We start from the raw sequence: 144,179 nt of genomic DNA, 5'->3' as shown, positions 1-144,179 counted from the left end.
CTGGAAAGTTGTAGGAATCTATAAACCGATATTTTGTGTCTCTACAATAGTACACTGCGGTTTATTTAATGAATGTGTTATATTTTCCCATGGTCTCCGAAGTCACAGGAAAATGATATGGATTTATTTCAGTCGTGCCTTCCATTCATTTGGAACTATCCATGCTTATAAAATGTCCATCATAATTCGAAAGTTTGTGATACACAGCGGATACCGTAAAACTACACCTATCATGTGCAGCACCGCAAAGGCTCCAGAGTAAATGGAAGTTGTCTCTCTGCTTTGCATCAGTCAGCATGAAGCGTTCTTCACAGATGCGGAAAATTTATGCTGTTGGAAACGCCCTTTCGTCTTTGTAATTAACAATAATCTGGTCATTTGGCAACAATTAATTTTTATGCGCTCACCTATCAGGTAAGGCTGTTTGCTTAATTATTACTTGCACTCTGCACCTGATAACAGCTGAAACTTTGATTGTTCATCACTGTAGCTGCAGTGCACGTTGCAAGCTATACTATACGATTTGTGTAAATGAATTTGGTTGCTACCGGCTAGTTGCAGCAAGAATTTTATATTTTTGTAGCTGCATGAATGATGATTAGCAGCTTCAATCTCTTGTTAAACAGCTCAAATTTAATGAACTAATTCTTCGCAATGGGCATGATACTTCTGACAGGTTTCAATGTAAACAGTAATTTCCACCAACCGTCAGTCTCCATTGACCATCATTTTTTACACTGGCCATCATTTTCCCTGTGGGGAATAGTAGCCACCATATTCTGGGGAAAGTTGATACAGTTTTGGCGGGCAAGTTGATGTTGTTTTTGGGTTAAGATGATACAGTTTCGTGGGTATGTTGATATAGTTCTGGGACAAGCTGATACAGTTTGAAGGCAGGTTGATACAGAATTGGGGGGGGGGGGGGGGGGCGGTGGAATTTGATACAGTTTTTGGGGGAAGATCATACCATTTCGGGGCAAATTGGTTTGTCTGGTTTCTGCGAAGTCACAGGTGTCCATACCTGACAGCCTTCGTCAATCATACATATTACACGGAAATATTGAATATTGCAAGTTGACACCATCTTTACACATCGTTTTAAAAATAAGATGATTAAATACAGATGTTGGTGTGTGTGTATGCAAATATCTTTGACTTTCAAGGAAATAATGTATATCTTTGAATGTGGCACATATTCAAGTGTAAATTATGCAATTTTTACTGCTCTGTCTTTGAACTTGGCGCAGGTTTTATGTACCTCACTGCCTCATTTTCAAAACTAAACTGTAACTGGTTTTGAGTGGGTGAGGGATGGGGTACAAAGCACAACTGGCATAGGTCCAACATTTTGAATATTTTTCTTCGCACTAGCTTACTGGGATATCTGCCGTCTTAAATTTTGATGGAGAGGTGAGGGGCAAGGAGGCGTCGGCTGATGATATCACGGATAAAACTGATGATGTGACCGATAAGATTGATGTCACTGAGGAGGAGGCCATGTCTTGTGACATCATTGGCGCTGCATGTAGGCAACCCGTGGGGTTTGTCTCGTGCACTAGTTACAAGGGAAATGTTCAAGACTCCTCATTGCTTTCTCCACCACTGTATTCACTACTGTTCATACAAAAATGCACTTGAGACTGTCATTTTCTACAGTTAATAACTGTGCCATTCTAAAGCACATACACGAGCAAATCACCAATGCAGTTACTGTATACGACTTTTACTCCGAAATATGGTAGACTTAAACAGAATAATGCTACTCCGTTGTGGTTTCGAGGTTACGACTATGTGCAACTGAATAAACTCAGTTTATATCTTCTGATACGCATTTTGCGTATATTTAATAGTAAATGAGCTTAAGTGTCCTAAAATATAGATATAAACATGTACTCTTAGAAACAGCACATTTCACTTATTCATTGTGACGCTGTATTTTCAGGATTTAAATATTTCTGGCACTTTGTGCCTTAATGTGTATTTCATTACTTGCAGGGATGGTTGCCGTTGCACTATATCTACTAATGAGGCATTCATTCTCTTTATAGAATAACAAGCACTTTTCAGCTCGGCAAATAACAGTGACCTTTTTTCTATTGTGCTTATATGAATTTTTGTCTAGCACGGCCAATTTGTCATCATCATCTTGGACAGTTTCCAGCCTCTGGCCGGGTCTGTATGGAACATAGGCCTCTCCATCGTCTTCTGTCTTGCCACCATCTCTCCGTTCTCACCTTGGTCCACTCTTCTCCTTTGTTCTGAACGCATTCCTCTACTCCTTTCAGCCATCTGTTTCTCGGTCTTCCTCTAGGTCTCTTTCCTTCCAGTTTCATCTCATGTATCCTTTAGGGTATCCTCTTCTCCTCCATTCTCTTAACGTGTCCATACTGTCTCAGCCTTGATTTCTGTATCTCCTCCTGTAATGGTTCCACCTTCATTAATTCTCTCATCCTCTCATTTCTTAACCTGTCTATCTATTTCATCTCACTAGCTTGTACTTTGCTTTTCTCTCTTCCTTACATACCCCAGGTTACTGATGGATATGTCAGTATTGGGACATAGTATGACTGTTATATAACATTTTTACTGATTTGGAGTAAATTGTTGCTGCATATCAGGCTTCTGACACTCTTCCGAAATGCTTCTGCTTTTCTCCCCCGCTCGTTTATTTCTCTGTCGTTTTTTCCATCGTCCTGTATCAGACTTCCTAGGTACTTGAAACTCTCCAATCTCCTCAATCGTTCCCCACCAATTGTTATTCCAATTGTTCCTCTTCCCTTCTTTCTTGTTGTGATACTCATCTCACGCTTACTTATATTCTTGTATTCGTCGTTTCCATACGTCCAACTGATTTTGTACTTCCTCCTCCTTATTCCCCCAAATCATCAGATCATCTGTACGCGCCATAGCCTTCATCTTCCTTTCACCAAATACTTGTGCTACTGTACTCATTATATCATCCATGACAACGATGAAGAGTAATGGTGAAAGTGCACTTCCCTGTCTTAAGCCATTCTTCTGTTTAATCCAAGCTGATCTCACTCCTCCCACCTTCACACAGATGACGCTTCCATGGTACACTTCCCGTATCCTCCAAATAATCTGTTTTGCTTCTCCCCTGTTCTCCAGGGCTTTCCACACTTTGCTTCTAGACAAACATCATATGCTTTTTCAGTGTCCAGGGAAGTCCTTAGTAGATGTATTTCATATTCACAGTGCTGTTCCTGCAGTTGTCTTACTAGATCCACCGTGGACCTTCCTGTTCTGAAGCCATGTTCCTCTTCTCTTATTCTACCTTCTAATTTTACCCACAAATCCAACCCCTCGTCGAAGTCGTGGGAGACCGGAAACGACATGAAGTAGGGGATAGCTGTGGGAGCGAGGTGCAGTGGGGACTGTGTGTGCCCGGGACCGCAACGGTACCTGTGAAAGTCCTTTAGGAACCATGAAAAGTGACGACTGAAGTGGCTCTGGTGAAGCTACGATAGGCCCAGCATGCCAGAGGTGTATTATGATTTCTGCTTTCAAAAACAGAACGGGCCTCGGAAAGGACGGATTTAATCCACGACGAACTGCCTATAAACAAGGTCTAAGATTTGGAACATTAAATATTCAAACATTGACTGGAAAAGTTGGGGGGATGATAGACATGATGGAAAGAAGGTTCAAAATGGTTCAAATGGCTCTGAGCACTATGCGACTTAACTTCTGAGGTCATCAGTCGCCTAGAACTTAGAACTAATTAAACCTGACTAACCTAAGGACATCACACACATCCATGCCCGAGGCAGGATTCGAACGTGCGACCGTGGAAAGAAGGAAGTTAGACCTATTGGGGTTAGCTGAAACAAGATGGAAAGAAGGAAGGAGAGAACTGAGGGAAGGCTATCGACTGTACTGGAGTGGAAATGAGGAGGGAAGGAGAAATGGAGTCGGAATAGTAGTAAAAGATGGACTAAAAGAGAAAGTGAAGAGAATAAGTGATAGGATGATGAAGACCAAAATATCACTCAAGGGGACGACCGTAGAGGTAATATAAGTGTATTTGCCGCAGGTGGGTTGCACTTCTGGGGAGAAGCAAGAGTTTGAAGAAGAAAAGCAGAACCAAATGGGAGGGAAATATGATAGTAGTGGGGGATATAAACGCACACGTTGGAAGAGAAAGACAAGGCTTGTGAAAGTGTACTTGGACAAGAGGGTTGGGGCTTCCGAAATGTGGAAAGTGAAAGACTATTGGAGTTCTGTCAAAGTAATGGCTTGCTAGTTGGAAACTCTTGGTCCAGGAAAAGAGAGAGCCCCAAGATTACCTGGTACAGTCAAGACTTAAACTGAAAGTCGATAGTTGACTTCTTCCTGTACGACAGTGAGATAAATTGGGACATTAGATAGCGACAACCGTTTGCTGGTAATGAACCTGAGAGGGTGCTAAGGATAATAAAAGGACAGAAAATCAGGAAAGACGTGTAAGGGTACGGAAGTTGAAGGAGGAAGAAAGCAGGCTACAGTACCTACAAGTAGTATGGGAAAGTACCCAAAAAGATGAACAAAAACGGTTGAAGAGGAATGGGGTAGATTCAAGGGAACATTAGTATGTGCTGCGGAAGCAATATGTGGGAGGACAAGCAACAAAAGACATGGAAAGAAACACCTTGGTGGAATGATAAAACAAAGGGTATAGTACTGAAGAAGAACAGAGTCTTTAGCATATGGTTCCAGAAGTGAACGGTAGAGACAAGAGAAGAGTAGCAGGCAAGAAGGAAAGAAGCAAAAAGAGTGATGGCGGAGTAAAGAAGAAAGTGGATGGAAAAGTGGACCAGAATGATGGAGGAGGATAGTGAAGGTTCAAAAAAGGTCTTATATGGGATGATTAAAAGTAAAAGGAAGTACGGTACGACAGATTATGCTCGAATGGTGAACAAAACGGGACAAGATGTAGAAAATAAGGAGGAACTGAAGAATATGTGGGAGGAGTATTTTGAAGAACTCCTGAATCCGAATGGAGACCTGGATGAGCAGGAACAAGCCGAGGAGGAACAGAAAATAGGAAAAGACGTTACACGGGAAGAAGTGGAAGTGGCACTGGGCAAGATGAAGGGAGGGAAGTCACCAGGTCTGGATGAGCTAAGTGTAGAGATGGTGGGAGCAGCAGGAGAGGTAGGGATACAAAGGCTATATCGAGGAATTAAAATTGTGTGGAGACAGAAGATGATCCAAGAAGAATGTAAGAAGGGAATAGTTGTCCCGATCTTTAAGAAGGGAAATTGGAAAGAGTGCAAGAACTATCGGGGGACAACACTGATGAGTCATTGTGCAAAGATTTTTGAGAAAATTTTTGAAGCACAGCTAACTAATGAATCAATTTACGTAATTTCCATGTACAATGCGTATGTGTGCTTGCGCGCGCGCGCCTGTGTGTGTGTGTGTGTGTGTGTGTGTGTGTGTGAGAGAGAGAGAGAGAGAGAGAGAGAGAGAGAGAGAGAGGGAGAGAGCGAGCGAGCAAAGTTTTTTCAGAAACGCGTGCCTGTTGTAATCGTTTATTCCCATAATTTTCATATTTTGAGAGAGAGAGAGCAAAGAGTTTTTTCAGAAACGCCATGCCTGTTGTAATCGTCTATTCCCATGATTTTCACATTTTGTTCTGTGTTTTCGGGGTAAATATCAGGCACTGTGGAATGATTACTTTTATACATACTAATGGATGATTTCTGTACTTTTCAGCAACGAATCTCTAAGACATTTGCTCTTTTGCAGAAAGCTGTGTGAATCTGTATTCTAGTGAAAGTTGATGATGATGATTCTACCGCTGCGGTAACGTGCTATAACTGCCTATTCTGCAAGCAAAAATTTGTCTCTGTGCCACCAAACATTGTCACATTCATTTAGTTGTATGTGAAACGTGTGTCACGAATATTCATACAAGAGTCGTGAAAAGTAATAGGAGAGACCATTAGATAATACGCAAATCTACATTTAACATTATTATAATATATCGAATAACTGTAAACCAATTCAATGTCACCAGTAACTTCAGTAATACTGTGCCTTCAAACTAAAGGCAAAACTAGCCACAACCTGAAAGTTGGCAAATAAAATTATAAATGTCTCACGTTGTTGCCTAAGATGTCCCAAGGGATGGGATCGGCCACCTCTCGGAAAGTATTTTCTTTCTCCTCGCGGACAGTACGTGTATTTGTAGCGAGTTTAAACATTGCAACGCCTTATCGAGCATGGTCCTAATGAAGGTGATACACATCTTCCTTCTCCTGAAATTTGATCGACATCCTCTGCCATTGTTAACAGAAACTCCAGCCCTACGTATTTATGAAAGACAAAATAAGATCCAGCCTGGTATTTTCCACGTTACTTAATAAGAGGGAAAAGAAACGAAGAGTGACGGAGAAGATCGCACAATCAGGGAAACCGAAAGCGAATTTTCGTTTTTTAACAAGTTTGTTAGTGTAACCACTTTGGATTTGTAGACTCACTGTTATCCTCATAATATTTTATTGTACTTTTATTATTTTTATGAATTCCAGAAGTTACAGAAGATGAAAGTGGCAGAGGAACTACAGAGGAATGCTGTCAAGACACTTGGCTTCGTAATCTAACACGGAACCAGTTTTTTGTGTTTTATTTGTAGATATTGTATTTTAAATTCCCCTCATAGCCTTTCCATTCTCTCGGCAATGATAATCTTCGTCGGCCTTGTTTCCCTACCATTCATTGTATTATATCAATTCTCTTTTTTCCTATCTTCAGCTAGCAGTTATACACTGATGGGCCAAAACATTATGGGCATTACCCATCGCGAGGCTGAAAGTCTCCTCGAGGTGTTGCGGGCACGTGATACGGTAAGAAAGGAATGTAAGCGGAATGGGCAGTCATTATAGCGAAGATTCGGGCCGTAAATGAGGAAATCCCTATTACAAGCTTTTGTGACATAGCCCGCGTTGTTGTGGCGCTGCAGCTAGAAATGAGAATCTCTGAAACGACGAAGCTGGACGGCTGTTTGCGTACTACTGTCGTGGGCATGTATGGAAAGTGGTTGAAAGGTGATGGAATAGCGCCTATGGCACTGGACATCCACCTCTCAAAGCAGAACGGAGATGTTGGAGGATCCCCCACTGTGTAATCCAGGATAGGCAACGATCTGGGACAGATCCGACGTTGGTTAAGACACAAGTGTTTCGGAACACAGCGTTCAGGCCACAGTCGAACATAGAGCTCCACATCACACGACCCCTATGCGTCCTTGTGTTACCCATCGACATCGTCAGTTACAACTGCCGTGGGCATAGCATCACTGCGTTATCACCGTGCATTAATAGAAATGCGTCACCTGTCGAATTAATCCCGTTTCTTTTTACACCAGCTGGCTACCTGTGTTTTTACACGCCATCATCAAGGTGAATGGTTGCTCGAAACATGGACCGCGCCTCAGATGCACGCGGATGAGAGCAGAATTATGCTATGGCGTACTTTGAGATGGGCTTCTATTGGACCTATAGTAGTACTCGAAGTCACCATGACAGCCGTGAACTACGTGAACATTATTGCGTACCGCCTGCGTCCCATCACGAGTGAAGTCTCCGCTGTTGGTGATGACATCTTCCGGAAGGAAAGTTCTCCGTGACACAAGGCCAGAGTCGTGCTGCAGTCGTTTGAGGAGCATGATAGTAAACTCATACTGGTATCTTAGCTAGCACATGCCCCTGATCCGTATCCAATTGAACACATATCGGGCGCCAACTGAGTGCCCAAGAACCAACGTCCCCTAATTTGCGAGAAGTGAGTAGACATCTGGAGTCACATACTTCTGGAAACCTGTCAAGGACTTGTAGAATCCATGCCAAGCAGAATCGCTACTGTACTGTGTTCGAAAAGTGGACCAACACGCTATTAAAATGATAGTCATACGTTTTGGCTCATCGGTATATTGTACAGATGACGAGTTCATTGAATTGAGTACTTTTTATTTATTTGTTTCCTAGTAGCGTTTCCTACAGTCTCAGTTCATCGTTACTTAAACTTGAGAAATCATACACAATTAAAGATTTAAATATAAATTTACAAGTTAGTGAATATCTCGTTTCTGATTCGGAAAGGTATTGAATTCAATATGTCGAATGAAAATAGGCACTAGCTGCGGTAGGTAGTAGTCAAAAGCTCTTGGAACTGTGTTTCAATTCATACAAATGAACCTCCTCCAAAAGACTTATTACGTTTTACATGCTGACCATTATGTGCCGCCAATAGGCTTAGTCACAATTAAATTGTCATTTATAATTGTGACTAAGGTAATTGGCGGCACATCACGGTCAGCATGTAAAACGTAACAAAACTTCTGATGGTCAAATTATATCGGTTGAAACCTAGGTTAAGAGCTTTTGACAACTTCCTTCAGCAACTGGTAGTTTCTTTCGTTCCATTTATTACGTTTGCACAGTTACTGCTGCAGTCACACCTAAGATTCTATACTGAGTTCAGTACGCTTCTTCCTGGTCTTGGAATAATGTAGTGTTAATATTTCGTGAAGCAAAGGATTTGAACCCTCACACTGAGCCACCAAGTGAGACGACTATTCCTAGAAAATTGTTAAAGAAAACACTTGCTCTCGTAAACACATTTATGAGCGAAAACACTATGATTCATGTATAAAACGCTTACCTACATCTGCAATGCAGCAACTCTGCATGATATGCGTTCGGCATGTCGTTGGCTGATTTCCAGGTAATGCGGCTCACGTACATTATCGGCTGGTGGTTTGCGGGCTCGGAGCTGCCGGTGCCCGATAGCGTCCCACGTATGTCCCACTGGGTTCAGATCAATCGAGTTTTGTGACCAAGACAAGAAGCTGATTTCAGCATTACGTACTTCAAACCACTGCAGCACAATTACGACCTTGTGACATGGACAGTCATCGTGCTGGAAGATGCCACCACTTCAGATGAAAATATCAAGCACTGAGGTTCATGTAGTCCGCAGCTGTCTGATGTCTTTCGTTACCACCATAGGTCTCATAGAAGCCCAAGTGAATTTTGGCATCACACTGTCTCCAATCAGCCTGCATGTGGGCTTCGTGTTTAGTGCAACCATTAACCTGTATGACGGCGTATACAGAGAGGACCGTCATGATCCGTTCTGTAATACTTACGTTAAATGGATTTAGCAAAGTGGTTCGGTACTGTACAAGGTCAGTCTCTGATAAACACTACGCTCTGATGAAATAGAGCTTCAGGTACGACAGTTTGCTGAGGTGGCATGGAATCACCCGCCTGAGATCAATGTCCTCGCTAGCTATTGGCTGAAAGCAGCAGAAATATAAGAAAAATCAAGGTCCCTGATTGGCCGAACAATTTGTGGTCAGGAATAACATTAGCACCTTTTTTGGAATATCGCAGGGTGAGACCGAGCAAACGGACGTGTGTAGGTCACCGTCTCATGAAGAGCTACATAACGTTTTAATTATATTTATTAAACATGAATAAACGCCAGAGGGTTGAAAATCGTAGTAATTGAACCAGATATAATGTGATGGCCCAGAATCACTGCATGCTATAAAGTGTGACTATGCACTCTTGGATTAATTTGGTGCGTGACATCAGATACTGTTAATTGTTTTGCTACTATACTGTGGCTAAAGTTGCAGACAGTAATGAAAGCTGGCATCCTAAAATTTACTTGATGTGTTCATTACTGAAGACAATTCCCTCTCTTTCCTACAATCTTCACTTAACAGAATTACGACATCTCTACGACTTCACGATCTGGAGCTATCAACCGTTGAGAAACGGACATCGTCTGTAGGAGTACTAGCTAGGACACCTTTACAGACACTCTTGCAAGTGTGACGGTTCTAAACATCTCCAAACACAAATCTCACTTGAATTGGTGGCTTAGTACACCTAGGCACCAGGGAACGTACATACTAACGTAACGGGAGAGATGTAATACAACCAGGCGACACATTCCAGTTGTCTACTGTCCAGTGTCGATGATCCTGTGACCATTGCAGTCGTAATTGACAATGTAGTTGGGTAAAATTGGAAACATGTAGCGGCCGACTGCTGCCGAGGTATTTTTTCAACAGTATGTGCTGAAGAATACTTGTTCTTTCGCCAGAATTGTACTCTGCCATTAGATCTTCCACGAAACACAGTCTATCCTACTTTACAGAGCTAGGAAACGTCCACCCTTCACGTTCGGTGCTGAGGGGCGTTCACGTTTAAAACCTTGCCACCTACTCGTTGTTTCACCATCCTTCAACCGCTTTCGATGGATATTCATGACTGTAGCTCGCGAATACCCAGCAACCTTCGCCGTTACCGACATACCACTTCCCAGGCGCCGGGCAACAGCAGTCTGCCCTTCGTCAAAGTTGTTCATGTCAGTACAATCCTGTGACAGGTCATGAGCCTGCGCTTTGCACGTAAACAGATGGCGCTAGTATCATATACACAAGATATAAAAGGGTAATGCATTGGCGGAGCTGTCATTTGTAATCAGGTGAATCACGTGAAAATTTTTCCTACGTAATTACGACCTTACGGCAGGAATTAACAGACTTTAAATGCAGAGTGGTAGTTGGAGTTAGACACAAGAGGCACTCCATTTCGGAAATCGTTAGGAAATTAAGTATTCCGAGATCCACACTGCCAAGAATAACAAATTTCAGACATTACCTGCCGCCAGTGGCAATGCAGGGACCGACAGCCCTCACTTGACGACCAAGAGCTGCGGCGTTTGCGTGGGGTTGTCGGTGCTAACATACAAGCAACACTGGAATAACAATAGAAATCAATGCGAGACATACGACAGTCTTATCCGTTAGGAGAGTGTGCCGAAATTTGACTTTAATGGGCTCAGCAGCAGACGACCGACGCCAGCGCCGTTGCGAACTGCACGAGATCGCCTGTAGCGCCTCCCCTGTGCTCATGACCATATCGGTTGGACCCTAGACGTCTGAAAAACAACGATCTGCTCAGATGAGCCCTATTTCAGAAGGTAAGAGCTGATGGTAGGGTTCGAATGTAGCGCAGGCCCCACGTAGCCTTGAACCCAAGTTGTCAACAAGGCACTGTACAAGCTGGTGGTGGCTCCATAGTGATATGGACTGCATTTACAGGGAAGGAAGGACTAGGTCCTCTGCTGGAAATGGTTATGTTCGGCTGCTTGAAGACATTCATGCACTTCACGTTCCCAAAAAACAATGCAATTTTTATAGATGACAATGCGCCATATCAGTGGACCACAACTGTTCCCTATTTGTTTGAAGAACATTCTGGACAATTTGAGCGAATAATTTGGCAACGCAGATCCCCCCAGATGAATCCCAACGAGCATTTATGGGGCATAAAATCCTGCGCTGACAACACTTTCGCAGCTATGGACGTTTATAGGGGCAGCATAGCACAATATTTCTACAGGCTACTTCCAACGACTTGTTGAGTTCATGCCCTACGCCGGGAAAAAGGAGGTCCGACACAATATTCAGAGGTATTCCATCACTGTTGTCACCGCAGTGTGGATTCCACGATTTGAGACCCGTACCGTCACTAGAAGGAATCCCCATTTGTCTCTTCTCTGATACTATATCTTACACTTAACGTGCCACGTGCTCGTAGTGTCACTACACAACATTCTGTCATGCAGTGGGCAGTGGACGTAATGCTGTGGCTGGTCAGTGTACGGCCGCGTACGCAAGATTCACAGTTATACGATTGCAGTGAGGCGCAGTACAATGATGCTGGCCAATCAATGGAGCCACAAGAACAGCTGGAAGCGCTGGGCCAATCACGGTGACATGGCTGATTGCAGAGGGTCTGAGAGCACTGTCCGTACCAAGATGTGCGGTCTGTCATTTGGTTGGCCCCTGCACTGGCACTGTTAGTCATGCTGATACGTGCAGTGTCGACCGCTGATCGCGCAGCTGCTTCATTAACCGGTGCACTCTCCATCCGCGATCCACAATCGATACGTAATTATCGGTGAGCAGCGCAATCCTACCCGAAAAACGATAAAAGCGCGCTACAACGCGCTCCCACTCTCCTTTCCCACCCCCACCTTCCTCCTACCACCACGCAACACCGGTACGTATTCGCCTCCCTCCCCCCCCCCCCCCCCCAACCCCTTACCGCGGATGCCGAATGGATCGTGAACAAACAGGTCATAATTGAAACTAATTGAAAACTTTCGGAACGTCCATACACGGCACCCGTTAGATTTAATATCTTACCAGCCTAATCTGCTAATGGGAGATCAAAAAACACGCCGTTGTAGTGTTGCTGCGGAGTGCTCCATAGTGTTTGGGGAATTATACTGATGGAAACGATATTGTTTATTAAAACGTATGCAACCATTCCTGAGCACTGTTTCATATTGTTACATCGCGACCCCGAATGTGTGCAGCTCATTTTGAAAAGCAGTTACGTTTTTATCACTATATGGATTTGTAATTCTAAAGAATATGGAGGGTGTTCAGAAATCCCTCTCAGAAAGTTACAGAGTGCAGGATGGACTGTAATCTGAACAGGAACACATGCTGAGAAGCACTTCGCTTTAGTTGTACCGCATAAAGCGAGTTTGTCACACTGAAAGTGTTTCATGTGATTTTTATAGGTTTGTACCCAATCCTACAGCCGAGATAAATGACGAATACCTGCAGGCCGGCGTTCAATTTTCACGTAACCGATTCCTAGCATCGAAAAGGAATTTCACGATCATAATTTGATCGGTGGAGGGAGGAGAGCCGGTAGCGTTCTCTTCCCGAACGCCACACCGTACACTTCAGTTCTGCATAAAACTCCAAATCTCTCCACGGTGTATCGTGCAGTGAGGGCGATCTGTTCGTCACGCGAGACTCATTACCTCACCGTCATGTTCACACACACACACACACACACACACACACACACACTTCACTCACTTGTGCGAGACATCTGAAATAGAAGCGACGCAATCGGTGTAACTACGAGAAGCAGGTAAGGAATGAGGACGTTCTGCGCAGACTCGGAGAGGAAAGGAATATGTGGAAGACACTGATAAAGAGAAAGGACAGGATGATAGGCCATGTGTTAAAACATGAGGGAATGACTTCCTTGGTACTAGAGGAGTTGTAGAGGGCAAAAACTGTAGAGGAAGGCAGAGATTGAAATACATCCAGCAAATAATTGAGGACGTAGGTTGCAAGTGCTACTCTGAGACGAAGAGGTTAGCACAGGAGAGGAATTCGTGACGGGCCGCACCAAATCAGTCAGAAGTTGACGAAGGGGAAAAAAAAGACTTACGTAAGGACCCACAATCCCGCGAGTTGGATCCCATTATTGTGAGTCATTAAATTTTCAAATTTTATGAACAAAGTACTTATGTAATATCTGCGTACTATGACGATGGTAAAAATAAAAATAAAAGAAAGTAAATGAAAGGATCTTCTGTTTTTATATGATACGCACATTTCACACGGTATATCAAAATTAGCCGAAAAGGTATATCACACGAATGCCACAAATAACGATGTTACAAAATCAAAAAGATGTTTTCTTCATTTCTGTTTCATCAGTTACACTGGCCTCCTTCCAACAACTGTCGCATTCTATTGTCTTTCAGTTGAAGAATAAAAGTAAAGTGCATCATACCCTAATGCTAAGGTTCGCAGGAGAACTAGCGCTTCTGACTTGACGTGAGCCGGCCGGTGTGGCCGAGCGGTTCTAGGCGCTTCAGTCTGAAACCGTGCGACCGCTACGGTCGCAGGTTCGAATCCTGCCTCGGGCATGGATGTGTGTGATGTCCTTAGGTTGGTTAGGTTTAAGTAGTTCTAAGTTCTAGGGGACTGATGACCTCAGATGTTAAGTCCTATAGTGCTCAGAACCATTTGAACCGTTTGAACTTGACGCGTGAAGTACTAGGAAGTCCTGTTGAATGGAGTTAACGTCGTACTGAGAGCGGTATGTGGTTTAAAGTTTAAAAAAACTAATATGAATGTAATTAAGAGTAGTAGAAAGGAGCATGACTAAAGTGACAACAAAGATGGGACCGAAACAATAGTGAAAGAAATGAAAAAATTCTCCTATTTGGAAAACAAGTTTAGATGGGACGGCTGAACCAAGGAAAATACCAGATGTAGATTGAGAGAGCCAAGCAAAATTTCTTGAATAAAATATCTCTGATGGTAATTGATACTGATATGGAACTGAGAAAGATGTTCCTGAAAAAGTACCTCTGGAGCACCGCATTGTTCGTAGGTGAAATTGCAAATATCAGGAAATAAGAACAAAAAGCATATGCAATGTGGTGTTATCGACAAAGGTTAGGAGCAAAGTTTACAGATAAAGTGCGAACTGAAGATGAATTAAAGGGAAAAATCGAGGAAAGAAGTTTAGGGAAGACTTACATTAGTGACACGGATAAGTCAATGGGATATCTGATACAGCACCCAGGAACAATGAACTTAGCGCTGGAAGACACAGTTTAGGAAAAAACAGCAGTAGTAGATTAAGAGTGTATTGTGTAAAATAGTTCATAGAGATCGTTGGGCGTGCTACTTACATATGGATGAAAAGATGGAGAACAGCATCACACCAGTTGGAAGTCTGAGGACAAAATACAAGAGTGAGTTGCACTCAAAAAATGCATTTCGCTTCAGTCGTATTCATCTGTTAACTCACGCTAGAGATCTGAAACAATGGTATCTCGTAATTATTGTCCGGAATTTACAGTAAAAGAGCAATCCAGAGACGAGTGATATACGTGGCAATGTAAGAACACATAGTGTGCCATAAACAGTCAATGTGATAGGGGTCTTGAGAATAATACTTCTTTAAGTGTTGTGTCAAAGTGACACACAGTACTTTCTCCATAGGTAAGTGGAATGGAGGGAACATTCAACAGCATTTTGGCCAAGGTTAACCACGTTGTACACCACAGCTCTGGAACGACTAACTTTCCTGCAATGCCCAAATAAGTAACGTCAGCACAGCACCTAATGTGGTTACATACCTTTCACTTGCCTCTTCCACTATGAGAGGATACGGGTACAGTGCATGTGTGTCCGTTCCTCAAATGAGTCTCTGTTCGCTCTGGAATGGGTTTCTTGCTGTCAGTTTGTTTACCACTTCAATGTAACACAATACAATAACGTCAGAATCGTGGGAAGGAACCAACGGAAAGTCACCTAGTTCGGGACTCGTGCGCATATTTTTCTTGTGGTACATTGACAGTTGTCTACATGGATGAAATCCTGAACGACTGTTATTCGGTGAGTTTGTTTATAAATAACATTCTGCTACCAGTCTTGCTTTCCTTTTACCTATGTTTTACACGACGCATTTCAGGAAATGATTTCCTTTTTCAACTGTGTCTTCCTTCGTACTACGTTATTTTTTCGTAATGTTTTCGATGTGTGAGGTTCTACTTTGTTTTTTTGACTTTACTGCAATACATAAAAAACGCGCAATTTATAGTTTGTTATCGATTTTTGTATGTAGTTAGTGGCGAAATTTGTAAGAACTTGTACGTACAGTTTTCTTAAGGTTCATTTGTGTAGAGTCTCACATATGTTAAACGTCATTCATAAAGGAAAAGTTCCAGTAATGCTTTTAGATGTAGCTGACAGAGATAATGTCACAGGTCCTCCATAGATATGCCTTTGTGCAGCAGGTTCTTATCTCAACAATATAAATCTGCTTACACCTCTTTTACAACAGAGGTTATTTCTGTGTGTTACTACGTTTATTGTGTATATATCTCCAGTTCTTGTAACAAATCCATTTCGTGCCCATTGTTTAGTCGATAGAATTTTAGGCAATACTGCTGTGCTTCATGAAATTAACTCATATTTGGAGCAACTTAACTCTTGACATGACATGCTTGACGATATTATTGTCACCGGAGAGAGCAAAATTGTCTTATTGCATAAATTATGAACGGTTTTACAAGGTGGAGTGACCTCAACGAGTCTAGTTTCGTTCATAATTGACATTGATCCTAGAGAGTAACACCTCGCATGGGTTGCCACCCAACGACAAGCTTTTTTGGATAAAGTAAAGTGCACTAAATTTATGCAGCAGGTTGCCGACAATACCCATCCATTCAATAAAATCTGCTTCAAAGGTGTGCCAATGTTGGATCTGATGACTGTGAATGTGCTTTTCAGATGATAAAGCTCTAATTGCGTTTGGAATCTTGTTTTGAGGTTTTCACTCAAATGGCTCGGAGCAATATGGGACTTAACTGCTGAGGTCATCAGGCCCCTAGAACTTAGAACTACTTAAACCTAACTAACCTAAGGACGTCACACACATCCATGCCCGAGGCAGGATTCGAACCTGCGACCGTATCGGTCGCGCAGTTCCAGACTGTAGCGCCTAGAACCGCACGGCCACCCAGGCCGGCGAGATTTTTACTCTGTGTGTCAGTCACAATGCGCCCTTTGCTGTGCACGATATTTTAATTGCAAGTGGGTCAAAAACCGAAGAAAGCTTATACTGAAAAACAGAATATTGCGCGTGTTCTGCCCTAAGTGCTTTTCACTTACAATTACAGTCTGACCCTGAGGTCTACATACACCTTAAAAATAACGCTTGAAGTCGAAATCAGTCATGAAAATACTATGCATTCACTTTCTGTGACATAAACAGACATGTTAGGAACTGAAAAACAACATATACACTACGTAACTAATAATAATTCCATATGCTGACGTCTTGAGTACACAAGTGAGACAGCGGTCAGGTACAAAATTAATCATACACTGTGATGTTCTTCACTTTCAAGCCCAATTTAGCAGTCTTTACTGTTACTGTCTGCTTCGATCACAGCTTCCAAATGTCGAGGCATAGATTTCACCAAATTTTTGTGTATGCATGTGTAAAGTTGTTCCACTTTTTCACTAAGGCTGCTTTTAAATCATATTTGCTTTTGATGCATTTTTTTATCCTATGCTTTAGTTCTCCCAAAGATGTTCAACTGGGCTAATGTCTGGTGACTGAGCAGGCGAATGCAACTATTTTGGTAGATTGTAAAGTAGCCATTCTTTTATGACAATGGCCGTATGCTTGGGGTCATTGTCTCGTTGAAACACCCCATCTGTTGTTAGTCCCGGTATCTCCGCAGATTGCTTCAGCTTCTCCTTTAAGATGGTGAGATACTTCCATTTATCCATAATACCTTCGATAAATACCAATTCGTAACTTCAGCTCCAGACATGCAACCCCACACAAGAATATTTCCACCACCATACTTCACTGATGCAACCAGATTTCTCTTCTTCCAACTTTCATTCCTTTTTCGCCACACCTTTTGCTGTCCATCACACTGGAAGATGTTAAACTTACTCTCATCCGTGAAAAGTAGTGTACTGCTAAATGTGGAATCTTTATTTCGGTGGAGAGTTGCAAATTGTAGGTGCTTGTGTTCAAATGGCTCAAATGGCTCTGAGCACTATGCGACTTACCATCTGTGGTCATCAGTCCCCTAGAACTTAGAACTACTTAAACCTAACTAACCTAAGGACATCACACACATCCATGCCTGAGACAGGATTCGAACCTGCGACCGTAGCGGTCACTCGGCTCCAGACCGTAGCGCCTAGAACCGCACGGCCACTCCGGCCGGCGCTTGTGTTCAGTTACCCTGCTTATGAACGGTTTCTTCCTTTCTGTTCTACTTTCAATTCCATGATTGTGCGGCAGTCTTCGTACTGTTATGGGATGAACGTTATTTCCACTAGTATTGGCGACATCTAATGCCAACTCCATAGCTGTAATTCTGGGATCCGCATTCACTTTTCTAATGATGTGTCAGCGCTCCCTGTTAGATAATTTTGGTGGTCGTCCACATCTAGCTTTGTTTTCTACACTTCCTCGATCCCCGTAATTTCTTATTACGGTTTGGACACTTGCATGGCTCCTTCTAACAATGTTCCCAATTTTACGCACTGAAAAGTCCTTTTTACTGAGCTCAATAATATTTTTCCTAACCTCCACTGGTATTTGGCTTCTTTTTGAATCCATGTTACGCTATCGAATTATGTATTGCAATACACGTCTATTATATCAACAAACCACACCATTTGCACATTGTTCACTGCAACGTCTCTCTTGCAACTAACGACAGATTGGAAGTGGATGTTGACTCCTGTACCGCAGTAAACAAACACTGTTGCATGTATCACGCATGAAGTGCACGATAGCGGTCTGAAGACCTTGGTTTATGTTATTGTGGACATGGACGCAGGCACAGAGTAGCACGTCTACCTCTGTGCAACCAGGCTGTACGCAACATACTACAAAATGGGGTGTATGTACACTTTAGTGTCCGACTGCATGTTGTCTTATCAAGAAGTTACGGAAGAAACAGTTAGCAAGGAAAAATTTTTCTAAATGACAATAATGTGCCGCAAAGGCCGTCGTGATTTAGATCAGAATATCCTTCTTCTCTGTGTTCGCCATACTCAAAGTTTCGGCTGTGTAGAAATTTTTAAGCATTTGAAATGCATATTAGTGTAGCATCATTAGATTAGAAACACAAATGACAATTGACAGAACAAAATTAAAATAAAGTGTAAACACTTTTTCACAGAATCTCCCTTCAGCTAATAATATTTGAACTACAGTGAAAAATGTCGTAGGTCATACGTTGATAAAATGCAGTTAGTGACCTAATATACAATAAAATACATGTGTAATTATAGTACGATCAGCATCCAATAGGTGATGACATCATAAAATATGTAACAGCATTACCGACTTTAAAATAAAGAACACGACACCAAGTGTTTCTTGAACAGCCGCGACGGAAAATACCACTTGCAAGTATACAAGTGTTCTCAGCCAAGTACAGCGATACCTCGTGGTCATCTGATACGAGATAAAACTGGGCGGAGGGATACGCTGTATTTGTTGTTCAAATTTAAGCAGTGGATGTCCATCTACGAAAGTGCCATGGTACATAAATCACTGACAGGAAGGAAACCAGGGTTAGAGTGACAGCAGTTCGCATGAAGATTAAATGACAATTATAATTCAATGTGATATTTTATCGTTAGGTATTGTTTTACATGACAAGCTGCAACTGAAACAGATTTAAATACAGCATTCCTCGTTAACAGTATGACTAGCTGCCGAGGAGTTCCTGGCTTTATCTGGAAAGAAAAAAGGCTAGACTATTGAAATCGTCCGTCTATTCAGTGTATTCTCCCCTGTCACTGACACAGTTAGTACATCGTTGATGTTCCTTTTCTAGTCCGTGAAAATAAGTCATGTGGCCGGTCGAGACACCAACTCTCCGAAGCCTCTTTGACATCGTCAGTGTCCTGAATACGGTTGCCCTTTAGGTGTTTCTTCAAGTTCGGAAACAGATAATAGTTCGAGGAGCTAGGTTTGACGACTAGAGAGAATGGTTGACTAGTTGGAAGGCAAGGGGCGGCAATTTGGAAACCTAAATGTTGAACATGTGCGCAGGTGCGCTGTCGTACAATAAAGGAAGCTCTTTTGTCAGCTTTGCTCGGCCTTTGCTCTTAATTGCTTCCTTCAACTGGTCCAGCAGGTTAGTATAATATAGTCCGATTATAGTAGATCTCCGAGTTTAACAGCCCACCTACAGAATGCCACCAAGCTTCATCCTTAGTCACTAATCTCGCGTTAAAGGTCCTGGGCGATGTCCAGCGTCCTGGAAGATGTCCAGTATCTCTGCTATCTTTTATTTATTCAAAGATGAAGAAACAGGTAGGGGCAGCAGCGGATGTTGCAGTGCCTGTTGCGATTTGGGGGCGTCCAATGTGGGGCTCTACTTCAACAGTGAAATGGCCAGATTTCAAACTTGATATTCAAGTTTTCACAGTGCCGTAGGAATCACACTTCTCTCCCAATATTTGTGACATATCAGTGCGAATGTCCTCCTTGGGCTTTCCATCGAGAAACGAAAACATCGTGACAGACCGTAATCCCAATAACAGAAACGTGCTTGTGACTCTGCCATCTACGCTATCACGTGCTAGAGGAAAAACTTTACGAATAGTGTACACCTGATATTTACACACAGTTATGTCCTAGCCAGTAATGCCAACCGAGCCCGCTGCCAAAAGGTTGGCAGCATCGAAGTCCGGACGCCGTCCGCATAAGCAGCGCCAGCGATACAGGAAATCGCCGCAAGACTGCGCGCGCCACCGCTGGCTTCTAGCTTCTTAAGCGCTGGAGTCGCGAGCGCTAGGACAGTTCTGTATTCGCCGCTCAGTTGTATACTCGCCACCGAATTGTGTACTTGCTAGTCAGTTGTGTGTTCATCGCAGCAGAGTTGTTGTTTGTCGTCAGCCGACGCTGACCTAGCCGCTCCGACTCGAACTAGACAGATTTCTGTAGACACCGAGTTCACTACTGTGTTTCTGTATCTTCATGAATAAAGATAAGTACCGACTTATTTAATCAGAGTGTTTGGGGTTTCATCTTTCTGTTTACTGTTCCAGCGGACCGGTCGGCCCGCTATTAAAAGTGTGGCGGTGACTTCGTAAGCCATTTCTACAGCCAAGTGTTTGTCGCTACGAACACCGCCACAAAAATAAATAGTTTAGAAAAGGAGACAATAGAAGCTTTCGAAATGTGGTGCTACAGAAGAACGCTGAAGATTAGGTGGGTAGATCACATAACAAATGATGAGGTATTGAATAGAATTGGGGAGAAGAGGAGTTTGTGGCACAACTTGACTAGAAGAAGGGATCGGTTGGTAGGACATGTTCTGAGGCATCAAGGGACCACCAATTTAGTATTGGAGGGCAGTGTGGAGGGTAAAAATCGTAGAGGGAGACCAAGAGATGAATACACTAAACAAATTCAGAAGGATGTAGGTTGCAGTAGGTACTGGCAGATGAAGCAGCTTGTACACGATAGAGTAGCATGGAGAGCTGCACCAAACCAGACTCAGGACTGAAGACCACAACAATAACAACATATAAAGATTTCAAACTTTCAAATGAGCACCCAGTTTTTTTTTCTGCTATAAGGCAACAACGCCAGGAACTTTTCACCATCTCCTCCTAGTACCCCTGACTGAACTTCTGGATAAAACAAAAAGAAGAGAGAATGAAGACTCGGGTTGCGTATTATACTGTTTCGCGAACCGCTAAGATCCTTTAACGTAAAGATATGGTGAACTGAATTATGAAACACTCTTACAATAAAGAATGTGAACTATGAGTGAAAATGTAGTCTTTCGACAAAGATACTGCATTCTGGGCTGTACACGAAGAGGAGGGCGCAACCTGTTGACTACAGAGTACCTCCACTTCCTTTCACTCTTAAATGAGTGTATAGAGAAAATGTTTGAAGTTGATTAAAGGCAGCACGAAACGAATTCCAATTTCATTTAATTACTGCAGACTCCCGCTACCTTCGTCTTTGATCTCCCGGTGAAATCACAATTTTAGCTTTAGATTACTTTCACATTAGAACACAAAATAAACCTTAAAAGGAAAACAAATTAAGAAAAAGATAGGAAACAGAAGGCTTCCAATACGTGACTCTGAAAGGAATGTCTGATAGTCAATAACAGTCTGCGGAAATAAACGGGGACATTATAGAGGTTTCTGTACCAACAACCGATACACTTACATTCCTGGGGAGTCCCGATGTTAAACAGCAATTATTTGCTTTGTATAGCAATAATTTCATTAATAGCACATTATGGGTATTTCAATAAAGAATGATAATCAATGCAAGACAAGCTTAAGAAACGCAGAAGGGTGTTTCGCATATTGCAGAAAATTAAAATTGAATTAAAATATTATTTTGTAAACCACGTCAGGGTGTGGACATGTCTATCATACGCCACGGAAGATATTTTTAATAACAGTGACTATTCAAAAGTAAGAAATGGGAGAAGAGATCATGCCTCCAGACTGCGGGGTATTGGTACGATATGTATGGCACGTTTTAAGGAGACACGCGTTCCACATGATTAATTGCTCAATATTGTTCAGATTACCTCAAAAATCGAGCATCATTTTTGTTTGCCCCTCCTTCTTAGTGAATTTATAGTTCCTGTCCCTGTAAGATGAATCTCAGATGCTTAAAAACAGGAAGGTGATTCTAGAAAAACATTTGAATATTGTATCCACAGAAAGATAAATCACAAGAACAAAACAAAGGCATGAGTATCCTGTGTCCAATATCCGTAGTGTCAAACGCAAAAATCGGAGGACGGATTTGAAGTGAAGTGAACAAACGCTTATACGTAAATGTTTATAACTGAGTTATGAATATATGCTTATATCAATGGTTTTTAAACTTTTAGGTTCCATTACTCCCTTGACGCGAATACAAGCTGTTGCGACTTCTTTCGCACTCTTCGTTAACATTCTCATTCCCTGTTGACATAACGCATTTTAATCAACTACTAATCTTCTTTTTGTTAGCGTTTGAACATCAGATTTAAAAAGTATCTTTCTTAATATCTGTTCTACTACACACTCCATGTATTGCTGTTTACAAACAAATAGAAACGAATAAGTTTTTGATACATGTCACAACTATAAATTACACATAAATGATTATACCATAATACTAACAAACAAGAAAACATAACTTCATACATAAAACCTTCACATCACGAACACAGTTTCTCTAGATTGTTATGTCACACATATTTAAGTGGTTGATCTTTGCAATGAATTTTAGTGCATCTTTTCTGCACTTTTCGGTGGAAAACAAGCGGAATTCGTGAGGTCGATTAAGTGATAAAAAAACTCAGACTTCAGTTCTTCACCAAACTGAAAGTCGTTGGACTTCCAAAATACTGTGGAGAGCTGGGGAAACGTAATGAAAAACTCTGACATCAGATTTTTCATCCACTGTAGCCATTTCAGAACTCAATTTTTTATGGAGGAAGAGAACTTTTATTACAAGCTATAGTGCTCTTAGATAGTTTTTCTAATAATTTTAGGTGCAAGGTTATGCAAAAACAAGTACCGATTTTCAAAATATAGTTTGTACACTTCACTTCGTTTTATTGACTAAAATATCTAATTTTTCAATATTCATTGATTTAATAAATAAACTGGTCATTCAATAATTACTATGCAATATAGCTATAATAATAATGTTCATATAAAGTACATAGTGTAATATAAGCAACTTACACTTCCGCATATTCTGGCGGTCACAAGCTGCTGCGTACTGTTACTTTGAAGGGATGGTAGTTTCTTCCTGAAGGCTGAAATTTCGTCTGACAGTTGCAGAATGTTGGTCTCATTAACTTGAAGGGAAACATGCAACGAAACGAGTTTTTCAAACATAAAACAAAGTTAAGCCAGCTTATGGCTCTGAGCACTATGGGACTTAACATCTGAGGTCATCAGTCCCCTAGAACTTAGAACTACTTAAACCTAACTAACATAAGGACATCAGACATCCATGCCCCAGGCAGGATTCGAACGTGCGACTGTAGCGGTGGCGCGGTTCCGGACTTAAGCGCCTAGAACCGCATGGCCACACCGGCCAGCTAAGCCAGCTTAAAAACATTGACTGTCTACGAACTTCTGGGAGACGAAATGTTTCTCCTGTACAGGGTAAGAGTGAAGTTCATTTCTAAATTCATACACCCTTTTCAAGATATTTCCAAGTGAAAGACAGGGAGAGTTACTGTAATAAATTAGGGAAATGTGCTGACCTCCATATCTACGGGCATTTGTTAAAAATATTGCCTCTTGAGTTGTTGATTATTAATGAAGTTTGCCATAAATTGAAGATCCTCATGAAGGCCATGGCTTATGTGTTTTTATACCAACGATTCCCGGTGAATAAGTGTGACCAAATAAATATTCGCAGTTAGTATTCCTTTCTTCCATAAAAGTGTGTTGTAGTTTTTCGAAGAGGTCTGTTACTTTCCTGCCGAGGGATATTTTTCAGCAAAAAAGATCCGCCTTAAATTTCTTGTCACGTATCATCCGCATGTGTTTGTGGTTTTCTGTTGCTTTATCCAGCTGAATAGCATAATCACAATCACCGTTGAGTTTTCACACCAGCTGATCATTAATGACATCAGCCATATGTAGAATTCGATGATTAGTAGTGTTTCCTGACAAAAGCACATTTTCCAGTAGCTTGGCAGCTGGCTTAGGTATCATAATATATACCATGTGCAGAGTAACTAGTGATGTAACGTCTTCCGCTATGATGTGATCTTTGTTGCTCTTTGCTACTCGGTAGGCAGCTTTGTATGGTGAAAGGGAAGCTTTTTTTAAATCGTAAACTGTTTATTTCTGTTGTTTGTAGGACATCGTCTATACGCCAGTGACTGTTATAAGTTTTTATTACACTATTGCAATTTCGGCCCTAGGTCATTATCAAGTGCTGATATTATGGCATTAAGCCATGTCAACGTGATGAAGCTGACACATTTGTATGTCGTTGTCAATATTGTTAAATACACTCGTGACGTTGTTACACAGTACGGGCACACGTATTCAAACATCGTATAACAGCATAATCTGTAAGTGCACATGTACGTTAAACCACCGCTAGTCACAAATGCATTAGACCACATTATCTTTAATGAAAGTTTTCTTTTGTTCTGTGATTTATTTTAATTTATGTGAATTCCTTTCGTTTGTTTGCTAGACAACGGTGATTCCGCGACTTCTTTCAGTTTATGCGAAAAGTATTCTTGTGGTTTGTTTACCAGACTACCGTGATATGATTCATACTTTCAGTAGCTAAGACTTAGAGACAAATGACTCACTATAGTCGTTATTCATTTCCAACCCGAAGTTAAAGTAACTGACGTCACACTTCTGGATTTTCGTGTAACTGCACGATAAACTGGAAATGATACTTTTTAGGCTTCGTACCTTAGTAGATAAAAAACGGAACTCTTGTAGGATCAATTTGTTGTCCGGCTGTGTGTTTGACAGTTAAAAATCCTCTTCCTCAAGAACAGGTTGATGTTTCAAGTTGAAATTAGTGTCACCTGCTTAGATATATGGTCCTTTCGCCATGTAAATGAAGGCTTCTGTGTCAATGCACTCAAGAGATACGGCAACTTCCATTATATATCAATACTCGAAAAATCGCTAACAGGCAAAAACTGTCGAGTATCTCGAACTGTCTTAACACATAATTAAGTTTGTATGGAACCTTAGGCCGCGAGACCTGTTCGCAGTTATCCGGATTATTTGTACTAACATTTAATAGTTTGTTCATGTTGACAGAGAACCACAAATCACAGAGAACAAACAACATATAAAACGAATCACAGGAGCAAAACTTAACTTCCATCTGATTGTGACTGAATAAAAGAAACGTGACACAGTACGACTCGACTGCCACCTACCCCGCAGCCATAGCAACAACACTAACTTCCCTGCCCTGCCCTGCTTGATAGCGCTACAAGCGCGCACGTTGATACTTCATTCATAACGCAAATAAACCGAATTATTATTTTTATGAAACCACCGCGACACCGCTACTTAATGGCAGTGGCGCCCCTGGGAGCCGCGACGAACCGTTCGAAAACTTTTCACTTAGATGTTTAACTATTGCATATAATTGTTCCACATCAACTTACCGATGGTGTATGTGTTCTGTGACAGGATTGTGGAAGGGCTATCTTACACACATAAGGAAAAAAAATAGTGAGGAGATAGCGTATAGTAGCTACAGAATACTGAATAGTGTAAGTTGCTTTAAGATGCAGGACAAGCGAAATCTCTTTCCAAGAGAGCCATAAAAGACTAAGATGGACACACATAGCAATAAACAATTTTGTCGTGGACATTGATCTTGTGAAACACAGCTCTCGCTATTCGTCCACGAGACCCAGAGGGCCATTGACCCGCGTTCCCAGGTAGATGCCGTGTTTTTTGACTTCCGCAAGACGTCTGATACAGTTCCCCACAGTCGTTTATTGAACAAAGTAAGAGCCTATGGACTATCAGACCAATTGTGTGATTGGATTAAAGAGTTCCTAAGTAACAGAACGCAGCATGTCATTCTCAATGGAGAGAAGTTTTCCAAAGTAAGAGTGATTTCAGGTGTGCCACAGGGGAGTGTCGTAGGACCGTTGCTATTCACAATATATATAAATGACCTTGTGGATAACATCGGATGTTCACTGAGGCATTTTACGGATGATGCTATAGTATATCGAGAGGTTGTAGCAATGGAAAATTGTACTGAAATGCAGGAGGATCTGCAACGAATTGACGCATGGTGCAGGGAATGGCAATTTAATCTCAATGTAGACAAGTGTAATGCGTTGCGAATACATAGAGAGAAAGATCCTTTATCATTTAGCTACAATATAGCAGGTCAGCAACTGGAAGCAGTTAATTCCATAAATTATCTGCTAGTAGGCATTAGGAGTGATTTAAAATAGAATGACCGTATAAAATTAATGGTCGGTAAAGCAGATGCCAGACGGAGATTCATTGGAAGAATCCTAAGGAAATGCAATCCAAAAACAAAGGAAGTAGGTTACAGTATAGTTGTTCGCCCACTGCTTGAATACCGCTCACCAGTATGGGATCCGTACCAGATAGGGTTGATAGAAGAGATAGAGAAGATCCAACGGAGAGCAGCGCGTTTCGTTACAGGATCATTTAGTAATCGTGAAAGTGTTACGGAGGTGATAGATAAACTCCAGTGGAAGACTCTGCAAGAGAGACGCGCAGTAGCTCGGTACGGGCTTTTGTTGAAGTTTGGAGAACGTACCTTCACCGAGGAGTCAAGCAGTATATTGCTCCCTCCTACGTATATCTCGCGAAGAGACCATGAGGATAAAATCAGACAGATTAGAGCCCACACAGAGGCATACCGACAATCTTTCTTTCCACGAACGGTACGAGACTGGAATAGAAGGGAGAACCGATAGAGGTACTCGAAGCACCCTCCGCCACACACCGTCACGTGGCTTGCGGAGTATGGATGTAGATGTAGATATAGATCTTAATTTATTCATTTTTATTGTGACATGTTTAATATGTTATGTAAATTGTTTTCTTTCTTTTAAGCTCTCTACATCAATATGATATGCTCAAGATGGTACTGTATTAAGTGGAACTAAAACCCGTTGATGGGGCCCTTCGGTTTGTAGTTTGTCGTTGACGGCTACAGCACGTATGTGCGAAGGACTGTTAACATACGATTGCAAACGTGAATTTGCATGTAATATACCCCTGAAGCAATCAGCTTAATTAGAAATTAAGTAGACTGTTTTATTTGGCATTCATAGCTACTGTTGTCTAGCGGCGAGTGAACAATAACACGGTTATTACAGTCAAATCTGAGTAATTGTTTGTTCAATATGAAAATGAGTCACAGGGAATACTGAACTAAAAATTAAAATACGTGAATTAAATTAAAATTGTTTGTATCGAAACTTTATAAATATTATAATTAAAATAAAATTAGAATTGAAACAACATAAAATTTACAGTAGCGACAAAAGGTAGAATTATTCCAGTGCGTGTTGCTAGTAATATATAACTGTCTATAAGCCATCTTTAAGAAGAACGATTTCAGTTCCTAATGAGAGTGTAATTCACAGTTTTATTATGATCTTACCCTAAAATTTAGATGAGGAAGCCCGGCGTGTTGCATTTTTACCACACTTTTATTCATCTTCCCAGGTTTTGACAATGCTTCCGAAATCAACATTTAGCGTGTCCTTCAGTTTTTTTCAAACATCGAGCCTTACGTAGTTTCTTTAAGAGCAGAGAATTACGAAACGCAGAATACAGCAATCCTTTTTGTGACAAACTAGAAGCACAACGCATATGGGCAAAGCACACCTCTCGAACTTTTGAAAGTATCTTTAACGAAGAGCATGAAAAAGAAGCCAGAAATGTCTGCAGAATTATTGAGCAATACTGTTTCGTTAACAGTCCACACACCTTGAGTTCTCTTAGCCAGATTGTTTTTAATACTTTTACGACAAGTTCTATGAGCGTTTGCTTGCTTTTGTATCAGTCACAGATGGATTTCCAGGTCATTGTCCCATTGTTTACAGAATACCAAAACTCCCTCCGTACAGGCTTCGGAAGACCCAATGGTACTGACCGACCGCAGTGTCATCTTCAGCGTACTGGCTTCCTCGGACGCAAAATACAGAGCGACGTGGGGTCTCAGCAGACCGCTCTCCCGGCCGTTGTCAGTTTTTGTGACCTTTAGCCACTACTACACCGTCTAGTAGTTCCTGAAATTGACATAACGAAGCTGAGTGCACTCCCATAAGTCAATAGCGTATGGCCGCTCCGATGGTCACCCGTCAAGTGCCTACCAAGCCATATGCTGCTTAACTTCGTGATGTGACGTGATCCGGTGTACAAAATATCAAGGAAAACATGAGTTACCCATGAGTTCATTTCACCCTCCTAAGATATTATGTTGTTTTGAGGACATGTGAAAGTGTTGCTAGACTTTAGATGATAACGGTAAAACGAGTTGATCTGCACCGTTAAGGAGATTTGCTTGTCACAGCAAAACAACTGAAACAGACATTAGAGTTTATCTGAATATTGGTAAACACAAGATATTAGGGTCAGTGGAAATCGCCGCAGTTCACAAGGTGTCCCAGCGCCCCCCTTAGTATTTATGAAAGCAGCTGTCACAGACAACTTCTTGTCAAAAGTCCTGTTCGTATATCATCAGAACAATAGTCATATGGAAACGGTAATACAGTACTTATACGCCGTTTAGCATCTTTAGGGTAAAGGGATTTTCTTAAGTTATTTGTTTGCAACCAGTGAAAACATACTATAGTTGTGACAAGGGTTCCTAACTGAGTGGTTCACTTCCGAACTTGGGGTGAAAGTTCAGTACGCTTTCATCCACATAGTGCCCAGCAATGGGGAATACTGTACATCAAAATTAACAACTGCTGTCAGCAGCTTTAAGGTGGATTAAAGTTTCTACACAATCGGGAACAACAACGATAGGCAGATGATACATAATGCATCAAAAAATTTTATATACTAGTTACCTCACGTAAATCTGACACGAACCTGCAGTATTCACAAAATTTTGTGTAATATGTAATTAGAAGACCATTATCTATATTGGCACAGCGAAAGGCGCATCGATTTTGCTCATGAAATCCTTTCTTGGTATATAAAGATATATAAATGCCAATCTATCGAGTTGCTCATCTTTCTGATTGTAGAGGCTGTATTCTAGAATGGCGAACAGTGCATTTCGGCTGCGTCCCTATAATAGTCTGGGGATGAGAATGGTTCCGAACAGGTGTGATCCACATCCCATACGTCGCTCCAACATACTTCATAAACAAAATCCAGTAACTTGGTCCGTCGTGAATGGTTGCTTTTGTATTATTTTCATCCTTTCGCTTCCTTAATTTGTTGTGAAAGCTGTCGTATTTTCCAGCAAAGATAGTGCTCCAGATCAGATTACTATGAATGATTGATTTCGAAGACCATAATACTTGATTCTTCGAATTACGCATTCAACTATCCTTTATTTATCTGATGCAACCGAAAAGTCTACTCGCGCGGAATTTTCTGATCTACGTGCAGCTTCATCCGTGATCCGTCAACGTTCTGTTCGGTGTAATTTTTCGACATATGGAGGCGGTACCATATCACGTTGATTCCTTTTTATATTTATTTGATGCCTCTTAACTTTATTGGTTTTACACCAAAACATCAGGGAAAGTAGGATATTCTATATGCAACTACAATGTCGTTGGTTCTAAAACACGTACAGTGGCAGACTTAAAGCAATACGATATCTAGAGCACACGAGGCAACGACGGTGAAGTACACACTAGCTTTCGGGATGTTAAGATTTATATTCGCGAGATAAGATACACGTTGTAAAACTAGCTGCACCTGAATTACTTACAGTTTCAACTTTCTTTATGAGGAGATTTTATCATTCCGGTTCAGAACACTATCATAGGTTCCAGACTGTAGAAATTCTGAAAGCTGAAAGTAGGTGCTTTCTATGTAGTAAAAACTACTAGTAGCACGAGACTGAAGGTACAAAATTTTTAGTTAAAACCTTTTATATAAGTGATATCGTACAACTCACGTATATAATGGTACAAACGACAGAAAAATGTAAAATATTGGACTAATACCTTTTTCAGCTTAATGATAGGTTGCTGTTGAATTATACCACTTTTGCTTATCCCTATTAAAAAATGTAATGATTTTGTAGCACGAACCACGATCTCGGAATACACAGAGACTAATTTGGACCATGGAAGTTTGCAAAAGTTACTGTTTTCAGAACTGAGAAAATATTACAATTCCCGATGTTATTTATTGACCCCTTTATATCACGTAGCTAGGAGAGAAATTTTGAAGCCGCAATTTAAAACAGTAACATGACACATTTATATCAATAAATGGCTTCCCACCCTTGTGAACAGGGAACGTGAAATATTTTTACTGATATTGTGGTATATGTCCATAATGGAAACACGCTACATGTCTCTCATCCTGAGTGATAACATCCCCTTACATTGTACTAAACAAAAAAACGAAAAATGAAAAACGTTTATTTCGCATATGCAGCTCATATCTTTATGCTCTAGTGATCCGCATATGATTCATAACTCAAGCACTTTATTTTCTCATGATTAGTTTCACTGAACTATTAATTATATAGAAGAACAGTAGTGCTTTATACAGTATAAAAATGAAACTTTATTTTGCCTGTATTCACGATTTGTTTTCTAGTGGACGTTTATTAAAAGCCTAAATTTAGGAAGTCAATATTTTTTAATTATGTAAGCTATAATTTTTTAATAAAAAAGAGCACAGTGTAATATACTTATTTTATGAAGATTAGAGCTACTTATTAAAATTTGATGTTATGAAATTGTACTTTCTATAAGAAAGTAGCAAGTTTACGTGGGATCTGTAGAAAATTTTCAGTGCGTGGGGCATTAAAATCTTTTTGTCTTAGAATACGAGTTTGAAAAATGAGACGATAAGTGTTATGATATCAATATAAGGGAACGTTTTTAGTATTGTTGGGTGACACTACTTACGTAGCAAACGGTAAAACTATACATGAAGGGCATGTCATGTATCAGTTATTTGTTGCATTTGCCCCACGTTCTCCGTTTGAACTTTACAAGTATTGTCATGGCTCTAAAAAATTCATAAGCACACATTATCGGGACAGTATGTATAGGGACAAGAATGAGTACGGGACTTGGATGAAATATTTTACATATTTAGTCCGTTTGAAAATATACTTGCATTCAAATATCTTTTCATTTAAATAATTATCTTAACTGTACTTGATACACAGAAACCACATATTTTGACAGGTGATCTGGTATCCAGGTAGTTGTCGATCACATGCACTCCTCTTCATTTGAATTAAAACTATATGCCTGTCATTTCTCCAAAGGAGGCCACCCGTGAAAGATAATGTAAACAGGAGAAGGGTAAGATGAAAAAGGGTGAAACAGGGTATTTTTTGGACCAAATGAGTTCATTGTAAAAGAAAAAAAATGAGATTACTTCATTTAAAGATATGTATCTCTCAAAAAAGTACCTTGGGAAAATGATGAACTGAGGGATTTGGGGAAAGAAATGTTGCCCCCTATCACCAGATCTGACAAACTGTGACTCGCTCGGTTTACCATCTAAACGTAACAGTATCGTCTATTGACAGTATCGTCTAGTGACGCTGTTGGGGGAGAATGACTCCGCTGTCGGTCAGTTCGAATGGGTCTGTCACTGGGTGGAGGAGCGGTACCTGGAGATATTTTTCGAGTCACGAGACGGAAGTAGAAGTTACAGTTGCCTGAAGTTTTTCATTTTTCTTCGTCACGTCGTCGAGAATAACTTCTCAGAGAAGAAAGAAAATTATCGGACAACTGAAAACACAGTTTTCACTGTGTCCCCCCTTAGGTTCAGTATCATTCTTTTTCTCACCAGCCTGCCTACTACATCCAGCGCCGTTTGAAAATGGTCATGAAAGTTGAAAACCCTGTCTTCTGTAGACCATTGGTTCCCAGCGTTTCTTACGCCGTTAACAATGAGTACAAGCAGACATCAGCTAGCACCCCCGCCCCCTCTCCCTCCTCCCCACCTTTCTGCCATCTGTTGCCTCCCATTCACCACATCAAGAGCAGCGTTAGTACCTAACTAAACTGTAGAGTGAAAGACATTTCTTGGAATACTATTTTTTCAATGGTGGAAGATGAATGATGATTAACGCGCGCGCGCGCGCGGGCGCGTGCGTGTGTGTGTGTGTGTGTGTGTGTGTGTGTGTGTGTGTGTGTGTGTGTGTGTTTTAGAATGAATAATGTAGCAATTTGCAGTGCGTCGCAAATGCTTCCCAAACAGTTAATAAAACGAACTACCCACAGTGAGGATACACACTTCCTGCAAAACATAGTTCCCCTGCAATTCTCCTCTCAATTGCGGCACTAGCTTGACCTGCACACTGCAATACCATATAATATCAAACAAGTTCAGATGCGTGCGTTATACTTTCTGTTTGTGAATCACTTGACTGCTGGACCCCTTACTTTTGAACTGGTGCAAATTGAACGACTTCAGGCTGTTAATTCTTTGTGTCTAACCAGTTTAATAATACTAATAATAGTAACAATAATACTGTGTACAGCCTCATGTAGTTCTGTTGTGTCATGCTGTCAATTAATTCATTTAAATGTTTCGAAGTGAGTAGTGAATTAATATCTGGACGCCTGCAGGTACTATCTACTTCTCGGAGAAGACATGAGACATGTTCTTGAGATATTCAGAATTTGTTACGTATATGTCTCACTTCCATCATCAGCCATGTACGGTACGAAGCACAGTATATATGTGCAGAGGGTGGACTATGTGAGGAACCTGTAATGCCGACCAGAGCAATGCTACTTATTTAAGTAATCATTGATAACTTCTATAAACTATATTAGAAAATTTAATTTTACCCTTCAGGGGGTAATTATCCCCAGGTTAGGAAGTACTGATGTAGATCATTTACTCTAGAGTGGTTTTTTCAGCCTAGCATGTAGATAGTACAATTGCCGTATACATTTCTCGTCAGACAATTTCCACTTACGATGAGTGTTTTGCAAATTGTCCACATGTGACTTACCTAAACAATTTTTTTCCTTCACCTGTCACCTAACAGATATCCTATTTCACTCTTTTTCATGTTACCCTTCTCCTGTTTACATTATCTTTCACGGGTGGCCTCCTTTGGAGAAAATGACAGGCATATAGTTTTAATTCAAATGAAGAGGAGTGCATGTGATCGACAATTACATGGGTACCAGATCACCTGTCAAAATATGTAGTTTTTGTATATCAAGTACAGTTAAGATAATTATTTAAATGAAAAGATATTTGAATGCAAGAAGATTTTCAAACGGACTAAAAAGTATAAAATATTTCATCCAAGTTCCGTACTCATTCTTGACCCTATACAGACAGACCCGAAAATTTGTGCTTATGAATTTTTAATAGCTATGACAATGCTTGTAAAATTCAAACGAAAAACGTGGGGCACATGCAACAGATAACTGATGCATGAGTTGTTGACCTAAGTCACTAACAGTTATATTGCAATGCAAACGACATGAACAGTTATGCGCTTTTAATAGTTATTAAAAAATGACAACCACAGATATTCGTGACTGTCTGTATGGGGTGAGGTATCAGTATTGGGGATGGGAGAAATTACTTCATACATTTTAGTTCGTTTGAAAAACGTGTTATGTTTCAAAGATTTTTATTTAAACTATAATATTCAACTTTTTAGTTTTGTGTGTGTGAAATTTTTCAAGCCATTTCGAACACTTTGATAATATTACAACAGAGGCATATGGTAAATTTCGGGTTAATTCAGTTTCTCTTGATCTGAGTCAATCAGTATTCTCTTTCGCCTACGTATATCTCACGGAAAAGGCATGAAGATAAAAGTCAGAGAGATCAGAGCTTGCACTGAGGCTTACCAGCAGTCATTATTACCGCGAAACATTTGCAATTGGAGCAGGTAAAGGGGAAAATAGCAGTGGTGAACGTAGTATCCTCCGCCAAACACCAGCCACGAAGGCAAGCTAATATAGTCCTGTCACTAATTTCTGAGCTATGCTGAAAGTTTCAAGTCTCTAGTTCACCGGGAAAGTAGTTTAAATTCAGTTGCAAAATTTGAACGGAAAAGGCAAGACGGAAAAACAGTGAACCTCGCCGCTCATCTGAGAAGAGAACGAGATAATATCGCATTGTCATGCACTTCTGAACAGCTGGAAAGTTTCAACTCTCTAACTCATTGAGAAGTTCAGTCTGAAATCAGACACGAAAGCGAGTTAATACTGCATTTACATCCAGTTCAGACCTACAGTGAAAGTTTCAAGTTTACAGATCTCTGGGAAGTTAATTTAATCAACTGTAAAATTTGTACTGAACAGATTGGAAGCCACCCAATTAAAACTTATTAAAAGTTAGCTGAAATTAAATGCAAGCTCAATTTAAAACTCCATATTCTTTGAGTGAAAGCGGACAAACTGTACTCTGAAGTCCATGTCTGCATCGCAAATGAACATTAACTATAGCGCGAATGTGAACTCCTTACTTAGGGCGCTTGACGTGAGTATTCATAGAATGTGGTTGCACCTGTCAAGCGTGGTCCCTTGAGGTTTGACTTCGGAGCAAATGCGTCGATCTCTGGGACGTTTGCCTGTGAACTGTAGAGCACCAGCAGACTAGTTGGGCGGCGACAGGCACACGTTGGGGCGCAAGGGACACAGGGCGGGGTAGCGCAGTGCAGGAAAAGCTGAGCGGTCCGATGTGAGTACGCACCGGAAGGCAGCCCCTTGGCCAGTACGGCGCCGTGTTTCCTCTAAAGCAGTGGCTGAACTCAGGAGATATTAGACCAGACTAAGATTCTGACGAGGATATAGAAGGAAGTAATCATGACAGAAAAAACAAGGGAAACCTCTCGTTGGATTCGCTTTGACGTCTGTCTCCTTTGTAAACAATCATTAACTACTTCCATTTAGATCGGAATTAATTACACGACGATCACGAGCTTCTGAGGAAATTTCTCTCTTCTGAAGGATATGATGGCCAAATTTCAATTAGAAGTAAAGAAAAGATGTCTGTGTATTTGAGCTAAAGTCGAAAGGGACATGTGTCAGCCCCCAGTCTGTCATTTGGAATACGTAGTTGAATTAGTATAGCAGACTTGCCTTGTTTTATTTTTAGTTACTAAATGTCTATACTGCGAGAATGATTGGCTAGTGACACACTCCTATTCATAATTATTTCCATGTTTCACATCAACCACCTGCTTTACATTTTTCGAAATCCCCTCCATGAATAATCTCTGCAATGTGTCGGTAAGTAGTGATCAGGATAGTTATTCTTACTTGTGTTTGTAGAGACTTTATAGCTGCAAGTGAAATCTTAGTCAGATGTGGCCTGTGACGTGATGTGGTCGAGGACAACGGATGTCCCGCCTTATTTAAAATGTCGGCGGCTGGTCTAGCAAGCCAACTGAAAATTTCTTATATATTTACACTCGTGTTCGTAAGTGTTAAGTTAGTGCCTGAAAAAGGTGTAAAACTTATTTTGTTCAGAAATAGGTTTTTAACGGAATTATGTGGAGCTCACGCTACACGATGTCAAATCCATACTAGCCGTACTTCAAACAATTCGTCTGTTAGAAAGCAATAAATTTTCAATGAAATTTACATATGTCATGCAACTGCTAAGCAAAATAACTCAGTTTAAAATGTTAGCCTTTACCTTTAGTCTTGCACACTGCCATTATACCACAACTGTTATTTGTAATTACTGCCGGCCGGGGTGGCCGAGCGGTTCTAGGCGATACAGTCTGGAACCGCGCGACCGCTACGGTCGCAGGTTCGAATCCTGCCTCGGGCATTGATGTCTGTGATGTCCTTAGGTTAGTTAGGTTTAAGTAGTTCTAAGTTCTAGGGGACTGATGATCTCAGATGTTAAGTCCCATAGTGCTCAGAGCCATTTCAACCTTTTCTTTTTTTCTTGTAATTACTCAGGAAATTAACATAAAAATTAACGCATCTATCTTTCTGATAAGACGCTTGAAAATTCACAAGATAGCATTTTACTGCAATATTTTACTGGTATTGAGCCTCTGAACTGATACTAACATTATTTTCACAAATTGGCTCTGACAATCACTGTGCTTAACAGTTGACATGAACTTTGATGGTAATTAATTTTATTGGCCTACCTATGCGCAGAAAATGCCCGTCTGCTCTGCAACTCTTTGCTGCCAGGAATAATAATGTAACTGTGAAAAATAAAGTTGCAATTGCCGTATTTGCGATGTGCAATGCAAGACGGTATCTAACCAATTTTCATAAATGCTTCTCAGTACACAACTCGCGATGTGCAATGCGAGTATGCAAACCGATTCATCGAAGTAAATGGAGATCGGGAACTAACCGTAATGGCTGATAAATGAGAACAAAGGCTTCAAGTTTAAAAGTACTTCAGGAAGCCATAACAGTAATACACCTTTGCATGAATTTTTTATAACTAGACAGGTTAGCAAAATATTTATTAATAACTCTCCTGTGTAAAACTGCCTTCCCTGAGACTTCTTTCAACTATAAGACGAGATCATGTGCTTCGTTACAAAACGTCTACAGCAAACTTCAATGAAGGTACACACCCTACAGATATAAAAACGTGGATTACCTTAAAAGTTGGCTTTTATCAATCTTGATTTAATATAATCTCATTTGCTCAATATTTTCCTCAAAACATATTAAAAAAATCCTGTATAAATAATGTCGCCCCCGCTACACAGCAGGGTAGCTTTTTAAGCCAAGTAAATTGCCAGACTGTTCAACACACACTGCTACTGCTGCTCTCTGACTTAAACTGACAAAACGAAGTTAACCTCTCTGACCAACATCTGTGGCTTCAAACACAGAGTTAGAAAGAACACGATTATTTCGATGTTACAGAGGTTCTGTAACATCCGAAATTCTGAACGTGTTAGGTGTCGCATTGCCCTGCTGGAATTGCCCACCTCTGTCGGAATAAACAATAGACATGAATCGATGCAGGTGATCAGACAGTATGCTCACGTACGTTTCCCCTGTCAGAGTCGTATGTAGACTTACCAGGGGTTTCATATCACTTCAACTGCACACGCCCCACACCGTTACGGAGCCTCCACTAGCTTGAACAGTCCTTTCCTGACATGCAGGGTTCATGGATTCATGAGGTTGCCTTGATAACCGCACACGTCCATCCGCTCGATACAACACGAAATGAGACTCGTCCGACCGGGCAACATGTTTCCAGCCGTCAACTATCCAATGTCGGTGTTTACGGGCTCAGGTGAGGCGTAAAACTTTGTGTGGTGCACTCATCCAGGGTACACGAGTGGGCCTTCGCCTCGATGATGTTTCTTTCAAATCGTTCGCACGCTGACACTTATTAATGGCCCAACAATGAGAGCTGCACCAACTTGGGGAAGGGTTTCACTTCCGTCACGTTGAACGACTCTCTTCGGTCGTCATTGGTCCTGTTCATGCAGAATATTTTCCGGCCGCAGTGATGTCGAAGATTTGATGTTTTACTTGATATCTGACATTCACGGCACAATCTTGAAATTGTCGTAAGGAAAAATCCCCACTTCATCCTAACCTCGGAGCGCTGTGTCCCATCGCTCGTGCGCCGACGTTCAAACTCACTTAAACTTCATAACCTGCCATTGTAGCAGCAGTAAACGATTTAATAACTGCGCCAGACACTTGTTGTCTTAAATAGGCGTTGCCGATCGTAGCGCCGTATTCTGCCTGTTTACATATCTCTGTATTTGAGTATCGATGCCTATACCAGTTTCTTTGGCGCTTCAGTGTATTTTTTGCGGGTTGACTTTGAAGTTATCGTTGACCTGCAGTATGACTATACAACTGTATCCTGCCCAATTTCTTGATCAGAATGAGTACTCACAAGTCAGGTAAGATATTGATAGTTGCGGATTTATTGGAATTATTTGATCTTTAAACAATGTGTTGGACTAATCACCTCTTAATCGTAATACATGCGGCCAAGAAAATCCTTTACAACTTCCTCGTGTTGTTTTGGACTCGTACGAGTGTTACACATTGCTATGATCCCTCAGTATTGCCTTCACAAGAGTATAAACGTCCTTACATCTTTGAGCAACGATCCTTTCCAAATATTAAATGCGAAGAATGTTGTATGGAGATTCCCTCCTGTCACTTAAGGTACCATTTAAATATAATTCTCCTTGGCGTTGAAGCTATGAGTCGAGACGGATGATGTGTCTAGCTGATAAATGCAACATCAGTTTCATCATGTACGGATCCAGAGCCGCATAGAAATGAACCATTTTTAAACCACCGTAGGCAAAGTGTCTTTATTGCACTATGTCTATAATTCACGTTACTGGCTGGATTCAGTCTTTGACCATTTTCAGATATCTGCGAACACAATACGAGAACAGAACAGTCAACGTTTCCACAAATTGGTGAACATCTTTATACTTGCTCATTACAGTTCTTATTCGTGGTCCTTGCTTCCTCATATGTAAACTTACACAAAAATGCGAGAAACATGAATCACGAAAAGGTTATATGTAAACATGCCATTCTGCAGAGAGTCAAAATTTATCGACACAGTGTGCTACAATCATGTGACCACAGCATTCCATACTTTTCGTTAAACGTTAATAAAGTATTACAGATTGGACTTTGAAACTACTTACAGTCTTCAATAGTATAACCACTTACTCGTTATTGTTAAATGGGAGGACATGCTTCTATTACCAACGTATTCTGTAGCATTCGTGAAATCTTTGACGCATATTTTGAGTCGGTTTGTCCACTCGACATCGTTCTGAGATAGATTCAACCTTCCCTTCGTTCCATGATATTCGCAGTAAGCGCTAATGCTCAACAATTAACTCAGAAATCACATTATTTAGGAGGAAATCGAATAAGGGTTGGCCTGTGAGTTTGGCAGTGCATGTTTATTTCATGCGTATCGTTTTAACCGATAGCCTGACAGAAAGTGCCACTCTCTGTGTTGGAAATGTAACCAAGTGACACTACAGTTAAGGTTTTCACCTAAACGTACCTCGTTAACGGTTGCAAGGAAAGGTCATAAAAAATTTTCAGGTTTCCTTCATTAGCGTATTACTTGCTTCCCCTCGTATATAAATAGTTTATTGCCTACAATACAAAACGCAGTCTCCTACAATCTTTATCTTACAACTGCTATTGCCTACTTTGGCCCAAATAAACAGATACTCGTCAGAATGAAGCAGCTTCCTTTTCTTAGTTGAGATGGAAAAGGCTTGACTGGAACCTAAGGTACCATAAGGAATCTTCTGTAGTACTCCAGTACTCTCTGTTATACTCCAAGTCTTCCAAGCCAAAATGTTTGCAGCAGGGAAAGCTTCAGGGTCATCATAGTCTGCATGACTGCCCCACACCACGGCCAAGGTCAACGATGTACTGTCTCCAAACACTGCTCATACATCACGCGTGAACTGCATTTTAAGTCCACGAAAAACACTGGGACCTGCCCAGTAAAGTCAATTTTTATTGCTTTCAATGACCTATACAAAGGAACATACCGCCGAAGGCGTCGACGATAATAGCGTCGACGAGGCATTGCAGCGGTACGTTAACACACAGAGCTTCTTGGTGTTGTAGCTCTAAAGGCACCCTGGGATGCATACGGTGTCTCTGGGTACATCTGGGAGTCTCTGTGACCTTGAACACAGCGTTGGAAACGCGGTTATTTGCTTCTTTATTGGTCGCGCCTATAAGGTGGATCGCGTGCTGGCGGCGAATTTCGGCGCGGGCTCTAATTTTTATGCGCTTACATCAAGCTTTCGAACTGTGAGCCGTCCACTAATGGAATGCAGCCAATCTTTCTCCATATGAGAGAAATATACCCAACAGTTCCTTGTAGCTTCACTCCATGCCGTAATTAGTAAAGAACTGTCTGATGTGTTAATTACCATAGGAGTACTGACGCGATGGTACCCTGTTTAGCACTTAAAACGAAAATCATAAAATATACAAATAATAAATAAATCTGTGGTTTTAATGTAGGGACATCAGTTCAGACGATATGTATTACATTAGTGTAAACTGCATAACTCACAGGCAACCACACATCCGTTTCCCGACGGAGATGGGGAGTTGTGTTGGAGCAGAAACACCCGATTGAATGCTTTCCGTAATGTTTCGTCTTCGCAGCTTGCCATAGATTCGTCAGGAGATTTTGGTAATACATTCTTATGAATATCCCAGAAATACATAACATCTCCTGGACGACTGGTGTTTTCGCGTTTTTCGATGGTGTTGAATCAGAATGTTCCCACTGCTTGATATTCACGTGCTACAAGGAGCCCCCTGAGTGCGAGGTCGCAAAAGGCCAATGATGTTTACGGCACTCGACACCGGACACACTGTCTGTGATGCAACCACAATAGTGGCTACCAATTTTAATAAGGGGCATGATTGGAGGTATCCAATGGTGAGCACAGCATGAGACTACGTAGCGTAGATGGACTGCTTGATCGACGAGTAACGCACAACTGTGCTACAGACTTAGTCGTGTTGATACAAATCAAAGCAATGACACCGACAAATAAAGCTAACATTGCGTTATATCTGCATCAACAGTCGCCGAAGCCAACATTTCGTCAGAAAGGAACTTAAGGAATTTCTCACAGTAAGAAAGAAGTGAGAGGTGAAATATTAGGGTTTCTGCAAGATGCGTCAGTGGAATGTGTGGAATCGCATAGGACCGATTGCGGACAATGTAGATGAGGAGTACAATGCTGACGATACGTGCTAACTCAAAGAAAGTGATATTGGAACACGCGTCGAGTCGCGTAGTTCATTATCCTTGTCGGGCAGAGGAGCCACAAATCCCGTTTCCAGCGACATGTTGTGAAGGGCAAGCGTTCTCCAAGGAGCGGGTACTAAACATAATTACGTACATGGAGGATCGTACACAGCATTGTAAAAAAACAGTTATGAACCGATTTATAGTAACTCTGTAGCAACAATGACCGTATAATGCATAACGAAAACTACGGACATTTACAGGAGGACAAGGCGCACTTGTTACAATATCTGGTGTCTGCGCGTTTGCAGGATGCTCGATACAATTTACAAGATGTGTATGACGTGTATTGCAGTGACCTGCTACGTTATGCTCAACAAACTGCACGCGACATAGATTACAGTAATTTTAATGGAAGCAGCGGGTGATTGCATAGCTTAAAACAGTGCTACAGATGTGGAAGACTTAACATAACGAAATTTCAAACAAAGTGTCAAATGGGTGATGCACATCAAACTGCAGACTCGGCACGAAAATTTCTGGATGACATAAACAAACTTATCCCATCGCTCAGCAAGGAATTTGTTTTAAACTGCAACCAATCGGGATTTGAAGAGGAAATGCATATGAAAGGAACCCTGGAAGCTAGATGTACGAAGACCGCTGTATCAGTATCAAGTAACATCAGTGCTTTGACGTATTCGTAGACAGTTATACCGACTGTTCATGTGGATGGTAAGCTGTGTGGGAAATTATTTATTCTGCTGCGAAAACTGGAGGTTCCCAGCTCGCTATGATTCTTTCTCGTGTGCGAGATATGGCAAGGCATTAGCGAACATTTACGTCACAGCAGGCAAGAGTGGTAAAATGGCGTAAGAGGACTACAACTGTGGTATGGGCAATACTTTTCGACAGTAGCTGATAAAATAACTTAAAATAACTTGCCTTTGCTTGATTCCTGATCTGCGTGTAAAAATCACACTCTTTTAGAGCAAACATCCCTCCTGAAAAGTGTGTAACGTTGTAGTTCACACCACTGGAACCACTATACAAACTCAACCTCTGGACGTTTGTTTTCTCCGTGTCTGTAAAACATATTATCGCACTACCTGCAGCTACGCCTTAAAGGGCAGTCAGTTTCACGACAATTTCCTCAACAGACTGTTTCTCATTCGGTTGCATGTCATCACTTTCTCTCAGTTCTCTTCACTTGTTTACACCAATATGATCCTATAAGCACTCCTTAACAGTGGATACTTAGATGAACGTTCTGCACTGTCTATAACTCGCAGGGGGTTCGCCTTCGATCTTGATGGTGCCAACCTTTGTGACCACTGTGGCGCACTATTTTTCATTCGTCCTCATAGGGCAACTTAATGGTTTGTTTTGAACATTTCTTGAAAGTCAACGACGTCCATTTTGCCAAGTGTAATAAGTATCCCAAAAGAGGTTCATCTGTGCACCTCCAAGACACTCATTTTCTGGTGCTCTCCGGATACACATGGTGAGTCATTAGCAGCTAACATCTTTCTTAACACAGTACTTTCAAATGACCCTTAATAACGATTGAACTTGTTAGTTGGCGCTCAAGGTTTTCCTTGTGAGAGTCACAATGGTACACCTAGCTGTCGTCCACGAGGATCAAGCGTCTAAGGAAGTCATATGAATTGATGTGACACAGCCGCACCAGTTCCGTTGGTGGCAATGTTTTTGAAGGGCTTTAAGCAGTTGCGGAACCTCTACGACAGGCTTGGGTATGTTAAAAATATCGTGCAAAATCTTGAAAACTGATCTAGGGCTGAAAATGTTCTGATACCTTGGACGGTGGAACTTTCGTGCTACAAGCACTTTTCTTTCCATATGTTTGGAGGAAGTAGTATGGACGGAAATAAAAAAGTTTTCTAGTACACATGGTCCCCAAAAATGCATACCTTAAGACCTCTGAGTACTCAGTAGAAGAGATCTGCTTCAACACAGCAAAGATGAACAAGTGCTCATAGCTCTAGAGTTCATGTTTGTTGTACTTCTTGTTTTAACCCATAGTAAAAAATAGAATAAAGCAAAGAGCTTGCACTAGAAGAGTTTCACTGTAAGAGGCATCAGAACAAATTTTCTTATAACTTTCTACTCTGTGGTTTCAGGACCAGGTCCTCTTACGTCATATCGATACAATCACTCTTCCTCACCACCGCTGAAAGTTCGTGATACTGTATCACACGAAAACATCCTGTGTTTCATTACCTGTTCATTTTTGGCCAAGAATTCTGATGTTGGCCGGCCGGTGTGGCCGAGCGGTTCTAGGCACTTCAGTCTGGCACCGCGCGACCGCTACGGTCGCAGTTTCGAATCCTGCCTCGGGCATGGATGTGTGTGATGTCCTTAGGTTATTTAGGTTTAAGTAGTTCTAAGTCAAGGGGACTGGTGACCTCCGATGTTAAGGCCCATAGTGCTCAGAGCCATTTTTTGAATTCTGCTGTTGTGCAGATGTTTTCGAAAGCATTTATCTGCTGTCACTGTTTTCGAGTGGATTTTGTTCTGACAGTAAGCCTGTAATGGCTCACCTCTAGTCTCACAGAGTTTGTACACAGTTTTGGATGTTGCCCTGGTTATTAAATCTACCACTGAAGGGTAATTAATATTGTAGGCAGAAGAATACAATGTACAATTCCTTTGTCCAACAAAGCGGTGAGGAGGAGAACAAATTTGAAGAAAAGTTGGACTGTTTACTTATTCGAAACGAGTTAGGCGTTTAATGGTCTAAATACGTTTACTGTTTAACACAGTCAGTGCGGTAACGTTATTAAAATACGAATTCGTGCCGCTTCCTCATCTCAGAGATTTCGAAGGACGGCGAGCGAGGCACTTGGGCTAACTTGGCTTGATTCCTGCAACGCGAAGTGCCTCCATAATTCCTATTTTCAATTAGTCTGTACTGCGGTTTGCCGCAACCGCGGAACAATATATCGGCAAAGGACGCGTGGCGGGGCACAGGTCTTTAATTTCAGTTCAGATTAAAGCATTATTTCAGTCCCGGCGCGCTGCATTGAACAATAAATCAGTCGCGCGCTGCATACAGCCAGCCCGCGGCTGCGTAATTGTAGGCACGCCAGCCATCCAGCCAGCCAGCGCCGTATAATACAAAGTGCGCCCCGTCACGGCGCGAAACACGGCACAGCGGCGGGCCCAGTACTGGTATTTTACCATCGCGGCGGACGGCCCGCGCCCGTATCAGGGATTAAGGTATTACGGGTCGCCCATCTTCCGAAATAACGTTCCTGTGGATGCAGAGTCACTCCGGCAGTACAGCGTAAGCTGCGGTGGGTGTGACATCATTTCTAATCGTAAAACAGATCGCAACAATCCTGACTGATCGATTATGTCAATACGGAATCGAAGTGTTAGCTTTTCTGCCGGTGACATGGTCTGCGGCAGCAGCTAATTCTTAAAACAAAATCCGAGCCAAATACCTGGTAAACAAGTGAATATTATACAAATAATTACCTCCCATCCTTTCCCCCTCACCTGCCATTCTTGATGAAACAATATCGGTGATTACAAAGCTATTCGATCCGTTCTAATCCAATTATCTGTGAGATATTACATCGTGAGTTCCGCTCGAATAACTTCCAGCATCCTAGCTTTCGAAATAGGGATATGAACCACACCCGGATCGAGCCCGCGCGCCATATTAACTACTGCTCGTCTGGTATACCAGACGGCCATAGCGTGACTCTGAGGCGATTTTCCAGGGTCGTTTAGGTGAATGCTGGGCTGGTACGCAATGTCTACTTCTTAAAATACGTTGCACAAAGAGTTAAAAGAAGATAAAACACACACACGCACCAATGTTTACATGACTCGTGTTAACTAATTGGTTCTTTTGGGCACTAATACGAGGAAGAAGACACTGTGTTTCGTTTATATGATTGGCTATCAGTTGCAAAGAATCTCCGTAAAGTATTTGGAAACATACTCCATGACTGATTTAAAGTGGAACTTCCATATAAAAATTAGTTCTAGGAAAACAGAAAGCAGATTGAGATTAAATGTGGGAAATACAATTCACCCCAAAAGAAGTATATTACGGTTCCAAATTCGTCACTCTTCCATCATTACAGGATAGGATTAATAAAAGAGATAAAAAATAGAAATAAAAGAGGTTTTCATGACATGCTCGTTTGTTAAATGCAAGAGAATTTCATCAAAATCACGTGTCACTAGTTTTTTCATCAATTTATTGATATGATGACTGACGAACGACCGGATCACGTCTCATCATGTACATTTGTTCGACCATTGTTGTACATTTCACTCCAAACTCTGATATTTCTTTGTTACATTATTGTAAACTTCGTTTAACCTCCAAAAATCTATGAAAATTTCAACATCCGAGCGTTAAAGAAACGAGTAACACCTCTAAGCTTACAGTAAGCGGAACTTCGTGTTGTAAACGTCACTTTAAACAATCACAGGATGCTCATTAACAGCTTATTGGGACTGCCATTCACTTTATGCTGACACAAAATTTACAAGCAACTATTCAATACGGTATGGTAGCCTTGTATAAATCTGTGCAGCAGGAATACACACTAAGTCGTTACCTCTGGGATTACTATCGAATTTTAATGATCTTTACTTTACAGTATACTTTTTTTTCCTCCCCCTGTTTCGTTGCCATTAACAAGTGCCAGTAAAGCTCTCAAACGCCATACCCTCTCCTAGTCGACGTGGAGGTCGTAGTCAACGCTTCTACCCAAAGTCTTACAGAACAGTTAAGCTTCCCTGATTTCAGTCGTACTTCATACCCTTTAACAAATCATTATCTTCCTTTCAAACAGTTCAAGTAAAACGAATACGAGGGCGTGCTGACAAGAAATGCCTCCGAATTTCTTACGTGAAAATTCTTAAAGCGCTTTAAACAAAACACATTTTATCAAAATTCTTCATCTTTATTCTGCATGACTACATATATATTTCTAAATGTAGTCATGCTGACGACGAACACATTTTTCCCAAAGAGAGAGACCAGTTTTTTGATATCGGCACTGCAGATTATTTGGCTCTGTTGACGAAGTCACAACCTCGAGTCTGTTTGCACCGCTTCATACTATCAAAGTGAAGTCCTCCAAGATGTTCTTTAAGTTTCCGAAACGGATTAAAATGGGAAAGGGGAAAGTCAGGGCTGTATGGAGGATGATCGGTGACAATGAATCCAAGGCGTCCCATAGTTGCAAATGTCGCAGAGCTCGTGTGTGGTCTGGAATTTTCATGAGTAAGGAGAAGGTGCTCCCCGCGTGGACATACTCTCCGAATCCGAAACTCCATTACAGCACGCTGTTTCTCACGCATCGATATAGATACATTACACACCCCCATATTACACGCTAGTGTTCGAAGCCCTCTAGCGGCAGAGAGCTCCACATAGGTAGACGCGATGTAGAGAGGTGTAGAAAGTTAAGAACGTTTCGCAACACGGATGTAATACGCACGCACAGCAAAGAAACAGTACACATAAATTGGTACGTCGATGAGGTCGTTAGAGACGGATCACAAGTTTAGACGAGACTGAGATAATGGAGGAAATCGAGTGTCCTCTCTCCAGGGAAACAGTAATGGAATTTGCCTTAGTTTATTTAGAGAAGCCAGACAGGGATTAGGAATTCCATTGCCTCAAATTCTAATTCAGAGTCTAAACTGCAACACTTGCTCAATACTAACGAGCAAAGGACTACAGTGGTAAGACGCTGGACACACATTCAGGACCTTCCATCCGTGGCTTACCTGAATCCATTAGGAGGCAAATTTCAACAGTTCTGATACTAGAAACTCAGCTATTTTTTTAATTATCGTTTCATTGGACCAATCTAAACAAATATAATATCTACAACAAAGAAAGAACAGATTGCCTAACTCACTCCTGGTTTCACAGTAAGTGGTCAGTTGTCCTCCAAAACTGTCATCTCTGCTGCTGTTAAAGCATGACAAAACGCTTACTCCGGAATACGTTAAACCCTGAGATTATTAAAATAGGAACGGTATCGTTTTCTATTTTTCATTTACTAATTTTAGACAACCTACACCAATAACTTTCACTGTTACAATACAAATATTTCCTAGTACATTAATTACAGCCACAGTAACACAAATATTCTGACTGTCATACACCATGTGATCAAAAGAATTCGGACACCCCGAAAAATGTACATTTTTCATATTAGGTGCACTGTGCTGCCACTACTGCCAGGTACGCCATATTAGCAACCTCAGTAGTCACTGGACGTAGTGAGAGGGCAGAATCGGGCGCTCCGCGTAACTTACGGACGTCGAACGTGGTCAGGTGATTGGATGTCACTTGTGTCATTAGTCTGTACGTGAGATTTCCACACTCCTAAACATCCCTAGGTCCACTGTATCCGACGTGATAATGAAGTGGAAACGTGAAAGGACACGTAAATCATAAAACCGTACAGGCCGAACTCGTCTGTTGACTGACAAGAGACTGCCGGCAGTTGAAGAGGGTCGTAATGTGTGGTAGGCAGACATCTATCCAGACCATCACACAGGAATTACAAACTGAATCAGGATCCACTGTGAGTTCTATGACAGTTAGGCAGGAGTTGAGAAAACTTGGATTTCATGGTCGAGCGGCTGCTCATAAGCCACACATCAGGCCGGTAAAAGCCAAATGACGCCTCGTTTGGTGTAAAGAGCGTAAACATTGGACGACTGAACAATGAAAAAACGTTGTGTGGAATGCCGAATCACGGTACACAATGTGACAATCGGAAGGCAGGGTGTGAATATGGCGAATACCCGTTGAACGTCATCAGCCAGCGTATGTAGTGTCAACAGTAAAAGTCGTAGGCGGTGGTGTTATGGTGTGATCGTGTTTTTCATGGAGGGGCTAGCACTCCTTGTTGTTTTGCCAGGCACTATCACATCAGAGGCCTACATTGATGTTTTAAGCACCTTCTTGCTCCCCACTGTTGAAGAGCAACTCGGGGATGTCGATTGCATCTTTCAACGCGATCGAGCACCTGTTGATAATGCACGGCCTGTGTCGGAGTGTATACACGACAGTAACATCTGTGTAATGGACTGGCCGGCACAGAGTCCTGACCTGAAACCTATAGAACACCTATGGGATGTTTTGGAACGCCGACTTCGTGCCAGGCCTCACCGACCGATATCGGTACTTCTCCTCAGTGCAGCACTCCGTGAATGATGGGCTGCCGTTCCCCAAGAAACCTTCCAGCAGCTGACTGAACGTATGCCTGCGAGAGTGGAAGCTGTCATCAAGGCTAAGGGTGGGCCAAAATATTAAATTCCAGCATAACCGATGGAGGGTGCCACGAACTTGTAAGTCATTTTCAGCGAGGATCCCGATACTTTTGATCACATAGTGTATGACATGTTTTTGAATCCCTCTAGGACAGTGTTAAACTGTAGCCCACGCACTGCATGCGGATCGAATCAAGTATTCCTGTGGCTGGCGTTTCTCAGCCGTATTTTACAACAATAAGCGTATAGCAATTAACAGCAAAATCGCTTAACATTAAGTGCTTCTTAACAGTACTTAAAGCAACAGCAGTACACTGACGGAAAAAAGTTGCAGTACCAAGAAGATGTGCGACCAAAATGAATGTTGGTAGATGTGTTTCTGCATTTGAAAGATGATGCCAGTCACTCTAGATTGGCGCTAGTAGCTCCGCTATGAGGTTGCAGACCAGGTTTGCTTCAAATACTAGGGTTTCCCAGGAAGTAATGGACCGCATTTATTGTTCTAAGCCGAAAATAATACTACGAATGCGAAAAGTTACGAATATATTATTTGAAGTCTCCTGAGTGAGCGTGCGATATTTCCGCCACTTGCAACAGATAGCGTAGCGGCAGGACAGTTTCAAAATGGCGTCTGTTGGTGATGTACGTTACAAGCGACATGGAGTCATTGAATTTCTCACTGCAGAGAAACAAACCACGGGGAATATTCACAAACGCTTGTGTTAAGTCTATGGAGCATCTGCTGTCAGTAGAAGTACAGTTAGTCGCTGGGCACTGAGGGTGAGGTCATCAAAAGGCGGTTCGGTGGAGCTCCACGATTTGCAGCAGTCGGGGAGACTATCAACGGCTGTCACACCTTCACACCTCATCCAGCCCTCTCGGACTTCCACTTGTTTGGGCCTTTGGAGAATGCCATTCGTGGAAGATATTTTGAGGACGATGAGAAGGTGATTCACACAGTGAAGCACTGATTCCGCCACAAGGAAAAGGACTGGTACCGACTAGCTATAAAAGCCCTTGTTTTGCCCTGGAGGAAGGCCGTATAACGGGATGGCGATTACGTTGAATAATAGAGTGTGTAGATAAAATATCATTCTTTCGTGTGTTTAATTCTCATTATGTTCAATAAATAACTGTTTAAGAAAAAAAAAATACGACACGTTACTGTCTGGGCAAACCTCGTACATGCTGCAAAGGTCGTGAGCATTAGTTAGCTCTTCAGATTGGACGTTGTGAGCTGATGTTAGTGAAGAATGCATTTAAGGCGACCAAGACGCCATTGACAGCGCCCAACTGAGGTCGAACGAGGTCGTGTAATAGGGTTTCGAAGAGCTGGATGTTCCTTCTGCGATACTGCAGAAAGACTTGGCTGTAGTGTAGACACTGTTCGGGATGGCGCGCAGTGGTGGTCATGAGATTGTCCAGTCGTAAGAAGATCGGGCTCCGCACGACCACTTGGAGCTACCGCGAGCGAAGACAATCATGTTTAGCGAAAGGCTGTGGTGCCCGGTACTACACCTGCAGCAGCAATCTGAGCAGGAGTTTTCACCAAGTGACACAACAAATTATTACACATGGGTTACCTCAAGGACAGTTCCGAGCCAGAGGCCCCAAGCGTGCATTCCACTTACCCCGAACCACCGCCACTCCGGACTTCATTGGTGTCAAGCGGAGCTCATTGGAGGACATGATGGAGGTCGTTGTATTTTCTGATGAAAGCTGGTCCAGTCTCGGTGTCAAACATGGACGTCAGTTGGTTAGAGGAAGGCGAGTAGAGGGCCTGCAACTATCCTGTCTGTGTAGTAGACACGGTAGACATACACCTTGAGTTATGGTCTGGGGTGCGATTTTGTATGACAGCAGGAGTACTCTCATGATTATCCCACGCACCCTTATTGCAAATTTCTGCGTCACTCTGGTGAATCGACTTGTTGGATTGCCTTTCATGAGCAGCATTCCAGGGGGTGTTTTTCAACAGTATAATTCTCGCCTACATACCGCTGTTGTAGCCCAACATGCTCTACAGAGTGTCGACATGTTTGCTGGGCGTACTCGATCATCAGATCTGTCTCTGACGGAGCATGTATGAGACATCATCGGACGACAACTTCAGCGTCATCCAAAACCACAATTAAGCGTCCCTCCGTTGATTGACCAGGTCCAACTGGCACGGAACTCCGTCCTAGAAACTAACATCCGGCACCTGTTCAACACAATGTATGCACGTTTTCATGCTTGCGTTCAACATTCTGGCGGCTACACCGGTTATTAAGGTACCAGCATTTAACATTTGCAATGGTTTATCTCGTTCGCACTTACATTAACTTGTGAAATTTCCTTGTTAATCAATTAAATATGGTACTTCGAGAAAAATATTCCCGAAATTTCATTACTGAAAATTTTTTTAATTTTTATGTTGCGACTTTTTTCGGCAGTGTCATTTAAGATGTGTTTGAATTTTAACTGAGTTTGGTGAAGTCAACCGATAATACTAAAAATGTAAGTGTTGTCAAAACGACTCGCGCCATCATTCGGTACCCGTGAAAACATCCCATAATTTCTGGTTGCCTAATCGGCACGAGTCAATTAAAATTTTTTATTCCTTGTATTGGAGCGAAAAAATTTAAAATTTGTGGTAAGGTCTTATGGGACCAAACTACTGCTGCCATCAGTCCCTAAGCTTACGCACTACTTAATCTAACTTGAACTAACTTACGCTAAGGGCTACACATTCACATCCATGCCCGAGGGAGGACTATAACTTCCAACGTAGGGAGCCGCGCGGACCGTGACAGTGCGCCTGAGACCGCGCGGCCACCACGCGCGGCTGTATTGGAGGCTTTTAATGTCATGTACATGACTGATGAACGTCAGAAACCGCACAACGATTTTATTCGACGAAGGATTCACGTACAGTGAATGGTTGCAAATGAAATATTTGTGATTTGCCAATTTCGAATGTACATTTACATTTGTAACAGGAGTTAAAGTTTAATAGCTTCTCAAGAAGATAACTGATGCACATCCGAATCCGGTTAAGAATAAATACTTAACATTTGCAACTGTTCAGGTGTATCTGATTCATTCGACGAATCAAAAATATACTGGAGGAATTATATTAGATGCGTAAGGGCGAAGCTGGGTGAAGAGGCAGTGAGATTCGTCCTTGCAGGGTGATCGGCCGTGGTAGAGGGAATGTTTCATTTTTTGTCGTTTAGTTCGGACAATTCACGCCCGAGTGCTCCTAATAACTGCCACCTGATGGCTATAAATATCAAACTGAAGTAACATGGATTCGTCAACGGGCGTTATAGAGGTGGTCACCTTCAGATGCTGTACAAATCTGTGGCATCGCACCTGAGTGAGTAGGTGCAAAATGCCATTGTATCTTATATTGCATAACGCATTTAAATATAAGTACAGTTACTATAATTAATCTGTTAATCAATCGCTTTCACAGACAACACAGCATCGCTTCTTGAGGCAATTACACTGCCGCAACTTTGGGGTCGCTGAGTGTGGTAGCGGCCTGAAAAAGAGACAGTCGACAAGAAGTGTTCTCATTGGTGCTTGCGATTAATTATCAGTACTTGGGGGCCGACGGCCAATTTGTCGCGACTTTAGTAGAGGTGGTCTATTGGTGGTTCATAACATACTACTTTAAGTGGGTTACCAGTTAATAAGAAGTCGGTACATAACAAGTTCTAGGTGCCGCCCATAATGTCAGTATTGGCTTTTGAGGAGAAAAAGTTGGCAACGGCTGTTCTAGGAAGTATGTTAGAAGAACTGTAACGAGAAATGAAAAGAAAAATTGAGAACGGAGTTCTTCCGTCCTGTGTTAGACTGATAATTGGTCATAATAGGAGTATGAACACAACCTTGCGTGTGTGTGTGTGTGTGTGTGCGCTTGTGAGGGAAATGTATTTCAGTTCTAGAATCGAAAAGAATAAAAATTATTGTAACTCTACCTAACTTAACCTATTACAGTCATTAAAGAATACGCCATATTTCGTACATCTACGATAGTTTTACATTTAAATAATGAACAAATTCATTTAAAGCTGAAGAACAGGCTCTTATGGGAAGACCCTAACTTGGATCCATCTTCTTTTTCATCATTATATAATACCATAAAGTGGTCACTCCACTGTCTGACAACGAAACGCTATAAATGACTTACAATGACTAAGCCAAAAATAATAAAGATTCTCCAACGAAAACTTTAAGGTTGGACGCTCAGTAAATTAATCGAAAATGTTATTTTCCAACTTATCTCTTATTTATTAGCAGAATTAGTAGAAGTTCCCAAAGTTTAGGTATTGGAATCGCATCAGAAGGCCTGAAAATGATTAAATGTGTGGCGCGACGTTCCTCCCACGCCCACACCTTGAAGCAACACTTCAATACCAATTCGGTAAACAATGATTCCACTGATTAATTTCAAGCAATGTTTCAATAGAGAAACTTGAATTCATTGGACAAACCCACACGAGAATGACTTCTGCATTGAGGAAACTTGTCAGAAATATGAAGGACAAGAAGTTGGAAGACGGAAAGCGAATTGGTGACACAAGAGACTCACAAAGAAAATGATAGACACTCTTTAACTGTGTTACGGCAGGGCTATCAGACCGCACCCATCCAGTGTCAGTGACATCAAGAGTGCGTTATTGGTTAAATATTTCAAAATTGTTCAAATGTGTGTGAATTCTTAAGGGACCAAACTGCTGAGGTCATCAGTTCCTGGACTTACACACTACTTAAACTAACAACAACACCACACACAACCGGCCGGAGTGCCCGAGCGGTTCTAGGCGCTACAATCTGGAATCGCGCGACCGTTACGGTCGCAGGTTTGAATCCTGCCTCGGGCATGGATGTGTGTGATGTCCTTAGGTTAGTTAGGTTTAAGTAGTTCTAAGTTCTAGTGGACTGATGACCACAGAAGTTAAGTCCCATAGTGCTCATAGCCATTTAAACCAACAAACAAATACACACACACACACACACACACACACACACACACACACACACACACACACACACACACACACCATGCCCGAGGGAGGACTCGAACCTCCGGCGGGAGGGACCGCGCGATCAGTGACATGATGCCTCTAAGCGCGCGGGCACTCCACGCGGCTTACATATTTCCACATGATGTCAACACATGAACATCCCATTAATCATCCGTGCCACATTATCTCGTATAAATGTCTACAGACTCAGAGGGATAGTAAGCCCTACATTCACAAGAAGAGGTTTTCCACTTGTATCCTGATTGTTGTCAAACCCACTTATAGATTTCTGGTCGGTACTGAACTTCTGAACCAGTGTGTTCAAGGCAAAACACAGAATCCAAATGAGTCTCTAAATCCACTCACATGAAAACGGTGACCTAAAACCACATTTTCATCTACAACGGTTGTCAGAATTGCAATTTGTTATGCAGTTCTTTTATTTAATGGTAAGAATGTAGAGAGGGTGAAGGTATTGGAGAGAATGGATTTGAAGAGAGTAAATTTTACGCAAGACAACTTGAGAAAAATAGATTTACAGAGCCTCTGTCAGGCTGAAAAGTCAGTTGAAGACCTGGTCAAGCAAAGAGCGCAGAAAACAGGAAACCAGAAGAGAAGAGTTGAGGCGTAAGAGGAGTCTGACTACAAATCTGGGGCGTTCTGAAGAGGTGACATACCATAAAAATGGTGGAATTGGTGCATCTTTCAAATTACTTGTGTTTTACATGAACGTGCGCCCTTAATGAGGCCTTGTGGCACTCACGACATGTGATCTAATATAAATAGCATGTATGATATACAAGATACAAGTGGACCAGAGAGGAACGGGGAGGCATTCAGGTAAGGATATGGGCTGACAGAGACTATTAGAAAGGTTACATTATTCTGGCCTAGCGCCGGAAACGAGCATTTCGGAAACGGTGAAGAAAGTTGGCCGCTAGCGTATACTACTATCGTGAACATCTGCGGAAAGTGGTTGAAATAGTGTGAAATCAGGAGCAGACGACTAGGTATTGGACGTCCACATTTCATCACAGGACACCATTTCGCAGATCTGTCGGATGTTTAAATCAACATAAGCGGCGATCTCTGGCTGATTTGAAGACAGAGGGCAGTTACGCAGCCTTTCGGAGCACACCGTTCGGCGAAAATTGCCGAAACATGGGTTCCGTGGGATAAGACCTTTACGTGTTGCCATATTGGCCCGACGACATCGTCAGTTATGACTACAACGAGCACGGGATCGTCAAGATTGGACCGTGGAAGTGGAACGAAAGTGTAACCTAGCCAAAAGAACAAATTTCTTGTTACACCAAGTCAATGGTCATGGCTGCATACGCCGTCACTCAACCAAACTGTTCTCGAAACGTGCACCGCACAATCTTGTTATTATCCTATTGGGGACATTGACCTGGGCTTCTACTAGGTGATTCAGCTGGCCCTAGCGATGTTGTTTCATGCAGCGCGCAATGTTATATCACGCCTTAAAGAACCACGTGCAAGATTTTCTTATTCTCTCGCTCGCTGCTTGCAAACTACTAGTCCTACAGGAAAAATGAACTTCACCTTTTTGTATGAAATTTAAAGCAGTTAAGTTCTGAAGTGGGATACGTTTCCGCTGGAGGCCATGGTTTTCGAGTTATTCAAGAAAAACCTACGAAAGTGACTTCAGACTCATCTCCACGCCGTCATTCATGCCTCACCAGTCAAGATTTCTAGTTCGTTGTTCGTGACACTTTCTCCTACCACTGTACAAAAATTTCCGAATACACTAGCTATTTTCGTTATTCGACCTTTTTTGGATCTCTAGTCACTGGGCTGTTACGCCACCAGCATAGTCGGATATTTCATTAACGCATTAATTTAAACGTGCCCGTAAGGATAATAAAAGAAAACGACTTTTGTACATGTTACGCTAAAACTAATTGCGTGGCAATTCGATTCAAACTTGATTCTTTGTAACACAGTAGTTTCGTAGCCAGAAGGCTTGATGAATACGACGATTTAATAGTTTATTTTATGTTGTTAAAGGTCACAAATTTTCAGGTAAAATACACACAAAAGTCAGATTTACAGTTTGTAAGTGCTTGACTATGCCGGTGGCGTAAGAGGACCGGTCACTGAAGATCTAGGAACGTCGAATATGGAAACAATTCGTGCAGACGCAAATTTTTGTGCAGTGGTACGAGAGTGTGCCATGAACAACATCCTAGAAATCCTGATTCGTGGGGGCTGAATGTGGGAATGGGGGCGCGGTTTAAGTTCACTTTCGTATGTTTTTATCGAATAACTTGGAAACTACTCCCCCTAGCGAAAACACATAAACATATCCCAGTACAAAATTTAAATACATTTAATTTCTTACAGATAGGTTCCGTTAAGTGTTTTTTTTAGGGCTCACAGTTCGCACATAGCGAAAGAGAGAAAAAGAAAATCTCGCACATTCTTTATGAAGGACAGATATGACATTGAGTGTTACGGACAGCTGAAACGCACTGTATAGGACTTGTGGGTTGAAACTGAAGGACTACGACAGCTGTGGTCTAGTAAAACGTCATGGACAACCTACTTCATGCTCGATATCCTCTTCATTGGCAAACTGCATCTTACAGTAGGATAAATGTCCTAGTCACAAGGCCAGAATCGTACTACTGTATGACTGGGTGTTGTGTGATGTCCTTAGGTTAGTTAGGTTTAAGTAGTTCTAAGTTCTAGGGGACTGATGACCATAGATGTTAAGTCCCATAGTGCTCAGAGCCATTCGTACTACTGTGTTTTGATGTGCATGACAGTGAACTCAATCAGTGTCAACAAATTCGCCTGATCTAAACGCGATGGATCACACTTGAGCACTCTCGGGCGCCAACTCCACGTACAAAAACCACCAGACCGTAATTAAGGAACTGCGAGAACTGTGCGTAGACATTTAAAGCCTCCAGAGACCTACCAAGGCCGTGCTCCATTGTTTCAAGGGCGTCACTTCGGATAATGTTCTGGAAGCTGCACAATGTTTCAACGAGACTACTGCTGGTCATCTTTAGGTGCTTACTGACGTGTTAATGCTTTGGCTCGCCAATATGTAAGTTGACTTATTAGAGAAGCGCAGGCGCCAAGGGTTGGGACTGTAACGTCACCGTAGGAGAATGATAGAGCATGGTGACATAAAGTGCCCTTCCTCTTCCCCCCCCCCCATCCCCCCTGGCATTGGATGTCACCGTGCTCTATGATTCGTCAACGAAGGCGTTACAACCCCACCACTTGGATCCTGTGCTTTTCTAGCGAGTCGGCGAGTATAGCCTGTGCAGCAACACGTCAGTAAGCAACGGAAGATGACGAGAAGCGGTCTCGTTGAAATGCTGTGCAGCTTTTACAACGCCATCCGACGTGACGCCCGTGCACCAATGAAGCCGTTATACGTCTGGAAAGTCTCAAACAGCATACCAACGACTTGTCGAATCCATGCCTCGCAGGATCGCAGTGGAATCGTTTTCCAAACATCTGCTGACAAGTGGTCGTAATGAACAAAATTTTTCTGGATTTGTAACCGCATTGTCAATATGTAAAAATTTATTGACTGTAACAATGGCCACGGAAGCCTACGTTTGTAAGTGGTCATAATGTTTTGGCTCACTGGTAGGTGGGGTAAACCTAAAATAAATGACTTTTAATTTTTTATTTATTCCCCCTGTGCCCATTGTAGGATTCTAGCACTGAGATATCTAAAACATATTCGACAACAAGTGCTTTATTTTTTTTCCCATCATTCCAAAAAAAACTAAATCGCGGAGTCTCAGGTCTAAACTGTGGACGCAAGGTGAGATAAAAACCATGTTATAGCTGAAAGTTGTACTTAAAGTCGAGCAACATGCCACAGACGAACCGCTCGGCTTGACGGATGAAAGCAGTCTGTAGCTCGCTGATCGACCCTGACTCGATTGTGCCCGCGCCGGCGAGTGTCGGCCTCCGCTAACAGCCACTCCGACGCACGCAGCCGTCACAGCGTGTTTCACAATTACCGCGTGCACCTGTACCGATAACGCGTCGGCACCGGCCGCTTCCCGGCTGACAGCTATGGACGACGTCACGTAAAAACAGTAGGGGTGAGTCGTGGGGGGTGGGGGGGGGGGTGGGGGCGGGGGCGGGGGGAGGGTCAGGCAGCAGCAACCGGCGGGGCAAAAGTGAACACGGCCAGAGAGAAAACAGCACTTAAAACACGCAGCAAAAACGGACGCTGGCTGTGTGGCTCTTGCTGATACGTACACACGAGGCGCAGTTAAATGAAATGTCCCTTTGGGAAAATCACACATTTCCTATGGCTATCTAATCGAATGCATTCATGTAAAAGTATCGTAGTGTTTCTTTCACGTCTTTATTAATGAAATAATTATTTTCGGCTCAGTAGCCAGGACCGGTACGACACAATCCTGCATCTCCTACATCAGTACTTCGCAAACCACCTGACGGTGTGTGGCGCAAGGTAGTTCTGCTACCACTAACTCATCCCACATTCCCTGCTCCATTCCGAAATGACAAATGGGAAGAAAGCTGTCGGTAAGACTTCGTATTAGCCAAAATTTCTCGAATTTTGTGATCGTGGTCATTTCGCGAGATGTATGCGGGAGGAAGTAATATGTTGTCCGTCTCTTCCAGTAAAGTACTCTCTCGAAATTTCAGTAGTAAACCTCTCCGTGATATTTAGCCCTTCTCTTGTACCGTCTGCCACTGGAATTTGCTGAGCAACTCTGTAATGGTCTCGAGGCGACTTCACGATCCTGTGACAAAACACACTGTTCTTAGTTGGATCTTGTCTGTCTGAGTCTTACCTGATAGGTGTCCCAGATTTATGAACTATACTCTAGAACTGGTATAACAAGCGCCTTGTAAGCCACTTGTTTCATAGATGATTTACATTTCTTTAAGATACTTCCTTTGAATTTGCGACTGGCATCTAAAAATGGTTCAAATGGCTCTGAGCACTATGGGACTTAACCAATCTGAGGACATCACACACATCCCTGTCCGAGGCAGGATTTGAACCTGCGGCCGTAGCAGCAGCGCGGTTCCGGACTGGTGCACCTAGAACCGCTCGGTCACGGGGCCGGCGACTGGCATCTGCTTTTCCTACTACTTGTTTTATCAGGACATTCCATTTAAACGACGCGCCAGATTACTTGTAGACATATTACGGTACACAATATTTCCATTGATTTGTCATTAGTAGTGCAGTCAAACGATAGTGGATTTCCTTTCCTAGGTATGCGCAGCATGTTACGTTTATTAACGTTCAGGGTCAACAGCCACTACCTGCACCATTCACCAAGCTTTTATAGGTTTATTTCGCAAATCGATACTGCCTTCCTGTGTTGTTACTTTAATGCAGACAACCGTATCATCTTCGAAGAGTCTTACAGAGCTTCCTACGCTTTGTTCTAGATCATTTATGTGCATTGTAGACTGTAACGGTCCTATGACACTTATTTGGCGTACTCAGTGTGGCGTTCGCTGTGTTATTCAGTGGTTTGGTATTTAACTAATTTGTAAATGAAAATGATAACCTTATTTCATTACAGTCAGTAATTACTAAATAATTTTTCTCCCGGCTAAAGATTTGGTCAAGTTGCTAAAGAGCTCCAAGTTAACGCTGTGTTAAAGTGTTGTCTGTAAGTTGCGTAAGTGTCACTAAATCACAATTCATACAACAGATTCTATACAACTATTGGTTATGATGGTAACAGTTATCTTCAGCAAAATGACCATCGAATATCAGCCGCGCACAACACTGACGTATGTTACCTGAAACAATATTCTTCGCAACTCGTGCGTAATTAATTGCGGCTCCATACATTAGCAAGAAAAGTTTGTTATATGACCACTGTTTTTTAAAGAACCAATCTGATTCGAATTATTTTCATTAAAATGAGCTCGGGGACCACCTGTGCACATTTATTTTTACACATTTTTATTACCTTCGGCATTTATCTCTGCAGAGTTGCGTAATTTGAATTTGCCGCTGAGATAATTGTTATGATGGCGGCAGAGAATTGATAGAGACTTTCTATTGTTAGAGCAAATTTCCTTTTAACAGGATAAGTATTTGAAATGCTTATTAAACTTTGCTTTCATATTGTGCACTATTTAGACTAATTTTCATCAAGCAAACCTTTGATGCTTTCGTAAGAAACAGAGATAAAAACGCAATACAAATCTCTGTCATCAATGGCTGCGCTCCTTGCTGCGGAAAGAAATAATTAACACAGATAATGCTTATTGAGAGAGGAATTAAGGCTACAAATAATTATTCACCCGTATTTATAGTAATAATGAACTCTATTCTCAAGTAATAATTAACAAATAATTAAAATTTGTTTACAGACCTCAGTTTGATATATTTCTTGCGTCCGCAACCTACAAAAGCCAACCAACAAAAGGTAAAAACAAAGGAAGACAAACGCATATCATAAAAGGAATTTACAATTATCATTGTCTTTGTATGATTCACATCGATATGTCCAATACGTCATAAAATATTATATAATTAATTAATATTTATCATCGTTTTATTTCACTGTTTCTTCATATGTTGGATAGATAATGTTTATAACTGTTAGAGGCATAATTTCCTCTCGTCCCGCTGTAGCTAAAATTTATCTCATGGATGTTACATCCAGAAACTGCCTTTACGTCCGTAGATCTGTTTCGTTATGAGCGACGTGCTGAGTCCTATCAGCAAGACAGTCTTGAATCAATCTGCGTAGCTTTGTTCGCCCACTTACGTATGGCGTCTGTAGAAAACGTGATTTTCTCAGAGGTACAGGATGTCCCAAAAGGTACGCTGCAAATTTAAGTACAATGTCGAGTGACATTGTCATTAAAGGTATAGCATACCTCTTGGAACACCGTGTACCTTAGAGTTAACTTAGAGAAAAAATGTAAAGTTGCATGATGCGCGAACTGAAAAGATATTATTCTAGTTCTTTTTTCAAGATCTATGCTCGCTTCCCTTGTGATGGGTACAGTCTAGTCGATATTCAAACTCGGTCCCAGCCCGTTGTATGACATCTTCGTCAGCAGTTTCAATAGCTGCCGTTATTCTTTCCTTTAAAGCACAAAGCGTTGGCTTGTCATCTGGCTTCATTTCGTGTAACAAATGCAGTCTCTACGCAGATAGATGACGGCGATTTTAGAGTACAGGGTGCAATGTCCTACGAGGGATTCGCAGTTATTTTGCAGCCTTACGGACGGATTTACGTTGTCAACGCTGGAAAGCCTGTCTAGTTTTGCCCGCATCGTCTTTCTTGTCCTTGGTTTGCCTACATGATGCTTCACATCTACGCTCTCTTTTTCCTGTGCCATTTTCTTATCGATGGGTCAGGGGATGGTGGTTCCCCGCATCGCGTTGTGAAACTTCTCTGAATTTGGGTGGTGGTGGTGGTTAGTGTTTAACGTCCCGTCGACAACGAGGTCATTAGAGACGGAGCGCAAGCTCGGGTTAGGGGAGGATTGGGAAGGAAATCGGCCGTGCCCTTTCAAAGGAACCATCCCGGCATTTGCCTGAAACGATTTAGAGAAATCACGGAAAACCTAAATCAGGATGGCGGGAGACGGGATTGAACCGTCGTCCTTCCGAATGCGAGTCCAGTGCTGAATTTGGGTGCCTGACTTTCTTTCAGTAAGCCAACCCACTAATTCTTTTTTTTTCTTCTGCAGAACGCATTCTTTCATTCATTTATTGTGCTCCTACCACCCTACAGCACCGAAGAAAAACTTTGTCGGTTATGTTGCCCTTGTCGTCTGGAAAGGTTAAACATTTATTGATTACCTTACAAAAAAACTTTTTGACTGGTGTATCTGAAAAAAAACCCTTACTTTTTTCTCTAAGTAAATTAAAAGTCCAGTTATATGACACTGATTCTGTAACTAATCACTGCGCCAACTCGCTCGGTTTGCGTTGAGTAGGCCAGCACGAACTGATTTCGTCGTTGTAAATTGCATCAGTTGCTCAAAGTACAGAATTACTATACACACACACACACACACACATACGCACAATGCAAACTTCTTAAAAAGTTACGATTAAGTGCGATAGTGTGAGTCACTTTCTAATGTCACAAGTAACCAAATCGCCGACTTAGCATGACTATTGATGTTAGATGAAGAAATACCTACATAACGTCTGAATGCCAGTGAAAATGGTAAGTTCAGTCAAAATGCTTAACATGATGTTCTCACAAAGAGACAAACAACATTTTAATGCGGTCTCTGAATGACACGTTACTGTGTTGGTTGTTTTTTCTCTGTGTCGGGCATTCCTGCCATAAACATATCACGAACATTATGCTTCATGACCTGATGTTTTTTGCAATCGTAACTGCACCCGAAAGTTGACCGCACCTGTCACTACAGACTCACCGTTTTGCGTACATGAGTGCATATTTCAACATACGAGCTGCTGCCCAGTGGAAAATAAACACTAATGACTTGCTCTTAGCACATGTACTTCGAGGCACTACTCAAACTAAAAACACACATTTTGTAATAGGTATAATTATTAGTCTGCAAATGACATACATACGAGTTTAATGTTGTTCAGTGTACCGTTCTCAGTCACCAGCAGAATATCTGCACTTGTACCCGTTTCACCCTGTATACGTATCAGCTACATTTTCTAGGTAATCGCAACAGAAAATGAAACATTTTCTGTAGCTGTTCACAAGCTTCATATACTTTCTGCACTCTCGGTTATTGTCAAGCCGCTGAACGATTCAGTAGTTGGGTGTTATTTGTACAGGACCCAAAAGCCCACAAATTCTACAATTTTTGATGGAGATGGAAATCCCTCGGACTTAGGTACTGGCTATAAGGTGGATGTTCAAAAACTTAACCTGTCGATTCAGTTTTTTCGTTGGCTAAGAATGCAGAATGCTGGTGATTGTTATCGAGAAGAAACACAATGTCTCTGCATAAGAATCTTCCCTGTTTCTTCTGAACGACACAGCGTAGGCGCTGGGGAGTCTGACCGGAGACCACCGCATTTATGGTGAGGTGAATTGGACGCCCTTTCGATCCACACACACTGTGGCCATAAGGAGTCAGGGATAAATAAATTTAGTCCAGCCAATTGTGGCACGATGGTACAGCAAGCTTATATTGTGACTAAAGTTAAAGAAACAATCCTAGGTTGCGCACTGCTTTTTACTGGATCAAAAACGACGCGCTTCAACCCGGTAGGGCATCATAAGGTTATCTTGTTCTATGAGGCCAACACTGCATGTCGTACATCGCACGAGATAGCCTGATGTCCTACCGGGGAGAAAAGCGTCGTTTTGGAAGCAATGCAGAGCACTGTGCATACTAGTACTGTTTTGTTAATATTAAATTATAATTTATATGGTATTTTTGGTTTTTCTAGATTTCGTGGATGATGCCACTGCATGGCTGCCGGATTGTTTCTAGAATTTTATGCAAAACTCAGATCTCGTCACCTGTGACAATGAGGCGCAAAAACTCATCGCCGTCCTTGTCGTACAGAGTTAGAAATGTCAGAGCAGCTACCATTCGTTGTTTCTTGTGTTCTGTAAAAAGCCAAGGAACCCAGCTGGAGCAGCCTCTTCTACATTACTCTTCTTACACCAAACCATCAATAATAATTTGATAAAAAAAACCGCCCACGAATTTTCAGGTTAGTGCAGTTTAAACCCATCAATAGAGATTCGTCTCTCCTGCTGAATTGTTTCCTCAATCCTTGATTTGACCTCGTGAGTTCGTAGGGCTGACCGTTCCTCGGCACGAATATTCGTTCGTCTGCCAGTAGAGAGGATGCACCGTTTCTGAACTGAATCTGCGTTCATTACATTTTTATAACCGTCGGTTACTTGTTTGTAAATTTCTATACAGCGGTATTTTCTTTACATTCTGAAACCGTATAATACCGCGAACATCATCTCACCTGGCGTTTTAAAGTCGTGCAAATAGACAGTAAATACACGTTCCATCTCGTAGTTATTGTCATACAGGTTCCAACGATTAGGAAAGTGTAGGCCCACGGCGGCTGTTGGCGGCGGCGGCGGCAGTGGTGGTGGTGGTGGTGGTGGTGGTGGTAGTAGTGGTGCAGGAGAGGAGGAAGAGGGAAGGGAGAACTGCTTTACTCGTCAGTTAAAAACTTCCTTTGCTTTTACTGTATGATCCTCGCGGGGCCAATGATGGTTACGCTGCAGACTTACTACCGTGTGCTTAATGCTAGTTTGGATACGCACGGCAAAGCCACGTGAACAGCAGGTCCCATAGCTCGTAGCTCTGCTTGTGTGGAAAGTGCCGAGGCCGTAGAGACGTAGAATGCATGGAGGATATCAAAGACGTCGACACATGAGCGCCGCCCTACCTGCTCCGGGTGGCAAGAGGCTGGAGAGAGCCGCGCCGGTAGCAGAGCCGCTGCGCCCCTGAATTATGAAGCGGTCGCGGCTTCCGGCCGGAGCAGGACTTCCGCGGTGCGCCACGCACTCGCTACACTGCTTCGCTCTCAACCGAGTGACCCTCTTGGAGTTCTACCCGATCCCTTCGGCACCTCTCACGACCTCCGCCACGTCCAAAGGTATTATCAAAGAGATTCGGGGTAGACGTTCGCCTATGTGTACACAGATTGTTAATTACCAAAGTGCATATTTCACAAAAGAAATTGGTTGGAACGATAAAAAGGGAAGCAAAGGGTGTCTACAACTCATACATAAACCAGACTGCATTTCTCAGAACTGAAGAACATGAAAGAGAAGTAGTAGTTGAGAAGAGAAATTATTAATTTTTAGTAAAAATCTGTACAAATTGCAATAAATTTTTATTTTTAATTCTGGTTTGCAATTTCGTTCTACAAGACAATCATCACACCAAGGCTCTGAAATATACATCGTCCATCCAAAATGTTCCGAGATTGATTTTCTTCCTGGCCTCAGCTCAGTACGGTGGCAGCTTGAACTAACAACTGTACACAACAAATGTGCATTCGACCAACGGTTTGTGAGCATGCAGTGCTAAGTGTGGAAAATTGTTGTGTCATAAATCACCTGGAGAAACATCTATAAATCAAAAGTTAATGATATTCTCCAGAACGTATTGAAGAAGGGAAATGTGTGTCTGCGATGTTTGTCCCACAAGATTTGACTTCCGAACAAAAGCAACTCTTGGCCACAAGCCACGAGTTGATCGAATTACTAAATGAGGTCAACTCGTTTCTGGAAAAAAATCATCAAAGACGACGAGACTTGGTGTCACCACTACGAAACTACCAAAATTTACATGATGGGTCGACACTTTAACGACATATCCGACTTTGAAGCCTATGTGACCAACAACTTGAACAACATTCATAAGAAGGACTTATGACGTGACTGTTCCGTTCATTGTACTCAACTGGGGAGGGACTACCTAGAACACTGTCTTAACGTTTGCATATTTTTTATCAATCCAGCAGGCCGCGGTAGCCGAGCGGTTATAGACGCTTCAGTCCAGAACAGCGCGACTGCTACTGCCGCAGGTTCGAATCCTGCCTCGGGCATGGATGTGTGCGATGTCCTTAAGTTGCCTAGGTTACTTAGGTTTAAGTAGTTCTAAGTTCTAGGTGACTGATGACCTCAGATGTTAAGTCGCTTGGTGCTCAGAGCCATTTGAACCATTAATCCATACTCAACAATTCTTGCACTTGCGTGGTATAAAAATTATTAAGGGTCATATATGACAAAAATTACCTACCTAAAGAGCTAACTTAAAGGCAATGTTCGTTCTGATATAAGATAAGGTGTTACCCAGAAGATGTGTGGAGCTGGTGCACCAAGCCACTATTTAGTAGCGGCTGTAAAAGGGGTAAAGTTCCATGTCCCGGCCATAGACAGTCCTATCGGTCCCGATCGACCACCATATCACCCTCTTCCAGTGACGTCACTGGATGCGATGTCGACAGCACACACTCTCACCTTCTCTGTCGAATTTCTGTCTGTCAAGTAACTCCCCAGCTGTCCTCAAGAGGCTGAGTGCACCCAATTTCAACCCTCCCACCAACGAAAACTTACTGACAGTACAAGGAATCAACGGCAGGACCTTCTCATGCCAGTCAGTCGCGCTGCCCGCGCAACTACGTAGCTGGACTTTATCGGCTGGTACTTGTCACGAATTATTGACTAGCAAGCAAAGGGTACGGGTTATAAAGGGAAGCTCCAGTTGCTGTTCCTCAAGAGATCCTTAGTAAAAAAGGATAAAAATCCACAACTAGCTTCTGTAAAAACGGGAAAACCTCATATTGCACACGAAAACGTAACACGGTATTGCTCACAATCTACCAATAAATTTAAAAATATTTTAGTCCGAAATCAGCAACCAGATTTTTGAAAACTTACCTCTGTCTTATAATTATCTGAGCTATAAGGCTGTGTTGCCACGGTAGCTAGCGGAGAACATACATTCTGTTAAACAAGGATTATGTTGTGCAGAACGTCAACAGTGGCCACGGAGACGCAAGTCTGCTTCCACAGCTTTCCCAGGTGCAGCTCCTATGGCTGGTGGACCCGTGCGGCGAAGTTTGCCAGCCGATTGTCGGTGTCAGGCGGTGTCTAGTCATAACTCTCCCAGTTGTATACGTAGACAATTTGCTTATTAAAATTACTACAAACGGGTTAAAGTATACTACAGAAAACATTATAACAGCTTAAATAAAATACTGCCATCTAGCGTGTTGTTAACCGAATCAATAGGTTGTGTTTAAGTTTTCATGCTAACTGCCATGTAAAGTACGTTCTATTGAGTAACGAATATGTCATCCAGGCCAAATTCGGTCGCCACGGGGCCGCCAGTGAGTTTTTGTAGCGGCTGAAGGTCAAGTTTAGCTATATGCAATGGCCACCGCCCCCCGTTTGGCAACATCGTGCCACTGAATATGTAATCATAGCCTTTGTACTTCCTGTCATAAACATCTGCTTCATGAGTACTAAAATAATTTAAAATGTACTATGGTAAAATATAATAGTGGCTACAATAAATCACGCTGTTCAAATATATGCTTCAAAAACTAACTGTTCTAAGCGTTACATTATTTCTTAGTATCCCTTCTTTAAAAATGTAATGGAATAGTGTCCCCCTACAGAATCACGCTATTGTGTGCACACATCATTAAAAGCATGATGCTTTAGGAATGGAATACTATTTACATTATAGAGGAAGTTAAAATTGTAAAATGCAAAAGCCGGAGTCGTCTGCCGACATTTCAGCGTGTAAATCGTACAAACATTTTTCTTTGAAGTTTGTATTCTCATTAAACAAATTTCAATTTAACTCTCGTGTTGGCTAAGGCTTTTTACTTCTTCTGAAGCATCTACCAATAAACTTTAGGAGCGTTTTTTTTATATTTTTAAACTGTCTTTCATGGTGCCTACTGAGAGCTCACTATTAATAATGTGCCGACGAAACATAAATTTGCCACTTGTTACTGCTGAGGTTTTCCTTTGAATCATTCAAAGCAATGGCGGCCTGGGTGTTTTCCATATTTTTTATCACAGTCATTACATTTAATGTTTGCAGCTCGTGGTCTTGCGGTAGTGTTCCCGCGCGCGGGTCCCCGGCTTCGATTCCCGGCGGGGTCAGGGATTTTCCCTGCCTCGAGATGACTAGGTGTTGTTGTGTTGTCGTCATTATCATCATCATTCATCATCCATTACAGTCGGAGGAAGGCAATGGCAAACCACTTCCGCTACGACTATGCCTAGTCGGCGATGCGGGGTGTCCCGCATCGTTCCCTAGGCTCCTCGGAGTATGGGACCTCACCATCATTACATTTAACATTGCAAAACCAGAATGGTCAAAAAAACTATTGCCATGGTCACCTACAGGGTATTTTAGTTTTATCTTCAAAGAATTCCTGGTGACATAACATGTATTAATAGTTATATTGTGAAATAACATTCCTATCTTATCTGAAATATTGCTCATTCAAGTAATGTCGATGAAACTGGGTATTTCTATGGTTGACACATTTATTGGTCTCAATTTTACGTTATTAAAAATGGCAGCCACTTCTACAATATTATAGTCATTGACTCTGACAATTTATTTCAAATTTACAAATTAATTTTCAATTTCTACAAGTTACAAAAGCGAATACACAGTTATATGAATCATACACATACATAATGTCTTTCAACATTTATAAGGATGACATGATTTTGAATTACGTCTTCGTCTATATGATTACTCTGATATTCACAATGAAGTGAATAAAGTGCCTGGCAGAGGGCAACTGCAACTGTAGTTGCAGGTTTTCTAAATATGTCGAATTTATATCTGCCTCTATTGTTGCCAGTTGTCAAGTTCAAGATATTAATTCGTGTTTCTTCTTTATATTCGACTGCAAGTTGCAGCTTATGATGAATACTTCTTAAAATTTGTGAAACATTATCGACTTCACCTTTATTGCCCCTATAAAGTACCATATTATCATCATTGTATCTTTCGTAATAAGTTGCTTTATCTCTAATTTCCAGGTTTTCTTCAAAAATTTACATTCTGTGTAGCTGACGACTGTATCTGCAACTGCCTCATTGAGGAAACTGCACTTAGCCAACCCTTTTCTGACAGTGTAATTTATTATTGAAAAATGTTAAAATCCAACACATTTTTCAAGCGAAGCTTTAAATCCCACTAGCACACTTACGTTCATCTTTATATATTTCAGAAAATTGCCCTCAATGACGTCAGTTACATCTTTGATGGGTGTGTTTGTATGAAGCATTTTAATTTCTAATGATGCGAAATTAGCACCACAAGGAATGTCTGTGTTATAGATAACGTGGGACAGTTCGTAACTGGTTTTGATAGTAAATGTTTATTTGGAGGTGTATAAGTAATTAATACATTATTTAAGTGCTTATGAGTTAATGAGTGAGAAGGAGAGTTAATGTTATTTACATTAGAACGTAGCAGAATATCCAGGTGGTGCAATCGTTGTTGCACTCTTAGTGTAGACAAGTGTGGGTTCATAACTTTTAGATATTGTTTCTCTTTTGGTACAAACAAAATGTTATTTTCAAGTTTTAGGCTTATAACTTCTGTTTGGAACTTCATAGTCACATCTTTTGTTATTCCACAAATCCCATTTTCATTCAAAAATGATTAGATGTATCAGTGTAATCATCCTCTCTGATGATGACATATGTTATTAGCTTATTATTGACGCTTTAAAAGTATTTAAACCTGTGTTAGATTTTCATTTAAATTTTTATTTCAGTAAATTACTTGATTTCCAGGGCTATTTAATTTTTTTATTTTTATTTGGATTTACACAGTTTTCTCTTGTACTGGCTATCTAGATATATGCAATAATACATTTTACATTAATCTGGTGTAAATTAAACATGGTATTGTATTTAACACCTTTAAACTGAATTTTGAGAAGGTTCATTACCCTTATATAGATCTAGCTGCAGTATCCAGCTTCACGCAGGGAGTTGATACAAACTTTAAAGTATAAGAGGTAAAAAATATTGAAAACATATTGTAACTATTTATAATTCTTGTTAAAGGAGAAGAGGTAAGAAATTTTATTGAAAACATATTCCAACTCTTTACAGTGCTTGTTTATCGAGAGCAGTCTCCTTCTGTTATTGGGGGTATATATTTACAATTTCTTTCGAATTTCTTACTCAAGAGCAAGCTATGTATAGTTGACCATCAGAGAAGCAGGAGTCTTTCAGGTTGATGCTGCATTGTTTCAGAGTTTGTCCTTGCGCTTTTTTAATTGTAGAACTGTAGTCTAATTTGATTGTAATCCCAATATTTTAAATAGGAATGACAATTAAGTAGAGATCAGTGGTATTCTGTGGATAAATAGTGTGAAGGGGTTGGAAAGTATCAACCAACCAGTTGCAAACCTAAGGTTTATTTAGCTGTCGACCTAAGTTTCGATATTTATGAAAATTCTTTTCAGAAGGAGTGGACCCTAAAAAAGTATATAAACGGTTACAAATTATTCTTACATATGTAACAACTTATTGATAATACAAAAATATTTGTGAGGTAAGCGAACTCATTGCTACATCACATGGCGGTAAATTAACTGAAGCTGAGCGGATCTTGTCGTATACAAAACTGATATAAAAACCGATTGATACAAAAACTAAAAACATCATATGCCATGGGTTAAGACAGCAGCCAATTAGACTCAGTGTATGTGAGAATAAATGCACGAATGTATTCGCCCACTAGTATAGCCTCTTCTCTATATAAAATTATTGAAGTATGAAGGAATAATCAGTTTGGCAACACAGGGAACTTTGGGGGCTAAAAGTTTCAGTGGGAGGTCGAGGACTGCACAGTGACCAGCTTCTAATGAATTTAGGCTACAGCTGTTACGGAGAAATGAAGAGGCTTGAACAGCACAGACTAGCGTGGAGAGCTGCATCAAACCATTCTTCGGACTAAATACAGTAGCGACAATATGACAGACCACGAAAAATACAGAATTAAGGAACATATTTTAAGCTTCTGCTTTATGAGATTTTCGTCGAACGCACATATTCTCTATAAAATTAAATACACTTACCGCAGACTGAGATTTAGCAACAGTCAGCTGGTACTTTCCGTCCAGGTGATACAAACTGCCTTAGATAACGGTGACCTGATTAATGTCGTGGTACTTGACTTTCGGGATGCATTCAACACCTCACGGAATAAATTCTGCATAAACAAAATACGTATGTGTGCGCCATCGGTTCTTTCGGACATCTCTTTCGGTCATTTCACAAAGAGCAGAATATATGTGTATAAAGGCGAGACGGCCGTTGATCTCTTCAGTGTAGATGCACACCAAGCCTTAACTCGTATAGGAATTGGCGAAATACCGCGGGTACTGGGAATGACAGGCTAGGGGCGCTACGTTAGCAGTGTGTATATAAGTTGAGAATTTGAGTCTGACGAGAGGCTTGCTGGGGTAGTCAGTGCAGGTGCGGTGACCACTGTCTCCGGGTGGCTTAGTGGTCAGAGCATCTACCTAGTAAGCAGAACAGCTGGGTTCAAATCCCGGTCCGCCACAAATTTTCAGCTTCCTCCATTGATTTAAATCATTAACGGCTAGTAGCCAATATCTGTAATTCCTTTCTATCTCAACATAATACGAACTTAACGAGTGTCGGGCTAAATCTGTGATGGGATTGAGGATTTTCTGGCTGACAGAATACAATACGCATTTCTTAAAGGACAAGATTAAATCTGTAAAGGTAATTTCTGGAATACCATAATGGGAAGTTGCTAGCTATTACTGATTGCAGCGATCTAGCAGATACAGAAGGGATCTTCGTGATTATGTTCGCAAACGACGATCTTTCCTTTACGAAGGTTGCAACAACAGAAGACTAGCGAAATGCAGACTGATCTGTAAAGGACCACAGGGTGGTGCAGGGATTGCTATTTCACTCTTGACATGGATAAATATTACGTAGTAGGCGTGAATATGTGGACCAGGTTTCCAGTGTAGTGGAGTTTGGCTGGGGGTTCTGCAAGCATCGGCTATTAAATTATTTTAAAAAATTTTCTGTGCCAGAGCGCATGCAGAAGAAACAAGGTAAAATCTTATACTCAAACTTCTAAAACAATTAGCATCAGATGAACATTAATATAAGTATGAAAGAAATATTATTTGCCCCACAGCAATAAATAATAATATCTCGAAGGCGACAAAGAAAAAAAAAGTTTCAAGCTAAAACACAAGTTTAGATATCAGTAAAAATTGATTAGGCCCAAAAAATAGTTTCACAATCGGTCACAGAATAACAATTGTAAAGAGCTAGGATCATGACAGCACCAACAACTCAACCACAATTTGGATAGATAAAACGTATACACAACACAATCTACACAGATACACCCAAACTACTGCACAGTCACTAAAAGTTTGCATATATGGCAGTAGGATTTCAAAGTTTATCACAAAGACACTCTTACATCACGCCACGGGTCATCGTCCTTTCGCAATTTAAGATCAGTACTGATACAGTTAGATCACACCAAATCCTCGCTGTTCTTCCATAGTTCAAATACAGTAACTACCACACAATCAGAGCACACCACAGCTGCATTGTGTTTTTCAGTATAATGCACCTGTAGAAAACACGATTCTACCAACCGAGGCGCACCACGGCGTCGTCGTGTTTTGACCGTTAGATCTGTAATAAGCACCAACACCCCCACAAATGCAAGTGTGAAACACACGGCAGCACAAGACACTCTGGTGCCTTGTTGTAGATCCATAGTAACAGAAACTCTCTTCAGCCCTTCTTCCTTGCCTCACAGCTGCCGTATCTTCTACATGTCTGAAGGAAAAACCCCATCTGCCGCCTCAGCCAGACGACGTCTGCGCTGCAGCTGGCGACACCCTGTATTGACAGTTGCAGTCCAGCTGTCCGCTACCTCCACGCTGCTTCACCGTTCTTGTCCAGTGTCCGGATGTTTCCGATGCCACCCTCGACAGTAGTAGAGACAAGCAAGGCCAACGCTTCGTACCACAGTGACGCTGAACCCAAGGTCTGTCCGCCGCTGCCCACAGCGTGGCCAGGTGCTGGTTCAAGTTGATGCTGCCGCTTCAGCTCCGTAGCCTATTGTAGATTTAAAACTCCAGCCGCTACAAAATGACCGCAGCCATCCTCCATCCGTCTGCTCAGGCTATCCTGCTCTGCAGCTGTCGGAACCAGCGACTCGGGAACGTAAACAGGACCAATGCTTCACCCTAGACAGCAGGATTCACTATGTCCCCACTTCCGTTTCGTACCACCGGACTGACAACGGTTGTGTTGGGCTATCCCAGAAAACCTCGGCGTGGCGCTGCCTCCACCTGTGCGCTTACACTTGCTCCCGCTGGTGATACTTAGATGCCTAACCCGAGAAGACGCAGGAATTCAAACATGCCGCAAAATATCAAATGGCTCTGAGCACTATGCGACTTAACTTCTGAGGTCATCAGTCGCCTAGAACTCAGAACTAATTAAACCTAACTAACCTAAGGACGTCACACACATCCATGCCCGAGGCAGGATTCAAACCTGCGACCGCAGCGGTCGCTCGGTTCCGGACTGTAGCGCCTAGAACCGCGCGGCCACTGCGGCCGGCGCGCGAAATATCAAATTTATGACACAACTACGTGAAGATATCCATTGCCGTTATTACTGTAGGTCTCATGTATGTTGCTGTACGTTACTGCACGCTGCGTAATTGAAGCCACGGTAATGTTTTGAAGTACCCGGCGTCCCCACAGTGTGACATCGTTACTAGAATCAAGTCCGAATCCTACAGAAGGGCTGCCAGTGAAGGACAACACGTATCACTCAAAGGAAATGTGCTAGAAACACCGACGTACAGGCAGAACGCAAGTGGACTCTTGATTGGAGAGTGCAGCTATTGAACCAAACATTGACTATTCCAGTATACACAAATTTAAGAAATTTCTGGAACCTTCTGTATGTAACATGTTACTGCGGTTGGTCAGGTTTGAATTGGCAATCCGCAGACTTCAACCAGCGCCGCAAAAACCCTACGTGACACTGAATACAGCTCAGTTTGGGGCAATATGGCCTCATCAGGTTTCCCAATCGGTTTCTATAATGTCCGCAGAGCTAAACGTAGTACTGGGTGGTTATATCCCAGATACAGTAATCTAAAGTCTCTATGACAGCACAGAGATTTAAACTGTCGCCTTGCAAAAGAATTAATGCCGACTAGGGAGTAAGATTTAGGCGTTTTGTGCATCTCCTGCTCCTTTTCAATATTTACCACAGGAGCAAAAGAGCGTAGCAATAATCGTGATTTACACAAATTGTGATAAAGCTCTAAATACTACACTTAAGAGCCAAAGAAGGTGATACACCTGCCTAATGTCCTGTGGAACCCCCGCGAGTACGCAGAAGTGCCGCATCACGACGTGGCATGGACTCGACTACTGTCTGAAGCAGTGCTGGAGGGAACGGACACCATGAATCCTGCAGGACTGTTCATAAACCTATAAGAGTAAGAGGTAGTGGAGATCTCTTCCGAACAGCACGTTGCAAGGCATCCCAGATATGCTCAATAATGTTCATATCTGGGGAGTTCTATGACCAGCGGAAGTTTTTAAACTCAGAAGAGTATTCGTGGAGGCACTCATTAGCAATTCTGGACGTGTGGGTTGTCGAATTGTCCTGCTGGAATTGCCCAAGTCCATCGAAATGCTCAATGGACATGAAAGGAAACACGTGATCAGACTGGATTCTTGCGTACGTGCCACCTGTCAGAGTCGTATGTAATCCCCTGTCTCCATTCCCCCGTCTCCATATATGTACACGTCCATCCGCTCGATACAATTTGAACCGAGACTCGTCCTACCAGGCGACATGTTTCCAGGCATCAACTGTCCAATGTAGGTGTTGAGGGGTCCAGACGAGGCGTAAAGCTTTGTGTCGTGGTGTCATCAACGGTACACGAGTGGGCCTTCGACTCCAAAAGCCCATATCGACGATGTTTCGTTGAATGGTTCGCACGCTGACACTTGTTTATGGCCCAGCACTGAAATCTGCAGCAATTTGTGGAAGGGTTGCACTTCTGTCACGTTGAACGATTGTCTTCAGTCATCGTTGGTCCCGTTCTTGCAGGATCTTTTTCCGGCCCCAGCGATGTCGGAGATTTTATGTTTTAGCGGATTTCCTACAGTTACGGTGCACTCATGAAATGGTCGTACGAGGAAATCCCCACTTCATCGCTACCTCGGAGACGCTTTGTCCCATTGCTCGTGTGCCGACTATAACACCATATTGAAACACATTTAAATCTTGATAATCTGCCGTTGTAGCAGCAGTAACCGATGTAACAACTGCGCCAGACGCTTCTTGTCTTATATAGGCGTTGCCGATCGCAGTACCGTATTCTGCCCGTTTAATATCTATGATTGAATACGCTTGCCTATACCACTTTCTTTGGCGTTTTGGAGTATCTTATACACAGACAATTCAGCCACAATATAACTGAAGACGACTTACAAGTGTCACTACATAAAACTGCATATAAAACTGCTACTAAAGCACGACAGGAAACCAAAAGTAGTGGAATTCCAAGGCCAGGATTCTTAGATTCAGAAATAGTGTTGGGTAACAATACCGTCAAATAAGAAATGCCCAGGATAAAATTAAAGTGTTAATAGACTGTCGATGTCGTAAGAACCAGTAATCTCACTATGACAAACAGTACAAAAAAAACCCCTAAATACTCGTAAAATAGATGCGATGGAAGTTAACGTATAGCAACAGATACTCAAGCTACGCCCAACTGAAAGGCTAATTGGATAGTCTTCAAGAGTGTGGACTGTCGAAGCGTGACTTCTTCGAGATGTTAAAGGGAGATGAAACCGGAGATGAATAAGTATCTGTAGTATAATGAACACAATAATGGAGAAGAGGTGTCCTTACAATGATAATCTGGCAAAGATTGGGGGAATTGGTTTAATATTAGAAGGCCCGAGAAAATCAAGGAAACGGTGGAAAACGTAACAGTTTACGCACTCTAACCCTTGTGTGAAAATAAATAATGAATTTTATGAATACGGAGATGATGATGATAATCATGATGATGATGATAATAATCATGATGATGATAATAATTGAGTTTGGTCCTTGGATATATTAAATAAATGTGCTTCTGCGTACACATCACCCAGCACCATATCACGCACACAGTAGCAGCAATTCTGTTTCAATAAAATTTCGGTATGAGAACGATTATCCCACATCCGTAAAGGCCGGTCACTGTGACCGAGCGGTTCTAGGCGCTTCAGTCCGAAACCACGCGGCTGCTACGGTCGCAGGGTCGAATCCAGCCTCAGGCATGGATGTGTGTGATGTTCATAGGTTAGTCAGGTTTGAGTAGTTCTAAGTCTAGGGGACTCCTGACCTCAGACATTAAGTCCCATAGTGCTTAGAGCCATTTGAACCATTTGAACACCCGTAAAGCAATGTTTATTTCACAAACGACTAAAGAACATAAAGCTTGAACGCTAAGGAACAGTTTTGTGTACTATATTAGTGTACCGTATCTCTTTACTATGTTGCAGGGTAAATGGAAAAATCTTATTTTGAGTTTGAGAGAATTTAATGAAAGTCTTTCTTTGGAAATGAACGCTGTAACAGAAATAAATGAATAGGCTACACCTTATTAATTATTGAGGTAGTTACAGAGTAGTTGATGCAATGAGATGTTTTACCACAGAGGGTACTTCTACGTAGGATGTCACTTTGGTAATTCCAGATATGAACAGCATGCTGTTTTAATTATTGTAGCAATTTTAAATATTATTTGATTTGGTCGTTGGTACGGCAAAAATAAAATAACCGTTTATCTTTGTCAGGGGTGCGAGGAGAATACATATTGGAACAATGTTAAATATGGCTTTAATCTCATGACGCATGAGATGTAAATATGTATCCATGCGTAGGATCCTGAATTCGCATTGTTGGAGCGCTATTGAACAGCGCTGCAGGTGTGGCTGTCATATTAATGTTATCTCGTGAAAGCTTAATAGCAACAGTGAACTGTGTCGCAGTTATCATGGCCGTAGCATCGACACTATTTTGTGACGAGCAGCCATAAAACTCATCTGATTATTTTTTCTGACGGCCGTCGAGATAATGGAACTGTTTTTACTGGTCGCTCTCGACGAACGAGGTGCTTCGTTGAAGCGCACAGCACACTGTTTGGTATGGAAATTAGCGTCGCTGCCAGCCCCAAGTTCCAAATGCAAAGTGAACAAGTGGCAAAGAGTACCGATCGGGAATATTTATAAATATTAATATGATTTCTACCTCCATTGCTGACACGTTTGTGAATAAATTACGCATAGCGATGCTACGACAAATCTAGTTCACGTCTATACTTGGAGCCCATAAATTTAGATCGGGAGTCTACATTCGATAGTGACTGCTTTACAGGAACTGGTTAATGAGACAGAATAAACTTAGAACGACTGCTGTTGGAGTAAAAGGTTTATCATTTCGATATCTAGGACCTGCCGTCAATAGTTACCTATTTCTAAATAAGTGACGTAGGAACGAAGATTAGAGTTTATCGACCCGTCGACGCCTGCATTGTTCAGACGGAGACTGAACACGAATGGGTGGGCCCACGGATGGTTACCTATCTGATTCAAAGAGTCATCCTGGCAGTGCCCTAATTAACTGTAGTAAGACAGAAGACACTAATCTGAATGAGCAGAGAAATTTGAATCCTGCCCCTGCAGAAGTCGTAAGCAACTCGTTAACAGTGCTGCTTCGCATGGTTTCAGTAATTCTGCAGTGAAATATTACGGTATTATGCCTTTCGTTTAATTGGACATTTGGATAGTAGAAAAGGTGTCCATCATTTCCATTCCATACTTGTGCAGTCTGTCTAGGGTAGTTTTCGGATGAAGTTTTACGTCAGGAAACACATCACTTCCGTGCTACATGGGGGAACAAAATCATTTCAGATCCTTAACTTTCGCGCTAACACTTATCTTTCTTTGGTAGGCAGGAACAAAAAGATCGTTATAACGACAGCTGTGTTCGCTATGCAAACTTTACATGCGACGTAATATTCTTTACCCTCTTTCAGTAATAGATTTCCAGTGCACATAGGCCCACAGGTAAACATTTTTGTGGAACCTATAACCCATACACCTTGTTCCACCTTAGCAGGCATTCGATGTTCAGTTCCACAAAGCCAAACAAATCTTGAGGCTTCGGCTGGCTGATGTTCGGGTAATTGTCGATACATTAACTCACTCGCGAACGTCTCTTTCCCTTCCGTTGGAGAAATCATAGCTACTCATAGACATGTTGCCATCGACGCTACAGCATGAGGTCCCAACACTGGCGACATATCTCGCTATCAATGAGTTGGTTAAAGTTTGCCGCTGAGACATTGCTACTCATATTGCGCAGGCGCATTGTGCACCTACTTCCCTCTTACTGTATTCATCGCTCATCTGACAGCGGGCTTTGCCTGGCGTGACCAGAGAACGTCGACATGTTCTCGGTCGGAACTAGCAAATCTTGATGGTGCGCCACCGCGTCGAAACATTTCTTAATGAATATTTGGTGCCAACTCTTCCTAGGAGTTGATTATTACTTCTTGCAGCTAAATCAGGTAACAGTGACCCATTAATCGAAGTGAAAAGCGTAAGCGAATCGGTAGAAGAAATATTTGATGTATTATTAACATTTGGTGATAACTAATTGCTTGAGTCATATATAGTCATTAACCGGTTTTGGACAATGCTTATTTGTTAAACTAGTCTTTTTATTTATTTATTCCAAGTTATTGGCTTTCGGTTCCTGTCCGTGCAGTCACCGTAGTAGTGGGAAGACGATACTACAGGCGACTTTCGTGTCAGTAATGACAATACGAACGTAAAGACAACAGAATATCCATTCCCAGAGCTTAAACGTATTATGTACCAACTAAGTCCACTCTTTATCTGCTAGAAGTATGTGATAGGAATCATGGAAGAGTCCAAACATTCGAAGAGTAGCATCAAAATAGGTTGGTGGATTTGATCTTATGGGCATTAGACCGTGATCTAGGGCATGTTTTTGCGCCTAACGTTTCATCTCCAGCCACATCAGACTTCCCCAAAGGCTACAAAGGTGCAGTAACTTAAGGTGGTTTTAGCAAGCCGAAACTGTCAAAGTGATGAAATAATAAACAGCGTCAAACAGTAGCAATGAACACCTCGTTTTGCACTAAAGTAGCCAATATTCGAAAATTAATTGTTTCTGATTTTTAACAATGAACAGTATTGGCTTGCTAAACAAGTTCACTTTTGAAAGTAAAGGAGCTGCGTCTTTATAGCCTCTGAGGATATCTTCCGTTGTTGGAGGTGAAACGTTACGCGCAGAAACACGCCATGGATCATAACCTAATGTCCCTAAAACTATTATCGCAAACGATGTTAAGTACCCGACAGAAAATACTGCAATGCGTGATTAAATGACTGTCTCTCTCTGTTTGCAATATTTTAAAGAAATACCAACCATGCAGTAGTGCTGTGATGGAATACCGAGTATTATATACACTCTTCAAGCTTTTGTGGCATTTTTGCTTCTAACCATCGGTTTCGTGAATATCACAAATAGTCTCCTTGACTACAGTTTCTAAGCGGCTAAAACAGACCAAATGAAAATATTTACGAGAACTCGCTTGTACATTTAATCCCTTAAGAAACTGTCGTTTATTTTGCCTCCCAGCTTAATCTCTGAAAGAAATATAGTAATTTTTACTTCAGGTGGAAAGTATTTTTTATGCAAAAACAACAACATAGATTCCAATCACCGAAAAAAATACAGTTAAAGGACCATCATTGATTTAAGGCAAAATCACTTAAGAACTGCTACATCTAAGAGAATTCACTGACAGCATGAAACCATTTAAAACAGACTGTATTAGGAACTTCTTTAGGACAGCTTACAACGCAGGTGCGAATTCTCATTATTTTCTGACCCTCAGGAGACATATGAACTCTTTCCTTCTGTCTCTTAATTATTGTTCTTGTTTAGTGAGGCAAGTAATAAAGTTTTCTGTTCGCTGAAGACCTAATAATGGGTCGAGCACTTAGGATATTTTTGACGGTGTTCCTAATTAGGGGACCCCTGATACAGCTAGATATGATTCTGACAGGTGACACGTGCGTAAGCATCCTGTCTGTTCCCCTGCACCCATTCATGTTAATTCTGCATTCCGATGGACTAGGGCAATTCTAGCAGAACAATGTGTCACTCTATACGTCCAGAACTGGTACAGAGTGACTCCAGGAATACTCTTCTGAGTTTAAACACTTCCGCTGGCCAGCAGAATCCCCATAAATGAACACTATTGAGCACGTCTGGAATGCCTTACAACGTGCTGTTCAGAAGGGATCTCCACAGCCTCATACTCTTACGGATTTGTGGACAGCCCTGCAGGATTCGTGGTGTCAATTCCCTTGAGTACTACGTCAGACATTAGTCAAGTCCATAGCCACGTTATGTTGCGGCACTTCTGCGTACTCGCGAGGGCGCTATACGTTATTAGCTAGATATACCAGTTTCTTTGGCTCTTCAGTGTATGTTTCTGTGACAAATATATCTGTACTAAATCTTTCTGGTCATTGTTGAGTTTCATCAGCAAAATCTGGTATACTGATACTGATAATGATCAGAAATTTGCTTTGGACGTCGCCTTCGTCATTTATGTAGTGACCTTCGTATATGATTGTTAATTACACAATAACATATGCGAAACACCGATATTCTATTTTACTTCAAACGAAGAGACAGAACTCAAATGTCTTCGAGCTGTTTCCGTATCAGACTTTATTTATTTAGCGTATGGCTAATACAGACATATCATGAAATTAAATTACTTATACATATGTACATACTGACACACAAGAAACTTAAGTTTGTCTTTATAACTGAATATCCAGTCCTTCAATCCAGCGCACTGCATCTGGAGTTGCTAGCAGGAAGTCCTCTTTGGCGCTGTGATACGCTCGAATCCTGCATTCACTGACAATGTGGTGAACAGTCTGGTATGGAGCCCCGCAGTCACAAGATGGATCAGGCAGCTTCTTCCACTTAAAGAGAGCATCCCTGCATCGCCCATGGCTGGTACGGATTCTGTTGAGAGTAGTTCAGGTCTTGCGTGGTAAGTCGAATCCACTTGGAAGTTTAGCACCTGAGAAGAAGTTATGCAGGTGCACATCTGTCACTGCTTCCCACCGACCTTTCCATTCTCCAAGAGATTTGAAATTCTTAGCAACCATGTCAGCAGCATCGCACACAGTTGGATGGCGTGATTTCAGTCTCTTGCGATTTAAAAGTGGCAGGCCGCTATGCACGGGTGGGTTAGAATTCCTGGAGATCTTGTGGAATTCTCTCATAAGGGCAGTACATCTGCGTAGCTCAGGAGGCATTATACCGGTTGACAGTGGAAGCCAATAAACTGGAGTAGATCTGATTGCGCCAGATATTATGCGCATTGTCGTATTTAGCTGGGTATCAACAAGCCTTGTATGATGACTGTTCATCCAAACAGGTGCACAATACTCAGCACTTGAGTACACCAAGCCCAGAGCTGAAGATCGCAGGGTGGTTGCTGAAGATCCCCAGGTAGTTCCGCATAGCTTATGGAGGATGTTGTTTCGAGTCCTCAGCTTTTGAGCTAAGTTAAGAAGGTGTTGTTTGAAGCATAGTGTACGATCCAGGATGACACCAAGATATTTTGGGTTCCAATTATGACGAAGAATTCTGCCTCTGAAACTTACTTCCAGTTTTACGTTCGCCAACCGGTTATTTAGATGGAAGCAACACAATTCTGTTTTACTCACACTGGGTTGGAGTCTCCAGATTTTGAAGTAATTATCTAATGCAGACAGGTCATTGGCTATAATCTCTTATGTTGTCTTCATTTCCTGGTGTTTGACGGCTAGAGCCGGGTCTTCGGCATAGCAGTATTTTCTGGACGAAGTGTCAGGTACATCAGATAGATATAGGTTGAACAGTAAGGGTGAGAGAACTGATCCTTGAGGCAAAAAAAAAAAAAAAAAAAAAAAAAAAAAAATCCGTTGTTCAGCTTCCTCTACTTACTTATGTTGCTTCCACTGATAACCTGGAACTTCCGATCACTTAGCATGCTGTTAATCAGTCGAGTCATTGTTCTGCAAAGTTTGATGCGGAGAAATTTGTAGATAGGGCCTTCCCCCCACACAGTGTCGAAGGCGGCAGTTCGATCAACAAATGCCACAGATGTTTTCTGCTTCATTTGGTATCCTGACTCTATGAAGGATGTGAGAGACAATACTTGGCGCAGCAGCTACGCCCTGGTCTGAAGCCTGCCTGATCAACTGGAACGTTCTCTAAGATAGCGCTACTTATTCTGTTATATATTGGCCTTTCAAAAAGCTTGTAGCAGCAGCTGAGACTATTGTCACACAAGAGAACACATTAGATTACCAATAAATTATTAAATTTACACATCGAGGAGGGATGTATCGAATAGAGTGAATATCTTCTTCTTCTTCTTCTTCCTGTCCATTATTAGATCTTCTGACCTGTTACGGTCTCAGTACACCTCTTCGTTGGTCTACCTACGTTATTTGTATTTCTGGCTTGGTGTTCGAGAATTTTCTGGGGTGCGACCGGTCTGCGCCCGTAGCACATGGTTTTTGCAATGTGTTCCGTATTGCACTGAGACCTGATTTTACTTTGCGATATTTAAGTAGTTACTTAGTTCTTTTCCTGTCCCATAGTGTGCAGGTAGCTATTCTTCTCATGTACTTTATCTCGGCCCTCATTTGTCTCCGTTCGTCATCTCTACGGAGTGTCCAAACTCCGCTGCCATACCAGACGGTAGATGTATTCAGAGGGTCGTATACTTTGAGTCTGTTGTGTTGGTGACCAAGAGATGGTCTGAAGACGGCTTTCATTAGGCCTGTGATTTCGTGAAGTTTGTGATTTTGCATTGCATATCGCTTTCTTGATTATAGCCGAGGCTGAAACCTACGTATCTTGCTCGAGAGTAGCGTTATCTATTGAAATTTTGTTTTCTTTGTGGTCTTTCCTGCTGAACACCACAATTTTGGTGTCATTGAGGGACATCGTACAGTTTTGCGGTTGTGATAAGATTGTACGCTGGTCTCTTTGAATTATCCTCAGATTCTGCAGAATTTATCTCATCATACATAAACAGTAGTGAGTGAAGTTTATCCTGCCTCTGCCGTGGGGATTCTGCCTCCATTTACTGATGATTTTAGTAATGTACTGCGGAGTACTAGACGTTGCTCTGACGTGTATTTATTTCAATTCAATTATTTCAAATCCGCCTTCCCCGCCCTATGTCCATCAGCTAATCCCTCCCCTCTCTGCCCAGCCCCTCCTTCCCCTCAGTCAGCCCATCTCCTCCTCTTTCCCTCCTGCGTTCAACTCCCTCCCCGCACACGGTCCATCTGTTCCACTTCCCTTTCTGTGTCCATCTCCTTCCCTGGTATCTCCTGAATAAGATGTCCTGCAGTGGTATAATTCTGTAGGCACATTCAGCAGCGTGTCTGGATAGTGACAGCTAAATGTGTCGCGAGTGGAGTGAGTAGCAAAGAAATAACAAATCTAAAAGCCATCACGTCATGTTTTACTGCATGAACACAGGAAATTTAGTCGGCGATAGACTTTTTTCCTTTCATTTTTTGAAGGGTTGTCACCAGGAAAAAGTACCGCAACGGTTTGAAACAATGTGTTAAGTTTGTTGGAAGTCACTAAGGGCTACCGTTTTCAAATAGTGGACAGCGCACATAGTAGCTATGCAACGTGTGCATTAAGCAAGAAATCCTGTGGAAGCGGGGATTAAACATACTGAATATTGCATAAGCATCACATTCATTGTTTTGAATCGTAGCGCACACCAATCAACAAAAGCATTTTCATAAATATGATAAAACTCAAAACTCAAACAGAAAATAGTTTCATCAGAGAGTAAATATTGTTCCCTGATTCAAGTGATAACCTTCAAATCAAAAAGTATCTAGTACTAAACACTTTGTAAAGTAGCCTTTGCTCTTCCTCAGCGATGAATCTATCTCGTTACCCAAGTTTCACCGAAATCGGCTCAGCGGATTAGTAATAATAAATTTAACGCCATGTATGATTCAGCAGTTCTTCGCACATCTCAGTGTTTATGACGTCATATATCCTGAACTATGTGGCGCACAGTGATATAATTTTGAAGGAACATTCAGTGTTGTATGTGAACACTGTCTGTAAAATGTGTTGCGAATACAGCTACTAGTAAAGAAGTAAGAAATTGAAACATCATGCCTGAAGCGAAAACTAACAGCGAAAGAGTGTTCATCATTTTGTGGGTGGTTCTAGCGAATACCGTTTCCTAAATATTTGAAATTATGTGTCAAATTTATTGCAGGTAACTCAGTGGTCTCTTTCTCAAATACTGGATGAATAAAATACTGGTTGTCACCCGCTGTGATCGGTCCGCCCCGGTAGCGTGAGTCGTGCTTCGGCAGCTCAGTTGGACAGTTCCGTTTCAGCCGCGCTCGCGAGTGGCCGCTGTTAACTGTTGCGCTGCACTTCAGTGTTTACATCGCTGTACTTGTGCTTCGCCGAGTGCCGTCCGTCCGTTAATCTCCGTGTTCGTTCCTGTTCCTTGTGATCTGATCGCTCTTTCTGGTCTTGCTGCTGCTACTTGGAATTTCGGTTGTTTAACCGAAATTGCTTCGCTGGATTAACCATGGCTACAAACCTCAGGAAGAATACTCTGGTATTTGCTTTTGACAAAGAATCCCGTCCTGTTCAGCCGACATCCCTGGAAATAGATGACTGGATTACACAGGTAATTGGTCTAAATTCTGAAACCGTTCATACCTGGCAACTGGATCAGGAAAAATACTGTGTTTTTGTGAAGTTAATCAGTGCTTCGACTGTTGATAAAGTGTTACGAAAGTGGGGCTATGAAGTAGATTTTGTGCATAGAAATGGTTATAAAAGTAAGGTTTCCATCTATAGAGCGGACATTCATTACAAAACCGTTCGTGTCTTGAATCTCCCCATTGAAATTGAAAATGATAAGATTAAGGAAGCTCTTTTAAACTACGGAGACGTTAAATCAATTGCAAATGAAAGATGGTCGCCTCGCTTTAAACTGCAGTGTTTTAACGGGGTCCGCTGTGTAGAGATGGACGTTAAGACGAATATTCCGTCTCACATAACTGTTTGTGGGTATAAGGCACAAATTGTTTATACAGGTCAGGAAGCTACATGTCATATATGTAACGAAACCGGCCACTTCAGACAGGAATGTCCGCGGCGAACTGTTGTGCTTAAAAGTAATTTGATACAGCGTCAGAAGCTTACCTTAAATGATCTGTTACCAAAGAATAGCCCGGAACAACTGGTTGAGGATGTTAACGCAGCGGGACAAGCTGATGTCTCTCTTCACGATAACAGTCAATTTCCCCCGTTAACAACAAAAGGAAACCCCGTTGCCACTACTCGTGAAACTGAAATGCAACCGAAAAAACGACCTCTGGAGATAACTGATAGTTGTTCAGAGGACGAGCTGTCTTGTCCCACTCCCTCACTTCGCAAGCAAAAACAGTGCGATGAGAAGGCAGAGGAACCTGAAGGCAAAATGCGAATGGAAACTAATGAACAGAAAGATAATACACATACGGTACCAGAAAATGAAAGGGGTGTAAGCAGCATTAATTTGCAAGAAACAACAGGTGCAGTAGCCGATTGCAAAGATCGGAATCTATCTGTTAATAAACAAATTCAGGGAGAGGATGCAAAACTGCAGTCTCCATTTGTTTTCCTCGATCAGAAAGTGAGTGAAATTAATAAAGAACGAGGAAGTGGTGGCCAAACTGAAATCACGGTCAACACCTCAGGGCAGGCGCCGGCAGCCGAAATTGCTAAAGCGTCTGCTGCTGCTCCAGATAAGCCGCGAAGTAAAATACCGACGCAACCAAATGAGAATGTAGCTCGTAACCAAGGGAAGGGAAAATCCAGTAGGGGCGACCCAAGCCCAAAGAATGTTCAGTCCGAAACGGTCGTACACGAATCACTGGAGGAAAAATCAGAAAGTTTACCAGGAAATCAGTCTGCTTGCGGTACAAGAGAAAACATCAGAAGTAGAAAAAAACGGGACAGTAACTAATAAACTGATTGAAGTGTTATTCCATGTTCAGCCTTCCGAGAAAACTGTTACAGCTTAACTGAACCCTGAACCACAGTAAACTAAATTAGTTCAACAAAACAACTACATAGTGACAGCACAATGACGCAATCTTATTCTGTCACCACTATAAACATAAATAAAATCACGACCGGTTTGAAATTATCGGCCCTTAAGGAATTTTTGTACGAATCCGCGACTGATATTGCCCTGTTACAAGAAGTACTAATTTCGGATTTGGTAATTCCCGGTTTTGTCAGTTACATAAATGTGTCTCCCGAAACAAGTGTTGGAACAGCTATTTTGGTAAGGGAAGGGATTACAGTAAGCGAAGTGGAACGACTGGAATCCGGAAGGGGAATAGGACTAAATATCTATGATGTGACTATCATCAACTTGTACGCCCCTTCAGGAAGTTCTCATCGAGCTGACAGGGCACGTTTCTTCAAAGACGACTTGATATACTTGTTAAGGAAATCACCAAGACAGTTATTACTTGGAGGTGATTTTAATTGTGTTTTAAATCGAAAAGATCAGTTACCTAATTTTAATTTCTCAAGTGAACTAAAACAATTAGTTACTGGTTTAGAATTAAAGGATATATGGGAAATCAAATACCCCTCCATTGTTGAGTTCACTTATGTCACGGCAACATCACGTAGCAGGATTGATAGACTATATATTTCTAAAAATCTTGTAACTTCCGTGACAAAAGTAGAAACCATTCCTACGTACTTTTCAGACCATTCAAGTGTCTTAGCTTGCATTAATCTAACAAGACAGCCGGTTCGCCGATTCAAGAATCAGTGGAATTTGAACACTTCCTTGTTAGTTAATCATGATTTAGAAGATCTGATTAAAGAAACATGGGCAATATGCCTGCGAGCCCGTAGTAGATATGCCACTGCTATTGACTGGTGGGTTAAAATGGCAAAGCCAAAGTTGAGGAAAGTTCTTATTCAATACAGTGCCCAGAGCGCAAGAGAAATGAAATGCACTATAGAGTATTACTATTCCGTTTTGAGAGATCTATATGATCAAGTCTCAGCAGGTTCCTCACTTCGGATAGCAGACATCAAAAAAGTCAAAGCCAAGTTACTTAATATCAAGAGAAGTCAAATGGAAGGGTTGAAAATAAAATCGAAGGCAAATTCGGTGTCAGCGGATGAAACTACTTCCCTATATCATTTAGTGAAGCATACGAAAAACGGGAGAAGGACTTTTATTGAAGAAATTCGAACAAAACACGGCACGATTCTCAGAACCCAGCAGGATATCATGGACGAGATTTATCGCTATTATTGCGAGCTATATTCTGTACATCAAAGTAGTGATGCTTCCTTGGAAGAATTCCTTGACATCCTAGTCCCACAGCTGACAGAAGATGACAACGAAAATTTTCTCGAGGTTGTCAGTGAAGAAGACGTGTATGAGACTCTGTGCGCCTCGCCACCAAAAAAATCCCCAGGACCGGATGGTCTGCCAGCAGAATTTTACATCCGTTACTGGCCAATAGTGGGTGCGAAAATCACGGACATTGTAAATGAGGTTATTCAGGGTAAAATGATTCCGGCTGAGTTTAAGGAGAGTAAAATTGTTCTGGTGCCAAAAAATAATGGAAACAAAGATTTAAATAATTTTCGTCCAATTTCACTGCTGAATTCTGATTATAAATTAATAGCTAGAATAATAAACAAGAGAATTTCATGCCTTACAGATAAAATTATTAGTCAACATCAGAACTGTGCGCAAGGCAGAACCATTTTTCAAAATCTAGCGGAATTCAGGGATATCATTGCAATAACTTCTGTAACAAACATAAAGTGTGCTTTATTGTTTTTAGATTTTTATAAGGCGTTCGATGTAGTAAACCATGAATATCTTCTACAGACATTGAAGAAAATAGGTTTCAACGATAGGGTTATACAGTTGATTAAGAACATAGCAACTGGAATAAATGCTAAAATAGCGGTGAATTGTCAACAATCCAGGCCGATGCAAATACAACGAGGTGTTCCTCAAGGAAGTCCTCTGTCCATGTCGCTCTTCGCAATTTCGCTGGAACCTTTCCTCCGACATGTCCATGCTACATTAAAAGGCTTAACATTATCAGGAAACAAAACAGTTATAAGAGCCTATGCTGACGATATAGGGGTCATTATAAGGAATAATGACGAGGTAACCACGCTAGCAACAGTGATTGATTCGTACTGTAGAGCATCTGGAGCCAATGCAAACGGAAAAAAAAGTAAGATGTTAAATCTCAGAGGTTTTGATAATATCAACGTCGAGTGGGCAAACTTAGTCCGACAACATAAAACACTTGGGATCACCCTGACAGCATGCCCTATGAAAATGACGGCTTTAAATTGGAAAGTTGCAGCAGATAAAGTGCAAGGAGCCATTGTAGAGAATTTAACTCGATATATGAACCAAGTTCAAAGAACACAGTATATCAACTCATGCATCCTTGCTAAGGCTTATTATACTGCCCAGCTGTTTCCAATACCGAGAATGATAGCGAGGAGAATAATGTCCAAAATCACAAAATTTTTGTGGAGAGGTGAAGTGTTCAGAGTACCTGCTAAAGTAGCCACTTTAGATCCTAAAAATGGTGGACTAGGATTAACTGATATAACGGATAAAGCCTCTGCTCTTTTTATCAAAAGGCAAGTTAATTTAATAAGAGACTCACGAGAAAGCATAACCAGCCAACTTTTCGACATCATTAAACCTCCAAGCCTGCTTCCCCCGATTGACGTGCAGAATATCAACAGTCGCTTACAGCACGTGAGGATTTTCTATGTTGAGTTTAGTTATGTCAGTGTCGAACTCCGGCAGTCCCGACACTTAACATCGAGAGCCATAATGCGGGAACGAAAGAAAAGCGAAGGAAGAAACAAATTAGAACGACAGTTTCCAAACATTGAGTGGACTGAGATTTGGAAAAACATTAGTTCTAATGTGCTCACGTCTAATATAAAAACGTCATGGTACAAGACAGTTAACAACATAGTTAGCACCAATGAAAGACTGCACGCAATCGGACTCTGTGAAACAAATTTATGTCAACAATGTCATCTAGTTGACACAGTAATTCATCGATATACTTGCAGTGGTCACATGAATAGTTGGAAGTGGATCCGGGAGCAAATAGCTCTGATTACAAGAACATCCCCTGAGTATATATCGCTGTCATTGATACACAGGCCTGAAGCACGCTATTTCCCAGAAGCAAAAAATAACGCTGTGTACTGGTTGCTGGGAAATTTTGTTAACTACGTCCTTAACAAATTAGGATCCGATAGCATCATAGAGTTCAAGGTACACATGCTGTGTGAGTTCCACAAAATTAGAAGCTATTCGAATCACAAGAAAAAGTTCGGTAATATGCTAAAAATTGTATTTGAAAGAATGGGCATTGGTTAATATAAAAAAGAAGACTGTGTTGACAGTGATGTATTGTAGTTACCTTAAGGATACTATTTAAGATTTTACAGTATATTTATGATGTGTGCTTTCTCTACTTCAGAGAGTAGTTTTTTGAAATTTATAATCTAATGTACAGAACTTATGTGACATTGAGATTGTGTGTCTAATAGTGCCAAACACAAATCATGAAAGGTGCACTATTGGCTTATACTAGAAATTTGGAAATAGACAGTTTTTATAGAAATCTCCTTATCGATTGGTTAAAACCATAAGATACTATCCGATAAATGTAATATTCAATGGCTGGCACATTGCCCTGTTCATTTTTGCAGTGAAAGACTGATTATATAGATCTGATCACTTCAAATACTTAGATTCAATTAATGTCCAGAAAGTGTAGTTGGAAGGCTAGTCAACTTTATTATATATCTCCTTTCCGCCATTCTCAAGTATTTATGTTCAATTTAATTCTTTCTGGTGATTTAGTCAGTAACACAATCTTCTGTTGTCTTTCCTTAATGTCAGCGCAATTGAAATGATCAAACCGCTTTGTTTAAATAACTTCATGTATGTATAACTTAGTATGTATTTGCAATGTGTAACATTGTTTTTTTAATAAAGGTTTTATAAAAAAAAAAAAAAAAAAAAAAAGGTAGCTGAGTGGTCAGCGTGACAGACTGTCAATCCTAAGGGCCCGGGTTCGATTCCCGGCTGGGTCGGAAATTTTCTCCGCTCAGGGACTGGGTGTTGTGTTGTCCTAATCATCATCATTTCATCCCCATCGACGCGCAGGTCGCCGAAGTGGCGTCAAATCGAAAGACCTGCACCAGGCGAACGGTCTACCCGACGGGAGGCCCTAGCCACACGACATTTCCATTTCCATTTTACCCGCTGTGATCTACGCTTGTTTTTCACCCCCACCCCCCAAACATCTAGGTGATTCTTGCCCCCACAACGATTCTTTCCAGACTGTAAGTGATGTGTGCACCTTTTGTATGGCTGAAATCGGTCCAGTGGCATCGGAGGAGATGAACATACATACATACTTCAAAAAATTCTTATAGAAGTATGAAAATATTTTTTTCTTGATCCGATTAGGATGAAATATTCTCAGGTGACCTGCAAAAATCCCAATTCGTCTAGCAGTTTTTGAGATTAGCGTGTTCAAAGACAAATAGGCACACACGACAGTTTTACTGATTACTTATTACTATAGAAGCTAACGGCCTTGCCACAGTGGTAACACCGGTTCGCGCCTGATCGCCGAAGTTAAGATCTGACGAGCTGGGATAGCACTTGGATGGATGACCATCCGGTCTGCCGAGCGCTGTTGACAAGGAGGGTACACTCAGCCTTTGTGAGACAAACTGAGGAGCTACTTTATTGAGTAGTAGCGACTCCGGTCTTGTAAATTGACATACGGCCAGGAGAGCGGTGTGCTGACCATATGCCCCTGTATATCCGCATCCAGTGACGCCTGTGGGCTGAGGATGACACGGCGGACGGTCGGTAACATTGGGCCTTTATGGTCTGTTCTGGCGAAGCTTAGTTTTTCTACTGTAGAAAAAATGTTGAACATAAGCGGTGAGAGGTCAGATCTTTGTCTAATTGCTCGGTCATTATGTTTTCCTTGCGACAGCTGTCGTCCGCTTCTAATTGGAATCACATTTTGGCTGTGTATGTTCTGAATTGTTTCTACGATTTGTTATGAGTCGTTACTTTCTGCCGATATTTTACAAAGTATGGAAAATTTTCTTAACACCAATAAAAGTCACATGTTTTCCAGACTGAATTCCTTCCTTTTTCCAGTTAGCATCTTGAGTGTGTAGCCATCTGCTCATGATCTTGCTCTTTCGGTATCCATTCTGTTGTTTTCTCGAGAGCGTTTCAAAACTATTTCTAATTTTATCATGCTAGAGTAATTTTTGTAAACTGCGTTAAATAAATTTATTGCTCTGTAGTTATTCCAGTCTATGACATCACCTTTTTTATTGAAATCACTTTGAGACACACTCTTGTGGTGAAAAGTGAACATGACGTCAACGGAAGTCTTTCTAACATTTTCCTGCGTTTGTATCTCACGTTAATGTGAGTGATTAGCGCAAATATTTCACGTTATATCTAGTCCTTTTGGAGTACATCTGTGGAAACAATGCGCGTTTCGTGCATTGAGATCACTTTAAAAGTTACGCAGCAACTCGACATTAGTAATATAAGAAGTAATCTCGCGTGGGAAATTAAAAAAATTGTAGACCAATAACAATGCAAGTTCAGTGTACCAAATGCCTTATTAGTCGCACCCTTGAAAGAGCAAATTGAGGGTCTAGATCGCGTATAGAACTGGTAACGGGCTGCCTGCACTTTCCGTAGCAGTGACATGCTTTGTATGTGTCGGCTATATGAAATAGGTGCTGTTAACATCGTTGGACGTGAAAAGGTGACAGAATGGCGGAAAGCGGATATCGTGTTCGGGCTTGCTCATTCTCACATTGTGAATGAAGTTTCTGATTTATTGCTGTGTTAATATGGACTGTCCACAGCATCTACCAGGAATGGTGTAATTCGGACTAACTATAACAACCAATGGTCTCTACCGCAGTTCATGTAATTTACGCAATATTATGATTCTTTTGTGAAACCTTTTCGACTGTTTCTTCTGTAACACAAATAGTTTGAAGATGCTTCTCTGGAGAAAAATAACAGCATATAACTATTGTTGGATCCGATCATAAGAGAGAGAGAATGGAAGGAGGTAGAGAAAGAAAGTGTGTGTGTTAGGGAGAGAGAGAGAGGGGAGGGGGGAGGGAGAGAGAAAAATAGGAAGATGGTACTCGATTTACACACACGGCGTGTAGCAGAAGAGTACATCAGTTTAGAAGCGCTCTCAATCCTAGCCAATATTATCAGCTTCCCGAATTGGCTGCCATCACTAAATTCTGTAACAACTGGGCGCAATTTCATAAATGCAAATATCTGTGAACTGCTGTCTCGTAAAAACGTATTTAGAAGCAATAAAGCTCGACGTTTCCAGACGCGTCATTACTGTTTTAGTTTATTTTTATACTGCAGTCCCGCTCGGCGGAAATGTGGGTTCCCCAGCTCTGTTTTATTTCCGTTCCGCAACAGTGTTTTTCACGCCCTAATAAACGCATAGCGCCGGTCCCACCCTGTACGGATATCATGCGGACTCCGCACTTCCTGAAGGAACGTAGCTATCTCGATGTTGCACTGAGTCTTTCCTAACCACCTGTGCGGTAAACCTGTCAGCCGCTTTTCAGGCATTGGTAGTGATAGTTCCTCTCTCTGCTTGATTCGAAATTAAGTTAGATATTTTTGTAATTCGAAATATATCTCTTCTCGATTTCTATAACTGGTTCTTCTTCTTCACTAGACCGATATAGTCAACCTACCGTACTAACGGATCAAATGCGTTACACAAAAGTAAAGTTACGAGCAGCAGGTCACCAGAAATCTGCAACAGTTTGAAATCGGTAGTTGCACGGACTACAGAGTAGCAGAATCGCTGGACATATTTTCGATTCTATTCCTGCTGAATCAGTGTAGAGTGACTTCGATTTTACAACGATTATTTCCATCCAGTTCGGGTGTACTGCAATTACTACGTGGTAGTTACTATATGCAAAAGTGGGCTAAAAGTGGGAGCACTTATTTTTCAGATGGAATAGTTCGAAGTGAAGTGGCTGTAGCTTACTGTTTTCCGCAGGAACGAAGGTCATTGACATTATCAACCACTGGCCGAATTCGTTACACAGATGGGACGTCGTGCAATACGAACGGTGCAAATTCCGTGACCAATTCAAACATGGAGAATGCTCACTGTGTTGATGTAAAATGTAAAATTATATAGAGGCTCCGAAACGATGTGAGTCATCTCCAGAGGAAATGCATTCCACGGAAATACACTCCTGGAAATGGAAAAAAGAACACATTGACACCGGTGTGTCAGACCCACCATACTTGCTCCGGACACTGCGAGAGGGCTGTACAAGCAATGATCACACGCACGGCACAGCGGACACACCAGGAACCGCGGTGTTGGCCGTCGAATGGCGCTAGCTGCGCAGCATTTGTGCACCGCCGCCGTCAATGTCAGCCAGTTTGCCGTGGCATACGGAGCTCCATCGCAGTCTTTAACACTAGTAGCATGCCGCGATAGCGTGGACGTGAACCGTATGTGCAGTTGACGGACTTTGAGCGAGGGGGTATAGTGGGCATGCGGGAGGCCGGGTGGACGTACCGCCGAATTGCTCAACACGTGGGGCGTGAGGTCTCCACAGTACATCGATGTTGTCGCCAGTGGTCGGCGGAAGGTGCACGTGCCCGTCGACCAGGGACCGGACCGCAGCGACGCACGGATGTACGCCAAGACCGTAGGATCCTACGCAGTGCCGTAGGGGACCGCACCGCCACTTCCCAGCAAATTAGGGACACTGTTGCTCCTGGGGTATCGGCGAGGACCATTCGCAACCGTCTCCATGAAGCTGGGCTACGGTCCCGCACGCCGTTAGGCCGTCTTCCGCTCACGCCCCAACATCGTGCAGCCCGCCTCCAGTGGTGTCGCGACAGGCGTGAATGGAGGGACGAATGGAGACGTGTCGTCTTCAGCGATGAGAGTCGCTTCTGCCTTGGTGCCAATGATGGTCGTATGCGTGTTTGGCGCCGTGCAGGTGAGCGCCACAATCAGGACTGCATACGACCGAGGCACACAGGGCCAACACCCGGCATCATGGTGTGGGGAGCGATCTCCTACACTGGCCGTACACCACTGGTGATCGTCGAGGGGACACTGAATAGTGCACGGTACATCCAAACCGTCATCGAACCCATCGTTCTACCATTCCTAGACCGGCAAGGGAACTTGCTGTTCCAACAGGACAATGCACGTCCGCATGTATCCCGTGCCACCCAACGTGCTCTAGAAGGTGTAAGTCAACTACCCTGGCCAGCAAGATCTCCGGATCTGTCCCCCACTGAGCATGTTTGGGACTGGATGAAGCGTCGTCTCACGCGGTCTGCACGTCCAGCACGAACGCTGGTCCAACTGAGGCGCCAGGTGGAAATGGCATGGCAAGCCGTTCCACAGGACTACATCCAGCATCTCTACGATCGTCTCCATGGGAGAATAGCAGCCTGCATTGCTGCGAAAGGTGGATATACACTGTACTAGTGCCGACATTGTGCATGCTCTGTTGCCTGTGTCTATGTGCCTGTGGTTCTGTCAGTGTGATCATGTGATGTATCTGACCCCAGGAATGTGTCAATAAAGTTTCCCCTTCCTGGGACAATGAATTCACGGTGTTCTTATTTCAATTTCCAGGAGTGTATTTCATAGTTGTAATAAATATTGGCGTTGCAATGTACGAGGTGCGTTCAGTAAGTAATACAACACTTTTTTTTTTTCTGAAAGCGAGTTTATTTTATTCCGAATTCTATTACACCACATTATTCACCATTCTTTATTGCTACAGGACTCTATTTTTCAACATATTCTCCTTTCAAAACGACGACCTTACGTCACCTTCCTGAAAAGGCCTGGTCGACGTCGGAGCAAACGTCTTGCTAAATCAGTAACCTACTCGTCATACAGGTACTGCTTACCGCGGAGAGCATCATCCACTGGAGCAAACAAATGGAAATCGGAAGGTGCGAGACGCGTGCTGTAGGGTGGATGACGGCGTACAGATAACCCCTTCAGGGTCTCAGAAACTCGTCGCCATAACTTTAGCGGTTGATGGTGTGGCTTTGAATGTTTTTTTTTTCTTTCTTTTTTCAGAGGAGTGGTGGTGTGTCGCCGCTTCATGAATTGCCGTTTTGTTTCCGGTTCGAAGTGATGAACCCACGTTTCATCGCCTGTGGCGATGTTCGACAAAAATTGTCATGATCAGCCTCATAACGCGCAAGCCATTCCTCAGGGACGGCCTGTGTTGCTCTTTATGGTGTTCTGTTTGGCGACAAGGAATCCAGTGAGCGCAGACGTCTGAGTACGCCAACAGGTGGACGAATACGTCAGCACTAACAACAGAGACGTCCAGTTAAGCAGCGAGGTGTTTGTGATTCGTCGATCACTTCGTGTGAGAGTGTCCATACGTTCCAACAATGCAGGAGTCACAGGTATGTAGGGCCGGCCAGCACGCGGAAGGTCGGACAGGTTTGCGTCAACTTGTGGTGGTGCTGGTGGCGGTGGCAATGATGATGATGATGATGATGATGATGATGATGATGATGATGATGATACTGATGATGGATACCTGGCCCACCGACTCACCGTGCTTTTGTTCACTGCCTGGTTCAAATGGCTCTGAGCACAATGGGACTCAACTGCTGAGGTCATTAGTCCCCAAGAACTTAGAACTAGTTAAACCTAACTAACCTAAGGACATCACAAACATCCATGCCCGAGGCAGGATTCGAACCTGCGACCGTAGCGGTCATGCGGTTCCAGACTGCAGCGCCTTTAACCGCACGGCCACTTCGGCCGGCTGTTCACTGCCTGGTCTCTGTAGTCATTCTGGAAGTGCTGGTGAATATCTCTGATTCTTAGGGTTTCCGCCAAATAAGCTCAATGACAGCTGCTTCTTGCAACGCACTGCCGCTGAAGACACCATTTTGAAGGCTACGTACGTATGGTGCCACCACCAGTCGGAACTTCATGAAACTGTAGACGAGGAAGTGGGAACATTCCCTGATGCTCCACATATAATAACGCATTTTCTCGGCTGAAATTGGCCGAGGAAAACAATGTGTTTTACTTACTCAACGTCTCTCTTACGTTAAATGTGGAGCAAAGTGATGTTTGTACGCAGTTTGAGAAACAAAAAACGGAAGTCATTATGGCGCTAGAATCGATGGAGACCGTACAGAATAAAATTTGCTGATATTAATCCTGGTCATCTTGTCACTTACAGTTCCATAATTACTTAAAGCACTAGATTATTAACCGTAATTCGATTAAGAACAGTTAAAACATCGAGGTTTTAATTGCCTGTGCTAGAGAATTCATTTGTACACTACGAAGGTGATAGGGAGCGGCTGGTATTTTTTTTATCTACGGGCTTACAGCTACACGTACGGATAAAAATAAATTCCCTTATTGGTGGCTTAATCTGAAACCTCATAGCAACTTGTGCTATCGAATTTAGAAGCTATCCATAGAATTTTTTTGTCCGTCTCCCTTTTATCTTCGACGTAGAGAATAGCGAACTCACTTGCCCGTTAAGCTTGCTTCAAGCAAGAATTGAGAAAAATACAGACAGTGTTGGCTAAGAATACAGTGAAAAGTCACGTAGGTATTGTATCGTAGAATCAGAGGAGGGTGGGTGAGGAGCACGGTATATGTAACAGCTTGGGCTGTTCCGTGAAATGTGAGAGATATTTTAAACTAATTTCAGTTCGAAGATCGTCTATAAGATTCCATCGAATCTGAGTGGTAGATTTTGTGTCCAAGGCGCCCAGCTAAGAATTCAGTAACACCATTCAGTTATCAGTTTCCATTGCTTTCTTTAGTTCTTTAGTTACTTGGGATATTCACCTGCGAAGCTCTAAGCTTTCGTGGCTTGTCATTCATTCGACATACCTTTTTGTAATGATACCACTGTTGTTGTAAATTTAAAAACAATGGGACGTAGCCCAAGAATATTGATGTATTTACAATCGACCTTACGAGCACAGGGTTATACTATCTTGGGCTCACATACAGAAAACTTACGTCTGGAATCAACGATATATCTGGAATAGTTCTGGTTTTTCGAAAGCGCCTTAAGCATTTTCTTCTAAAGTAATATCGGAAATACCGTGCTGTCAGATACAGGGGATAGACAAAAATATGGACATACCAGAAACACGAAACATTCTCATGCCTAATACGGTGTAGGAAACAGCTGGCATTCAAAGAAGTTTCCAGAAGTCTCTGAATGAGGAAATATCGCTCGTGTATGGTTTTAAAGGTTATGTCATTCTTCTTCCAAACTGTGACAAATGCTGGAGGTGGACAGCAATGACGCACACTTCTCACCATTGAGGAATAAACAATACCGAGCGAGGTGGCGCAGTGGTTAGACACTGGACTCGCATTCGGGAGGACGACGGTCCAATCCCGCGTCCGGCCAATTTGATTTAGGTTTTCCGTGATTTCCCTAAATCGCTCCAGGCAAATGACGGGATGGTCCCTTTGAAAGACCACAGCCGACTTCCTTCCCCGTTCTTCCCTAATCCGATGAAACCGATGACCTCGCTTACTGGTCTCCCCCAAACAACCCAATCAATGTACCATAGGATGGATCTTGTCAGTCAAAATGACCATATAATCTTTGACAGTAATACGACCTTTCATGGGTCCCATGGAATACCGCAATACGTCTGTGAAGATCGTCTTGGTATGACTCGGCCACAAATTGGGAACAGTGTGAAATAAGACTCATCCTACCAAATGACATTCTTCCATTGCTCCGCATTCGACGTTTTACGGGTTCGGCGCCATGCTTTCCTGTTACCGGCATTTACGTCAGTGATGAGCAGTTTTGGAATTTCAATTCATCCTGCAGTTCCCTGCTCATGAAGCTTTTCTCGCTTTGGTGCTGACAGGTTCGCAAGTGCGACATTCAGCTCGGCAGTGACTTTTGCAGCTGTCGTCTTCTTTCTTCTCGTCATAGTCCTCTTCAATGACCGTCTGTCACGATAACTCAACACACACCTCCGTCGGCGCTGCGTATAGTGTCATACAAGAAAATCAAGTGCCAAGCAAAATTGGTACCTCACGATGAAGCCAAAAGTAGGCATAGTCGCTGCCGGACGCAAGGAAGAATGAGCGGAGCCGGTGTAGAGACGTCGAGAAGAGTTTCCATACGCCACCCCATCGGCATGTATACTTACGTCTAATACCAGTACCGCTCAGTCTAGTCTGCAGTCATCGCTGAAGACGACGCCATTGTCTCCCTACCGAGCCAGCTGTGTGAAACGAGTATTGTCCAGAAAGTAAGTTCCGATCGGTCACGAAATGGGAACCACAGTGAAAACCAGAAACATTTTATTTGCAGCAGTTAGGTACACCTTCCACCTTCTTCTATACATAGTCGCCGCTCCAACTTCGAGTGTTGTCGTAGTGTTGTATCAACTTTACTATATCCTTGTCGTAGAAAGCAACCGCCTGTGCTTTCGGCCAGTCTGCAGCTAGTTGTCTGTGGAAAAATTTTGTCTTCATAGCCAGCGGTTATTGTGAGCAGAGATGAGATTCAAGGGGAGCCAATTACGGACTGTATTGTGGGTGATCGTACACTTCTCATCGGAAACGCTGCAGGAGCGTCTTCATTGCCCCTGCCGTGTACGGCAGAGAATTGGCATGAAGAAGAAACTGCTCGACAGTTGTGTTATGTGGGCGGCATGACACAGGCGAAATCTCTAACCAAGCCCCCATATTGGCGGAAGACGCTATTCCCTACGCATTTTTACATGCTCACTGTTCACTCAAACTGAAAAGAGCGACGCGGCACGATCTACGGGCATACTAGAGCCACTGCCCAACACATCTCAGCAAAGCTTAACCGGATTTTCCCATTGGTATCCATTTCGCGACCTATCGGAAGTTACTTTCTGGACAACCCTCGGAGTTGTTTTAGACAGAACTCTGCATAAATGTTTATCAACAGTTGTACTCTTTGAGGAGGGACAAGCGTCTGTATCAAATGATGTATTAATATTCATTGACAATAATAAATGCTCATGTCCTGCCTCTGGACGTGGATTGTTACAAAGTAAGTATTTGTTCAAGACGTAAAAAGTGATGTAATATTCTGTGTGTTGTGGTATCAACTCATCCTCTCCAGGAGTAAAGCTAATAACCCACCACTGTACCGATGAGTGTTATTTCGTTTTTAACAACTGTATGAGTTCGCAGATGGCGCTTCTCCGTTTTCTCTGTAAACGTGATGTAAATCTTCGATACGATGCTTCTTCAAAACACCAACCATCGCGGCTACTCTACTTACGGAAGCACTTACCATACCAGCGCCAAAAATTTGTCCACGCTCTAATTCACTTAGCTCCCACATAATGCACTCAGAATTATACAGAACACCGATGTGACCACGACTGACTCTTTCAACGTATTGAGGCCATTTCACAGAAATCGTTCGTGATCACATAGAGCAGCACCACCTGCAGGTTTGGCTGGCATCTGCATTTATGTTCGGACGTGCATTTCTCACGATGTTTCCGTATTTCTGTGCAATCCATGTAGTTCTTTACTTTCGCCATTTATTGTTGTTGTTGTTGTGGTCTTCAGTCCTGAGAATGGTTTGATGCAGCTCTCCATGCTACTCTATCCTGTGCAAGCTTCTTCATCTCTCAGTACCTACTGCAACCTACATTCTTCTGAATGTGCTTAGTGTATTCTTCTCTTGGTCTCCCTCTACGATTTTTACCCTCCACGCTGCCCTCCAATACTAAATTGGTGATCCCTTGATGCCTCAGAACATGTCCTACCAACCGATCCCTTCTTCTGGTCAAGTTGTGCCACAAACTTCTCTTCTCCCCAATCCTATTCAATACTTCCTCATTAGTTATGTGATCTACCCATCTAATCTTTAGCATTCTTCTGTAGCACCACATTTCGAAAGCTTCTATTCTCTTCTTGTCCAAACTATTTATCGTCCATGTTTCACTTCCATACATGGCTACACTCCATACAAATACTTTCAGAAATGACTTCCTGACACTTAAATCTATACTCGATATTAACAAATTTCTCTTCTTCAGAAACACTTTCCTTGCCATTGCCAGTCTACATTTTATATCCTCTCTACTCCGACCATCATCAGTTACTTTGCTCCCCCAATAGCAAAACTCCTTTACTACTTTAAGCGTCTCATTTCCTAATCTAATTCCCTCATCATCACCCGACTTAATTCGACTACATTCCATTATCCTCGTTTTGCTTTTGTTGATGATCATCTTATATCCTCCTTTCAAGACACTGTCCATTCCATTCAACTGCTCTTCCAAGTCCTTTGCTGTCTCTGACAGAATTACAATGTCATCGGCGAACCTCAAAGTTTTTATTTCTTCTCCATGGATTTTAATACCTACTCCAAATTTTTCTTTTGTTTCCTTTACTGCTTGCTCAATATACAAATTGAACAACATCGGGGAGAGGCTGCAACCCTGTCTTACTCCCTTCCCAACCACTGCTTCCCTTTCATGTCCCTCGACTCTTATAACTGCCATCTGGTTTCTGTACAAATTGTAAATAGCCTTACGCTCCCTGTATTTTACCCCTGCCACCTTTAGAATTTGAAAGATAGTATTCCAGTCAACATTGTCAAAAGCTTTCTCTAAGTCTACAAATGCTAGGAACGTAGGTTTGCCTTTCCTTAATCTTTCTTCTAAGATAAGTCGTAAGGCCAGTATTGCCTCACGTGTTCCAGTGTTTCTACGGAATCCAAACTGATCTTCCCTGAGGTTGGCTTCTACTAGTTTTTCCATTCGTCTGTAAAGAATTCGTGTTAGTATTTTGCAGCTGTGACTTATTAAACTGATAGTTCGGTAATTTTCACATCTGTCAACACCTGCTTTCTTTGTGATTGGAATGATAATATTCTTCTTGAAGTCTGAGGGTATTTCGCCTGTTTCATACATCTTGCTCACCAGATGGTAGAGTTTCGTCAGAACTGGCTCTCCCAGGGCCGTCAGTGGTTACAATGGAATGTTGTCTACTCCGGGGGCCTTGTTTCGACTCAGGTCTTTCAGTGCTCTGTCAAACTCTTATTATCAATAGATTATCATTCATTATCAATAGAAATTCATCAAATGTTGGTGAAGGCGACAGCAAATCTTTCATTTACTACCTTTACGACGTGGGTGGCTCAATTCAAATATACCCAACTTCTATTAGGGATAGTACTCAAGAAATACATCTAAGGGCTGCAAATGTTGATGGAAACATGAAGAAAACTGCACAGTGCTCTACTATATTGAATGGATGCTGACTGAAGGTACTTGAAATACCTGTTGACAAAGATTTTTCAATAGAAGGAGTATTACGAATTTCAGGTGAAAAATAAACTATTGGAAAACAAGATGATTGCCTAATTGTATGAATATTAACAAAACGCTGTTTTGTTTATCGGACTTAATCGGAATTGTACGACCAATTTTTTAAAAATAATCCGCCTGGTTTCGCGTGCAGAATGGATCCTGTGGATAAGATATAGAGACATAGTTATACTTCTCCGTGCTAGAAACGAGACATAGATTGTGGTAGTAAGTGGAACTTGGAAATTTGTGGTAAGGATTATGGGACCAAACTGCTGAGGTCATCGGTCCGTAGGCTTACATACTACTTAATCTAACTTAAACTAACTTACAATAAGGATGACACACACGTCCTTGCCCGAGGGAGGACTCTAACCTCCGACGGGGGGAGCCGCGCGAACCGTGTCAAGACGCGTTACACCGCACGGCTATCCCGCGGGGCTAGTAAGTGTGGAAGGGGGTTGATTTGGGGAAGGAGACCAGACGGCGAGGTCATCGGTCTCATCGGGTTAGGGAAGGATGGGGAAGGAAGTCGGCCATGCCCTTTCAAAGGAACCATCCCGGCATTTGCCTGGAGCGATTTAGGGAAATCACGGAAAACCTAAATCAGGATGGCCGGACGCGGGATTGAACCGTCGTCCTCCCGAATGCGAGTCTAGTGCCTAACCACTGCGCCACCTCGCTCGGTAGTAAGTGTGGAAACTGGCCTATTTGCACCATAACGGATGACTGAATGATGATGTTACAAACTTTCAGCGTTCATGTTTCAGTTCGACGTAAGTCAAAAATTATAACTGAAATTCCTTTGATTGTGGGATACGTGTACGAGAACTGCTGTTGCTAAGATTGTCGGATAGACAACTACCTGAAGTTGTAGTACTTACCAAAACAAAACAAAAATCAAGTTAACATGGGCTCCAAAATGCATACCTACATAGCTATGAGTACTTGTTCAATAGGAGAGACTTGTTTTGCACTAGAGAAAATGAACGAGTGCTAATAGCTCTTAACTCTGTCCTAATGGAATTAGTTAAAATTTCGTAGAGTGCTGTAAAAATTGGTTTCGTCTCCTTGGAATAGTTACTGTGTGAGGCCACGTTTCTAAATTCTGATCGTTTTTTGAAGAACTATAACCACTTTAAGTGGGACGTGTATAACCCCCTGGACCCGAGGAGGAATCAATTGTTCGTTAAATTTATTCCTCCTCGAGATCAGCGTGGTGTATAGGTCCAATTTAAAATACTTTTTTACTAGGAGCTGAGTCTGTAAATAGAAGAAATTAAGTATCATTACTACGTCAAACAAATACCAAGATACTAAGCCAACTAGTGTTCTGTTTGCTGCTCACCACGCGAAATATATGAGATTTATCACAAGAAAAAATAGAGAGAGTTCAATAATCAAGCCCTGCATCCATAGCACAGTACACACCTGTAAGGGAACTGGATATCGGGTTGACCAGCGGAGAGAAAAACGTAATTTTGCAGCAGGTCACTTCAATATTGGAATCGTCTTTCTTATTTTCTTTTGGACGTTGCAAGAGCAAACAGTTTCATCGTGTGGAACTGTAATAATAAAGGAAAACGTGATCACATTTTCTTCCATGGTTACAGTTTATTTTCACCTTGCTTTTTTAAGGCAGTTTCAACTGGGAAAAATATAAAGAGCAGGAGAAGGTAAGCATTCATCATAAAAAATAAATCATGAATTCGTAGAGTTTTCTGTTTTTCTTCAAATAAAGGGCCAGAACATTAGTTTATAGTACCGGTTAAAATATATAAATGTACAAACTGAGACAAATATGAATAAAAATGGCGTAAACAGGAGTTCTCTACACACAATGACCATAAGAAAATACCACTAAAAGAATTTAAATGTGTTTTAACAGTAAATATGTTAACAATCTTTTTACATTTCTAGTAAATAGAGTAAAAGAGACAATAATACCTTTACCAAGCTAATCTGCTGCAAACAGAAAAAATTACATAAAACCACCGAAACACAACGTACACAATGGGCAACTGATACAATTAAGCGATATCTCGCACATTAGGTATCCAACAATGAGCCTGTTGGCTCCAAAGAGTTGATAAATTCAAACCTACACTGCGGCAGCCCAGAGATGTTGGATTTTCGGATCCCTTTGAACTCAGGGAAATAAATTTGTATGTGGGACACATATGTTCCATGGGTCAGGAAAGGTACAAGATATGCACTTTAAATCCCTTAATTACTGTTTTTCCCTTGTTTTTGCGCATGCTACCACCTCCGCTGCTCGTGGTCTCGCGGTACCGTTCTCGCTCCCCGAGCACGGGGTCCCAGGTTCGATTCCCGGCGGGGTCAGGGATTTTTCCTGCCTCGAGATGACTGGGTGTTGTTGAGTCGTCTTCATCATCATCATTCATCCCCATTACGGTCGGAGGAAGGCAATGGCAAACCACCTCCACTAGGACCTTGCCTTGTACGGCGGTGAGGGTCTCCCGCATCGTTCCCCTACGCTCCGTCACGGAGTATGGGACTTCATCATCATCATCACCGCCTCGGAAAGTTGCCTACCCTACCTACAGCAGTACCGGTAAATGTTTTCCACCGTCAGATATATCAGAATGATTAATGTTTACGATCATCGAATCGGACGTTTCCGGACCAGGTGCTCTCATATTCATACGTGAACCGTTGTCCGCCATCCCTGAAAGTGTGTAACATCATCACGGATCACCCCGTACAGCGAAGTCTACTTCAGTTCTAGAAAAATTATCCATAGCAGTTTTATTTTACCTACACCATAATTTGTCTTGTGTCCTCGTTGTTTCTCTTGCAGCCAAAGAGTCGCTTCAATGACAATCACATCTTCTTTGGAAAACCAAGATGAGGTGCTGTGCAGCTGGGCAGTAGGTGGGCGTTGCTTGGTTACCGGTGAGCAGTGGGCTGCGCGGGACTGCGGCTGGCCGCGGCAGGAAGGAAGCGTGGCCAGAGTTGCCGGTACCACACCCTCCCCCCCCCCCCCCCCCCCCAAACACCCCTTCCGCCCCCACGTGACCGCACAGCCCTAACTTGGCCACGCTGTAGCCCGCGGCCTCCTTCTGTTGTGCTATTATACTGTCCTGCCAGTCGATGGACTCAGCTCAGGAATTTACCTGTCCTAGAAGCAGCTGCATGTGGCTACTGCGTACCTGCAACTTTTACTTTCGGTAACAAATCGTGATCGTCACTTGTACTGAGAACTAGAGCAGAGGAAAACTCCATGCAAACGTACGACGCAAAGCTCATGCACTACTGGGCATTAAAATTGCGACACCACGAAGATGACGTGCTACAGACGCGAAATTTAACCGACAGGTAGAAGATGCTGTGATATACAAACGATTAGCTTTTCAGAGCATTCACACAAGGTTGGCGCCGGTGGCGACACCCACAACGTGCTGACATGAGGAAAGTTTCCAACCGATTTCTCATACACAAACAGCAGTTGACCGGCGTTGCCTGGTGAAACGTTATTGTGATGCCTCGTGTAAGGAGGGGAAATGCGTACCATCACGTTTCCGACTTTGATAAAGGTCGAATTGTAGCCTATCGCGATTGCGATTTGTCGTACCGCGACATTGCTGCTCGCGTTGGTCGAGATCCAATGACTGTTAGCAGATTATGGAATCGGTGCGTTCAGGAGGGTAATACGGAACGCCGTGCTGGATCCCAACGGCCTCGTATCACTAGCAGTCGACATGACAGGCATCTTATCCGCATGGCTGAAACGGATCGTGCAGCCACGTCTCGATCCCTGAATCATCAGGTGGGACGTTTGCAAGACAACAACCATCTGCACGAACTGTTCGACGACGTTTGCAGCAGCATGGACTATCAGCTCGGAGATCATGTCTGCGGTTACCCTTGACGCTGCATCACAGACAGGAGCGCCTGCAATGGTGTGCTCAACGACGAACCTTGGTGCACGAATGGCGAAACGTCATTTTTTCTGATGAATCCAGGTTCCGTTCACAGCATCATCATGGTCGCATCCGTGTTTGGCGACATCGCGTCGAACGCACATTGGAAGCGTGTATTCGTCATCGCCATACTGGCGTATCACACGGCGTGATGGTATGGGGTGCCATTGGTTACACGTCTCGGTCACCTCTTCTCCGCATTGACGGCGCTTTGAACAGTGGACGTTACATTTCAGATGTGTTACTACCCGTGGCTCTACCCTTCATTCGATCCCTGCGAAACCCTACATTTCAGCAGGATAATGCACAACCGCATGTTGCAGGTCCTGTACGGGCCTTTCTGGATACAGAAAATGTTCGACTGCTGCCCTGGCCAGCGCATTCTCCAGATCTCTCACCAATTGAAAACATCTGGTCAATGGTGGCCGAGCAGCTGGCTCGTCACAATACGCCAGTCACTATTCTTGATGAATTGTGGTATCATGTTGAAGCTGCATGGGCAGCTGTACCTGTACACGCCATCCTAGCTCTGTTTAACTCAATGCCCAGGCGTATCAAGGCCGTTATTACGGCCAGAGTTCGTTGTTGTGGGTACTGATTTCTCAGGATCTATGCATCCAAAATGCCTGAAAATGTAATCACATGTCTGATCTAGTATAATATATTTGTCCAATGAATACCCGTTTATCATCTGCATTTTTTCTTGGTGTAGCAATTTTAATGGCCAGTAGTGTATCAAGATTTCGTACTCTGCAAGTGAAAATATCTTTTCGAAATCGTCTCTTACATTCCCACATCGAACAAAAAATCCTCTCAAATACGCGAATTAGTTGCTCTTCCTGTTCATACACACAATTTACTGAAGTAGCATAATTCAAACGAGATGTGTACTTAGGGTTACTATCAGTCTCGATATATATTGGAGGCCTCACCGTTATGGACCTTCTTGTCTCCACATCACGCCAAGACCCAATTTTGTCCCGACTTTGCAAAATACTTGCTGTAAAAGGTGAAATCTTACGAAATATAGGGTGTACCAACTACTTCTGTCGCAACTAGTTCCATGTATTTGTGTTCTGAACAAAAAGAAATTACATTAACTAATTTTTTTACTTTATCTCTACACCCTCATCTCAGAGTGTCCCGTTGTGGTCCCAGCTAGATATAGCAAACCTAGGTATGTTTCCCGATTTCCTTGTTGTCACTGTCCCATCTGGTCGCATCGCCCCCTCTAGACGCGCACCCTCCTTCTCTCAGTGTGGGTCAGCATCGAAGTGGTGATGCCTTAGTCGTAATTGCGGCAAGTACTGTGTGAGTGACGTGTACGATAAGAAGAAATGGGTTGCTACACTAATATGCAGGGTGATTCAGCTCCCCATATCCATTAGTTCTATTCAACTGGCCCTACGTCCATATCAGGAACGGTACCCAGACAGGGACAGCTACGTAATCGCTACAAGCTGCCTCTCAGAACTTTGCGCGACTGTTAGCAAACGGAATCATACTGTAAAAAATACAACTCATGATTGTCCATCACCTTACCCCCGCCACACATATCCAAGTGGCTCCAGTCTTCCTTTGTGTAATCAGAAGTCTAGTCATATTGATTTTGGATGTCTCTGTAAGTTTAATCCGTACAATCGTTCATAGGTTATACACCAGAAAGTTGTTATTTCCATGTTTCCCATTTTAATATCTACTGTTAATTCCGTCGTTTATGATGGTGAAATACACTTCAAAATTCAATGTTTCTGAATCACTTGCGAATGATTAAGTGATATAAGTGGAATAAATATTCAGAGACATCCAAAACCCCTATGACTACACAGCTAATAATGCAAAGAGAGATTGGAGACACATGGGTAACATGGCAGAAGTAAGGTGTGTCTTGGTGAAGAAATACTGTGTAGCTCATGGCAAATTCACACTTGTATTTTTTTTCCCAATATGATTCAGTTTGCTAACAGTCGCCCAAAGATCTGAGAGGGAACTTATGTCTATTATATGGCTGTCGACCGTGTGGATACTGTTCCTGATACGGGTGTGGTGCTGGTTGCGTAAAACGAATCCATAGGGGCAGCTGAACCATCCTCTATACGTATAACTTTGAGTCCACGTATGCTACGGACATTTCCAAAAGCACCCAGTGCATATCCTTTCTTACAGATTCCCTGTCACACTTTGTGACATCATTTATAGTCATTAAAATTATTCATTTTCTTCTTTAGACCTGGACACCAGATTACAATCTCATTTCTCTTGATCAGTATGTAAACATGCGTGAATAATATAAATACTAACACTTCTAGCGCACGCTGCTATTATTAAAACATGGCATCTGCGAGGAAGCTCACAGTTAGACTGTATGGCGCTCAGTTCTCTGTTCCATGTGAGTCACACGTGTCCACCATTACGTCCGACGCGTCCATGGTAACATGATTTTTTCAAGTTTTCGTGATTACAATCTTAACATGTAACACAATTTCTTACTTTCATATTTTTTTAAACATTCTTCATTCTAGGGTAGCATGCGACCAATTCTGCATGCAAGAATTCGTAAGTGGTCGTTATACAGCACAGTAGACGTCGACTTTTTGTACCTCCTGTGGGATGTACAATGAAGATTATCCCTTATCCACATGTTCACACGGTTACATAGAGGGGCCTGAATGTGGCGTTATGTAACAACGAAATCTATTGCCAATCAAATGAAACTTACACATACAGCTAAAATAGTCGTGCCTGCTGCATAAAGTAATAGTAATCGTCTCAAGATCTATCGGAAGGCATCGTCGACTGTTACGACTAGCTGCCTTTTACTTGCACATTCAAAAGAAAGGAAGGTATAGAGTCTTCAGAACTCAATGCCACACAATCCCAGAGAATCTGAGAACTTACACGTAGATGTGCGAGTAATGCAGCAAAATATATGAAGAATTCAAGAGGAGTAATGCGACTATGTTCCTGTTGTGTCCACATGTACTCATCGAAGACTATAGTAACCTGTCCTGCCCTGTGCAAGTGTTTAAGCCGTCGGAGTGTGGCAACCGTACCTGTAAAATCGTGGTATGTGGAAGTCTTAGTCACTACAAATTCTGGCGAAGGCACTTGAAAACTGCCCCCGGGTTGAAACTGATTGCCGCCGTTTACGAAGAACAAACAGGTTCATTTTAGCTGTCGACGTGGCTGTCTGCTTCGATAGGAAGATCAGTGTCTTTTTTCCATTTTGTCGAATTTCTTTTTCAATAGTCGAAACTTGCACATTTCCTTACCTTTCATATTTATGTAACCGAAAATCGACACATGAGAGGCGGAGATGACACCAGTAAGGTGTACACGAATCACAACATTACTGTATGTGTGAAGGAATCAACAATTTTTTCCCCAAATGAAATGAAATTAGCCTATGGCATAACTGGCCAGCAGTAGCCATCTAGGATGTTCGGGCGTATGCTGTAGCTCTTTATATTTGACACCACTTTGGTGACTTGCGCGTCGATTATGGTGAAGTGATACTGAGGGCACCACACACACCCTGTCTAGAGCGGAGAAAATGAACGGCTTGGCCGGAAATCGAAGCTGGGGCCCGATGATCGAGGGACGTCTAAGTTAACCATAAGACTACAAGCTGCTGATTCTCTGTTTTATTATTTACTCCTAGTAGCCGTAATGCAATGTACAAACACAGTGTATGAAAAACTTCTCATCTTAAGAACTTTCCAGCAAAGATTTCACTCAACACACCGTGATATCACAATCATCATCAGTGGTGTTGTCGTCCTTTTTCTTTTGTACCTAGCTGAGAAGTTTACATATTCGTCTTGTGCTGTAAGAGTCTACCTTCAGCCAAGTAGTCTACAAAGCGGAACTGCGAAAAGCTTCGACTTGAAGTTCCTCAGTTGCAAAGCAACTTAGTACAATTTCCACTGGCCGGCCGCGGTGGCCGAGCGTTTCTAGGCGCTAGAGTCCGGAACCGCGTGACCGCTACGATCGCAGGTTCGAATCCTGCCTCGGGCATGGATATGTGTGATGTCCTTAGGTTAGTTAGGTTTAAGTAGTTCTAAGTTCTAGGGGACTGATGACCTCAGACGTTAAGTCCCATAGTGCTCAGAGCCATTTGAACCATTTGAACAATTTACACTCATCAGTTTCAAGTACCACACACATCACCGAACAGCCACCACATGAAAGCAGTAGCCTGATGCTGATCTGTCGTAATAGAGGTTGCTTCCCACTACATGTGAATCATGCTCGATGCCCCAGTCATTATTGTCAGCCAACCGTAGAGCGTAATCCGATAAAAGAAGTGACCTAGCTGATACGAAACAGGAAACTAAACAAATGGGCATCATATAGGCAAATTGGTAGAACTGTAATGTCACTACGACTTTATTCAACATTAGGCCACTCTGTCAAATATCAGTACAAAACATTCAGCCTTTGAAACGGTACCACAGTCTGCACGCCTAGAAATGCCCAATTGTTTGAGAAGAATTTGGAATAATGTGTCTTTTCTTTTCTGCCAAGTATTTTTTCTTCTTGACCGCAATGGGCCAGGGAAGGGACGTTGTTGGAGAAACGCTCTCGCAGGATGTTGAATCCCAAGAGACACTTCACTGCTACCACACACCCACGGACGTTGTTACTTATCTCACCTCATTTTACTACTGTTGGTACTTCAGATCTGCATTACCTTTTTGGCCTATTCACTTTTACGGATATCTTCTGCACCTGGCTGTAATTATTTATTTCGTTAGTGTCTTACGCGTGCATCGGGGTCGGCTGTGGGTCAGAGGTTGGGGAGGTGCCCCTCACAGCAAATGATCCCTGTGGGAGTCTTTGTCTGCTCTCTGTTCTGCATACCGGCCCGACCCATATTTTCTACATTTTCTCTTCTTTTCGTTGCGCCTTTGTCCAGCGGCGGCACAGGGTGCAATAGTTATTTACAGATTTCACGTGGTCAATTTAAGGGGTTGCCGGACGCCCTTCCTTTCCTCCATTCCGTTACCGCCTCCCCCTCCACCCCTCCCCAATAGAACAGAGTATGTGTTTCCCAGTAGTGTGCTTGTGCGTGAAGTGTTAGTCACGTGAAAGTGAGCGAAAAATTTCGAAATGTTTGCGTATCGTGTAACTTAGGCGGGACTTGGGGAGCAATCCGGTCTTCACTTAGTGGGATGTGGGAAACAGCATGAAAACCACATCCAGGCCTGCCGGCGCACGGACGCTCGTCGTTAATCCGTCGGGAGGATACGATCCAGAGCCGGCGAATCTCCCCGTCTGGGAAGCGGTGCTCTAACACGCACGGCTATCAAGTCGAGTTATTCTTTTGCCTCTTTTTACATTATTTCTCATCTCTGGTTGAAGAATTACTTCCAGTGCCTCTGTCTTACATCCCCTACACCACAATTCGATCAACTTTCTTGCTTACGTCACTAACTTCATATCGACTGCTCCTCGCTGGTTAGTCCCTCAACACCCTTAACCAACCAAATCGTATGTCTCCCAAACAACGCCATCTTCCCTCCAGACACCACTCACTAACCTCACTTAACTGACGATTGTACAAACTTAGCTTCCTAATTCCTACCAAAAGTTACAACTTGAGGCAAGGAGATGTGAACCAGAGAACTGCAGGAGTGCTCTGCAAGGTGAAGAAGAGTTTACGCATGGATGTACATTTTACAAGGAAATTTTCACTGATGTGACACCTATTACTATCGAGGATCTCCACAACCACCATCGTAAACTTCGGCTTTAACTGTGTCTGTCTGAAGCGACATCTACAGGGTGTTACAAAAAGATACGGCCAAACTTTAAGGAAACATTCCTCACACATAAAGAAAGAAAATATGTTAGGTAGACATGTGTCCGGAAACACTTACTTTCCATGTTAGGGCTCATTTTATTACTTCTCTTTAAATCACATTAATCATGGAATAGAAACACACAGCAAAAGAAGGTACCAGTGTGACTTCAAACACTTTGTTACAGGAAATGTTCAAAATGTCCTCCGTTAGCGAGGATACATGCATCCACCCTCCTGATGCGCTGATGCAGCCCTGGAAAATGGCGTATTGTATTAAAGCCGTCCACAATACGAGCACGAAGAGTCTCTACATTTGGTACCGGGGTTGTGTAGACAAGAGCTTTCAAATGCCCCCATAAATGAAAGTCAAGAGGGTTGAGATCAGGAGAGCGTGGAGGTCATGGAATTGGTCCGCCTCTACCAATCCATCAGTCACCGAATCTGTTGTTGAGAAGCGTACGAACACTTCGACTGAAATGTGCAGGAGCTCCATCGTGCATGAACCACATCTTGTGTCGTATTTGTAAAGGCACATGTTCTAGCAGCACAGGTAGAGTATCCCGTATGAAATCATGATAACGTGCTCCATTGAGCGTAGGTTGAAGAACATGGGACCAATCAAGACATCACCAACAATGACTGCCCAAACGTTCACAGAAAATCTGTGTTGATGACGTGATTGCACAATTGCGTGCGGATTCTCGTCAGTCCACACATGTTGATTGTGAAAATTTGCAATTTGATCACGTTGGAATGAAGCCTCATCCATAAAGAGAACATTTGCACTGAAATGAGGATTGACACATTGTTAGATGAACCATTCGCAGAAGTGTACCCGTGGAGGTCAATCAGCTGCTGATAGTGGCTGCACACGCTGTACATGGTACGGAAACAACTGGTTCTCCCGTAGCACTCTCATTACAGTGACGTGGTCAACGTTACCTTGTACAGCAGCAACTTCTCTGACGCTGGCATTAGGGTTATCGTCATCTGCACGAAGAATTGCCTCGTCCATTGTAGGTGTCCTCGTCATTCTAGGTCTTCCCCAGTTGCGAGTCATAGGCTGGAATGTTCCATGCTCCCTAAGACGCCGATCAATTGCTTCGAACGTCTTCCTGTCGGGACACCTTCGTTCTGGAAATCTGTCTCGATACTAACGTACCGCGCCACGGCTATTGCCCCGTGCTAATCCATACATCAAATGGGCATCTGCCAACTCCGCATTTGTAAACATTGCACTGACTGCAAAACCACGTTCGTGATGAACACTAACCTGTTGATGCTACGTACTGATGTGCTTGATGCTAGTACTGTAGAGCAATGAGTCGCATGTCAACACAAGCACCGAAGTCAACATTACCTTCCTTCAATTGGGCCAACTGGCGGTGAATCGAGGAAGTACAGTACATACTGAGGAAACTAAAATGAGCTCTAACATGGAAATTAAGCGTTTCCGGACACATGTCCACATAACATATTTTCTTTATTTGTGTGTGAGGAATGTTTCCTGAAAGTTTGGCCGTACCTTTTTGTAACACCCTGTATACCTCATCATTCTTACGTCATTTCCGTCGTGAACACATGGAGAAGAGGACACCAGCCACAACTTTTTCAGTTGCATGAAGTGGCATGATACCTCGTATAATTTTTTGAGAGACCTGCTACTTCAGAACAGACCCCTGTCAACTTCATTGACGCAGATATTACCAGAGAAGAGGTACGAGATTTGCAGTCTACATACGCGATTTTAGTCAAAGCTTAAACTCGTCATTTACATGTAACTAATAGCTACACTTATAGTGTTGTAAAATTTTGGTAATAAACTCTGAGCTTTTTAAGCTGTTGCATTAAAAATGGCATCATAGGACCCTGGACCAGAGATCGAAACGAAAATTTAAAAGATGTAACCAAAATCGATTTCAAGGTTTCAATCAGGTTCTGAATGAAACTTTCACACTTGGAAATGCTTTACCTAAATAAATTTATAAAATTACCCTATTAGTTGGATTCGACGTCACCTACGTTACCTCCGCAACTAGTGGAATGATTTAGCTTGTCGGATGCAGTGGGATTATGTTACTTAAAGTTATGTCAAATGATTTTATTCCAGTCTTTGATCACAATATAAAGTCTTTCGACGATGACCGGTTTCAGTCAGTAATGACCATCTTCAGATCTGTTCTACACCATGTCCTAATGTGGTAAAGCCGTAATGGCTGTTATTGTCTACACTGCACGTACTGACAATTATAAATGTATGTCAGCTATGTAAACAGATTGTTCGATCTTCGCACTGTCTGTAGCATGAAGGTGAAAAGTATATTCACGGAAACAACAGGAAATAGTCACAGGATTCTACGTATCATTAGTATTGAAACTGCTGCTTCAGAAATCATCTAATATTTATGGGCCTTCCTATTCTGTTTTTTATAAACTTTCTTTCTCTTTAAAGTTATATACTACGTAACACAAGAATTGTTGCGCGTTGTCTGCAAAGCACGAACACTACTTTTTTGCAGATTTGCTAGCAAGGAACGAAAGTGCGTCATTAGACATACATAAGTTGTTAAGACTAGGAGAAATATTACAGCAATAGAAACAACAAGAAGTGTGCCGTTAAAAGCCCTAGCGAAGAAAGTATTTCAAACTTCCTGGCAGATTAAAACTGTTCATTCTGGAAAGTATTTCAAACTGGATGAAATATTTACAAAAGCTGCATGTTGTTAAAGCAGCTACAATTGTCTCCACTAAACTGGCTCACCTTAAAGAGAGATCTAAGTTATTCGTGTAGTCTTACTAAAACATTCGTGCAACATACGAGAAAAGTTATTTAATTTTTCACGATAAATTTGTGTGCTGATTAGTCACTAAAACACTAGGGCCATGTGAGACCTACAGTTCAAAGAACCATTTTCTGATCAAACAGTAGTGAGTCTCATGTATCCAGTAGCTATGACTTGCCTATTTCTGGTAACTTATTAATCAGCGTTTGTCCAGTGCGTTAGAAATTTGTCCTACGTAATTGTACTTCAGCTCATTATTTTAGGATAATCATCAGAAAATTTGAGTCTTCAATCAATCATAATAGACTAAATCGTTTGTTTTGTATTTGAATGTGTTTCTTCAGTTCCAACTACGGGGCTACTATTTGTGATTGTACTGTACTGTGTTAACAACCGAGCTTCCCTTAGCCGTGTACTGGTACTAAGTTGTTTTTGTTACGACCTCTAGAAATATAAAGCATGCGCTCCTTAACAAATTATATTTCAGTCCAGGAACCACACAACTCGTATTATACAGATGGCCGCTCAGTGAAACACAAACAATGTATGACAAGAACTGTTCCGAAGCATCGTGTGTTTAACCTGATGTAAGCTGTTATTGACTTCCGCAAACCACAGCTCAGTTTGCTTCGGAGTACTTCGACAGTTGCTTGTGTGGAACGTATAAAATAGATTCGACTCTCACACAGACTGTAGCATTTACCTTTAATATAAGGTGCAATACTACATGGGGTCAGCCACTATTTGTGGGAGTGTATAAGCTGACCAAAAAGTGGAACTTATATGAGACAGTGCTACCTTTCTTCTCTTCATCTCAGTGATCTAATGATACATTTTTTCTCAATGTTATCTTTAGGAAGCGGAGTACCAAATGATCGACTGGCAACAGTAATAGTGGATCACACACAGAACGCTTTATTATCGAAGTTATTACTCATTTCAAAACAATTTAACTACACTGTTTTAGCAACATCTCGTATGACAACCTGCGACGTCAATCACTTCATACTGAACCTCAAGCCCGCTCCAACGCGGTGCATATAATTAACTCCAGAATATATTTGTGAGCGCAGGAGCATAACGATGCCAACAGACTCTAACCAAGGGGTGCCCAACCACGGCCCGTTGGCTACTTGCAACCTAAATCAAGTATCAATGCAGCCCAAGAAGCGAGCAACTATCACACGATGCGTAAGGAAAACTGTACTCAGTAGTAATTATTAGTGTTCGGTATATTGTGTATCATCCAAAAACCCTCGTTTTCTTCCATTCTGTCCCAGATTAGCTAAAAAACTGGATTCTGCGTCTGAAACCATTCCTAACCATCTGCCCGCTACTGAGCGCTACGCCAAGCACGTCCACGAAACTACGAACATTACTCCAGAAAGCACTATCAGCGGACAAAGAGTGCTCTAAAATGTTGTGTTCGGCTAAACTGCGCTACTTGCGATAATGTAATACATTCTCTGTAATTTCGCCAAGAGAAAACCTTACAAAAAGTCACAAAATGTAACAAATATTCTGACGTGGGAAGACACAGGATTATCGCAAGAGGTGCGCGTATTCCGTAATCTCGTAACGAAACAGTGGTCAGAAACACTCTGAAGAGCTTGTAATGTTGTTGAAGAATGAGTTGTGCTGATAAATAATGGTTAAGAAAAACATTTGATTCGCTGTGCCCTTCCCTATTCAGATAGCATTAACGTTAGCCAATAGTTGTTTCGGGTGCAAATTCAAGCACTTCCACACACGAAAATGTGATAACGCACAGGCGTCTGTGGATCAGTGAGTTACCATTGTTCAAATGCTCATTAGCATGCTTGTTTGGAAGGGATGAATTTGACCTAGTTGAGCAAAAGCTATATTTGTTCGATTTGAGGAAATCCTATGTGGGACACGTTTGGCGGCACTATCTCTAAGTTGCTTGCATTCGCTTGAACAACTACCTGATTGGCTACCTTAATTGCTAATTAAAATGCAAACAGCGCTAAGTATCGAATTGGTTTTTTTTTTTACCTTTTATTTCTCAGCACAACCTACCCTGTAACACCCTTACCAGCGTTTAAGAATTCGTCTGACCACACTGTATGAAGGCAAACGAACAACCTGAAAGTCAGTATCCCGTAATGAAGATGATTGCCACCACTGAGAAGGACACGTTCACTTCGCCACTTCGCACATCATTTGTAGAAATAAATTTCCCGTATCCTGTATGGAGGAATAGATTTCCATTACGTGTGTTGGGACTCCAGAAGTAAACTAGCGACGTTGATGATAAAGTTCCTCTTAGAGGAAAGCAGTACAGAGCTGCAACCTAAGGCACTCACCTTGAACATTCGCTATGGTTTCTCCATTTTCTTTACTGTGACGATGATCAGGTGCTCGGCCGGCAGCGGAACGAACGTGAGTGTATAGAATATTCTTTCCAGAAGCTATTTTATCATTTACTCCTTTCTTCGAGGAGGAACAGTTCTGAAACATGTATTGCTTCCCAATGGTTGAGGTTCAGAGTCAAGTAAATTTTTTTAGAAGACATCATAATCGCCACTGACTTTAGAAAAGTGTATACAAACGAGTATAAAATCGATTAAAAAAAAGCAAGTCATATTTAAAAAAACATACCATTTTCATTACAGAAGCTAAATAATTGAACTCTCAAATCTAATTATAGCAATACTAAGCAGACCGTTACCCTCGATAGAACAAAGATCCATCATAACACTCTACATTCCGACTTAAAATCAACAAAAGACCAGAGATGGACAGTACACCCAGTAAGATTAAAAAATCCACTAATACATATTTCTAGCGAGTATTCCTGATAGATTCGTTAAAGAAAGACAGAGGTATAACTGAGCGAAATTGTGTATTAAAAGTGATCAAAACGGATACAAAATGTAATAATATTTCACGAGAATAGCACTAGAAACCTGCAGAGCAACAGTCATGACAATGGCTGGATATTCGTGGGAACCAAAGTTGGTTTCCGTAGCCATAAGTGTTTTCCACCTACTTACCCGAATGTACGAAGAAAGCGGCGATTGGAGTGGCCGAGCGGTTCTATGCGCTACAGTCTGGAACCGCGCGACCGGTACGGTCGCAGGTTCGAATCCTGCCTCGGGCATGGATGTGTGTGATGTCCTTAGGTTAGTCAGGTTTAAGTAGTTCTAAGTTCTAGGGGACTGATGACCTCAGAAGTTAAGTCCCATAGTGCTCAGAGCCATTTGAACCATTTTTGAAAGCGACGATTCCCCTATAGCAGTTTTCTAGCTGTTGTAAGAGACGCTTTAAAAATAACTATTTATTACTTTTTTTGAGAAACTACGACGTACATCTGCGAAACCCGCATTAATGGTGTTTGTAGGTCATTCACGTATTTATATACTTTTTTTTCCAACGGAATTTGAGAAAAAGCTGAAAGCTACACAGTGTGACGATGTCGGGACGCAGCAGTTGAACGCTTTCTATATAACACTGAACGGGTCACAGATCATTCGCTTGAATGAAAGCAAGCGATGCGGTGTCGCTGCCTCCAAATACAGACCGTGGGTCCCAGCTGCGTGCACGTAATTCACAATTTGTGTGATGAGGGCCATTGGAAACGCATTATTAAGGCTCGGTGCTGTGATTGAAACTGTGAATTATCCGACCATTAGGATTGGGCGATTCACAGCGGCCATTTACATGTTTACGCGTGTTCTTCGCCGTCGTTGCTGTTTACGAACACAACTTTCGCGCGCCGAAGCACTACCCTCTGTGTTTGTATGGTGCGCGTACGCCGAGCTATGGCCACAGCGGACTATTCATATACAAACACTGCTGCAATCGCGTCAACACTGCGCCGCGTTCGTCAATGACGTGCACCGTGAATTGTTCTTTAATAACAAAGCGAAATCCCAATTGCATCGAGATTTTAGCACAGCAGGATAAACAGCTTCCGTGTGTGAAGTCTGTTTCACGAGATTGATACTGGTTATCTGGTGGCTTTGAATTTGTCGTGCCGTTAATGATACGCGTAAGAGACTCGGTTGCAGCAGTTAAATAGTCCCAATATTATTAGTAATAACAAGGGAATGTCGACGCGGAATGCATATGTTCTGTAGTGGATTACAGAAACGCTTTTGAATTTTCGTAATAAAAACTAGTTATCATAAGGTCGTGATTGCATTTCCGGACGGGGATACAGCAGTTATGACAGACGTTTATTTTCAAATGCAGTATTAAATCCAGGACTGCAAACCACTGTAAATTTGTTTATTATTTACAACTTTTCAAAGATTTTATACGGACATTGACCGCGTACGGCATTCAGTTTCTGTGCTGCCAAGGAGGAAAAAGATAACAATCTAAAGTAAATGGGATCTATGACTATTGTGAATGTGAGCGAAATTTTGATACGAATGTCTTTCGTCTCTGTTCGGGTTTAGAACATCATCTGGCTGTCGATACTCTCATTCACGACACTGTCGACATAGCTATACAGGATCTTTGTTGTAGATATCTGTGAACCTTCTGTAAACAGTCACATTTTGTGGCAATTCACTCTTCCCTCATAATGTTTTCTCATATTTTTCTTTATTTTCCTAGTAAAGAGTAAGGAAATCATGGTAATAGTGAAGTGAAACGTGAGTAAAAAGATATATTGTGATATCAAAATATATTACGCATTGCGGCGGAGACCAGGACACTATGCTCCTTCAAGAATAAAAGCTATTTCAATTTTACTTTTTTAATGACGTGCTTTCAATCCTTATAATTTCTCGAAGACATTTTCACTGTAAATTTAAGACGCAGACCAGATATATTAAGAAGGACGACCACTACAAAAGCGGATGAACGTCGAATAAGGAGAAGGAAGGAAGGAAGATTAGAGTGACGTCCTGTCGACAGCGAGGTCATTATAGACGGAGCATGAGCTCTGATTACGAAAATATGGCGAAGGTAATCAGCTGTGCCCTCTTCAAAGGAAAGATCAAGGTATTTACTTGTAGCGATTTAGGAATACCACGAATACCTAAATCAGGATGGCAAGACGCAGTTTTGAACCGTTGTCCTCCCGAATGCAGGTCCAGTGTGCTAATTAATGCGCCAACTCTCTCAGCAGTCTGTAATAGTTTTAAGTAATAACGCTGTAGTACATCTCAGGGCTTACTGTGTGGTTTTATAAATGAAGTAATTTCCCGAAGCTGATGAGACATACAGCGCAGCGTGATTCAGTTGCCACTACTGACCCGTTATATGCAGCCCGCACTACGTCTGTATCAGGAACAGTATCCGGACAGGCGACAGCTACATTATCGATTTAAGTTCCCTCTCATAACTTTAGTTGACTGTTAGCAAACGAAATCATACTGTAGAAAATAAAAGTAAGGACTGGCCATGAGTCACACGGTATTTGTGTATCACCATATACCTTATTAATGTCATACTTATCCTAGTGTCTCGTGTCTATCTTTGTGCAATTACAGGTGTAGTCACAAAGGTTTTGGACGCTTCTGTAAGTTTATTCCGTATATAGAACATCATCTATCATAAATGGTTCAAAAACATTGTCGTATAAAGTGTGTTTCAGAATCTGGAACTATGAAATTAGCAGGAGATATCAAAATGAAAATCCTAGAAGCAACAATTTTACGGTATATAAACCAATGAAAAGATTAAAGTGTTTTCGTATACTTCACTAGCTATTCTGTGACATTCTGACAATGTGCTTGAAATCTCCAGAGCGGACTGGCCAACGACTTTGTTCTGTCATCTGGGGTTGCATAAAACGACATCGGTAGGGCTAGCTGAATCAACGTGTATTTTACTTTTTTCATTGGGTTATATACTGGAATGTTGTTACTTCCACACTTCCGGTTTTGATATCTTCTGTTAGTTTCGTTGTTTCCGACAGTGACACGCATTTTATAAGACAATATTTGTGAACTGTTTATGAAAGATGAAGTATTACAACCGAAATAAACTTACAGAGATATTCAAACCCTGTATGACTACACCGCTAATTACAGAAAGAGGGGTTGGAGACACTTGGACATATGTGAAAGAAGTAAGTTATATCTTGATACAAAAATACTGTGGAACTCACGCCCAAACCTCACTTGTATTATTTACAGTACGTTTTATTTTTCTAGTGGTCTTCCAAAGCTCTAAGAGGGAACTTACACTGGTGTCCAAAATTAAAGACACAAATCGCTATTTCCCCGTCGTGTGTCTAATTACCAATATAATCATACAAACTATCAACAGATGTTCGTGCGATCGTATATTGAACGAAAGATGGCATTTCGGTCAACGGACAACCACGCCAACAATGATGTCAGGGCACCTGTCAAACGGGGTAATGGGTGGCAGGTAGTTCCACATCCACAGTCGCTATGTACACAGTCACAGACGGTGCAGTACGGCACAGATGTTGCCTACCAGACTCTCTGCGGTGCAGTGCCATACACAGAATGGAAGCAAGAAAATCACAAACTGATGTGGCTCGATGGCTTAATGTGAACCGTTCTGTAGTTTCTTCGCTGTGACGACAGGTTACACAGACCATAAAAGTATCGTGAAGACCAGGGCAAGGCCGACCACGCGTGGCATCAGAAAGAGAGGACCGTTATTTGGCTGTAAGGGCACGACGATATCACCTTAATACAGCACTGCAACTGATATCTGACCTCATAGCATCCACTGGATGTGTTGTATCGAAGCAGACGACGTACAGAAGGCTTCAGCAGAATGGCCTTTATTGTCTGAGACATGCTATATGTACGCGTATGATGCGTCCTAACAGAAGGGAACGTCTAGAGTGGAGTCGTCAACATGCCACCTGGCCGATCGAACATTGGGCCAATGTTCTTTTCACAGGTGAACCCCTATTTGGTCTTGGAGTGATTCTCGACAAATTCCCATCTGGAGATAACATGGAACACAATTTCGGGACCCAAACATTATGAAAAGACACTGATAAGGAGGAGAATCCCTAATATGGTGGGCAGTGATTATGTTGACCACTCGAACAGGCGCTCTAAGCACATCCGAGGTCATCAGTCTCCTAGACTTAGAACTACTTAAACCTAACTGACCTAAGGGCAACACACACATCCATGCCCGAGGGAGGATTCGAACCTGCGACCGTAGCAGCAGCGCTGTTCCGGACTGAAGCGCCTAGAACCGCTCGCCTACAGCAGCCGGCACCACTCGAACACGTTTTTATGAAATTGTACCGCCAAGGTTTAACTGCTATCAGGTGTCGTGATGAGATCTTGGGAGTCCATGGCGGTTGTTGAGAGATGCTGTGGGCCCAGATTTGGTGCTAATGGGCATAATGCTCGACTCATAGAGCGCATATGGTTGACTTTTCTTGGAAACGGAAGGTAGTATATGTATAGCATAGCCTGCTCGCTCCGCCGATTTGAATCTCATAGAACATGTCTGGGATGCACGAGGGAAACAAATTGCGTCACGTCATGATTCACCAATCACTCTCGAACAATTGTGAGCGGCTCTGCTGGAACAATGGGAGCTACTGTCTCAACATGTGATTGATGACATCATTCACAGCATGTCCCATTTTCTTTAGGCCTGTACTGTTGCGAGAAGTGGTCACACCCAATATTGAGCACACTAACCACTTGTCGGAACGTGCGTGCAAATCCGTTAAGTAGGAAAAAACGATCAACATCTTTGTGTACCGTCTTGCACGATGCATTTGTTTACTTTCTGTATTCTTTACATTTGTTCTACTTTAATAACAGCTGTTTATGCTGTTTTCTGGAAAAATAAACGCAACTTTGAATATTTTCCTTTTGTTGTTTTAATTTTGTATATCAATGTACATCGATTACTTGGATGTTTCCTGTCTAGTTACCGTATCTAAAAAAGATGTAGAGCGAGTTGCACAAAACTGATCTCTTGGGGCATCTGAATCAAGCTGCATATACCGAAATATGTCCCAGCAATCAAGACAGATAAAATTAGTTATTGGCTATTAAGGAGTGAATTCGTAAGCTATTGTTGTTAAAGCAGTAAATAACTTCTTACCTTACATGAAACAGTTGAATGCTATTAAAATGCCGTTGGCTTACTTCAGTGTCCGAAATGTCATTGTGTATGATGAAAACTGGTCGTTTGAATGTGAAGAGTAAAAATTTATGTACATTTTATTGGAACTAGTATCAATATACATCTTTCTGAAACAACGGATTCGATTAAATTATTTTATGTTATTCTCATGTTAAGTCCATCAGGTTGTAGAAGAGGTTAGCTAAGGTCAAAATAACACACTTTATAGCTGCCGTAATTCACCGGTATGTGAAAAAGCTAGCTCAACATCGCATGGTGTAGCTGCAGCCTCTTACTAAGTGCTACCCAACAAATACCGTTAGGTCCGTGACAATGAGACACTGGTGAGGGTCACCAGCGACGATCACCTACAGAGATACATTCGTTTGAACTGAAGCATTCACTGCAGGACACTACACTGCCCCACCGAGCCACTGTGACGCAGCTATGACTCACCCTCGCGACATGTGACGGACAAGGTCACTGAGTTCACAGCAGTCTCCGCCGGACATGCATTAGTTTGAATTAGTGTTCGCACTGCGACACACATCACAGACACAGTGCTGCAGATTTGCCAACAGACAGGCAGTCCTTTTTGATACAGTGATGCGGAACATTCATTGTACATTATACTGTACACATTGTAGCCAAGAGTTTAGATTTGATTAACACTTAAGATTTTGTAAGTGAAGTAGTAAGTCGTCCTGTTATTTGGGATGTCAAAAGCAATGACTATAGCAACAAAGTGGTGAAAACGAATGCTTGGCATGAAATTATAACGAAGTTTGTGCCTGATTTCAATGAGAAGATCATGGATCAAAAAGCAGAATTGGTATGTTGTAGGTTCTTTTTTCCAATTTAATACCTTATTTTTCGGACCATAAAAGACTAACGAAATTTAGTTGATACCCCTGTATAAGGCTAGGAGGGTAGTAACCTTCAAGCACATTTCCATCCCTCACCCCATTTCTTTTGCCTTCACCAGTATCAAGTGTACCGTTATGCAGTCTTAATGCGATAAGAAGTAACAAAATGGATGAGCGTGGGAACCACGAACTCACCACTGCAGTGGGAATGAAGAGAAAATCTAAAAAAATTACTTATATTTTAAAATTTTCATAACAAAGTTAAGGGGGCGCCTTATCGTCGTCTTAAGGCACTCCGCCTTATGGTCCGAAAAATACAGTTAAAATATTATTCTTAATTACAATTATTTACGCGTATGTGGCTACTACAAAAATGAATTTTATTTATTTATCATAATATTATTTAGGTACAAGTTCCTGACACTCGATGATTTTATGTTCCAATCAGTTCAGTGAATGTAACAATATGACTTGTTACAGTTAACATAGTAATAATTGCTCAGTGCACATCACAAATCCAATGCCAGACGAATAATGAGGCCAAACCGCTTTAACGTTCACATAACATTTCTAGCAATTAGATTTTTTGCAGCTGCCAAGGCACTTCGTCTTCATGGCTAACGAGGTAATTTGTAAAGTCGTCTGTAATAGTGTTCGCAATATTTCCTCCACGGACTAAGCAAGGTGACATGTCTTGCAGTCCCTGAATAGTTAACGTATCCTCAAATTCCGTTCCATCGCCATCATACATAAAATTATGGAGGAGGCATCATGTCTTTTCAATAAACACTGCTAAATTTAATTTAACTTCGAGTGGTCCATGGAAAATGCACCTCTTCTTTGAAAGAATTTCAAAACTACGCTCGATGTACCTTCCTGCTCTGGATAGTCTACAGTCGAATACACGTTTTTTAACGTCTAAATACTTTCCTCCAAAAGGAAGTAGAATAAATTTAACAACCCGAAACATTCATCATCTACTAACATGAATGGCATAGATGTTTCAAAAGTTAATGACAGTGGTTTGAGTGCAGGGAAATCTAGCGTACCATCTTGTATTCTTTTATTTAACACTGAATTACGAAACACAGTTGAGTCGGACGATTTACCATACTCTCCAACGTCTATAAAGAAGAATTTGTACGTCGAATCACAAACGGCCAACAACAGAATGGAAAAACAGTTCTTATAATTATAGTAGTGTGAACCACTGGAAGTTGGTTTTATAATACTGATGTGCTTGCCGTCCACTGTATCCACACAATGACGAAAGTTGGCCTTCTTACGGAATCCTTCAGCTGACGTAAGCCATAGCTCTTTCGAGAGGTGGGAAAAACATTCTGACTTCATTTCACGCCAAATGGCAAAGCGAAAGTCTCGTATAATATACGACATAGTTGATACACCAGTTGTTCTGAAAGTATAAATCCATCATAGATGATCCGGTCTCTAAGTATCTGTAACAAAAAGATAAAGAGTATGAAGTAAAACTTCAAAAGTATACGATTTACAGACACGCATACACAAGCACGCACACGCACACACTAAGGATTCTATTACAGAACTTTGGTAGTTTTTATTTGTTTTTATTTGTTAAGGGACAATTCTTCGAATGAAATAGAAGAGCTTAAGGGTTAGTTATACCAGAGAGTTATTAAGGTAGAGGACCGGAAAGAGTGGTTCTGCCGCAGCTAGTAGGAAGAAGTACATCTACTTCAAAAATTGGTTCAAATGGCTCTGAGCACTATGGGACTTAATTTCTGAGGTCATCAGTCCCCTAGAACTTAGAACTACTTAAACCTAACTAACCTAAGGACATCACACACATCCATGCCCGAGGCAGGATTCGAACTTGCGAACGTAGCAGTCGCGCGGTCCCAGACTGAAGCGCCTAGAACCGCTCAGCCACTCCGGCCGGCACATCTACTTCGATCAGCTGCGATTCTTAACAACTGACTGTAAGAGCACTACCTCTAGGATTGAGAATGATGGTGATAGTGACAGATATGAGTTTGATGCAGGAGAAAATTTAGACCAGGAGGATCGTGTGAAAGAAACTGCTGTGCGACCACAAAAAGGGCTAAGTGAAAAGAAGAGTCTTGAAGATGATGATGATGATATGCTATATAATATTTTTAAGGAAAAGTACGTCAAGCAACACAATTCAGCATAACATGCAGACGAAGATAGCTTGATCGGGCAGTCTTTGGTACATGAATTTTAAAAAATTTCCAGTCATGCAAGACTGAAAGTGAAATCTGATTCGATGAATGTCATATTAATGCTCGACAATATTACAGCGCTTCCCCTGCGTCCCAAATAGGATTTGTACCGGTACCAAATTATACATGGGGGTCCATATCACGATCACGCACTTCGTTGAACAGTTCATGGCTACGCTGGAAGACTGTTCAGGTTGTCCGATCAGTTACCATCTGTGTTCGTAATGGCCTCTAAGTACAGTGACAAATCCTCAATATACATTTCAACAGCAGAGGCAGAGTAACAATGAAAGTAGACTATCCATGAAAGTTTCACAATATGGTTTAAATGGCTCTAAGCACTATGAGACTTAACATCTGAGGTCATCATTCCCCTACACTTAGAACTACTTAATCCTAACAACACAAGGACACCACACACGTCCATGCCCGAAGCAGCATTCGAACCTGCGACCGTAGCAGCCGCATGGTGCCGGACTGAGGCGCCTAGAACCGCTCGATCACAGGAAAGTTTTACAATAATGTGTAATGTATGCTAATACCAGCTCAAATATGTGATATATGTTTTCAATAAAATAACTTAATATTACAGTACTTACCAAAATATGAGCGCAAGGTTCCCCTCTGCTGGGGTAGCCTTACGCAGTATAACGTCCATTACTGTGATTACTTCTTTAACTTTTCCTAGCTCTTAATCGAATTTTCGACATTCGAAAATTCTGAAAAAACTAATTCTCATCTTGTCTCAGACCGACATAGAGTATAAAACCATCCTTTCTCCAGCCAACCTCGTAGCAGTGGATGTACAGTCGTGCTCAATAGAATCCGAACGACCTGAATTGCATTTCGCCTGATTCGCATGCAACCCACATAACGCAGCTGTCTAGCAGGTCCTCTAATCGCTCCTTGGTACAGTCGTTTGACTATTGAAAATGGTTCCAACAAGTCACCACTAGAAAACACTGCTCTGTATCGCAATAAATCAAGATGTAAAGTAATACCACGATACTACAAATATCAGGGAACTCCTTATCACAGATAAGACTGTCCTTAAGGCTTGTAAGCTCACATTTATTACAATAAATGACATACGTGAAGTGTTACCACTCTCAATTATTACGTCAGATAGGTAATGCACGTAGTAAGTTCGTCGTATTCGTTATTTCCTCTTCAAAGTAACATACCGTACTTATTATTTAACACAAAATGACATTAAAAGCCGGGCGCGGTGGCCGTGCGGTTCTAGGCGCTGTAGTCCGGAACCGCGGGACTGCTCGGTCACAGGTTCGAATCCTGCCTCGGGCATGGATGTGTGTGATGTCCTTAGGTTAGTCAGGTTTAAGTAGTTCTAAGTTCTAGGGGACTGATGACCTCAGATGTTAAGTCACATAGTGCTCAGAGCTATTTGAACCATTCGACATTAAAAATTTAATTTATTCATGAGAAGTTAGTTCAGAATATGAATGAACTTCAAATGACACGACGAGCCGTCTCGTTCTGCATATGGATTCAAACCCAGGTCATGCAGACTAAGCAAAGATTTCGTGACTGAAGGAAACTAACAGTCATTCCTGACTGTGCATACAGAGAATGATATACCTCGATTTTAGACAGTTACAGTTGGCGAATAACAACTTTGAATTAGATAACGTAAACAATTTTAACGGACTGGAATTCGTACCCAGCATGTATTGTCACTGTTAACGAACTAAGAGAGGTGTTAAATATTGATTGTTTACAGATAACTTACTTGAAATGGAGTGAGGAAAAGCTTTTTGTTGCACAGGGATTCGAACCCAGACCCTAATCAGATTGTATCTAAGCACAATCAACTGTGCATATCGGATTTTGTCGACAGTAGCTAGATGTTTTAACTGAAATGACGAGACGAAACATTAATTTTTTCCTTCCCAGGAATCCAACCCGACATTTATCGCTGTTATATTCTAAATAAAACGAACGTGAAATATGAGTTTGTTACACTAGTAGCGACATGTGAGCATGATTGAAACAGAAATAATATGACAAAGAGTTGAATATTGACTGGGTATCGAACCCCACACATATCGTTGTTGACTACACACAAAGAGACGTCAGCTACCGAATTTTTCTCCACCAGCATCCCTGAACTCACAGTGATCTTGCAAATAGTTCTGTGTCTCACTGGGAGTCAAAAACGTCAGATATCGTTAGTGTTGACAATGAATGAAAATACATTAAATATCAAAATTATTATCCACCAGCAGATAGGTGTTATCATGCCTGAGCTTGATAACACATAATGAAAACTTAAGTGCTGTGCCACGATTCGAACCAGTGCATGCGCAGTATGTGGAGATGTAGAAGAACCAGCAGTTTTGAACAAACTACAAATTGTAGTCGAGTTGTATTGTTACGAAGGCATCAAATTCCGCGTTAAAGGCGGTCTGAGATGCATTGCCAGTTCAGAACCAATTTTATCAACATACAGAATCTCAAATGGAAGATGGAATAAGCGTCCTGTGATCCTACATAGCGATTGTTTCGTCACTAGAAGTATATAAAACTAGTATAACGAAAGGTTATAGAGTTTCTACATGTCGACACACCTGACTTTATTGTGGTTCAACCTAATGTCTACTTGGTAGAAACAGAATTTCATGATTAATGTGCATTTCAGACCACAATCACATTACACCTTCTTCAATTGGCGTAGCCGAAAGCGAATTGAAACTGTCTCTCCCTATCAAAAATCATCGGCAGAATGTTGGAATCGAACCCAGACAATAAGAATATGAGCCTATTATCAATCCAACAAATCACCGAATCCTCTCCTCATATCACCTTTGCGCCACACTGCATCGGAATTCTGACACACAGGCTCCCTGTAGTGGTTTGCAGCTTGTTCAGTACATTCATTTACTTGGTTGAACAAATCGCCATGAACTACCTGCCACAGCTACACAGTGCATACATTCGACTCTATTTTGTAATCACCAAAATAAAATCAAGTAACTGCCACCCACACAGAACTGACAACGGTGTAGGTTGCAGAAATTTAAATAGGAAGTGTTTCTTTCACCTTGAGCTCCTCTACTGCGCTATCTGTTTCTTGAAAATGTCGTGCAGTACAAAAGAAAAGCTGTAACTGACTGTCTCTCAGAAGTCCAGATCCGGTTATATGCATTATCTCACAGCACTGTGGAATACGGAAGTTCTGGAGGAATTGTTATTGACATCTGGAGGTGTCATAACGACGTCTCAGCAAGTAGCGCATTGGTAAGTTTCTGCGCCATAGATAAGATGTCGCAAGTACGAGTACATTCACTGCTATATTTTTTAAAACGCAATTCTGTTGTCTGCTGAAGTTATCAATCTAATGGAACTTTGAACATAATTCCCTTCACTTCCCAACCCAAAATAGTCGCATGTGGAAAAAGGGCTAACTTCTGCGACATTTAGTTCTTTTCAGGTTTAATAGACGGCCAGGCAGCAGATGCATCTCGAAACTCTTTTATTATGTATGGGGAGAGCGCATCGTGCCAAAATACGCCAGAAAAGTATTTTCTACATTAGCTGTCGTGTGGTAGTGGCATTTTATTATTCTTAAAACCTTGTTTGACAGCTTTAACTCAGAACAATTTTTCTACAAGCATGTAATCAATAAACTGCACGTGCATTGTCAGACTGTTATAAAGGACATAAGAGAATTCGCATATATCATTGATGATTAATTTCTCTCTCATGTTTACTATTGTTTTAACAACACTAAAAGAAACTTTACGAAAATTGTGCACTTTACTATAAAAATGATATAAAACTTGCTTGCAGCTCTTTCCCAGAAGGGATAAAAGCTATACTATCAGCGAGACTGGAACTGCGAACCATAAGAGACGCATGTTCACAGGTTAGTACGTACCCACAGAGCTAGGGAAGAAACATGTATTTTGGGTTCCTCTTACCAGGCCAATAGAGGCTGGAACTCGTAAACAACTATTTAAAGGACGAGATTAGATGCGATTTCCACGTGCAACGACTTTCCTGGGTCGAAAACCGTAAATTTACAATCATTTGTACACTTCAATCGATAATAATTCAGATTATTCAATGGAAATGACAGGAAAAATCAAGTGAACTTTGAGGCTTAATTCAGTGCACACCAGGAAGTAACTCGTCGATCACAGAGCTGCCAAACATACCTTGCTGTGTTGCCGAATCTCAGTTACAGCACCAGCAAGAAGAAGATGAGCCGATGTGAGCCTACAGTTGGCTGGGAAGTGACCATAGCTGGCGTCTCAAAGACGCAGCTGCTATGGCCTGGAATATGTAATGCGTCTGATTCGAATTTCTGTAGCTAGGTTTAGGGACTGGAGAGTGGTTACTTATAATACTCAGAACAGAGTGCAAACTAAGCTTCATAAATCAGTAACTCTGATAGTTGTTTTTATTTTTCTTTCATAAGTGTACTCAAAACTAAAAAATCCATTGATGGACATTTTTGTGCCTCACCAATAGTCGAGCACAACAAACAAAAATAAAAAAAGAATTTGTGTGTGTGTGTGTGTGTGTGTGTGTGTGTGTGTGTGTGTGAAGAGAGAGAGAGAGAGATAAAAATAAAGAAGAATGAGAGAGAGAGAGAGAGAGAGAGAGAGAGAGAGAGAGAGAGAGAGAATCTGTTGTGAAGAAATTGAATCATGGTGTGTAAAGAAATCTTTCACTAAAATGACTCGTTCCTTATCATTATAAAATATCGTATTCATGATCTATGGATATGGAACAAGTATTAATCTAATCTAATCCGATCTAATCATATCATGTTGCTAACTAGCCATGAAGATTCGTGAATTACCGGAATTTTCGCCAATGTCAGTAACCAAATCTAAACTTGAAATTAAAAGACGTTAGTTTTAGTAATGAACCAGGACTCCTATTAAGACCCTTTCACCCCTGTAAACTAACCACGAAAGATGTCTGATATACCTCCATTCAGAAGTAACAAAGTGTGCATGCATTTAAAGATGAAGCGCATGGTGTGAAGTTCTGTGGTGGAGAAACGAACCACACACATAATCTGATTGTTAACTAAGTAAAATCAAATGTTACATATCGGTTTCTCTTACCAGCTGCTAGGTGTTTGAATCTGATGTAAGGATACAAATTTTTGTGCCTGAACGACAATCGAACCGCACGCCTACCGTCCTTCTTTATCATCAATGAATATAGCTTAAGCATAAATTACTTACTCACCAACGGTAAGATGTGTGTGTGTTTCACCAGTAATAACGACACCTATTGTGATTGTTGGCAACACATGAACAGACATTAAAAATGCTCGTTAATTTTCACTAGCAGGCCGGTGTCCACGTGATAGGGCTTGACATGACATTATGAATATTTTTGTACTGGATCAGGATTCGGACGCACATACTTACCTTTGGAGGAGACCTAGAGAAGATTGCAGTCTTCTGAAAAGGAACGAAATGCTTAAACTATATTATTCGTCTCTAGTTCAATCAAGTAAAAGTAAAATAAGAGCTCTGTTCCTTTAAATGGCTATCAGATCATCAAATAAAATAAACGTATCTGATGTAACTAAGTTTACTGGCGACAGTATTTCTGTTTACCGTGACTTCCGCCTATGTCATTGACCAGCGTAAACCGACTCTACCCGGTTGTTAATGAACGACCGTGATTTTTAATGCGGATTCTGCATTATAATGTCTTTCTCTTGAGGTTACCAGAGGTATAGTAAATCTGTTTGTTCCTCTTAAAAGTAAATGTTTGAACCCATGCATGCAGTCTGAATGCATCACTCCTGAGTATGATTGCAGTCGTAAGATTGCCGGGACAGTAGCTCAGTGTGTTCAGTCAGACGGTTTTACACCGTCAAGAGTGAGGAGTGGACCACACGTTGTCGGCAGAAGACGTGGCAGCGCAGTGCCTCAGCCCCAGCTGGTAGGCAGCAAACGGGTCACAGAGAACTCGGACGCATGCGATGTTCAGAGGCAGATTGTCGGTCAAGAAATCTCTCGCTAAAATATTGTTGAACCAAACTGTTATTACCAATGTGACAGAAAGCGAAATATATAGTAGATTGACTTGAATAACACTCACAGCTTCAGCACCGAGAGGAAAGGGGCGATGAAAATTTTGTCAACGTGTGCTTTCGGTAGCCAAACGTCTTATCAGCTAGTCTCTCATTTTACCTCAAGACTACAATCATAGTCAAGAGTGATGTACTCAGACTGCAGTCAAGACTTCCTCTGGGAAATGCTGCAGTCTACAAAGTTGACAGATCGACCATATTGCCGGACGTAGAATTCTAAGGTGAGCAAGACTGTATTGTCCACCTTACGTGAACAACTCTGCGGTCAATTTTTTTGTATAAGACTGTATCTACAACATACTGCACACTGAAGACCCAGAAGAATTTAAAAAAACAAAATTAGTTTATGACAGCAACGTTAACTATAGCGTTCGAAGTATTCATAGTATTGTATACATGTGTGTAAACGCCCTCCAGTGAACACTCAAGGAAGACAAGGATGCACAGTCTAGCTTCAGTATTATAAATACACCTCAGTTTGAGGATGAAATCATCTTGAATATTTATAAGTACTGTACCCATTGGTATTATACTCGTTTTCAACCAATGATACCCACAGCTACAGGAACACTACTTGTGATGCCTCTTAGACAAAAGACTTACGCATATCTGTCAGACGAAAATATCTACCTGACGGAAACTGTGTGAAGTTTGTCTTGCAACCTTCGTACCTGGAAAAAGAGCTTTTCCCATTTGAGATATCTATAAACGTTGCTGCATAAGACGATTTAAGAAGAAACTAAATTCCTTGAGCTACGACAATGTTTAAAGAAATTGTCTTAACGGCACTAAATCGTGGTTTTTGAATCATTTACCAACCGTACTCTGCCGAATTTTGCTGGCTGGAAGGCAATAAAACTTACTGGAAAATTTCACAGAAGGATAAGGGGGACTTAATGTCTCCCACTGGAAGGTCATGTTTTTTTTAAACGATTACAAAATCAGGTAAAACGAACAGTAAAGTTGTCAGTATAAGCACATAACTGTTGTCAGTATGATGTTGCACTGCCCAGGGCCTGTAATGTTAAAGGGCCCGTTTAGGTCAGGTGTACACAGAAGTGGAAGAGAGAGCACCACTAAATTTTACAATCCATATGCATTTCATACACACAGAAATTACCGCTACAGTGTACTTATGGAGCCCAATGAGTGAATTGCTTATTTTCCGGTGAGAAAGAGCACTGGCAGACAGTCTTCGCTACATTAGGTTACTTAAACTGGTGTCACTCAGAGCTAGAATTTATGGTCAACGATTAAGTGCAAGGTCAATGAGTCGGATGCGAGTTTTGCAACTGTGAAATACTTTCCTACATTATAGAAGCGAATATTAAATTTGAACTAATATTGCGAAAATTTTCAACTTGGATGGCTTAGAATGTAAATCTTTCTGTTTATTGCAAGGGAAAACAATTGATTTTCTAAAACATTCTCTGTCATACACAACTTGAAACAGGTCACGTCGACCAAGTCATATGGAAGAACTGACAGCGACGAATATCGGAAGGCAGTAAGATCCCTTGGCTTTTGGTTTGGCAATATTTGACGGCCATTTCTAGTCGCAAGTAAATGAAGAAAGGGAGCGCGTTTTTCTTATCAAATAACGTCTTCACCAATTACTTTAGTTTTAATGTAATCTACGAGTAATTGGTGATGTTTCATATTGACATGAAAAGGAGTCCGTAGACAGGGAAAGAACCTGTTCTTGGGCAACTACTTCTGTAGTGACCAAAAGGCATTAAATGATCTTCAAGCACATGTGTTCCAGCAGCGGTATGAAGAAAATGATAGTAATAATCAGTGCTTTTTTTGTAAAAAAACGTTTGAGTGTACTCCGACATTGGATATAACGCAGCGAAAATTACCTATGACTGATGCTTTTAGCCATGACGTCATCAACATATCGAACTACCAAAAAAAAAAGTAAATAAATAAATAAAACTGCATCGGTCTCTTCAGTTGACTTTACAGCTAAAATGAAGCAGGTGGTACCAAGAAACACCAAAACATACAAGAGAATGTGGTATCGAACACTTCAGCTTACATAACCTCAAATGAAACATGCGATTCCCATCAACCCCTAAACAAGAAAAGAAAATGGTATCACACACTTCAATTGACCTATAATACACTTAAAATGAAACAGGTGAGTCCAATCAAGCCTCCGACATACGAAACAATACAAGGAAATATTTAAAAAATGTTCAAATGTGTGTGAAATCTTATGGGACTTGACTGCTAAGGTCATCAGTCCCTAAGCTTACACACTACTTAACCTAAATTATCCTAAGTACAAACACACATATCCATGCCCGAGGGAGGACTCGAACCTCCGCCGGGACCAACCGCACAGTCCATGACTGCAGCGCGCAAGACCGCTCGGCTAATCCCAAGCGGCAAGGAAATATTACCAGACACAATTTTAACCTATAAAATATCACTAAAAGACACAATACAAAAAAAAAACCATCCACACCTATCATCAACAACAGTAACAACACTACAAAAATCTTTTGTAAACTTGTTTGGTTCCTGAAATGACGTAGATGATGGATGGTATACCGTGCTTGGACTGACCCAATTTTTAATACAGCTGAAAAATATATTTAACTACAAAACTTACATTAATAGCATTACAACAGTTTCCAAACTGACTGTAGTTCATGGCTGCTGTAGTCTTCTCGCCTTCTTGCTTTACTCTTGCTATCAGTAGCAAGATGTTTGCTCGGCGTTTGAGCATACACATATCCGTTTAGCACTATCATCGCCCACTATTAGAGGGCGTGGGCACTACATGCTTGTTGAACTGGCTGTCAGCAATTCAGCTGTCGAGAACGGTTACCGCAGCATCGAAATGCTTGAAACAGTCGATGACATCGGTTTTTCCACCAAAAACTGCACTGGTATCATTTGTATTGCAATTACCAAGACGAAAAAATTAAATCAAAAATTTACGTCCGTGAAATAAATCGTTGGAACTCTTCCAAGTTCCCAAAATCATAAAAAGTTACTTTCTCGACAAAAAAGTTTAGGGGTACGCATCCCCCAGCGTTCCCCCATAAAAGCAGCACTGGTATAATGACAGTGCTAATCAAATTATCCAGTAACTTCACACTTCAAAGGGCATTTTCTCGAACTGAGAAATTTGTTGAATTGCCTCGAACAGTCTTTCCATCCTGCTGACATGAGAATAGCATAATGTCCGCGTCAGAAGCATGCTTCTACTTAACTGTATAATAGACTCGTACTTTTTCCACCTTGACTGATATTGTAAGCTAAGCGCATAATCCGTTACGGCACACTACTGGGGCTGCGAAATGTGGCGACAATGTTCTGGTGGAACGAGCTGTCACAGGTGCAATGCGTGGGTTCAGACATTTACTTTTAAGAGGAACAAACAGATTTACTATACCTCTGGCAGCCTCAAGAGAAAGACGTTATAATCCAGAATCCACGCTAAACATCACGCTCGTTCATTACGAAATGGGTAGAGCTGGTTTACGCTGGTCAATGATATAGGCGGAAGTCATGGTAAACAGAAATACTGTCGCCAGTAAACTTAGTTTCATCAGAAACGTTCGTTTTATTTGATGAACTGATAGCCATTTAAAGGAACAGAGCTCTAATTTTACTTGTACTTAATTGAACTAGAGACGAAAAATTTGGTGCTGGACTGTGATTCGAATTCGTATCTCCTCTTTCAAGGATCTCAATCTCTGGGAACAGTATAGTTCAATAATTTCGTTCCTTTTCCCAAGACTGCAATCTTCTCTAGGTCTCCTCCAAAGGTAAGTATGTGCGACCGAATCCTGATCCAGCACAAAAATATTCATAATTTCATGTCAAGCCCTATCACGTGGACACCGGCCTGCTAGTGAAAATTAACGAGCATTTTTAATGTCTGTTCATGTGTTGCCAACAATCACAATAGGTGTCGTTATTTCTGGTCAAACACGCACACATCTTACCGTTGGTGAGTAAGTAATTGATACTTAAGCCATATTCGTTGATGATAAAGAAAGATGGTAGGCGTGCGGTTCGATTGTCGTTCAGGCATAAAAATTTGTATCCTTATTTCAGATTCAGACACCTAGCATCTGGTAAGCGAAACCGATATGTAACATTTGATTTTACTTAGTTAACAATCAGATTATGTGTTTGGTTCGTTTCTCCATCACAGAACTTCACATCATGCGCTTCATCTTTAAATGCATGCACACATTGGTACCTCTGAATGGAGGTATATCAGACATCTTTCGTGGTTAGTTAACAGGGATGAAAGGGTCTTAATAGGAGTCCTGGTTTATTACTAAAACTAACGTCTTTTAATTTCAAGTTTAGATTTGGTTACTGATATTGGCGAAAATTCCGGTAATTCACGACTCTTCATGGCTAGTTAGCAATATGATATGATTAGATCGGATTAGTTTAGGTTAATACTTGTTCCATAGATCATGAATACGATGTTTTGTAATGTTGTGGAACGAGTCAATTTAATAAATGATTTCTTTATACATCATGATTCAATTTCTTTACAACAGTTTTTTACGCCCTCTCTCTCATTCTTCTTTATTTTTATCTGTCTCTGTCTCTCTCTCTCTCTCTCTCTCTTTCACACACACACACACACACACACACACACACACACACACACACACACACACACACACATTCTTTTTTTATTTTTGTTTGTTGAGCTTGACTATTGGTAACGTACGAAAACGTCCGTGAATGAGTTTCTTAATTCTGAGTACACTTACGAAATAAATAAACACAGCTATGAGAGTTACCGATTTATGATGCTTACTTTGCAGTCATTTCTGAGTATTATAAGTAAACACTCTCCAGTCCCTAAACCTAGCTACAGAAATTCGAATCAGACGCATTACATATTCCAGGCCATAGCAGCTGCGTCTTTGAGACGCCAGCTATGGTCACTTCCCAGCCAACTGTAGGCTCACATCGGCTCATCTTCTTCTTGCTGGTGCTGTAACTGAGATTCGGCAACACAGCAAGGTATGTTTGGCAGCTCTGTGATCGACGAGATACTTCCTGGTGTGCACTGAATTAAGCCTCAAAGTTCACTTGATTTTTCCTGTCATTTCCATTGAATAATCTGAATTATTATCGATTGAAGTGTACAAATGATTGTAAATTTACGGTTTTCGACCCAGGAAAGTCGTTGCACGTGGAAATCGCAACTAATCTCGTGCTTTAAATAGTTGTTTACGAGTTCCAGCCTCTATTGGCCTGGTAAGAGGAACCCAAAATACATATTTCTTCCCTAGCTCTGTGGGTACGTACTAACCTGTGAACATGCGTCTCTTATAGTTCGCAGTTCCAGTCTCGCTGATAGTATAGCTTTTATCCCTTCTGGGAAAGAGCTGCAAGCAAGTTTTATATCATTTTTATAGTAAAGTGCACAATTTTCGTAAAGTTTCTTTTAGTGTTGTTAAAACAATAGTAAACATGAGAGAGAAATTAATCATCAATGATATATGCGAATTCTCTTATGTCCTTTATAACAATCTGACAATGCACGTGCAGCTTATTGATTACATGCATGTAGAAAACTTGTTCTGAGTTAAAGTTGTCAAACAAGATTTTAGGAATAACAAAATGCCACTACCACACGACAGCTAATGTAGAAAATACTTTTCTGGCGTATTTTGGCAAGATGCGCTCTCCCCATACATAATAAAAGAGTTTCGAGATGCATCTGCTGCCTGGCCGTCTATTAAACCTGAAAAGAACTAAATGTCGCAGAAGTTAGCCCTTTTTCCACATGCGACTATTTTGGGTTGGGAAGTGAAGGGAATTATGTTCAAAGTTCCATTAGATTGATAACTTCAGCAGACAACAGAATTGCGTTTTAAAAAATGTAGCAGTGAATGTACTCGTACTTGCGACATCTTATCTACGGCGCAGAAACTTACCAATACGCTACTTGCTGAGACGTCGTTATGACACCTCCAGATGTCAATAACAATTTCTCCAGAACTTCCGTATTCCACAGTGCTGTGAGATAATGCATATAACCGGATCTGGACTTCTGAGAGACAGTCAGTTACAGCTTTTCTTTTGTACTGCACGACATTTTCAAGAAACAGATGGCGCAATAGAGGAGCTCAAGGTGAAAGAAACACTTCCTATTTAAATTTCTGCAACCTACACCGTTGTCAGTTCTGTGTGGGTGGCAGTTACTTGATTTTATTTTGGTGATTACAAAATAGAGTCGAATGTATGCACTGGGTAGCTGTGGCAGGTAGTTCATGGCGATTTGGTCAACCAAGTAAATGAATGTACTGAACAAGCTGCAAACCACTACAGTGTGTGTGTGTGTGTGTGTGTGTGTGTGTGTGTGTGTGTGTGTGTGTGTGTGAGAGAATTCTGAAGCTGTGTGGCGCAATGGCGTTATGAGCAGAGGATTCTGTGGTCTGTTAGATTGATAATAGATTGAAACTTCCTGGCAGATTAAAACTGTGTGCCGGACCGAGACTCGAACTTGGGACCTTTGGCTTTCGCGAGCAAGTGCTCTACCAACCTTTTTTTTTTCTTTTACCGCACAGTCCATGAATGCGCGTCTCAGACTGCGGTTTTTGTTTTTTGTTTTTTTTATTTTTTTGGTTTTTTTATATGAAAGTAGTCGTCTTTCAGTTACGACAAACAAAATTAGAATGTACATCCGTAGCAACAACAGAACAAGAGTTCCTTCTAAACTATGAAATAGAATTTGAAACTAGTAGTGTGATGATAGATAATAAAGAAAGAAAAATGTAACCAAATCCCGCACGCCATTCCATGTGCATGGCCCATCTGCGTACAGATTCCATGTTCCCAATTGGTACAACATTTCGCAGCGTGTGGAGCCCCAGGAAGGCGGTCATCCTCTGCCCGGTACTCCCCAACTGTGAGGGGGGTTATCGAAGACACTGCACAAATAGTTCGCAAATAGTTGTCGGTATCGGGGTGTACACTCAAGTGTGCTATGACTGTCCTGGAGAAATTGCCAGTAATCAAGCACCATCTTCTCATGCCTTTAAACCATGTAAGAGCGTGAGTCTTCGCAGATGGGAAATAAGTATCCTCTGGACAAAGGAGGAGCCGTGGCTCAATTGTGCGAGGCGCGATACGTAGGTAGCAGGCGAGGATCTTCTGCACTAGCAGCCGTACCTCTAACGCCGATCCACATGTTAAACGGTGTTCGTCAGTATCCACGAGGTGGCAACGTGGACAAAGGGGGGAATCCGTCATCCCAATGGCGTGCAGTCTTTGTCGTGTTACAAACTTCCCGTTCACCACCTGGTACCACGCAGCTCGTACCCGCGTGGGGAGGAACGGCTTCTGGTCCGCTCTCCACACTGCAGGCCATAGGGTCGTAGGGCTCTTCCTGTCAATCACATTGCGAGGGATGGACCTTAGCAGCAGTCTGTAAACGTCTCTCGCCTTGAGAGTGTGAGTGTTGGGAAGGTCTGGGTGCACGTAACTATACTCAAGAATAAATGCCGAGAGGTGCGAGAGTGAGGGTGTAATGTGCGCAACCGTGACAGGTGGCAGAAGAGACGCCGGCAGCAATTCCTCTAACAGATGTCGGGTAAGGGAAGCACCTTTATGGGTCGACAATTTCATCATTGTGCACAAGTATAACGCTGTAGCTCTCGCTCGTACATTTATAAGTCCGAGTCCGCCATGACACGGAGGGAGGGTGAGTGTTTCGTAGCGGACTTTGAATAGGTGTCCGGCGGTAAGGTAATATCCAAACGCTGCTTGCACTCTGTGTGCCATCGCTGTCGATATCGGTAGGACCTGGGCCATGTGGATCATCTTGGTCGCCACGTGAAGGTTTAGGTATTCCACACGCTGTAGGAGGTCCATCTGTCGAAGTAAGTTCCGGCGAACTTCTGTGCGTATTACCTGTAGTAATCGTGCATAGTTCATGGCAGCCGTGCGGCACACATCCTGTGTAAATGTTATGCCCAAGAACCGGATCTTGTTAACTAGTGGGAGTGGAGCTAAAGCGTCCTCCTGTAGACCTCTCCCAATGGGCTTCGCTGCCGACTTGGCCACATTCATGAGGCTGCCCGCTGCCAATCCATAGCGATTGATCCATTGTATCACCGAGCGTACCTCTCCACCAGATCGAACAAGTAATAGAGGGTCATCAGCACATATCCTGCAGTGAAAGGTGTGACCCCTCAATGACATGCCCGAGAGCCTGTTTTTCAACCCTCCGACAAGTGGTACGAGTGCGATCGCGTAAAGGATGCAGCTCCACGGAAAAGGCGCTGAAAGATGTCGAGGAAGTCAGGCGGGAAGCCCATGCGGGCCGTAACGGACAGAAGGAACTTGTGGTGAACTCTGTCGAAGGCGTGGTCGAAATCAATGGAGATCAGAGCAGCTCGAAGGCGACAGGATGTGGCGATGGCTATTAAATCCCTGCATTCGCTGTTTGCCGTTTGCATGTTGGTCACTCCGCCCTGTGTCGTTTGCTCCATTGAGAGGAGTAGGGGCAGAACCTTCTTTATGCGGCTGGCGAGTAGTCGGGCGAAGATTTTATAGTCCAAGTTGAGCATTGTAATTGGCCTGTAGTCCTCGACCGTCCGACCTCTGGAAGGCTTGTGCATCGGTATAAGGAGACCTTCCACGAATGCAGGTGGCACGTGGGAACCGGGGGGTCATCAGTTCTTGGTACATGCTGATCCATCGGGGCATCATTAGATCGCGGAAAGTCCTATAAAACTCGAGCGGCAGTCCGTCTGGCCCGGGAGATTTGTTGAGTGCTCCCTTGTTAAGTGCGTCTTCGATATCGTCCCTTGTAATTCCACCTAACAGTGTCGCCGCTGCTGCATTTTCGAGGGTGTGCGACACGTGCTGCAGTATGTCGTGATCGTACGCTTCCTCGTCCTCTGTATTCACCTCGTCGTAAAACCGGCGATAGTGATCTGCAAAGGCCTCTGTAACCGCCGCCTGAGTCATTATGACCCTACCACCCGGCAATACGAGGTCTGTGATCAGCTGCTGTCGGCGTCGGCGGCTGTCGAGCACGACGTGATGCATAGACGTGGTTTCTCCTTCCGCTCGGTCTTGACGTCGCGATCGCACTACGACCCCCTCCAAACGTTTCTTCGGAAGAGACAATATTGTACCTTTAATTCGGCGGCTTACCATTTGTCGGTTTGGAGATGGTGGTTGGCTGTCGATTTCGCGAAGCATCGTGTAATAAAAGTCCAATGTGTGACGATGCCAAGCTGCGATATCTTTTCCGAATTGTGTTAGCACACGCCAAAACGCTGGTTTTGCACAGTCCACCCACCATGCTAGAGTCGAAGGGTATCGGGAAAGACGACGTTTGCAAACCAGCCATGTGTTGGCGATAATCTGACGGCATTCCGTGGCTTGAAGATGTGCTACATTCAGCTTCCAGGGTCCTCGGCTGCGCCATATCCGCTGCTGTTGTAGAGTGAGTGTGTATATGGAAGCGCTGTGATCGGAGAAGGCAAGCGGCCAAAGTTCGGCGTCCAATACTCGCGGCGCCAGAGCTCGTGAGACATAAATGCGGTCTAGGCGACTGGCTGAGTGACTAGTAAGGTATGTCGGCCCGGGACGGTCACCGTGCACTGTCTCCCACGTGTCGGTGAGAAGCTGAACCCGAACCAGGAGCCGAAGTTATTGACAAGTCGAGAAATGTGGGACTTGGTCTTTGGGGTGGAGCACACAGTTAAAGTCGCCGCCGAAGATATATTGATCGAAGCGGCTGATAAAGAGGGGGGCGATATCCTCCGAGTAGAACATCGATCGTTCGCGGCGTTGGTCAGTTCCTGATGGAGCGTAAATGTTAATGATGCGCGTGCCCAGTGCTGTGATCGCCAGCCCCCTTCCTGACGGAAGGTAAGTCACTTCTTCGATGGCAATTCCGTCGCGCACTAGTATTGCCGTACCGCTGCCATTCCTTTCCGCCGGTGACACATATGTCACATAAACGTAGAAAACGGGGAGGGCCGCTATATGCACTTCTTGCAACAGGGCAATGTCAACATCCGAAGAACGAAGCTGAGAAGTTTACATATTCGTCTTGTGCTGTGAGAGTCTACCTTCAGCCAAGTTGTCTACAAAGCGGAACTGCGAAAAGCTTCGACTTGAAGTTCCTCAGTTGCAAAGCCACTTAGTACAATTTCCACTGGCAGGCCGTATCGTGTTGATGTTAAGCGTGGCGATACGATAAGCTTGTTGCCGAACCGCAGGTGTTGAGTTATCCATTAAGACTGGAATTACCTATGACGCTTCTGACTATACTGACACCTCCACATCCCCCCAAACCTCACCTAAAGTTCTTTCTAGAGAGCCGGCGCCAATGGCGTGGGCTCTGTTGGCGTAACTTGCATGGTTCGGTCGTCGTCGTGGTCATCCGCCCACGTCCAGAAGGTGGTGGGCAGCATCAGTCCTGCATATCGGCATCCGATTTTGCCACTGTAGGTATATGTGGTTTGTCCTCAGTTCCGTTCGGTGGTGCCACACTGCAGCAAATGGCGGCTGCCTCTGTGGTAGCGTCGTCATTGATGGTGGAGTCGTCGTCCTCTGGAGGCTGTGTCGCATCCCGTTCGGAAGTTGCTCTATGCCTCCGCTTCCGTCGCTTCGGAGAGCGTTGCTTCCTGGTGTGTCCTTCTGTGTCAGACGATGGCAAAGATTCACGACGTTCCTGCACAAAGGCAGCCGTAGGCACAATAAGAGAGTCTACGGCCATGCTATCGTCATTTATGTTGTTATCTGTCGACGGGGGCGGCGGCATCGGAGTTGAATCCGTGGCTTGTGGAACGGGTGTGTCATCATCGCACTGTATTGGAGGATAAAGCCGCGACCCAACAGTGGAAGTCGGCTGTCGTGGTGAAGTGGTAGCTGTCGTGAGGGCTGCTGCATAAGTCACGGGAAGCAGCGTTGGCTGCGATGGCGGGTCCACGTGAGGCGGCGGCAGTTCAGTGATTCGACGTTGGATACATTCTGATCAGAGGTGTCCCTGTTTACCACAACCAGAGCAGGTCTTCGGTTGCCCATCGTAGATGACGATGGCACGGCAGCCACCGATATTCAGATATGAAGGTACATGTCTTTTAAGTTCTATTCGGACCTGGCGGACTCCGTTCAGCACAGGATATGTCTGGAATTGCGTGCATTTTTCCGCAATATGATCATGGACCGTGCCGTAGGGGCGCAGCGCTGTCACGACGTCCTCCGCCGGTAGTTCGAAAGGAAGTTCGAAAGTTCTGATCGTGCGAAGTCTCATGCCAGAATAATCGACGTGCACAGTTTCCACATTGCCATCAGCATGGCAGAAACGGAGGCCCTGTTTCGTGTCCCGAAGGATCCGTTCACATGTTGCGTCGTTGATGATCTTGACATATACGATACTACTCAACAATGGACAAGTGAATGGCGAGAATGTCAGTCGCCGGGATTTTAACTTCTTCTCGTAGAAATCGTTCGACTTCGAGTGCTTTGGGCCGTGCAAATTCGTTGCGGAACGTAAATTTAAAGCGTCGATTTTCTGTATTGGTGCGCCATAGTGATCTATATGCTGAGTAAGGCACGCGCGAAACGGCCGAGTACGATGTAAACAACACAAGCGCTCGCTCCGCGGCAGGGACACAAACAGCGCGTCCTTTCCGCAGCACAGCCAAAGGCCAACTGCCAGCCAACTCAGCTACCTAAGCACTACTCACGCCACCTCCCCACAGCTTTACTTCTGCCAGTACCTCGTCTCCTACCTTCTAAACTTAACAGCTCTCCTGCCGAGTTCGAGTCTCGGTCCGGCACACAGTTTTAATCTGCCAGGAAGTTTCATATCAGCGCACACTCCGCTGCAGAGTGGAAATCTAATTCTGATAATAGGTTCATATACGTCTGGGTTCGATTCCAACTTCTGCCGATGATTTTTGATAGGAAGAGACAGATTCTATTGTATTCAGTCTGCGCCAGGTGAAGGAGGTATAACGGCATTGTGGTCTGAAATTCACATTAATCATGAAATTCCTTCTCTACCACGTAGACGTTAGGTTGAACGACAGTAGTCAGGTGTGGCGACATGTAGAAACTCTATCATTAGTAACCTTTATTATACTAGTTATTTATTTCTAGTGACGAAACAAACGCTATGTAGGGTCACAGGACACTTATTACATCTTCTATTTGAGCTTCTGTATGTCGATAAAATTGGTTCTGAACTGGGAATGCAACTCAGACCGCCCTTAACGCGGAATTTGATCCTTTCGTGACAATACAACTCGACTACAATTTGTTGTTTGTTCAAAACTGCAGATTCCTCAACATCTCCACTTATTGCGCGTGAATGGGTTCGAATCCTGGCCCAGCACTAAAGTTTTCATTATGTATTATCAAGCTCTAGCATGAGAACACCTATCTGCTGGTGGATAATAATTTTGATTTTTAATGTATTTTCATTCGTTGTCGACACTAACAACATCTGACGTTTTTGATTCCCAGTGAGACACAGAACTATTTGCGAGATCACTGTAAGTTCAAGGATGCTGGTGGAGAAAAATTTGGTGGCTGACGTCTCCTTGTATGTAGTCAACAACGATATGTGTGGGGTTCGATTCCCAGTCAGCACTGAACTCTTCGTCGTATTATTTCTAGTTAAAACATGCTCACATGTTGCTGTTGGTGTAACAAACCCATATTCAACGTTCGTTTTCTCTGGAATATAACAGCGATAGGTGTCGGGTTGGAGTCCTGGGAAGGAAAAAATTTATGTTTCGTCTCGTCATTTCAGTTAAAACATCTAGATACTGCCGAGAAAATTCGATCTGCACAGTTGATTGTGCTTCGATACAATCTGATTAGGTTCTGGGGTCGAATCCCTGTCCAACACAAAGCTTTTCCTCACGCCATTTCAAGTAAGTTATCCGTGAACAATTAATATTTAACATCTCTCGTAGTTCGTTAACAGTGACAATACATGCTGGGTAGGAATTCCCGTCCGTTAAATATGTTTACATTATGTAATTTAAAGTCGATATTTGCCAACTGAAACTGCATACAGAGAGTGATATACCTCGATTTTAGACATAATCAGGAATGACTTAGTTTCCGTCAGTCACGAAATCTTTGCTTAGTCTGCATGACCCGGGCTCGTCGTGTCATTTGAAGTTCTAACATATTCTGAGCTAACTTCTCATGAATAACTTAAATTTTTAATGTCATTTTGTGTTAAATAATAAGTACGGTATGTTACTTTGAAGAGGAAATCATGAATACGACGAACTTACTACGTGCATTACCTATCTGACGTAATAATGAGAGTGGTAACATTTCAGGTATGTCATTTATTGTAATATATGTGAGCTTATAAGCCTTAAGGACAGTCTTATCTGTGATTAGGTGTTCCCTGATATTTATAATGTCGTGGTATAACTTTACATCCTGTAGTTATTGCGATACAGAGTAGTGTTTTCTAGTGGTGACTCATTGGAACCATTTTCAATAGTCAAACGACTGTACCGAGGAGCGATTAGAGGACCTGCTAGACAGCTGCGTTATGTGGGTTGCATGCGAATCAGGCGAAATGCAATTCAGGTCGTTCGGATACTTTTGAGCATGACTACGTGGAATCAACGTTTTGTCTTAATTATACTCGTCCTGCTTATGACTACTAACAGAAGTTTCTGCTTGCTGGAGTCCATTTCACTAACTAATCAGCTGGCAATACCTTCGGTGCCGGACACCGGTGATGCAGGAGTGTTCACCACAATTACTGGTGTACGTAAGCGGTGACTGTCACCAGTGTCCCAGTGTTGAATGGGCCTAACTCTACTGCTTAGCTGTTATTTAGTACTGAAACTAAGCAGTAGCATATTATTTATATTTTGTTGCACTTATTTGAAGCTGTGTATCAACGCCCTTAAAACTATTTATTAACAACAGAAATAATTAAAATTTTGAAGAGGTGTCAACGTACTCCTAACATTTTTGTCATATTTGAGCATGCAGCTTAATGCGCTTCTTCTAGTATCTGCCATTTTGTGTAGTATCACGCTGAAGTAGAAGTAGGACCTGGTCTGCTGGGCTAGTTCCTGTGCCA

Source organism: Schistocerca piceifrons, chromosome 1 (genome assembly GCF_021461385.2).
Source record: "Schistocerca piceifrons isolate TAMUIC-IGC-003096 chromosome 1, iqSchPice1.1, whole genome shotgun sequence".
Lineage (NCBI taxonomy): Eukaryota > Metazoa > Arthropoda > Insecta > Orthoptera > Acrididae > Schistocerca > Schistocerca piceifrons.
The sequence above is the reverse complement of the archived record's forward strand: the minus strand, read 5'-3'. Positions refer to the sequence as shown.